The sequence below is a fragment of the Strix aluco genome, chromosome Z (genome assembly GCF_031877795.1).
Source record: "Strix aluco isolate bStrAlu1 chromosome Z, bStrAlu1.hap1, whole genome shotgun sequence".
NCBI lineage: Eukaryota > Metazoa > Chordata > Aves > Strigiformes > Strigidae > Strix > Strix aluco.
In genome coordinates, this window is record NC_133971.1 from 38,078,363 (window position 1) to 38,200,017 (window position 121,655).

General features: G+C 41.0%; 1 protein-coding gene across 5 annotated transcripts; it reads right to left on the reverse strand.

Annotated features, from left to right (window-relative positions):
- Window positions 1-12,673: 12,673 nt before the first annotated feature.
- Window positions 12,674-111,165, reverse strand: APBA1 (amyloid beta precursor protein binding family A member 1). Of its 5 annotated transcripts, XM_074812534.1 has the most exons (14): window positions 74,544-74,561; window positions 73,730-73,832; window positions 52,935-54,139; window positions 42,024-42,125; window positions 38,576-38,615; window positions 34,295-34,440; window positions 29,011-29,043; window positions 27,829-27,915; window positions 27,056-27,241; window positions 23,417-23,596; window positions 22,421-22,633; window positions 18,281-18,400; window positions 17,476-17,616; window positions 12,674-16,083 (listed from the first exon to the last, which is right to left on the reverse strand). In XM_074812534.1, the coding sequence occupies exons 3-14, from the start codon at window positions 54,084-54,086 to the stop codon at window positions 16,012-16,014; spliced, it is 2,472 nt and encodes an 823-aa protein (XP_074668635.1). In that variant the 5' UTR covers window positions 54,087-54,139; window positions 73,730-73,832; window positions 74,544-74,561; the 3' UTR covers window positions 12,674-16,011. The 5 variants fall into 5 exon arrangements, with proteins under 5 accessions (XP_074668635.1, XP_074668634.1, XP_074668636.1 ...); XM_074812533.1 differs by lacking the exons at window positions 73,730-73,832; window positions 74,544-74,561 and adding an exon at window positions 111,007-111,165; XM_074812535.1 differs by lacking the exons at window positions 73,730-73,832; window positions 74,544-74,561 and adding an exon at window positions 110,955-111,113.
- Between the last annotated feature and the right edge of the window lie 10,490 nt (window positions 111,166-121,655).

Genomic DNA, 121,655 nt, shown 5'->3' on the forward strand with positions numbered 1-121,655 from the left:
ATTCTAACGCAGACACACCACCCTGTCTTCACTGCACTTGTACTCAAAGCAATCGTAACAGTCCCTAACATACAGCGCCACCCCACCACCTCTCCTTCCTTGTCTATCCCTCCTAAAGAGCTTGTAGCCCTCAACAGGCGCACTCCAGTCATGGGAAACATCCCACCATGTTTCTGTAATAGCCACAACATCATAATTTTCCTGTTTCATCATGGCTTCAAGCTTCTCCTGTTTGTTACCCATGCTGTGTGCATTGGTATACATGCACTTCAGTCTATCCAGCACTATTACAGTCCAGTGGCTTCTGCAGGAAGCAACATTTAGATTCCCGTTAAGCAAAACCTGACATGCTATGGTTTGGGGTGAACTGATTCTTGTGCAGCTTTAAAAAAAACCCAAAACCAAACCAACGCTCATTCCTTTTCCCAATTGGGATTGCTTTTCCCATGTTTCCTTTTGACAAATAGCAGTTTTAGTCTCAGCTTTTTTATTATTCTTTAAAAATAAGTTAGCACTACATCTAGCTTCTTCCTAGTTGGGTAACAAACTATTTTAATGGAACAAGAGTGTGAAAACATATCTGATTTACTTTTTTTTTTTTTTCTCCTTTTAAAGGTGATGGCACCTGCCCAGCAAGCTATGTCATTGAGTGCCCATGTGTTACCTTTCAGATGGCATTCTGGATTGCTGCACCTGGAGACCCGTGGTGACCTGAGTACTTTCACCAGAGATGAAGATCAACTGGCAGAGAAGCATCCAGAGAGCAAAGCATGAATGGCCTCACAGTCTTAACTGGCATTGTCAGGGAAACTACTTTGAGCTGGTTTCTTTCTGTCTTTCTGTCTTTGAGCTGGTTTCTGTGTATTCCTCAGTAGAGAACTTTTGTCAGACATACATGCTGCACAGGAAAATCATCTCTGACAAGTGGGTGGAAGAGTGTGTCAATAACCAATTTCTTTAATACCCTCACAGACTCAAAAGGGGAAGCTTGTCCTACAAAGTCTACGAATCAGATTGCAAGCTTGCCTTGATTGGGCTCTCAGGTGCAACTAGTCTGTGATAACTGTACTGCCCTGTTGCATCTCTCTAGCCTTCACCACTTAGGATGGATTTGCTTTTTTCACTCAGTTTACAAGAGAGGTGGCAGAATGGCTCTGTGCCTTGGTTTCCCAGGATGCAGCAAGGACAGTTAATGCACGTGTGCACTTTGTATCATACTGGAGAACCAGGGCCAGTGGCAATGCCTGGGTTCATCTGCTGTGTGTTACTGTAGCTCTACTGATTTTATTTTTTTGCTGGCACATATCAATTTACTTCCTTGTAGAGGCTCTTGTTATGCATCTGCTGACATCCCTGCTGGCAGCATGTACACAGAATCCTCTGCAGATATGCAAGTGGCTACCTAACATTGTTTTGGCAGTCTTAACTACAGGCTACAGTGACCCATGAGTTGACACTATCTAATAAATGAATGTATATGCCAGTTGGCTCAAGCTGTTGACTGCAGATAGTTTGTTAGGCTCTGTTCTGTATGTATGCTGATGATGCAGAACAGAACACACTAAGTATTTCCAGAGGCTGAGATCAGGCACACAAATTTTATTTGGAAGATTGGTTATAGCCTTCTGTGTCTCAGCAGAATGGCTAAATATTACTGCTGCTATTTTAATGATAAAGCTTCATTTTGAAACTATTAAACAGCTTTCCCACTGAAAAAAAAGTGAGTTTTAAGTAAGCTTGTTCAGAAGTTGAAACTGTGCAATATGGATTGATTCATTAAAGATGATAACTTTAATAAAATAAAATGTGTAACTCTATACAGGTATTGTAGGGTTTTTTCCTCTTTAGTAGAGGAAATACATTAGGGATAGGTGAACTTGCTGAAGCATTGGCATATTGGTACATTTTGCTCTCAGAAGTAAGAGCATAGCAAGTAAAAATTGAAGGGTTTTTGTCTTGGAGAGGAAAGAAAACACCAGAAGAATACACTGCTTTGTTGCACTAGCTTTTACTTCAGGTCTTAAATATTTTGCAATTCTATCACATTTAAAACTCCATGCATCATCTTAAGTGGGAGTTCTTTCAGATCTTCAGTATTAGCTTCCTTTTCCCTGTAATCATTGCCCTTCCAAAACTAGGTTGTGGAAGAGGAAAGCTATATGTCCCCTATCACTGCAAACTGTACTTCCAGTAGCTCTTGACAGCTCTTACCTTGCTGTCACACTCTACATATCAACTCCCTGCAACCCTACTGGGAGAAAAGTCTGCAAAGATCCCTGGACTCCAAATCAGGATGAAACATAATCTTACTCTTTGGAAGACTTGATCACAATTCAGTTAATGGCTCATTATGCCAGTGGAACAGGGCTAATCTGAGCTAAAGTTACCAGCCATTGGACAGTGCTTCAAAAGGCAGGTATGTTTCAGGTAACAGGAGAGAAAAAAACTGATGTCAATACATTATCTGCTTACCATTGCTGCTTATTTCTAATTGACCAGGCAATTACTCCAGGATGAGTGCCACAATTATTTAGAAAATCTATCAATCAAGTCATTACCCAGGTAAGCTGTTTCCTTAGTGACCTGCACAAAACATGACCTGTTTTTTAGCAGGTCATGCTTTAACACACAGTAAGAGAAATGATGTGGCAACAGCAGCTGTTTCACCAGAGGAAAAGAATAAAAAAAATATATATACAGAGTCATCAACTTTTCTGAACAATATTCACCTTTCTGTTATCCCAGGCTTCTCTGGGAGACCTGTTCCCTGTCCCAGATGGGTGTTTTAGAGAGCTGGCAGCCAGATCTATGCCCAGGGTACACTATGGGTCTTTCTTCATATGGAGAATGCACAAGCTGAGGCACTTTGTCAGGGTAGGAGCCTATCTGTTCTCCATGTACCTCATGTAACATACCTGCAAATTTTGTAGCTGAATCAGTGTGTAAAAAATACTGAACTTCTGATACTTCTTGGAGACTGGCCTGAACACCAAGCAGGACAGTTTCTGTAGCCAGGCTGCGCTCTGTTCTGCACCGGGACTTGACAACCGTACTACCTATGAACCGGACAGGCAGGTCCTTGCTAATTGTGAGGATTATGTATCACTTAGGTCTCTTGTCCACTAATGCTCAGCTCCTTCAGCCACTACACCCAATATTGCACCTTGACCGCCATGAATTTACAGCCAGCCCCACACACCTCTCTGACTGTGACCCACTGATCCAGAGAAGATGAAATACTTTCTAGATAGGAAGCAAATCTGCAAAATAATGTTCTTGCAAACTGTGTAGTTTTCCAAGATACAAGTTGTGTTCTCTACAGGTATTAGAACAGTAACATTGCAAGTTTAAAAAAAAATGAGTTGCCCATATACCCAAACAATGTAGCAAGTTTTAATTTAATTATCTTTACGCACTGAGAGACACATTACCATAGCCACTTTTTTTTCCTTAGAATCTCAGCAAGAGATAATGTAAAGGAAGTTTACCACACTTAATGCTATTTCAACAAGTTCAAACCATGCAACGATTTCAAGAGCTACAAGGTGTCTATTGGCTAACTTCAATCACCACAGTTCCAGTGACAGTGCAGTGTTTAGCAACAAAAGAATAATTTTAATTTACTAAAGTGTTTTTTATCAGTCAAGAAAAAAGTTTTTATGCAAATCTGTTTCATCAGAAACACTCCCCCCCCATCCTCCCATTTCCCATCCAGGCTGCCTTCAGAACTAATGAAAAAGTCCTCCCTTCATCAACAGCACTCTCAAACACAGATGCGTTCACCACTCCTCCTGCAACTCTCACCCAGTGGAAAAGCCAGAAGTTAGAGCAATGTGAATTTATTACTGGGTGAGATGCCGCCCCCTTAGCCCCAGACCTTCTAATTCTAAAACAGGGGGGCACACAACTCTGCAATCTGTCATACTGTCTCTCTTCCTACTGCTGCCTGAGTACATCTGAACCTCCATGGTCTTGCTTGAAGATGCCTTTCTGGAGGAGCAGCATACACATTTCCTCACTCCGTGGGGAAATTCACAGAAGCCCTAGAAGATGTTGTATGGGATAGAACAGGGAGGAAGGGCAGAGTACATGCAGGCTCCAGCAGGATAAAGATGGTAGGAAGACACATCAGTGGGTAAGTGGTAAGCGAATGCTTATCATAGGGATAAGCATGAAAGATGGACTTAAAAGTGGAAAAAAATGGTACCCGATTTCAGTTTACTTTGCTGAAAGTAAATCATTCTTATGTCTTCTCCCTGTTCCTGCTACTGTTACACACGTGCACACAGACTGGAGGGAGAGGGCACAAGCCTGTTAGCGAGTTGCTTAGGATCCAGAGAGACATTTTTCTGCAAAGTTAGTTGGCTCATTGGTAAAATCATCCAGTGGGGAAAAATTCTGCACAAAATTACTGCTGTGAAAGCATGAGAATTAGCATAAATTATAGATATGTTGCCTAGCTGATCTGGAATACAAACATTTTAAATAGACACTAGGTTTCAAGGGAGGGGAAACTTCCATGAGAGCAGTCATACCAGGTGGTCAGTGGCAAAGAAAATGAGGTTGTCCATTTTGTCCCTTCTAGAGTGTTTTACAGAAACAGAACTAGTTAGGATTGATATTTATAGCAACAATTAATGTCTTTAAGAGAACCACAGCTCCCTTCCCATATGTACTGCAGTTACTTATTTTGCACTAGGTCTGACAAGAATCTCTGTTAATTAACACGCTGTTAAAACTAAGCTGTTTTTCTAAGAATTGCTGCTGCCCTCCCTCAAAAAAGTAGCATGCAGATTAACAGATAATGTCCTTTTATACAAATTGTTTGCTAAATATATATATACTTCTTATTCTTGTACAGTAAGCACATCAGTATCTAACAGTTTCCCTAATGAGCTATGACTATTATATAGAACTTATGACCTACAGTCACACTTCATTGTAGAGGCCAATGAAGTCACTGTTCAGTGGTTGTTACATTGCTGAAAAGCCAGGAAGAAAATCTACCAGGATGTACATTCAGAGTCTTGGCATTTTATGTGCCATCTTGGTTGAATTACAAACTGGAAGCATTTTCTTGGCTCTGAAGTTTGGTAACCTATGCAGTTATGGGGTATGATGATACACCATTCTTGTGGAAGGAGCTGTCAAAAGCAGTACTGTCAAAATAGCAAATTATCAGTACTATGGTTTAAATTAAAAGCTCCAGTCACAAAATGCAGACCTTCAGATACAATGTAGGCTTTCAATAAAAACTGGTTGTTCAGAGTTCTAAAACTTTTCTTTATAAAAGGAGATTAATTTGTAAACTGTGATTAAAATACAAACTATTTAAAAGAAGTGCTCTTTTGGGTCAGTGACCCTCTCACTTAACTGTAGGACATTATTCTCGCCTTACTGACGGAACCAAATCCAAAATTCCAGGAGGTGCTGGTTCGTTATCATCCCAGTAAGAAAGGTGCTCAGACTCTGTAAAGCCTCATTTAAAATGCAATTTATTAGAGCTACTGCTATAAAGAAAGAGGATAGTATAGCTAATTTTATATCCCTTCAGATGCTGGAAGCCCCAAGTTGTGCAGTATTGAACAGTTGTATGATCAGGGTGCAACAAGTTGTGCAGATCCCATCAATGCAAGGGTTACCCCATTTTTGTCATTTTTTCTATTACAAGATTTTCTTAGAACAACTCATTCACTTTGACTGTCAAACAAAAATGATGTTCACATGAGAACTTACTGCTGCACTTCTAGACAAAGGCAAGGACCCCCAAGTGGTGTCACCACAGTACCAAGTGGGGGCTGCCTGCAGGCTCCTCTCTGATAACCAACTAGCTAAATTTATGCTGTGGCCGAGGGACATCCCTGTACAAGCAGCATGGACCTGCACAGCACAAGCCTGCCCTGACTCAGGTTAACTGACACGTGGATCACTGACCCCTCCATGTAAAACATTCTTTGGGTCAGGATTGCTACCATATGCTCCTGCACTGGACATTTATTTACATCACAATCCCAGTCCTGTTCTCAGACACTGTCAGTCCCCACAGAGTATCAACAGCACCTCTCCAGCCTGCAAGGCACTACAAGGTGGTAGAACTGGGGTGGAATCTGCTTGTCCTCCCAGCATGGACCTAAACCATTAAAACACTGGTGGTGAGGACAAGAAAAATGTCACCTGTGAAGACAGCACATCTGTGAGATTTATAGCTGTACTGCTGAAGGAAAAGTCAGACTTAGGTTTATTCACCGAAATGCAGAAAAGTTTGTAATATAGAAATCAGAATGTAAAGCTTTAACAAGAATGGTAATAAATAGGAGGATGGAGGGTGGCACGCTGGGAAACATGGAAAGCAAGGTCAGCCTGTCTGCTACACCATTTACCAGAGACTTCACAATTTCTCCAATTTGCTTATTAAGCAAATAAGATAAAATACTTAAATCTCCCATGTTGGCAATATTTGTATCTCATGTTATGAATAGGCACTCAGTGATTGAAGGCCCACATTTAGTTTTCTTCTGAATCAGCTATGGCGTATGTTTTCATTTCTGTCATTTCAAAGTACTCACGTCATGATTTGAGCTCAGAGGGTAACTGAGCACCACGCAGCCGCTCACTGCCCCCCTTCCCCCCAGCACTGGAGAGGAAAGAATAAAGCAAAAGCCCCAGGAAATTGATGAGGGATGACCTCATCCATGATGGCACAAGCAAAAGACAGACTCATTAGGGGAAGAAAAAAAGAACACAAAATTTAATACAGACACTAACACCACCACCACTTAACAGAGTAGGACCATGAGAAGCATTACCGCATCTTGAAAACACCTTCCCCCACCCCTCCCTTCTTCCTGGGCTCAGCTTTTCTCCCCATATCTCTACCTCCTCCCCACCAGCAGCACAGAGGGCAGGGAATGTGAGTGAGCTGCCGCTAACGAGGGCGGCGGTGAGTCAGAGTGGGCGGAGACTGGAGTGACACCCCACGCCCCTCATGTACAAGAGCAGCCCCCTGGGAGCTCGAGCGACCAGGAGCGCGGCGAACAGGGCGGGCAAACAGGGCATGGCGCATCAGAAGGGTGAGGCGCATCAGTTTGCGCGGCAGTTCGCGCAGGCAGGGCGAGCGGACAGGGCGCAGTCTATCTCCAGGCTCTAGAGCCTATCTGAGCTAGTTTCTCTTATTGTCCTCCACGAGTAGACTGAACCATGGTCTCCACTCCGGTCAAAACCACCACCAGAAAGAACGTGACGACCCAGACGGAACTGCCATGCAAACATGCAGCGGTCCAGGTTCAGGGCTCAGGGAGTGTCTGAGACTGTCAGTCCTGTTGGAAGGCACCAGTGATAACACCTGTGTGCGCTGTGATCAGCTGGATGACCTGCTCAGCCTGGTGGTGGAACTCAAAGGAGAGGTCACCAGATTAAGAAGTATTAGGGAGTGTGAAAGGGAACTTGATTGGTGGATAACACCCTAGCACCCCTAAAGCAACAGGAGCAAATGGAGGTTCCAAAGGAGGAAGGTAATCCCTCAACCTCTTGCTACCAGGCAGAAGGAGGGGACCTAAGAGATGGGGGAGGCTGGAAACAGGTCCCTGCTCACAAAGGCAGGAAAATCCTCTCCCGACCTCCCTCACCCTCCATGGTGTCCCTTCACAACAGATACGGGGCCCTGGAACTTTTGAATGAAGTAGAGAAGGAAGAACAGAATGAGTCAAACAAGGAGGAAGACCAAGGTCCACCAAGGCTGGGTCACTCTAGACCAGGTATTAAACCCAGTTCTAAAAAAAACCCCAGAAGAGTCATTGTAGTGGGTGACTCCATTCTGAGGGGTGTCAAAGGCCCCATATGCAGACCGGACCCGTTTCATAGGGAAGTCTGCTGCCTCACTGGGGCCCGTGTCAAGGACCTCAAGGCAAAACTCCCCGCTCTAGTGAGACCCAAGGACTACTACCCTCTCCTGGTCTTTCAAGTAGGTAGTGATGACATTACTAGGAGAAGTCCTAAAGCAATTAAGAGAGATTTCAGGTCCTTGGGGAAAGTGATTAAGGGGTCGGGGGCACAAATTGTGTTCTCCTCCATCCCTTCAGTTGTGGGGATGGATGAAAAAGAATACAGGAGAACTCAACAGATGAACTTGTGGCTCCAAGACTAGTGTTACTGTCAGGGCTTTGGATTTTTCAATCATGGGTTGGTATACAGGGCACCAGACCTTTTGGCATGAGACGGAATGCACCTGTCCCAGAGGGGGAAGAGGATCTTGGGGCAGGAGTTAGCTGGGCTCATTGACAGAGCTTTAAACTAGATTTGAAGGGGGAAGGGGGCAAAACACCAGCCCATCTGAAGTGCATGTATACCAATGCACACAGCATGGGTAACAAACAGGAGGAGCTTGAAACCATGATGAAACAGGAAAATTATGATGTTGTGGCTATTACAGAAACATGGTGGGATGTCTCCCATGACTGGAGTGCGCCTGTTGAGGGCTACAAGCTCTTTAGAAGGGACAGACAAGGAAGGAGAGGTGGTGGGGTGGCGCTGTATGTTAGGGACTGTTATGATTGCCTTGAGCACAAGTGTAGTGAAGACAGGGTGGAGTGTCTTTGTGTTAGAATCAGGGGGAAGGCCAACAGGGCAGATGTTGTAGTAGGAGTCTACTATAGGCACCCACCCAGGACAGAGAGGGGCATGAAATATTCTATAGGCGTTTAGGAGAAATCTCATGATCACTTGCCCTTGTTCTTGTGGGAGACTTTAACTTCCCAGACATCTGCTGGAAATACAGCACAGCAGAGCGAGACCAGTCCCGGAGATTCCTGGAATATGTGGGAGATAACTTCCTGACGCAACTGGTGAGTGAACCGACCAGAGAAGGTGCCCTGCTGGATCTCCTCTTTGTGAACAGAGAAGCACTGGTGGATGATGTGGCGGTTGGAGGCCAACTAGGGCACAGCGATCATGAAATAATAGAGTTCTCTATTCTTAGAGAGGCCAGGAGAGGGGGAAGCAGAACTGACATCCTGGACTTCCAAAGGGCTGACTTTGTCATATTTGGACACCTGCTTGACAGCATCCCTTGGGAGACAATCCTGAAGGGTATAGGGGTCCAGGAAGGCTGGGCACTCTTTAAGAAGAAAGTCTTAATGGCTCAGGAGCAGGCTGTCCCCAGGTGCTGTAAGAGAAGCCAGTGACAGAGAAGACCCCCTTGGCTGAACAGGGAGCTTTGGTTGCAATTCAGGGAAAAAAGGAGAGTTTACAGCCTTTGGAGGAAGGGGCTAGCCACTCACAGTGATTACAAAGAGGCTGTGAGGCTGTGCAGGGCAGAAATCAGGAGGTCTAAAGCCCAGCTGGAAATTAATCTGGCTTCAGCAATCAAGGACAACAAGAAATGTTTCTATAAGTATGTCAACAGCAAAAGAAAGACCAGGGAGAGTCTCCATCCCCTGCTAGATGCAGGAGGAAACATGGTAACAAGTGATGAGGAGAAGGCTGAGGTGCTTAATGCCTTCTTTGCCTCAGTCTTTAATATCAAAACTAGTTGTATTGAGGGAATCCAGCCTCCTCAGCCAGAAGACAGAGACTGGGAGAACGACCCCCCCACATTCCAGGAGGAGACAGTCAGTGACCTACTGCATCACATAGACATACACAAGTCTATGGGACCGGATGGGATACACCCGAGGGTGCTGAAGGAGCTGGCTGGGGTGCTCGCCAAGCCGCTTTCCATCATTTACCAGCAGTCCTGGCTGACCGGGGAGGTCCCGACAGATTGGAAATTGGCCAATGTGACGCCCATCTATAAGAAGGGTCGGAAGGATGATCCAGGAAATTACAGGCCTGTCAGCTTGACGTCGGTGCCCGGGAAGCTGATGGAGCAGCTCATCCTGAGTACCATCACACAACACATGCAGGACAACCAGATGATCAGGTCCAGTCAGCATGGGTTTATGAAAGGCAGGTCCTGCTTGACAAACCTGATCTCCTTCTACGACAGGGCGACCTGCTTATTGGATGAGGGAAAGGCTGTGGATGTAGTTTACCTTGACTTTAGCAAGGCCTTTGACACCGTTTCCCACAGCATTCTCCTGGCGAAACTGGCTGCTCGCGGCTTGGATGGGCACACGCTTTGCTGGGTAGAAAACTGGCTGGATGGCCGGACCCAAAGAGTTGTGGTGAATGGAGTTAAATCCAGTTGGCAGCCGATCACGAGTGGTGTCCCCCAGGGCTCGGTTTTGGGGCCACTCCTGTTTAACATCTTCATTGATGATGTAGATGAGGGGATCGAGTGCACCCTCAGTAAGTTTGCAGATGACACCAAGTTGGGTGGGAGTGTTGATCTGCTCGAGGGTAGGGAGGCTCTGCAGAGAGACCTGGACAGGCTGGAGCGATGGGCTGAGGCCAACTGTAGGAGTTTCAATAAGGCCAAATGCCAGGTGCTGCACTTCGGCCACAACAACCCCCAGCAGCGCTACAGGCTTGGGGAGGAGTGGCTGGAGAGCTGCCAGTCAGAGAGGGACCTGGGGGTGTTGATTGACAGCTGGCTGAACATGAGCCAGCAGTGTGCCCAGGTGGCCAAGAAGGCCAATGCCATCCTGGCTTGTGTCAGAAATAGCATGGCCAGCAGGGACAGGGAAGTGATCTTGCCCCTGTACTTGGCACTGGTGAGGCCGCACCTCGATGACTGTGTTCAGTTTTGGGCCCCTCACTACAAAAAGGACATTGAATTTACTCGAGCATGTCCAGAGAAGGGCAACGAAGCTGGTGAAGGGTCTGGAGCACAGGTCGTACGAGGAGCGGCTGAGGGAACTGGGGTTGTTTAGTGTGGAGAAGAGGAGGCTGAGGGGAGACCTCATCGCCCTCTACAGCTACCTGAAAGGAGGTTGCAGAGAGCTGGGGACGAGTCTCTTGAACCAAGTAACAAGCGATAGGACAAGAGGGAATGGCCTCAAGCTGCGCCAGGGAAGGTTTAGACTGGATATTAGGAAGTTTTTCTTTACAGAACGGTAGTTAGGTGTTGGAATGGGCTGCCCAGGGAGGTGGTGGCGTCCCCATCCCTGGAGGTGTTTAAGAGGCGGGTTGACATAGCGCTTAGGGATATGGTGTAGTTGGAAACTGCCAATGCTAGGTTAAAGGTTGGACTGGATGATCTTCAAGGTCCTTTCCAACCTAGATGATTCTGTGATTCTGTGAATGGGGGTGCGGTCAGTCCTGCTGCTTCATCCACCTCGGGGGAAGGAATCTCCTGGCATTCCTCCCCTGTTCCAGCGCAGTCCCCCTCTCACAGGAGACAGTCCTCCACAAACCAACTCCAACATGAGTCACTCCCACAGGCGTGTGGGTCACCCCCACGTGTTGCAATCCTCCCAGCACTGAACTACAACAGCGGGGGCTTCTTCCCACAGGGTCCCAGCCTTCTTCGGGTGCAGTCACCTGTCCTGGTGTGAGGCCCCTCACAGGCTGCAAATCAGCATCTGCTCCACCATAGACCCCCATGGGTGGCAGAGGGGCGGCCCTGCCATCTCACCACGGGATACAGGGGAGTCTCTGCTCTGGCGCACCTCCCCCCCTTCTCCTCCGTTCTTCCACTGACCTCGGTGTTCACACAGATGTTCTCCTTGCAACTCCCACCACTCCTCCCAGGTTCCCCTTCTTAAATAAGTTATCACAGAGGCGCAGCCACTGTTGCTAATTGGCCCAGCCTTCGTGCAAACACAGGTCTGACTTGGAGCTGGGGGGCTTAGAGAAGCTTCTCACAGGGGGCCACTGTGGCCCCCTCCCCTGCTACCAAAAACCCCTGCCACTCACTCAAACCAGGACATCATGACAATCTATGAAGCCCAGAAAAAAACCTATGAAGCCTCATCTGAAGAAATACTCCTTTGTTGGCTTTTGCTGGTTGACTTTCAAATACCATCATGTTTTTCACAATCAATCTCTTGTTATACAAATATTTTTTAACCTTAGCACAGGCAGTCCCAGGATTTATTCTAAGTACAAACATATTACAATTCTACTTTTTATTTATTCAAATGGTATTAGGTCTTTAAGAATTATCCATGCTGATGACCTTTGAAGAAAAACAGTGGTTTCAGAAGTGACAGTAACTGTAAAGAATTTTTAGCAAGGCCTCATTTATGAAACAAGCATGTTTAAAGATATTCAGATAACTAAATAATATTTGTCACATTAAAGACATCATGAAATAACATATTTTTGGAAGATGCAGACATGGTGATGTTTCACATGGTAGAAACTGGGATGCAACCTTAGATAAGGAATCAGCTTCATTTAGGAGCACATGTCATTTATTACCTGAAAATGATGCTGTTAAAACAAAGTTAATAGCTTTGCTTCACATCTGCAGAACCACATGTAGTATTACTCCAGACTAAGTGGCAAAAGAGTAGTTCAGACACCTTCATGCATTCAGTTATTAGCAAGCCAACCTCTAGATCAGTATGAGCAAACTTTCAGCCTTGTCTGAGGTATTTGGTTTTGTATTTTATTGTTGCAAATCTTACAGACATTAGCGCTCTGTTAAATAAAGGAATGTAGCACAATAAATACATCACAACAAAATAGCTGGCCAGAAACCCCCCAACCTGCCCTACCCAAGACAAAAAGTCCACTCCACTCTCCCCTGCCCCGCCCACCCCCACCCCCCCCCACCCAATCAAATCAAACCACTGCAGTTTCATCAGAGGTCAGAGACCTGTGGCAAAAAACATCAGAGGAATTACATTCAGTAGATGTGCAGTATCAACATTCCAGGCTCACATATATTTATATATATATATTTATATTTATATATAGAGATCATTAAATGTTTACAAAGAACAATATTGTTACAAATACAATACTATACTTTTCCCAACGCTTTACAGTAATTTCTATTCACCCTCTTTACAGAACAATAGTACAACTTCATAGTCTAGGTACTGTGCTAAATATATACAAGAGTTCTCAACCACATTGTTGTCTTCAGAAACACATTTCATTTAGAAAACAAGGAAAGCAAGCAAACCTGGAAATCCCAACTGAATCTCAAATTAAAACTAGATTCAAAACAAATGTGTGAAACTTGCTAATAAAAAAATTACAAGGGATATTTCATCCTTAATGTAAACACTTTAGAATTAATTAGACTGTATGAAGCAGCAAGGATGAAAAAGAATTCAGGTCTGTCACTGAAGAAGGAATGTGAACCAGCAGTCTGTTCCTTTGAATCTGTTAAAAATTCACATATGTAATCTAACAACTTGCTGCAATGGTCTAGAGAATTGCCAGCTTTCCCTTTCAAGCTCCTTTTTCTTGAAACTCTTTCCCTTCACAAAGTAAAATGGGATTGTTTACAAGACTGTTACCAGAAGTGTGCACATTCTATGGACCTCCCACTTCAGAAATCTTACGCACACACTGTAATTGGAAAAAATGAGATTTTTTTGTAGACTCGGATCCTGCAAGCATTCACTTGCTTAATGTTAAGGACCTATCTACCATGAACTGTTCAAGCACTCAGGCACCAGTAACTTCACAGAATCTTGGCTTCAAGATTTTCAAAGAGAGTTGTTTCATCTCTAAATACATCTGCATGTTCAGGTCTTCATCATTTCCCAGTGAAGCGAGTTAAAGACCCCACCACATAAGCTGGACAGAACCACAGAAACAAGTGAAGCTGAGAGAGTAAACATGACAGGAACCAGAACTGTAACTGTGTCTTCAAGAGTTCACTATGTTTCCTCAGGCAATTTATGGAAAGGCTGCACTGTATATAATCTTCTAAATTGTACACGGTTATATATCATATTTACATATATTACTATATATATGGAAAGTTCTGAAAAAAAAGTTCAAATGATCATAAATCAGATTTCTAGAGTTAAACAATATACCCACAAGTCATTCACTATCTAGTTGCATTAGTCAGGCAGCAGAGATAAGTACTAACCTGGAATACTAACACCGCTCTCTTGTGCAATCTGCTATTCTGGAGATTTGGATTAAATTATATAACAACAAGAACTGCCATAAAATCAAGTCATCATACATTAATCTCAACACTAAAACATACTCACTTACTACAATAGTTTATGCACCACTTCATTATCTCCCTTAAATATTTACTGCCCACTGAAATACAAAGCTTATTGTCTACCTCTGATCAGCCCATGGACATCCATGATTTATGAAAGCCAAAAATGGACCTCTGGCAAGAGGGCTCAACAGCTCTCAGCAGTGTCTGCATGTACACTTTCTACACACACACGCATCCACTTCCATGAATCTCTGTAGCAATGTCTAGGTATCATTACTAGACTGCAAACAATGCTTCCATCGCACAGTCCACCCCACAATAATGGAGAAATAAGTGACTATGACCAGCAGCACATTTGCAAAGCAGAAGTGGTGTGTGGCCTGCTCTTGTTTTCATCTCACTGAGCCCTTCTATCACAGTAAAACACAGCACAAACTATTTTTTTAAAAGAAATCAACATACTAGCCCAGACTAAATGCATGGCTCAATTTCAGCATAAACACCAGTATACAGTCCTGGTAAAAAATAACTACAGAGAATGGAGAATTTTCCTTTCACTAGGAAGAAAAAACACTGCTGCTTCTTTTTTTTTCCCTTCTTCAAAAAAAACAACCAACCCAACCCCCTTTTCCCCTTTTGTCTCTAGCATGCAAGTTAGAGGCCAATCATATCCTAGATTTCATACATCCCTAAAGTTTTATCATCTTCATATAAGTGCATATAGTACACGCATATCCCCTTTAAGTGCCATACATATTGAAAAAAAATCACAAGTTAAATTATATTACAAAATAAATAAGTTTATTCCCACCTCAACACTCCCACCATTATCTATATCATGAACTAAAGAGAAAGTCAATAAAATGAGACATGTCTTTGGACAAAAATATATGTTAAAACTGGCTCAGAGAACAAAATTACTTAGAATAGTCTGCAGATCTCTTATATTCAAACTTCATAAATAGCAAGCACAATTTTAAAAATGTCTATATACACCGGCACACATGGCTGTGTGCACCAAATTCAGAATTAAGAGCCTAGAAAAAGTGTAGCTATTCAGGAAAGCCCCTCACTATTTCTGTATTGTAGATATTTAAAGATCCTGCCCCCCTCCTTTAACCTCTAAAATAGGCAAGGGACTACAAAAGACATGTTGCATTTAAAAACAAAGTAGAAGAAAGCAAAGACTTAGAAACCTGGGGGCAGAGAGGGTGAGGCAGCTGTAAAAAAAACCTCCCAAATTACCTAGTGTAAGTAATGCAAGTGTAACATGTTTCAGCAACTCACGGAGTACCTTTTGGGGTCCTACTACCATGAAGAACTGACAACAGAGGGGAATTAAAACATGTGTAGTAGCAAAGTCCATTCTACAACAGCAGCATTTACGGAGTCTTCATAAGCAGGTAATTCTTCCTGAGGGCAAAACTATCCTTTTGGACATAAACCTTTATATCCCTACAGACATAAACTTTTAATATTGAGCTCAGTGCCTATGGGAAAATAGGGCAAGAAAAGCAAAGTCACATGTAGGATATCCAAAAGAACACTTTGCATCCTGTACTTTTATCTGTTTGGTAAAGACATCTTTCATTCAGTAACATTTAATTTACTCAGTTTGTCAAATTATAGCCACAAAAATAAAACTGATTATGTAGCATGAAGCAGAGTTAATCTTCTTTGAGAATCCTGCTGTGAACAATGCTGCTGTTATTTCCTGTTTTGCATGTGGAACTGCATGAAGTTTCACTTCTAAAAAGATGCAACCAAAATAGTCCCATAGATATATTTCGCCGCTTCCCAAAATAGAGGGAAATGGTGGGGAGAAGAGGAAAAAGGGAGAGAGAAGAGAGAGACAGTGTGTTTGTGCCTGTGAAGGGGAGAGGGAGAGAGAGAAATGTCTCTGCAGACACAGAAATGCAGCACTAGAGAGACAAGCACTAACGAGGAAAAACATCCTCCATGCACATCGTGATGCTGAGGTGTCAGCTTTAGATGTAAACTGGTTGCTCTTGCGCAGTCAACAGTCTGTACATGGCAGCTGGCATAGTCTTCATATGAATCTAGAAGAAATACAGCAAGTTAATCAATGTTCCTAACATGCATACTACAACAGAGCACTGGTGAAGGAACTAGCTAAGGTCATGAAGGACAGAAGGGAAAGGTAAAACCTGAGAGTTTTCACACCCCTATTGAAGTATTGCAGGTGGTAGTTTTATGAAACAGTCTGTTTAATATCAGTGAATGACCTAAAGTTGTGGACGCTTTGTATTTTCAAATTAGGGTTCTTCTAAAACATAAAGAACTATGGGTAAATAATAAACAAAGGTGTGCTGGCTCGCTCTCACTTCCACTTTTTAGATTTGAATAGTAACAGGCTAATAGAGGTAGAATCACAGAATTACGGAATAGTTCGAGTTGGAAGGGACCTTTGAAGATCATTTAGTCCAATCCCCCTGCTGTGGGCAGGGGACATCTTTCACTAGATCAGGTTGCTGAAAGCCCCATCCAACTTTGAACACTTCCAAGAATGAGGCACCCACAACTTCTCTGGGCAACTTGATCCTGTGTCTCACCACCCTCACCATAAAAAATTTCTTCCTTATGTTCAATCTAAATCTACCCTCTTTCAGATTAAAACTGCTGCCCATTGTCCTGTCACTGGAGGCACTGGTAAAAAGTCTCTCTCCATCTTTCTTAGAAGTCCTCTTTATATATTGAAAGGCTGCAGTAAGGCTCCCCCAGATTCTTCTCTTCTCCAGGCTGAACAACCACAACTCTCTCAGCCTTTCGTCACAGGAAAGGTGTTCCAGCCCTCTGATCATTTTTGTGGCCCTCCTCTGGACTCACTCTAACAGGTCGATGCCTTTCTTGTGCTGCGGACCCCAGAGCTAGACACAGTACTCTGGGTGGGGTCTCACGAGAGTGGAGTAGAGGGGGAGAGTCACCTCCCTCAACCTGCTGGCCACGCTTCTTTTTATGAAGCCCAGGATACAGCTGGCTTTCAGGGCTGCAAGTGCACATTGCTGGCTCATGCCCAATTTTTCATCCACCAGTATCCACAAGCCCTTCTCCACAGGGCTGCTCTCAATCCCTTCACCACCCAATCTGTACTGCTGTTGGAGATTGCGCCGACCGAAGTACAGGACCTTGCATTTAAGCCTTGTGGAACTTCATGAGGGTCACATGGGCTCATTCCTCAAGCCTGTCAAAGTTCCTCTAATGGCATCCCTTTCCTCAAGCGAATCAACTGCACCACTGAGTTTGGTGTTATCCACAAACCTGCTGCAGGTGCTCTCAATCCCACTGTCTCTGTCATTGATGAAGATATTAAAAAGTATTGGTCCCATTATGGTCCCTTGAGGGTCACCACTTGTTACTGATTTTCCACTGGTTTGTTAATGGTAACAGCAACGAACTATGTTGTATCGCCTAGACACATTGCCTGCTCTTACCTCACCAACAGCATTTGAGAGAATGTGAACAATTTTCTCATGGGGTGTTGCTACAACACTCTGTCCATTGATTTCAATGATCCGATGGCCGACACGCACACCTCCTCGCTCTGCTATACCTCCTCTCATAAGGCTGCAGATCTGGAACAGAAAGGACAAATTTATCAGGGTCTGGATAAGGAACAGAGGCTTTAGGTTATCCATTTTTGCCTGTAAACTATAAATCAACATTTAAACACAGAGGCTTGCAACAAATTCTAAAATGTAATCGATCACTGATTCAAAGTAAAATTTGTTAGTGACAAGTAACTACTGGATATTCTATTCCAAGAGCAGAACAAACTGTCAGAAAAGGCTGTCTGTTGTACATCACATGTGCTGTGGTTTGGAAATTTAAGAACGTATGAAAGACCACAGTTTAGCAATGTTCAGGATGCAGATGCCTTACAACAAGACAGGATCAACAACAGTTTTTTCTTTTGAGATCGTACAATGGCTTGGTTAGAGACATTAAAGATCCTGATTGAAAGCAGCCTCTGCTACACATTTTTGTTTCTCTAACCTAAACCAGCTTTTCTACTCCTCTGGCTGACTCTAAAGTTGTGAAGTAAGCAGAGTCAAAGACAAAAAATAACTCTGATTAACTCAGCTTTTATATCTTAGACTTAACACATATGCAAAGTCCTGTTTGCTCTAACGGAGAGAAAATGGCAGCTTCCCTCTTCCCACACTGAAACTTACCCACAAATGAGTAAGAAGTTTCATGTATATTAAAGCTTAACAAGAGAGTGTGAAAGCTACTTACAATCCCATTCTGCACACTGAAGCCCAACTGATATCTGAGGTCTGGTCTCCTGATCAAGACTGTGGTTACCGGAGGACACCTAACAATGTTCAGTTTAATCCGGGCCTGGTTTTTCAAACCCTGCGAAAAGAAATCACCATTAAAAATGCTGTCAAAGACAAAATATTTAACATAAGCACTGTGTGGGGAAAAAAGTGTTAAAGTATTGACATGGGAACAGCCCTGAACAAACTGCTCTTTGTATGCATTGTAACAGTATCTGATCACTGAATGCCAGACACAAGCATAATATTCACTGAAACGAGTGATAAAATATCATTTTTTTCTTACCAAGAAGCTGACACAGTTATTTTAAGAAAACTAGCTTCCTGTCTGCAATTTCTTCATTTGATAACACAAATCATGTACAAAAAGAATGTTGAACAGGTCTATACAGCTCACCAAAAAAGCCAAAGACTGTGGATGGGAAATAAAATTTTAGAGTAACTTACTATGATAGTTACAAATAAGTGGCTTCCCTAATGCGATATATTAAATTCTGTCAAGCAAATGGCAGGTCCTGCTCATATCATGCTTGCATAAGCAGTGGTCCTAAATTCTGTTCCTCCTCCCTTCTAAATGAGTTATATCACATTTGTCATGAACTCCTTGCTACCAGGAGAAAATTGAAGGAGGAAAATTTATTTTTACTGTCAGGGTGGTAAAACACTGCAACAGATTACTGAGAGAGATTGTGGAGTATCCAGCTTTGGAGTTATTTAAACCCTAGTGGGCACTAAGCAACCTGCTCTACTTTGAACGAAAGTGTTGGTCTAGACCAGCTTCAGCAGTGACTGCCAGTCTCAGAGACTGATTGTATGGATCCATGAAAACTCAAATGTAAAAATGCAGATAACTTCAATCCGACCCCTTGTACAACTTCAAGCATTCAGAGCTCTTGGAGATTGTTAAGATATTTTTCTGAAATGCTTCATTCGCATCAAGGATTAGTCATAAATAAATAGATAAATAAAATCCATATCAAGAAAGAAATGCTTTATAAAGAATACAGCAACTTCCACCTTACTCAATACAACACCTATCAATTCCAGTACCTATTTCTGAATTCCTGTTATATGTACAATTGAAATCTGGGTCCCACTGCAACTAACAGGTGTCTGCACTGACTTCAAAAGGTTAATTCTGAAAAATATTTCCTACTACGCCTAAGGTAATACACTGAAGTCTCTACATCTAGTTTACTGCTGTTGATTCTGTTGAGCTAAAGTGTAGATTCAGCAGTGGCTTTAATAGCTAGACTGGCATCCTGCCAGGGTGAACTGCCTTAGAGTCTGTTTTCTTGTCAGTGCCTTAAACTGGATGCAATCATCACATGGGAAACAGCTGCTGTCACTTCCACACAGTGCTGAGCTCAGCTTGGCTCATTGTTGAAAGTGACTCCAAGAGAATGGGCATGTGAACACAAAATGACAAAGCACGTGGCTGTGGGAACCACCTCTACTCCCAGCAGAAAGAAGGTCTGAACTCCATCTCTTCCATGACTGTGGACTCCTGCACTCTGGTGAGGAGTGAGCAGCACTCCACACATGCTCAAGGGTCATTCATCTTCTATATGCAGGTCTTCACAACAACACACACTGTAGAAGACAGCAACTAGTCAACCTGTACTAAGCTGTGGGTACAATGTTTACTCAAAAGTCTGAGGGGCTTTTGCCTCAGCCTTCTAAATCCAGAACAGTAGGAGTTATGCAGAGTACTGGAGATGCCCATTTCTATGAGGAATTTAGGTGTCTAACTTCAGTGACCTGAGTTCACTCAAGTTACACGCCCTCAACAGAGTTGACATTACTGTGCTCTTACTTCCCTGACAAATATGCAAGTTATTTATATGTATTCCTTGAAAAAAAAGTAATATGGTCCCCAACAAATAGTTTTCAAATTTTACAGAAAATGCATATATTTCAAAAGTGGCTAATACCCAGTATTATGCAGACTGGTAATATCTGCTGATCAGAAACAAAACAATTCTATCATTTGACCAATTTATTTGCTTATCTATTCCCTGAGTCAGCTTCTGATAGTAGCTAGTACTAGATGCTTCTGAAGAATATACAATTAGGGAATAACCACCACATATGGAAAGCTTCTTCCAAGCTCTGTCAGTCTGCAACTGGTTTATGGTCAATTAGTAGCAGACATTACATCCATAACTGAAATTACCTTGAAGTGCTTGCAAAATATTCTTCTTAGCTACATAATATTGTCATCTTTTTATAGGAGTCCTTACAGCATACTAAAGAAATCTGAAATCCTGAGATATTTCTGCCACATTTAATTCAGTGGTATATATACTTGTTACCAGAAGTGCTATATGAAGAGCTCCAGATGTATGGTTATGAAGACCTGCAAACATAGAGATTATCTTCTCTTTAGAAAGACAAAATAAAAGGCTAGCAGTTCCTATGGCAACAGCAATAAGTATCAGTGAGGAAGGGAAAGATCTGCCAAAGCTGGAAATAGTGAAGCTGGTTGGTTGTCTTGAGAAAGTACAGATGAGCACAACAAAACTCCACCTGAAAAGGCTCTGAATCAAAGAATCACAGAATGGTTTGGGCTGGAAAGGATCCTAAAGATCATCTAGCTCCAACCCTTCTGCCATGGGCAGGGACACCTTCCACTAGGTCAGGTTTTTCAAAGCCCTGTCCAACCTGGCCTTGTACACTTCCAGGGAGGGGGCATCCACAACTTCTCTGGGCAACCTGTCCCAGTGTCTCCCACCCTCACAGGAAAGGATTTCTTCCTTATATCTAATTTAAATCTACCCTCTTCCAGTTTAAAACTGTTACCTCTTGTCCCATCACTACAATCCCGGACTCATAATAACTAATCACAGTTTTAGAAATAAAATTGACATGGGATAGGAAACAAGTATGGCTAACATGAAAAGCCTAAATTTGCAGGGAGTTTTGTTCCACTGAAGCTGGCACAAAGATATTTAATATGATTACTTTTTTCCTTCCCTCACAAATCTAAGACTGTTTTTAGTATGCTACACTTCCAGGCTATCATTTCTACTCACTGCATCTAAAATGGCTGGTTCAGTAACTTATGCATCTATTACTCATCACAACTCAGTATAAAACATTTTTGGAAACCAGAATAGTAAGTCTTTATAGCAAACGTCTTAGTTCAAATAAGAAACTAATCTGTGGACAAAAAAAAAAAAAAAAAAAAAAAATCTACTTTACTTTGTAAATTTACTTTGTAAATGCAAAATTTACTTTACAATTTAAAAAAGTACAAAATGCAAAAAAACCCGTATTACATAATACAACTTGTTACCAGAAAGTTGCCTAAATAAATAAGTTTAACAGGCATATTCCCAGAAATCAGAGAAGGATTTCTGTATAGCGCACCACCAGCATTACATTATATGTCTACATTTTTTGATCTGCAGGAGCTCTGTGGGGCTATTTTGATAAATAATAAAGTCCATATAACTTCATCTCAAACATTCCCTAGTGATGCATCTTTACAGCTCTTGAAACTCTGATGTTAAAATACCTATTCCCTTGTATGCTACAGCTACTTCAGACACTGTTCAGTTCCAGTTGACCTGCGTGCTTTTTGCAGTCACACACTTTTCTGACAAACAGAATAAAGCTCTTCTAATTAAAATCTCCCATTTAGCCAAGTGAAGAGAAGCATCACACTCTCAAATAACTCAGGCAAAGTTTCTACAGAGGATAAGTACATCTTTAATTCAAAGTTTAAAAGTTTTAAAAACCGTTATAAACAAAATGCAAAACATCAGCTCTAGTTCAGTCAGATACTAGGAGGCATTTAAACAGCTAATACGGCCTAAGACAACATTAGTCACATAAAATTTTAAGTGTGTATCTGGTAATATCTTCCTTCCGAACAAAATATTCTCTTGTGAAGTTCTGCACAGGGTCCTTGTCTATGTAAGCATGGAGGCAGAAAATTGGTGTAGCATAATTCCCACTGTAATTTAAAGACCATGAAACGGAAAGTGCTATACAAACATCTGGTAAGAATTCACTTAAGAGTTCTATACTTTCTGCTCTCCTGTTATGTAACCCTTTTAAAATGTGTAACTTTCAGAAACATTCTTCATACCTTTATAATGCTCTGACATGTTGAGAGTGGTAAACCAACCAAACTGGTCCCATTGATTGACATGATCTGGTCCCCTATATTCAGCTTCCCAGACTTCTCTGCTGGTCCTCCATGCATCATGTTGGCTATGATAACTGTAGGCAAAATGGATCCCCAGCCAGACTCCACAATGACTACACCTAGGATTTCTCCCTTTTGCTTTTCAATGTAAACCTGTAACATAACAAAAAGTGTTTCAAAAAAAAAACTTCTTCACAGCTATGGAACTAACATGCCCCCAGCCCCAAACATTTATATAACCAACAAAAACATATCTCTCCTTACTTGCAACCTGCCTTCCCAATTCAAAGGCAAAACAAACCAGGGCACAGATTTTGCTATATTTCATTTGTACTCAAACACGAAATAATCAGCACTACATAACAGATATTTTACTTAGCTCGAAACACCCCTCACAACTTATTTCTGCATATGAGCAGAGGAAACTGGAGTTGAAGAAACACTGGCGCCATGGGCTCAGTGACAAAGCTCAACAGGAAGAGATTGCAAGAGATTATGACTGTGGATTGGAAAACCACTAACTGTGTGTTCCAGTGGTGCAGTTTCATCTTTATTAAGCAAGCTGCAAATTCTTTCAGCAAATACAATTCTTTAAAATCTGGAATCAGCCATTTTCACAAACACCCATGCCTCTATAAATTTTACATTCTTTACTGTAATCTGTTGAATTATATTAACCTAAATTCATTTTCAAACATGTGTGAAAATTGTTTGGTAAACATAAATAGATGGTAAATCATTTCACTGCTGACAAATTTGGGTTCACTGTTTGCCTTTGAATCAGAACTGATGACAGGGTGTCCTACTTGGGAGGATATTCTAGTCTCACTGAGGTAATTTATAGGAAGTATTAATGGTTTCCTGATTTCTGCCAGCATGGGCCTGCAACTGGTACAGAGCAGCTTAATGTTGTTACAGAAAAAAAATGAGACATACATCTTTGCAGTTTTCAGATTTGGAGAAGTGAATCAGGTCATCATTGTACATGTCCTGGGTATTGAGCAAGTCACTATATTCCTTCTGGCTAAGGTCTTCTGGGTTGATTCCATTTGCCCTCAGAAATTCCTGGTAGGCCACACTAAATGCTTGACCTATGGACTGTGCAATCAGCTGTGCCTGTAGCAGTTCCCAGAGAAGAGAAAAAAAAAAAGTGAAACATTCTGATGGTCTTGTCCACTGACACTTTCTCTGTTACAATCACAGTGTAAAATGAATCATCAAGTTGATGAACCTACAATTTACTGCAAACCAGTTTAAAAAATATTTGTGCATTAAAAATTAATTTAGAAGACCCACAAAATGTCAACACATTCATCTGTGCCATGAATACAGCTTGGTAAGCAATTATAAATGAGAGATACAAATAAAGCCATCCTTTCACAGGTAAGAACTGATAATATAAATGTAAAGGTATACCCACTGCAGTGACTGTAGCTTGCACCTACAATTCTTCCTACATGTGCAGCTCCCAGATGGCTCTCCCTTCTAGCAGAGGCAATGCCATTCTCTGACAAGCCAGCAGTGAAAATGAAAATGTCTACTAGAAAACACACAACCACTCCTTTTCTTACACTCCTTTAAAAACATCATGTCCATATTGGCTGCTTCTACCTCAGTCTCAGATGAAACATGAAAAAGGCAGAAACTAGTGACTGGATCCAGGCCTTGAAGCAATTGGAAGTGGTCACACACATCTCCTTCTCCACTGTCCTACCTCCTTCAATCTCTCTCCCCTACACTGCTTGTTTCCCTCCCTCCAACTCCCATGACTTTTCCAGTTTCCTGCCCTTTTCCTTCTCAGCCTGTCCTTTGTGTGCACTCTCTTGCATCTGCAGCTTCCCATAGCCTTCTCTGCACCTAAGGCCACCAAATGCACCACTCACTACAGTGCATTGCTCCCATTCTTGAGCTGTTCTACATATGCAGCAGTGGGAGAGAGACTGGGCCCAAGGCAGACATGGAGAAAACTCTGTGTCATGCATAGTGGGGAATGCCGCTGGAAACAGCAGACCAGAGGGATGCCTCCCTTTGAGGTAGTATGAGACAGGTAACGGACAGGAGAGGAAAGCAGCACAGCATGATGCAGAGTACTGCTGTGCATAACTGGAGCGATATGTGCAGCAAGCACTGTGTAGCGCACAGGAGTTGCCCATGATATGTACTGGAACAGTCCCTTGGAGCACAGTGTGGGCTGTGGTGAAGGGAGCAGAGAGAAGAGGAGAGTTCCACAGCTGACAAGGTAGGCCTGAGGGAGTGCTGATGGTGAATGAATACTGCTGAGGTGTATTTTTATACAGCCTATCAGCTGTATTTAAAGTCCATTTTAGTCCCTAATAAAGGAAAGGTTCCCAACCCTGAAATAAAAAGTTGATTGTACCTTAAAAGCAACTCAAACTAGCGCTAAACCTGCTGATGAGAACAGCATGATTGCTGGTGCTGAAAAGGCCAATATCTAGATTGGCAGTATTTTACCAATGCTCAGATCAACCTAGTTTTGACAGCAAGAACAAGAAAACAAGAAAATGGGAAAACTACACCTCCATAGCTCAGCAACCTAAGTGAGGAGATAAACGTCAACTTTACATTCATACACATGTATCTTCTCTCCAGGAAGAGACCAACTCCCATTTAGAGACCCAGCATTTGGACACGTCACTGGGGTTCAGCTCATTTGAAGATCCATCTCTAAATAAAGTTGAAAATCTGGTGCCGTCCTCCTTAGAAAAGGACTCTTCCAATCAGAAACACGTTCTGGCCAACACCTGCTTGAGGGCTTACAGCTTCTTTGTCAGTTACTAAGTAAATTCTTCTAAATAGCCAGCTGTCCCAGAAGAAAAGGTGACAATGATATAGACATGACTTTTATAATATAAACAGGCTGTAGTACCCAACTGGATGTAAAAGATCTTTGAAGCTGACATCTCCTTGCTGCTAATAGGTGCTACAGTGTTTCCATTCTAACTCTTTTAGTCATTTGGGTATTTGAGATAAATTTTGCAAGCTATTTGTGAACTATACCATGACTAAGGAGAGCTGATGTAATCTCCTGCAATTTCTCAGCATATTTTCATAAAATGCTTTTATTGGATCTACAGGCATCTACTTTTCAGGCCAACATCTAGTTGCATAGGGAGGATCACATCTGACACCAATATGGGCTGATCCAAACAACCACAGAAAGTAATGTCAGTGATCCCCAAAAGAACAGATTCCAGCTAGCCAAAGTATTAATAGTAGCCTGTGAAACAGATCTAGGAAGTCTGGATCATAGTCAGACCTCCACATGCTGAAGGAAAGTAAGCCCCATCTCTGGCCTCTGACAGTTTGATTTTTGCTTTTTCAGCTGGGCAGTAAGAGAACTAGCAGTGTCCAAACTTGTGACTAGAAATACAGGAACAGCAGCCTCAAAGTGGGCAGCATATCAAATGATATTAAGCCAAAAGACCACTACTCTCTACTTAACACCAGTTTCTTGAAAGGCTTTGCATAACTGGCTTACATGTTAGTTTTGGGGGAAAAAAATCCAATTTTTTATGCTCTCTGTCAAAATTTTGGTAGAGGATTACTTCTATCAGTACTCTTGCCCCTACTTTTTAACCTCAACCTCAGCAGTGGGTCATATATGTACATGCATCTTCAACCAGATAATTTATCCAGACATGGGTTTAGAACAGATTCATCACTACATAAAATCAGCTGCTTATTCAAGAAAACCTTCCCATGTCAAAGTCCTTGCTGATATACTGTAGAGTGGAAGAGATATGAGTATTTTATAAGACACTGGTATTTTCCCCTTACTTCTCTTAAGTAATGCTCTGCTATTCGGAGGGCTTAGAACTGAGATTTTCTTATTTTCCCAAATTACTAGGGCTAACTTGATTATGATCTTGACAACTACATATCTAGCCACTTCATCTGAGATGTTTGATTTTACCTTTCAGTTACTGAGCTTAAAAAAGTGCATAAAATCAGCAAGTTATGCATATTGATTGTGAAAACAGGATATCAAGTCCTATATAAGGTAAATTAGTAACCTGCATAGACTAAAATTTACTCAGATCTGCCTCTATTCAGCATACTTTTGGTTTGCTGGAATTATCAATTTTGCTGGCTTTTTGATATGATGGCAGCAACTACTCCCCAACACAACTCTACTCCTCAAAGGGAAAAAAAAAAACCTCACACCTTTACCTTTCTAGTATGTATCAATGATTGATCCTTGATGCAAAATTTGGGATTAGAATTTCCCTAGGAAAATAAGCATCTCTGATAGATTTCCACTCTGACATGCAGAATCTAAGCTGCTATTTGTAAGCTGTGGCAACTGGATCCTCCTCTCATTGTTACTGGAAGGCACTGAAGGAGCTTAAAAATGTGAAGCATTTCTATAAACACCGATTTTGTGAGTAAAATGTCAGGTCCAAACATGCAAACAGAAGGCAAGTTCCTCTGCTTAGATTAAATATTTGGTTGCAGTTAAAGAACAAACAGGACCACTTGCAATGGACTTCAAGCCTACCAAAATATGCTTACATTTCCACCCCTAGAAAATTACAAGACAGAGTAATTGCTCACATCCTCAGACTCAAAGACATGACAAATCATTTTGTACTGCCTCTTTCCGTCTTGGGAAGGGTGAGATGCTTCCACATTATCCTGGGAGTTAGACCGTGGCATTCGCCTACGAGCCATCAAAACAACTATATTTCCTATATCTGCAATGTAAGAAATGGTCCGCAGCGGATGATCCATCATGGTTTCCTGGGAATACAAAAAACAACGTGAGCAGCTGTTTCAACAAAGTTCTTATTGCACACCTAGTATTATGCAGACAAACAACAATGTAAGATTTTTGTTAAGTGAAGTCTGTAATACCTGTCATGCATGAAGGGAGATGCCAATAGAAAACAAGAGCTTCACTTTCCAAAAGTAAAGCAAAGAGCAAGTTTTACAAATTAAAGTTGCACTTTCTGTGGCAAAGCACATAAAGACCTCAATATCAGAACCTGAATATGCTGGGCATGTATGTGCAAAGGACTATGAACTTCAAATTATCACAACCAAACATTCTGGGCTACTCTGGGCACCATACTCAATGCATCATGGCTTCTAAGAAATAGATGACTGCAATTAGACTACCTGCACATTCTAATAATTTCTACAGTCAAACACACAGCAGAGTAATTGTATGTATGACATGGTTCTTGAACATGGATTTTTTACTAGGAAATCCTGTTGGGAAATACAAGAGCAAGCACTTTTTGAGGGACAAATTTTTGCAGGTAGGTGAAAGTTTATTTCAGTATAGCCTACTACCACAATACTGACAAAGGTGTCTTTGTCTATACCTGTGTGTCTGCATTCAGTACTTTTATCCTCTGTGTAGAAATGAAGAGATCCACTTCAGTCATGGGTTGAGATTCACCTTCTGGAGCCTGCAAATAAATGGACTAGAGTCAAACAAACACATCAGGTAACATACTTACCAATGACGTTAGCTCACAAACAGGGGTGCACTAAGACACAGTCACCAGAACAGCAATGCAAGATAGACTGCAGAAGCTAAACACAAAGATATGGAAACTATATACATATATGTGAAAGTGAGTTGGATATTATCTGAAAAATTCTTAACCCCATAAAAGCTTCCCTTGGTATTTTTCCTGATTCAGTAAAATTATACCTGACTGCAACATGAACTATACAAAGACTTCATGAAAATCAAAATGATTCTCTCATTTTCTCCACACTATGAATCCCACTTTAAGGAAGGTTTTTCACACAAGCCATAGAAAGGCCTAACGGCATCTCTTGCCTGAGGACTTTCTATATGAGCTAACAGTGACCACAAAGACCTGTGGAAAAACCTGTGCCACAGGTGGGTACAGCTTAAGCAATTCATAATGCAGTCCTGGTAAGAACACCGTCATAGTCAAACAACATACTCTTCAAGCACTAACCCACTGTAGAAGTCACATTTTGTTAACAGAAAGCAAACACTTGCAATTTTTTAATAAATTAGATTTGTTAAAAGTACTTAAAAACTTCATAAACAAAACTTATTACTAAGATGCGTCAATCTCAGCATATTACTGTGTGTATATACATAAACTTTTTTTCTTTTTTGCATCCAGCAATTTGACACGTCTGTGAATCAAACAAGGTACTCTTATAAAAAGATTAAAAAACCCTCCAAACTTAATTTTAGTCTATCATTTTACATAGTTAAAACCTTTGCCATGTTGGTCCTGTTTCTTTAGTATGCATTTTGGGTACTGCCTGTAACCATTTGATAAATCCAATCTTTATTCTATTTCTAACATGAGATGGCTAATGATAAGCAACAGAAAATGGCCAATCAGGTGACTGATTTCTGACAAATGTCAACTTGTATGGTGGCTCAGAAATAAATCTAAAAAAAACTTGCTGGATGCAGAAAATAAAAACTCGAAATAAAAAGAAAAGCAAAAAAACATCCCAGAAAACAAAAGAACAGGCATAACATCAAGCTGATGGAGTTTGTACTGCACCTTCTTCCTGCTTTTGGCTAATTTCTGGGCCATCTGCTTAGCATGGAACAAACAGAGACAGGAGAATAGTTAGAGAAGAACTTACAGAGACTCCAAGTCAAGAAGAAATCTGCCTGCTAATGCCAGGGCTCACAGACTACTAGCTGTTCTAAATTAGCTCCTGCTTAGATTAGTTTCCTCCTTTTCTTTTTGGCTTAAAAAAGAAAAAATCACGTTTAGCACAAGTACTTTAAAAAATGAAAAGAAACTGCACCAAAACAGTCAGGAAGAACACAAGAGGAATTTCTTTTTCTTTCATTTAAAATGTCACTTGAAACAAATAATTGTTTTTTAGCGTGGGTTTGTTTCTTGGGGCTTTTTTTAAGGAAAAAAAAATTGAGCTTCCGCTCATTTACAGCGGTGTAAACCATGATGTTACTGCTTTTGAAGCAACATCAGTGTAAAAGGTGAGAGAATAATCTTAACCATTACAGATTTTTCAGATCTAAAGAATTTAGATGCAAGTTTCCTAATGCTCTCATATTTAACCAGTCTTCAAAAAAATTACCTCCCTACAACGATGTTATTTTTTTCCTGGAAAAACAGTATGACAGAAGGTAAATTTCACCTCCATTTTCTCCTCCTTCTGTGCAAATATACCCATACCACTGTTAGCACTGCATATCTGGACAACAGTTTTTCCTGTGACTCCCGCACAAAGACATGTCCACATTTTTTGAAGGCAGCAGTGGAGCATGTACTTCAGTTCCACAAATAGGTCTCTTGTCACTGAGTAGTTTAACTGATTTACATCCAACTCATTGCAACAATCTGATTCCTTATGTGCTACTACTGTGGCAACAATAAAACCACAAATAAGCATCATTCTTACAGTCTTGCAACCATTAATTCAAACCAAGGTGAACCTGAACTTACAGACTTGCTTACTGAAGAAATGCAATACTCACCAGGCTGGCAGATATCCTTTTACTTCCAACAGTAACAGCCTCTTAACTAATTAAATTAACAGGTGTTCTTGTGGTAGGTAGGAAGCTTATTATTACAGGCTTCATAGAGATTTATGGCTAATTACTTTTACGAAGAACAAACAGGAGGCCTCAACCACAAGACACATCAAACGTTTTATACTGATGCTCACAACTTACATCTGTCAGGTTTCATCTAAACAAACCTGAAAGCAGCTACTGAAACTTCAGACTGTGCTGCTTATTTACAAATATAAACATTCTCACACTAGCTTTTAGTCACCTTTTTCAAATTAAGAAATATTTGATAGCCTGGTGACTGCAAACTATTGCAAAAGCAATTAGAACTGCCTCATGCTGCAGGCTCTTCATTATATTAATTTACGTTGATACTCAGAAATAATATACTCATCTTGAATAACTGCTGCCTGCCACACACTGGGCAAGGGGGAGACACTAATGAGACAGAGCATTTAAACTGCTTTCCAAAATCAAGCTCCCCTTTAGACAATTTCCCCCTCTCCCCAAGCTTTACAGAGTGAGGGACCTCACAAAAGAAGAAAAGCACAGGCCAAAAAGAAGAAAAAGGGGGAAAAAAAATCCTTGAGCTAGAGGTTTACAATGCAGAATCAAAGATTAATCAAAATACACTACCATTCAATTTATTGTATCTTCTGCTCTTGCAATGGAAGCATCTGGTCTTAGTAGTATTTTAGTTTTTTGAAGAATGACTTTCAAATATTTCATAAAACTAAGGTAATGACATGGAACAACCAATTTTAATAAGTGATTTAACATTGCACAGAAATGTCATAAAAGAAGCTATGGTCCATGAAAAAATAAATTAGGATAATTCTATGCAAGACACTTTATCAAACAAATCCTCTTTATGACCACATTATTTTGCTAATTTAGATTGAAAGATTCTTTCTATATTCTTAGAAAAACCAGAAACTACCTAATATAAGCCTTTTTTTTTTTTTAAATATACAGAGTCCAGGCTTTTTATTTAAGGTAAATGAAATGTAATTATGTACCTAGTAGCAATTTCCAAAATTACAAATTGTTAAAAACCAGCAAGCTTCCACTTTTGCTACAGGGATGTCTTAAATATAGTCAACCCATTTCGCCTCTACAAAAAATGTACTGCAACTCAGTGAACACCTAGATGACACTCAGTAAACAAAAATGTGCAGAATACTAAACTATTTCCACATATGTATTTTCTTACATTACATTCAGTAATTAAATCAGTTATCTAAAAATGTTCAAACCTGCCACATAGCTCAAAATCTGCTGATGAAAAATAAAAATGAAAGTTAATTGTTAGTTCACATGTGAAACGTAACAGCACAAATCAGCTGTGAATTTTAACCATGAACATCAACTTTTTCACTGTTACAAGTATTATGGATCCACTCCAAGTAAAATGTGAAAATATTTTTCTCCTGTGCTATCTGAAGAAATTATACTACAGTCTGAAAATGGTGAAATACCTTTTCTATTACTAAAAGTGACTCCCAGTGGAAATATGAAACAACAACTTTGACAAATGCCTTCAAAGCTGTGTATCTGTTTTAACTTAGGTAGACTTCACAGAGAGGAACGCCCAAGCAAGAAAACCCCCAACTCTTGTACTTTTAATGGAAGAGATGCTTATTTAAACAAGCAGCATGGAGAATTGTTTTCAAAATCTGTTCATATTCTAAATGAATGAATATGTGGTCTGAAGGTTCTGCTAAAGAAAGCATTATAGGAATTATTAGATTTAAAAGGAACACACTCATATGGAAGGTAAGGTACAACAGGCGTTAAACAAAGCTCTTCCCCCCTTTTTAAGGCTCTTAACTTCAAGTTTGCAAAGTTTTAAAAGCTCATTCTTAATTCATAACCTTTATTTTCTCTAACTACAGAGAAATGTTTCACATGTAACACCTAACACACTCCGTAAACAAACATGAGTGTGGCACAAGTATCATAGTCATTGTGCAAGCAATATTTTACACATTTGGGCTAAAGGCTATCTTATGCAATAATGAATCTGGCAGCAGGAACTCCAATAGTCATAATGAATTTCTCACTAAAAAAGTTTAAAGGCAATCAGCAACAAAACCAGCCAAAAACCAACCCTAATAAACCAAAAACCCTAAGGTGCAGGGAGGTATATTTTCATTGCCTGAGTTTCATCTAGAAGCAGAAAAGCAGGAACTGTCAAAGAAGTGTACAATGGTATTGTATGCCGTGCACTAAGGCAATAATTTTCTGAAATACACTTACAGTTTCAGAAAATTATGCACACCTGATAGGATTTTACCAGGTCAACAATGCAACTACTTAGGCCTCCATCCTGAGACAAATTTACTACAACCAAGAACATGCATGCCTGCTGATTTATATGGATGTACAAATCATGGGTTTTATGAGTGAAATGAGTTAAACAGATTTCTTCTGTTCCGAGGCACAGCAGTGCTGAGGCATAACAGAATCCTCAGAAAGAACTTTATTTTGTTAATGAATTTCTAAGAAATACATTTAGTATCAGAGGAAGATTCGACACTCTCATACGTCATAGGCCTGCTTTGAATCAATTCTGTTCCAAGTTTCTCTAACACATCCCCTCAATCTTCGCCTATTGGTCCTCCCACACAAGCTTTACCTCCTAGGTGCAAACTTCCTGTCCAGCCCCAGGTTCAAATTCTACTCACAATATCAGTTTCCTGTGACAGCTGATGCTAATCTTTCCTTTCAACCTCCAGTGATGCATCCGTCCTAGATCCAGCCCCACTGAAGCTCTTATTTCTCTCCCTTCTCTACCCTACCTTTAGTTTCCTGTGCATTCAAATCAGACAACTTTTCTACCATGTGGCCAAGCATCAGGAAAGAACACACGGGGACTACCAAACAGAGAGGCACAGCCTTACTTGCACCCAGAGCAGGAAAGAAGTAGACTCTGTAAGGGAAAGTCTCCACTGTAGCTTTGGGAAGAACCCACCAAGACCTGCCAGGGTTGAGAAAGCTGAGTGAAAAATCTTTTAAAAGAAAGTCACTGAAACCAGCATCTCCCATGAACACAGAGGAATCCTTCTTTTTCAAAAGGCTCAGTAGTTGCTTAAGTTTGTGGAAACTTCTACAGAGACGACAGAAGATGACTTATCTGTATCAGAAAGGCTACATCCCTGCCTCCTCTAAAATACTAGAGTGATTTTCAAAGACAAGGTTACAAGAACTTATGTATTTCAGCATCAGCAAAATTACAATTTCTGGAAGTGTTTCAATGGTTCTAGCTGGAGCTTTCCTGTCAAAGTTTCAAAGGTTCTAGTTGAAGCTTCCCTGTGAAAGTTTCATACACAGACCGAATTGAACACCTGGCATGGAAAACATTGGAATAAATAACAACAGCAGGAAGCATCAGTTGACCTTAATAAACAGTGCTATTGGCCTTACTGACAACATGCTGTCTCTCATCCTCTCTCTTTTATACAATTGCATGCAGAGTCTGAGTTGAAATCCAAAATAAACTATACAAAAGAACAACACACAAACATTAAACTAAAGAAAACTTTCAGGTGAGATTGTGTTGGTTAGCTGAATTAGCAGAAAACGAAGCCGTGTCCCTACCACCCAGTCATGTATGGGTAGTGGGAGTATTGCAGCATCCTCTACAACCATGCAATACTTCATCCACACACCTTAATTTCAATTGACAATGTCATCATTGTAACTTACAACACAGCAGCATGCCCATTGCTTGTCACAGCTCGTACAGCAATCAGTGGGCATCTCTGTTTTCCAAACAAAGCAAATATACCAGAATCTAGGAAATTTTTTTTTTCCCCATACATCTCTGTACCATCACAGGCTTTTCTTTTTCTTTTAAAATCAGCTCATAGCTATTATGTAGTGGGAAAACTAGTAACCACAGCAGGGGCAAAAATAACTGCAGACATTACCACAGTGCCAGTTCCATCAAGTGCCAAGCCAGAAGCAGCTGCAGTACTTACTAGTTTTACCCTAAATCTGTTTTCCCTGAAAACCCAGGTAATATATAACTTAGACCACCATTCACTTCAGATTCTGGCTTAGAGTACACAGCACAAGTATTACTACAGGGAATTAAAATGACCTGGTAACTTTTCCTTATCAGTCTTGTTCCAAAAGCAGCATTAAACATGTGATTTATTTTCCTGAAAGAAAGATGAGGCACTTAACCTTTCTGAAACCACAGATAACCCCACATGAAGAAAATAGTGCATATGTAAGAAGATCATATCCACAACCTTAAGGCACCCATATGAGAAGCAGCAGGAATTATTCCTCACCTTGATCCTGCTGACAGCTTCCTGAGCCTGCATCATTCTCACATTCTTGGAGGGAGTTTTGTCAGAAAGAAGTTGAGTGGAGCCAAGGTAATTGGCAGCAAAAATGATTCCATCTATTAAGTCTTCAGGATCGCAAGGTCCAGGAACTGTAACACAGGAAAAAAATCACTGAAGAAAATCATACTGAACCACAGCAAAACAGTAGCACTCTGACAACTTGAGCCTGCACCTGATGGCTGCAAATGTTCCTCTGAAATACTTCAGTTTAGCATGATGATGTGCCAACCAATACTTTCAAAGGCACAAAACATCAAGAAAATGCTCTCAACGTCTCTGGTAGGTTGACCCTGGCTGGGCACCAGGTACCCACCAAAACTGCCCTATCACTCCCCCTCCTCAACTGGACAGGGGAGAGAAAATATAACAAAAGGCTTGTGGGTCAAGATAAGGACAGGGAGAGATCACTCAGCAATTACCATCATAGGCAAAACAGATTCAACTTGGGGAAATTAGTTTAATTTATTACCAATCAAATAAAAGTAGGATAATGAGAAATAAAACCAAATCTTAAAGACACATTCCCCCCACCTCTCCCTTCTTCTTGGGCTCAACGTTAGTGCTAATTTTCTCTACTTCCTCCCCACAGCAGTGCAGGGGGATGGGGAATGGGGGTTGCTGTCAGTTCATCATACATTGTTTCTGCCACTCCTTCCTCCTCAGGGGGAGGACTCCTTACACTCTTCCCATGCTCCAGCGTGGGGTCCCTCCCACATGAGACAGTCCTCCACCAATGTCTCCAACATGAGTCCTTCCCATGGGCTACAGTCCTTCATGAACTGCTCCAGTGTGAGTCCCTTCCATGGGGTGCAGTCTTTCAGAAACAGACTGCTACAGTGTGGGTCCCCCACAGGGTCACAAGTCCTGTCAGCAAACCTGCTCCAGCGTGGGCTCCCCTCTCCTCCACAGGGTCACAGGTCCTGCCAGAAGCCTACTTGAGTGCAGGCTTCCCAGCTTCTCAGGGGTCACAGCTTCCCTTGCGTGCATCCACCTGCTCTGGCATGGGCTCCTCCATGGGCTGCAGGTGGGTATCTGCTGCACCATGGAATCTCTCCTCTGGCACCGGGAGCACCTCCTCCCCCTCCTTCTTCACTGACCTTGGTGTCTGCAGAGTGGTTTCTCTCAGATATTCTCACTTCTCTTTCAGCTACTGCTCCACAGCAGTTTTCCCCCTTCATAAATATGTTATCACAGAGCCACTACCACCATCACTGATGGGCTTGACCTTGGTCAGCGGCGGGTCTGTCTTAGAGCCCTCTGGCACTGGCTCTGTTGGACATGGGGGAAGCATCTAGCAGCTTCTCACAGAAGCCACCCCTGTAGCCCTCCCTGCTACCAAAACCTTGCCACGCAAACCCAACACACCATCTCTCCAGCAAAAGCTGTAATTGCTAATCCAGCCTGTCTCTTACAACAGCTCATTCTTTTGTGAGCAGGGATCACGCCGGAACAAAATAATCTCTGTGAGTTTTCACTGTTATAAAGGGACAGACACAGTACTCACCAAAACCAGCCTTGCAATTCTAAGACCAACAGTCACAAACAGAAAGATGAAGGATGCAATTTAACAACAGTCATCAGCCACTGGCTCAGTTGTGTGTTAGTTGCAGTTAGTACAACAGGCAGAGGAACCTCCCCAGGAATGCTTTACAGGTACAACATGTTTCCTCTCACTAAGGAGACTGATTGACCAATTAAGCCAAGTACTTTTATGCCACAGACTTTAAAAGTCACTCTTAGTCTCAACAGTGATATTGAGGTAAAGTACAAGAGTTAAATAAAAATGTTGTTAAATACATAGAGCACGGGCTCTCCTGATGGCAAAACAACTCTCTTAGTCCCACAGATTCTTAATGATCTGACTTGCATCAGCTTCTGTGGAAAGTTAGTGTTCAGTGGTGAAGTGTTCAGTGCCTAACAATGCAAATCCTTACAAAGCAGCATTTGTGATCTGTGATTGTTTTGGTGTTTGGCAATTATATCTAAAAATCGTATACATAAAAATGTTCTATTTTAACACTTTGCTACATGTTAAAGTTGTCATGATCCAAAAGTGAGGCTGGTTAACCTAAGAAGTTTCTTGGTTTTTTACAAGTAAGGAAAAACAACTGACGTTCAAGACATGCAAAAATGAAAATCATCTTAAAGAATACTAATGGTAAGTGTCCACATTTTATCACCAAAAAAAAAATGGTTTTAGGTTTGCCTTTTTTTCCTCTGAGGAGAAAGCAAAAACCCTACAATAGCAGACTGGTGTTCTTCTTAGTTTAAGGGGTACCTTGAGATATAAGGTGATGGGGCCTAAAGTTTAACATTACTGAGAATGCCAGTTTTGTTCTAATTATAACAGAAGAGATTAACAATCCTTCAGAAAAAGCATGGGTAATTTTCGCCCCAAATAAATGCAAGTCATTATTAAGATTAAAATAACAAAAGAAAGCTGGAGATAAATATCTCACTGAAACTATACACACAGACAGAAGTAGATGGATAAATCTTATGAGCAAGTTTGTCTCCTTTATGGTTTCTTTAAATATGAAAATTTATGACAAGTAATTTTAAGATGCTCATCTCCAGTGTGCAGAATTTGTTCAGATACTATTATCCAGAGAACTCTCAAAATTAACAAGTCACTTTCAAGTACATGACTCGAAGAAATGGAATTTTTGCCTTAGGAAAATTTATGCATCTGGAAATACTACATATTTGCACACTATTCGAGTCCTGAAAACATACAGCATTTTAAGTGTTAGTGTTTGTTATTCTACATGTCAAGGCCTTTTCACCACTTCCATCAGTTCACTACAAAAGGCACAAAACCCTTTATAGTACAATTTCTGATCAAAATACAAAAAACATAAATATAGACTGACAAAGGTATAGATAAGACTCCCAGAAGGAAGCATATTAAAACCAAAAAAAGGTATGTGCTCTATTTTCATCAGAGGTGAACACATAGACAGCAATGCTTTCTGTAAGCTCCCTCCATTTATTACCTCTGTCAATGAAATCATTATCTGAATAGAAGCGTAGCATAGGTGCTGGCAATTTTTTCTTGGACTGCTATGCATAAAAATGGAAAACTTGGGTTTTTAAGGAATCTTGCACTAGACCAAGATCTAAGAAAACTTTAGTTTACAATTTTTTTTTTTCTTTTAAGGAGGGGAGGATTATTTAAGATAGCCCTTGATAGACAGGGCTATCACTAGGAGATGAATTTCAATTCTAAGAGAGACCCTTCATTGCTGCAAAATTCCAAAGCTCAGCTAGTTTCAAAACAATATACGAAATTTACATTAGTTGACATTCTGGCCACAGACTCCAAAATATGCAGCTCATACACTGAAGACTAAATCAATGATTAACTTGTAGTCTAAAGAGCATGATCACGTAATTGTTTAAAGACAGCACACTGTAAAGCAATACAATGAGTTCCAAGACAGTCCAAATGATGTATCACATCAACTGTATTTCTGGCATTTCATCAAGCATATGGAACAACTGCTGTTAGCCGAAAAAAAGTCAAATGAAACTTTGAATATTCTGCTTCTGTCATGCTCTCATAATGAAATAGTTGGGCTTTACAGCATGCAGTCTTCCTGTATATTCAGGGTGCTGACTCATACAAAAGGTAACAGCAGTTCATGTAGCTGTTAACTTGCTTTTTCACATTTTTCTGAATAAATTCAGTGCTACTAGAAGTGCAACCTTAACTCTAAGACAAGCAGCACTATTTAATTAGAGGACAAGTAGCTGTAAAGCAGTGCAGATTTCCTCTGGCAAGCCTGTCAATTATTCCAATTAATCCAATTCTGCTAATTAATCCAACTGAGATTGGATTGAGCTGGCTAATAGAAATCAGTGCTGGAGAGAGCACTACAGTCTTCTTGCCTAGCCTATTTTCCTTGTCCAACATATTCATATGTGTTGTATAAATACCATTAAAAAATTAGTAGTGTTTTAAGTGATACTGATAAAAAGCCAGCAGAACTGACACAGAAACTATGAATGAAACACTAAAAAAATAAAAGCTCCATGTTTCTGAACTTCTGAAAGAGAATAGAATTTAGTTCAAGTTCCAGATTGGATACAATTTAATCTAAACCAGCATACCCAACCTCAGCAGCTTTTCTATTCAGCAAATAAAAATAAAATTTTATGCATTATAAATACTGGAGTTTTTTGGATATGAAAAAACATTTAGAAATTGTAGAACTAGCTTACCTTCAACATAGGTTGGAAATGAAGCCAAGCTTTTTCTGGACTGTAATTAAGACAAAAAGGATTTCAAACAGAACAGAGCATGCACAAATATGCATTAAAAATTTCTCCATGCCAAAAAAGAAAAGGTAAATCAATCATAGTTATTAGCAAAGAAAGATCACCACTTACTAAGATTTATTATTACATTTAGTATTTTCAAACTCTAAGCACCTAGTAGAGTTAAATTCAATGTACTTCATTTGTCTACCTATCAGGCCACATGCTAGGCCTAGTTTTCAGTTACTTGGTGTTAAATAGTATATTAACTGTTTACCAATAGGTGCTCTACTTCTACTAATCAAGTAGTATGCAGGAAAATAACATCATATCTCAAAGACACTGGATCTTCCAACTACAAATAAATACATGCAGGAATATATAAAATTACACTAGACCGTTATTATTCATGACTGAAACCATCAGCCCAGTCAGTTACTCATTAACCAAATCCCGTTATTCATTAGGACTGTTCTTAGATGTATCCCTCAAATTAATACAGCCCACAAAAAGCTTTCTCAATTTTAACAGGTTACATAGCAACCTGTATTCTGTGGGGTAACTGAATTCACTAACACCTTACCACCAACTATATTTACACTGTATCAAGCACAAAACCACATCTGGTAGCTTCAATTATGTAAAAAGTGAACATATAAAAAAATTTCTGACTTGCATATACACAGTCTAAAGTAAGACCTTACTTTCAACTGCAATTTTATGTGAAAGACTGTGGCTAACACTCCAAACACCTGAAAGCTACAACTTTCAGAGAGTAAGACTCACCATTTTGTCAGTAACGTAAACCACATAGGAAAATTTATCAAAGAAAATTCTGTGTGGCAATATACAGATGTTAATAAGTATATTGAAATAACTGCTGCTATTGTATGATAAAAATTTAGGATAGTCCATGGATTACAACACTTTAATGAATCTGCAACTGATTATATTAGCAGTAACTCCTCCAATGAGTGCTTAATATCGTTTTATTAAAAGAAAATCTATATAGGATCAGAATAATGTATAATATATTAAACAATTTCCAGTAAACTTCCAGATGCTATACATTGAAACATATGCCATAATATTTTCCTTTATGACAGGCAACTTAGTAGGCTTTTTGTATTAGTGGAAAAAACAGGTAAACTAGGAAGGTTTATGTGACAGGTTGAGTGACTAACCCCAAGGAGTTTTTTCCATTGTAACAAATAGAGAATGGATGTAACAAGTAATGTTTTTCAATGGATGATGCTCATCTTGCTATAAAATAAAACAACCTGTGAAACAAAAACAAAAGACACAGACAGCAGAGCCTGCGCGGTCGTGCTTGCTGTTGCTCATGAAAATGACCAAGCTTTATTGCAAAACCAAGAAATCTCTCCATCAGAGATTGTACTAGCATAAATAAAGATGTCAATAAACAACCATCTCCCGCTGCCAAAGTGTTTAAGCTGCTGTGAGGACATTGACATGCCTTTTCAGATCTGCGTCTCTTTCATCTCTTCAGATGAATGTTTTTACTGGACCACCTACCCATACATATTTCAACAGTTGTTTGTAATGGCTGTTGGTTTAGTGCTAAGAGGGAGATTCAACCACTGGACTCTAACAGGCCCAGAGGACAAATACCCTACACACCAGAGACGGCACATGCATATAAATGCCCTTTCCAAAATACTTTTTTTTTTTTAAACAGAGTGAACAAAATCTGTAATCACAGATTTGGCAACTATTCAGCAATCTGACTAGCTGATGCAACTTCTTTTCAGAATAGAACGGTGTAAATTGTCAGCATATATGCTTTTATTGCAAAAACTCACACACAAAATTAAGTTTTTTTTGTTCATTACCCAGGTTGAAAGACATTCTGCTAAGACCACAGGAATAATAAAGTAACAGGTAAAGTTACCAATGGGAGGAAACCTACACCTCTTAATTTTACACATCCATGAATAATGAAATATCAAGGTCACTAATGTTTCATTACTCTTGTTAATCTCATTGCCATCTAGTATTATAAAATTTATATTTTAAAAAAGGTTTTGCTAAGACCTAAAAGCCATTCACAAAAATTATGAGGCCGCTTTATCACTGTTGTTCTTGCATTGGAAGTACTAAAGCAGGCATTATTAGTCATCTGAGGGAAACAAACAGCCTGACACATCCTACTGTGAAACCTGGTTTACCATCTCTGATAGACACTACTCGTGAGCACATTCTAAAAACTGAAATAAGTAGTGTCTTGTTTGTTTTCTTCCTTTGGGTAAGTTTATTGATATCTAAAAATTGCTAAAAGTTGGGATACGTATGAAGTGACAAAATCTGTACTGAAGAAAGCTAAAGGCTTTAACAAGCTAACAATATAGCAGATGAAAATTCAATGGCACAACCTATTGTCGAAGGCTTTAGAACATGAGATTTTATGAGTTTCTTATATCTTTTGAAACCTTTCATTATTTGCTAAATGCAAATACAGCCTGGCACAAATACACACATTACAAGCTTTATTATCCCTTGATAATAACAAAAGAAAAAAGAAAAGAATAGATTACTAATTAGAATTTAAATTTTAATCATTATTTCCAGTTAAAGGAGATCAGGTTTTTCACTCAAGAAGACAACTCATGCACTACTGTCAGTAACAATACGGTATTTTGTTAAGACTACAGTTTCTAGGTTTTTTTGAAGTATAAAAAACAAAAAACAAATAAACCAAATATTTGTAGATTTTTCTGCTTACAGAGCCAGCCATTCTATACTAATTCAAATACTATTTATGCCAACAATTTTCTTTTCACATTGTGAGAAGTTCTACTCATTTTGTGTTGGTGGAACTACTGCAATGTAAAAAGCTGCCAGTTGAGGAAAAAAAAAAAAGGAAAACAGAAAAAAGAAAGGTATGTATTTAGTTTTACTTTGAGGAGCCTGGAGTCAGGAACTGAATTCTAACTGTGAATCACTGGCAGACCAGTTTCTACAATGACAAAATATTAAACAGCATAAATTATGACCTAATTAATTTCATTTAAGCAAGCTTTTTCATCTGGCTGAGAAATAATCTTTTTTTTGGGGGGAAGACATTCTGCATGGAAGAAAGAAAAGGGCTGTTTCCTTTTGCCTCTAACACCGAGATGATGCTGGCTGTTTGGTAAATCAACACCACCCAGGCTGCTAAATAAATTTAGTGGCAGCTGAACACAGACTCAGAAATGCCATGATAGACAGTTTTAAGTATGTCAGAAATTCAGTCAGACATCCAGGCTAAGGAACGGAGCTACAAATCAGCTTTTCAAGTTTGTTGCGATTTTGGAAGATGAGGAAGGATCGCACAGGTACAAAGGTGCAAGGAAAATAAAGAGGCATAAGCAGCATGAACAAGACTATGGCTTTTAGAAAGATTTCACTCTACCTCTTTATTAGTGGAGGCCTCTGCTGTACTGCAGACATCCTGGTGATGTTGCCTACTTGACGATTCAGCACCCCGAGGTGAAGAGGAATCTGGAGATGGAGACTAGACATGGCAAGAAAATTAAATAATAGTCTGAGTGACCGATGTGGAAATTCTTTCACATTTTCCTGTAACTCATCAGTGGAAATAAGAGATGAGAGGGGAAAAAAAAAAGAAAAGAAAAAACAAGAGAAGCACTTTTAAAACATTGCAACCCTTGCTTTTAATCATAATGATCACATATCAATACCTCAGTGGACTTACTCTGAACAGCTAAATTTTTTAAAAACACACGTGTTTATTTGTCAGTAATGTATGAAATTAAGCAGTTGGAAAAATTAAAAGCTGTCCTCAGTGGCAAGCAACGCTCAGCCAAAAAGTGTGTCATAAAACTGTATTTTTGCAAGGTGAATGGGGGATCGTCGATATTGGTATTGGGCCAACTACTTACTGTCAGCACTCAACTAAGTTGCAGTTACAGGACTTTCAGTTGCATAAGTATGAGCCTATTGCATGCAGCCAAATGACTGTGAACTTACTGAAGGCTGCAGGCAATGCAGACCGATGTCCTAAGCACTGACATTCTAGGAAAGAAAAGATAGTCACAAAGAAATAAGCTGCGATGGTAGACAGGTGAACTGACCATGACCAGAACACAGGGATTCCACTGAAGATTACTTAGTTGTCAAATCAGGAAGAGTGAAGAAAAGACTGCAATTTCCCCATAAGCACACATGCTCTCAGGTATAATTAACCTGAAGTGCTAAACTAATCTAATCTGAGCAGAGGTAGGCTGCAGTGGTTGTCCCTAAGTGTTATTCCACCATCCTAGAAAACAACTTTTATAAATTGTACAGGTAATGTTAATGTATTCAAGGACTTCTGAATATATTCAAGGACTATTCAATACCAGCATAATCAAAGACTGTAATTCTTCATCCTAGATACAGCACAAACTTGGAAAATATTTCATAGTTCATGCTATGAACCCAGTACTATACATGCTCTCTAAAACAGATTTCCTCATTTTTCTCCCTTCACTGTGAACAATTTGGTGAAGAACCTGTCTTTCCAATAATGTCCTAGTCATTCATGATTATCAAGAATGTCATAGCAGAAAAATAAAGGGAATGGTATAGAAAAGCAATACCATGGAATATCTACATCTATGCAACATGTCAGCAAGTATCTCAGTAAAGGGAAAGAATGCCTTGGGAAAGGATATTCTAATCATATGCAATTCCTAATGAATGCTGGTGACACTAAAGAGCTGTAGCGAGGTAACTAAAGTCCAGAGCAGGGGGCACTGGTATGTGGCTATGACACAAGAACACAGAGTGCAATATTAATGAAGATGACCAAAATGAAAGAGAGTACAAAGCTTCAACGCAGCAGGCATTTTTAAAGGCAGATCTTAAGGAGATACAGGAAAAACATGTCAGTGTGCATGCCAAAATGTTAATTCTCAAAAGAAAGTTTACCATTTAGCTATACAAGCTGGGTGTTTAGCCCAGCAGCCCTGGCATTCTACACTGTCCTTTGGCACAGGGAGTTTGGCCCGAGATTTGCCAGCTCAACAGTTCATCACTGATGGCAAAACAGTCAAATACTCTTCTTCTGGTTTCATAAACAATTAAATGACATGGCTTTTCTATAAGCCAATGAGTCACATCAGAAAAGGGCAACACTTTCAGTGCTCTGAGGTGGCAGTAGCTCCAATCAAGGAGTGCCCTCCTTCTATGCCTCCACTCCAGCTGAAACATTGAGTTCTATGAAATAGTGTGCAAAACCCCCCACATTTTGCAAGCTTAGCTTCACAGATATGGAACAAACCAAGAAAATAAAATTCCCTTCTCCTCCTTTTCTCTTTACCCTCATTTCTTTAAAAGGTCTATCATGGATAATTACTAAATATTAGAATTATAGTTAACTAATAAAGGTTTCCAAAGAGTTAAGAAGCAATTTCTTATACAGGTGTCTCCTGGGTAAAAGAGCAGACTTTGTATCTCCCTATATTTTGAATTACAACCATAGGGGAAAAAGGAGGTGCAGCTGTGGAAACAGTCCCTGACCAGATGTAGCTGTGAAATGGTCCCTAGAATGCTGTCATGGGATTGCGACATCAGACTGAAGCTGGCACATGCTTGCGCTGCCAGCATTCACACAGGGGCTCTAGGTACAGGCTCCCCTGATTTGCTGTGTAACTACCAGAGTTACAGTGTCACAGTGACTCAACTGCACAAATGGCAACTCCTGTTTACTTAAGGAAGAGTCCTCATAGTGCTCACATTCCCAACAGTTACATAGTATTTCTGTATTAGGATTAAAAACAAAAGATGCACAATACTATCAACCTAATAATGACATCAGAATGTTTCAGGATTGAGCTTTAAATAGTAAACAAAGAACAAAGTAAAGCATAGAATATTTTAGCATTAAATGTTTCCACAGAAAAAAATTTAAAATGCCTGAAAGCTCTCATATTCACACACTAAAGTGATAACAATAAATGATTTAAACTAGTTTGTTGCTGACATTAAGATATTTTGAACCATTTAAAATGTATTAACAGTTACTCCAGTAGCACTACAAATACCTTTACTCAGCTATTTTCATCTACAAAGTATCAGAATTAAGCAACCATCAAAATGATCACACAGCTTTCCATATGCTCTGTTTGAATATCTGCTTCAATTTTTCTGGGAAATCCCCCCCCAAACTAAAACTACCAAACCCAAATATCAAACATCCTACAAAGTTTGCTACATGACATGACATGACAGCTGTCCCCAAAAACATTTGTACAAAAAGGTTGTCTTTGAAGAATAAACACTCAATTGTCTTCTGCATCAAAATGCATTTTTAGAGGTACCATATATAATGCAAAAGGAAAGAATGCAGTCACAGCAATAACAAGAAATATTTTGATAGACAACATGCATAGCTGCTCAAAACACTACAACTGAAGTCTAAAATAAATGTTTAGTGACTGCTTCACTGTCTGTTAAAAAACAAGTTTTAGAAGCCTAACAAAAATGCTGTCAGAACAAACATAAGTTCATGTAAGTATGCTGTTACTACAATAGAGAGGTCCATTAGTGGAATTTTAAAGTGTTGAGTGCAGCACAAAAAAGTACTAGTTTACCCCATTTCTCCTCTTGAATATCTACTTACATTTTTCTTACGATACTCAACCTGGTACATCCAAAAATTCTCCATCTCAATTTTGGTGTTGTTCGACTCTAACTAACATGCAATCCCCTCCACCTGAGAAACCTTCCTTGCTATTATACAGAGGGATTTAGTAACAGAACTTGTGACAGAAGAGGATTGTGTTGCATCCAACCTATCCAGGTCAACTCAGCTGGCTACCAATTAGCTCATGAAGACAAACATGATTGAATTGACACTGAAACATTTTCAAATACAACTACCTGCTCTTGCTTTATAAAAAGTGTTGTTTTACCTGCTTTTAGCAGCAGCTTATCTGAAAAGAGTATAAACTAGGGGGTCATATCATCACATACAAGGCTGGGACAGAGGGGGTGAAATCAACAAATACTTCAGTAAGATTCACTTAAACACAAGGCCATTATTTATATATGACACTAATGTCCACCTACAGGCTTCTTGGCAGAGGAATAGCAAATACAGTCTTGTACATCAGTTCTGAGTAGACAACTGGATAAAGCAAGGCTTTTAAATTTATTTGATTTTATTTATAAAAAGTCTTCTGAGCGGTACCCATACCCATTAGGCAAAGGCAGAAAGAACTATGAAATATTCAGGTCCAACATGCGAGTACAGTCAGTCAGATGCACAATTTCATAAGCATCGCCCAGTACAGCACAACTATGGCAGTAAATCTCTTAGCACAGCTATGCTGTGGCAGAATACCTACTGTGATTTGAAAAGTTCAAATTCTATTCACTAAAACGGAGACTATCAACATATATTCATAGCTTTTAGATGGCATAAAGTACCCATAAAGAATGGAGCTGAAAGCTAAATTTCCTTCCAATCAAACTAATCATCATTATTGGGTGTCTCTGAATTTGCTTCAACTATAGTGTCAAAAATGGGAGGGTTTGAAAAAATAAAACAAACTCAGAACTATTGTACATGTACATATATGCATACTGTGGCACAATCTATGCAATTTAATTTATAACTGTGACATAAGGATGAAACTTAAGTTTGTATTGCAGTTGTGGTGTAATTGTGGTGTAACTGCCTCTGCACTTCCCACCGCTTCTCAGTGCACTTCCCATCAGTTTGCTGGGTGGTCCAGTTTGTGCACAGATAATACAATGAGTTGACTTATGACAAGGTAAAGGACTGAGCTACTCACTTCAGAACAATGCGTTTGACTAATTGCTACAGGACCACTCCGTACAGGAATTTCAGGTAGCCTCAGAGATTCCCCCAGCAGGCTCCTCCTGTTCATATGACAAGTGAGAAGCACAATTTATCGCTTCAGGGTGCTACCTACCATCCTGGGTAGGGACTCTGGCTGACACAACAGCTTCCTCATGCAGTTTCTGCTGCAAAAATGATCAAACAGTACATGGATAAGATACTTGCAGGTGGTCAACAGGAACTCTTCCTGCAGATGCAGATAAGGTCATATTTAACAGTGTTATGTATACAGTTAGCATAGGATGTGTTTAGTCTGTAGCTTAAGGTAAACTACAGCAATGGATCACATGTGCTAGAGTGGTCATGTGGGATCACAGACCAGTTGTATGTAAGACCTGAGAACAGATGCAGTTTGGGGAATCTCCCCTGATCCAGCTGATGATGCCTTGCCCTGCCACTTACCACTATTTGGATAATGATTGACAATCCCACTTAAGAGATCTGACTGTTCACACATTACACTATTCAAAAGCTCTGAATAAACTAGCTTTTTTTAAAAAACAAACACACTGTCCACGAGTGTCTGCACAACACCAAGTTGCAATTTTTCAGTAATATTCATTGAAATTACAAAAATAGAGATTTTGACCTAAGCAATAACTGTAACTCTGTCGAAGTCTTTGACAAAAATCCCCACTTGTTACTGTTATGTTACAAAGTCTCAAATACAAAATAAAAGTATACCTAAGAACACACAGAAGTTTAGATCTGACACAAAAAAGTCCGAGTGAGCAAACCATAAACGTAACTGAGGCTGTTAGGGCAAGATGGCCCTTTATTTTGCCCATTTCAAAGAGTCTCTTGGTCACATGAGCCAGTAGCAGTAACCATGCAGTACCACAGTCACACTTCGTGAGCTGGTAACTTCTCTTTGAATAAAATCTTAGCCTGTACAGACTCTGACTGTCCGTCAGATCACACACACATGCTGTGTGGGTAGGGTCTGTCCAGCAGCATGCATACTGGATAGAAGGTTGCCAGCACAGCAGGGCTCCTGGAAGCTGGTTCAGTGCTGGCTGCTTCTCTCTTGCAAGTATGGATTTCCTCAGCTGTACTTTCACTTGAACTTGTACTTCGATTGCAGCTTAATTTATCAGTCTGAAAAAATTAGTACAGATCCCTCCTGTGTTTTCAAAAGACTTTAACTAGCACTGTTCTAGTTTTCAACAGCACTGAAAAAGTACTTGAAATTGCTGTCATCTTTCAATAATTAAAAAACATAACAAAGCAAAAAAATATTCAAGGGGTTATGTATCCAGTGCTCATGGTAATTTAAAAACCTGTAACTCATCTGGAGAGTATCTGTCTTCAAGCAGACTAATTGATAAATTTAAGGTTTCTTCTGTGTGATTGATGAATCAGCATAAAGTTTTCCGCCCTGGATATTTTTTTTAAATTATTTTTGGTTTGGGGCTTTTGGGACATTTTTATTCTGTATAATTTTAAGACTTGCATAGGTGATGGAAAGATTACCTGTATTCTGTGTGCTCAACCAACAGTTTTAAAAGGTCTGCTCAGAAAAAGAAAACAATATCCTATCAAAACAAACTCATCTTTATTTCATTTATTTTCTTTCTCTTTTTTCCCCCTTAGTTCATCTATTACTAAAACCTGCTTAATTATTTAAAACAGACTTCTCTATTGCCTTGTTAATAATACATTACTCCTGCTGTGGAAAAAGTGAAGCAAACCCATCTCCATGAAACACTTCTGGAGTTATCGGAATTGAGAAAATCCTGCAACTGAGAACTCAAAGGTTGAAATAAAATGTATGTAATGAAAAAGAACAGAGAAGCAAAACAACGCAGCTCAGTTCTGTTTTACCTGAAAGGCTTGTCTTCAGCTCTGAATTTCTGCTTCACAGATCCAAACCATCCATGTATGTGGTTTTACATTATATTAGCATTTATTCTAACATTGCAGCACCTCAAGTGTCTGGAGAGGAACAGAGACTGTGAACACTGGTGAGAGGGCTTTGTAAAACCAAAGTCTTGGCACACAGCAACAAACTGTGACCTGCAGGTCAACAAAACTTGGCCTTCAGGTCTATAACCTCATGGAAAAGTGAATGGATCTCACAAGAAGGTCATGGTGTTTTGTTCTGAAATGGAGAATTTCTCCCTCCAAACCACTGTTTTCTCCTGATTATGGCAGAGGTGAAGCAGGCAGCCTGCTTCTCTTCTCTGGACATGGTAAGACAGACATGCTCTTTAAATCTACTTGAGCTTTTGTGCCTTTGAGTGCTTTTCTCAGCAGGTCTCTGTACTTCCACAACTAAGCAAGCCACTATTCTCAAAGCTCTATAACATTTTAAACATGTTTTTTTAGACCTTATGTACAGTTTAAACACCAGAATATTTAATTGTAGTGTGAGATATCTACTACACAAACCTATTCCCTCTTCCACTTGCACATGTGTTTATCCCCAAGTCCAGATCCATGCACTGCAGATGTCTTCTATTTAGACCTTTAAATACCACTATTTCTGTGCCTGGCTAGGCACATTCATGGAATGTGAACACACTTCTGGTGGAGCACATTTCTGGTGGAGAATCTGACAGAGAAGAATGATGGGCAAGAGCCTCCTAAATGGGATATGGGTCTTCCCTTCCAGTGAGATAACTGTGTGCATCTAGAACATCCCCTTTTCCTAAAGGGCATCCTCCTCCACCACTCTCAGACACGTGCACACCATAAGCTCTTTGCTGGTCTCCAGCTATGAACATTATTCAGTATGATGTGAACAGATTCTCTCCTGTTTCATGCTCAGAAAACACAACCTAACTGCAATTCCACAGTCTTTTCCTTTGTGGGTCAGTTTCCTGATGTCACATTTCTTGCAGCTGTGCAGCTCTAACTGCTATTGTATTTGAACGAGATATCCTCATAAGGGCATATCCAAGTGATGGTCTGGTTTGGTTTAAAAAGTTTTCTGATAAACAGGTTTTGGAAATATATGTCAATTGTTTATATCTCATACATGTAGCAAACTTAAAAAAAAAATCTTACTGCATTTATTCAAAGGACAGTGAGAGAATTTTTCAGCTTTTATCAAATACACAAGTACACCACCTTCTCCACAAACTAGATGTCCAGACCATCTCTTATTCAAATGAAAGCATGCATCACTAAATCAGGGTACACAAGGCACACAACAGCAAATACTCTCCATTGTTAAATATTAAGTAGGTACTTCAGTACACTATTTATTTTTTCATATAAGTCTGCTACCTGTCTCCTACATCACAGGACTACCAGAGTTTATTACAGTAGAATTGTCCATGGGCTGTGAGCAATTTTCTTTTCATACACCTACCAAACATTTCTTTGGTAATAAGAACAATAACATAACAATGACTGAAATTCTGGGTAAACTGTGAATAAACCTGAAAATAGGGCATCTTAAAAACAAACATATACAGTGATCAGTAGCTTTCTTACCATCAGTCATTGCATGTCTTTCCTAACTGTCCCAGACTATACCCAGCCACATGCTAGCTGAACACTTCTGGATTGTTAGCTTCTCAAAATAGTCTCTGGACACTTCCAACTGATATTCTACCAAATGTTCTGCTGTGAATGTATCATCCAAATGCTCAGCACTGAGGAGTAACAGTCACTTTCTTGTGAAAAAAGGCAAAGGAGATTGTCATATTTAATGAGTCTCAACTGGAAATCATTCTTCTGACTCCCTGGCTTCATGGCTCTCTCATGGATAGCTCCTAGCTGAATAAAAAGTGACTGCTGTTTGGATCTGAAGAAGTCTTACCAGTTTCAATATGATATGATGAACAACACAAAATGATTACAAATATTTTCAAGTAAGTTCAATCTGTAAAAGCAAACTGGTTTTGTTATAAAACAATGTGGGGACAATTTTCAAAGTAGACTGCAAAATAGCTGAAGGTAATAAAAGCACACAATTTGCATCACTTATCTGTAGCTTCTTGAGACTTCTGGGGGAAGAAAATTATGTCTGCCTAAAGATAAAACACTCTATTTATGTAATTCCTTCTTATTTCCAGGCCAATGTTACAAATGAGACTGAATAACATCTCTGGCATATACTGGTTACACTGAAAAGCTCCTGTCTGAGATCCTAGTTCTTTCCCAAGGGAAAGAGAAGAAAAATCTACATTTAGATGAATGGGCTTCAACCGTATTTTTATTACAATTGATCACTCATGGTCACTTAGTCAACACAACCTAATTTTTCCCAATTTATGGCTAAGCAATTCTAGGAATGCTTTGTTAAAGAAAGCAGGCTGTTCATGAGTTGGCATCTGAATTAAAGAATCGAGTAAAGCCAATACATACCTCATCTTCAGTGAAAAACAGAATTCCTATACAGTCCCAAGTCCCTTCTTCTACAGCATCTATTCCCCTCAATCTGCTGCAGATCTTCTAAACTATTTGCTTAATTTCCTTCTTCTTTCCAAGAACACAGACTGTCTGCACATCTACATCCCTCATTTATCTTTGCACTGAACTATACTATTATTATACATCACTGTTTTGATTACAGCCAGCACTGAAAATCTCAGTCAGGTTCTTATCTGACAGGCTATGAAAAATATTGAATGAGAAATTAATTTTTGATGCAAACCAGAAACCCCTGTGAACTTCAATACCTAACTACAGACTGACAGAAACATCTTTTTTGTTTACTATATGACATACCAGGCTGAGTCCTACCAGCATACCTTAGAAAAGTTAAATTCTTCAAGGTGCGGCAAGATTTTGGAGAGCAGCTGGAGCACCTTCAGGAAGGACTCAGTGCTCTCAGGATCCTCAACCTAATGTTCCTGAGACCATCATGGTACTGGGTGTTACAACCAGACCATCGTGAAGCAACAGGAAGTTCTTTGATCCTCTCAAAGACAGCACTTAGAAACACAGACAAAATGGTGAACAAAATGTACTACAACAGAGTAATGCGATCTATTTGAAAAAGGGGAGAGAAATAATTAGAGCTTTTGGAAATCTTTAAAGAAGTTAAGTTAAAAATAATTGTTCTCCTATATAGAATAATCTGGGAAGACTGCTTTAGCCATCCATGGGACTGCTAATCAACTCTGTAACAGACATTATTTTTTAAATATTTGTAGAATGTTTTGAAATACAGGGTTTTTTTAAAAAAAGTTTCAGTAAAATTATGAAGAAACAAAAAACCAACCCAAACATACTCATCACTGTGATTCAAGACTTTTCAAGGAAAAATAAAATCTGGAAGCTATATGTCTCAATCAGCTTGCAGGTTTTTGCAGCAACTCAAACACCATGCTCCAAAAATCTCTCCCCATTTGTAGTATATTAGCCTTCATCATTTTGAAGGCAGATAAAAAAATCAGAAGCCTGTCATAGATCTACATGACATGATCTTTTTTCACCATCTGAAATCCCTTTGCAGAGGCTGAGGTGTTTTGGATAGTTCTGATGCATTCCTAGAACATTACAGTAATTCAGTTTAAAATACCAAACAACACACAGAAAGTTCTATTTTTGGTGTTCTCCCAAAAAAACAAAGGTCACAAAAACCATTCCACAGCAAAAAGACGATGGAGCAGATGTTTGCAGTATAGTTATCCTTGCAATAATAGCATGGGTCCATATGATAGACTATTTTTGGCCAGTAAATTTAGTCTACCAGTTCTTTTCATATTGGGCATAAATTTAATGCAGTTAACAGCTGTTTGTGAGTTTGTTTTATTAGAAATGCAGAAAACCCATAAAACCCATAAAACTTCAAGTGAAGATTATCATACAGGCAGCTGGAACCACAAACTGGGAACTGATTCTGATACAAGTTAAGCCTCATGCCAGAAGTACAGAATTTCAGAAATGCTGATGCTGTAAATCTGAATGATGGCCTTTGATACTTAGGTGATGGAAAGTAAATACACTTTACAGTAATAATATACTGAGGTTCATAACACACTTCTAGAGCCTGCAAGTGGACAAAAAACTTGCAAATTTTATGGAATATGAATCTGATCTATGATACCATCATAAAGAATATTAACAGATTTCTGATGGAACTGTTATGATCGTTATGTGACAGAAAATGAAACTTAGAAACCCAGAATTAACAGAAACACACAAAGATAGATAACACAAGATGAAGTGTTCCGTAGCTATTCTAAAATATTCCATGGCAGTAAAAAATGTAACAGCATTTGTTTCAGAAAAAACAAGAGCTTCATGTGACAAATTCTCGTACAGTATAACTGGGGTGAGCAGCGCTTCGTAAAGAAAAATTTGGCCCACTGATAACACACGTACTTACCTCTTACATGCTTTCTAGAGTACAAATTTAAAACACACAAAGCACTACATACTTTACTGAAGGATGACTCACAGAACAAGAAAAAAGTGCACCCTCCTTCACTGTCATGTATGTAATAATTAAAGGAAGGAGACAAAACCTGAGAGCTGAAAATTTTATATACTCACATCTCCATCTAGTGGCCTCTGGTCGTCAGAGTCCCTGGTTGGACTGATGTCCTGCCTCATCACCCAGATCGGCTCCTTAGGTTCATCAGGGGTATAAGGAGAACGGATGGTTCTTGTCTTCACTTCCTCAATAGCCTCTTTAATATCCTTGATGGCCAGTGAAATTGCATCTCTCTTTTCCTTGCTGTATCTCTGTACAGATTCTCCTGAGCTGGATGTAACTCGAGCACCAGCTGGGAGCTGGCCATTACTTTCATGTCCACCACCAGCAAGAGCATGACCATGCTCCAAACTCTGCTCCGCCTCTGGCATGTCTTCAGCTGCCTTGTCTAAGCTCTGGGAGCTCATGCTCTGCTTCACCTCTGCTACAATCTGATCAATGTCCTCCTCTTGTTCATAACTATCCATTCTTGGGTAGGGTGCAAACTCTGCCTCCTTCTCAGGGCTGTCAGACTCTCCATCAGATCGTTCATCATAATGGTGAAGGCGGGCACCGAGTGCCTCCTTGCGGTAATTGTCGGCTTCCTCTCTTTCCCGCTCATACTGTTGGATCCCCTCCCTAACATCGAGGTCTGGTGTATCGCCTATCTCCTCATACACATGCTCTTGCAGTCCATAGTCAGCGTAAGGCTCAGCATACTGTTCATCCTCTCCTCGGTGGAAGAGCCGATGTGTATAGACATAACCCGAATAGGCTGCGTTCATGGCTTCCTCGTGTTCGATGGAATGGAAATGTAAGTGATTGGGCAATGTTCGATTATGAATGGCCTCACCATGCTCAGCCTCAGCATTCTCTGTGTACTCCTCAGACTCAGGCCTGTACTGCACCGCATATGCGCTCTCATCCTCATTTTCCTGAATTCTCTCTGTGTCATAACTGTCCTCCACTGTGGCTATCACATCCCCTTCTGCAGTATCTGTGTGATTGTGGAAACCACTCTCAGTGCTGGCTGACCGAGCTAACATTCCTTCCTCCTCCTGCCCAGACAGGACCCCTTGGCTGCTGTTTGTATGCCTTGGGTAGCGAGTTGCATACCGCTGTTCCTCTTCCACCTCTGAGTGCTCCAGGTCAGCCTCCACTGACTCATTCACTGCTCCATTTGCTGGCTCTTCACTTACCTCCCCCTCAGGTGGTCCAACCAAATGGTTCATGGCAAGTTCTGGTGGGTAGGTCACTTATTCTACTGACATTTTGTCTATCACAGCTGGAAAGAAATAAAAAAAACCTCTGACGTTACTCTTAAAAAAACAGTGGAGTCAATAAGCAGAAGCAACAAAGGTACCCTTCCTTCCCCAGTGGACAAACATTTGACTTCATCAGCTCTGAAGTCAGACGACAGCCAGCACAACAGTATTATCTCCCATGCAAATGACCTCCAACAGCAGCAACCAACAACGATCCCCTTGGGGATTGTCATTCTCATTTCTACAACAATTTCTTTGTGGAAGAATCATTTCCAAGCAACTCTTTGGAGATGCTTCTATGGACTGCTGTGGCATTTCAACGATGTTGGCAGGTACATGTTAGAAAAGCTAACTTTTGCGAGGGTAGAGATATGACAGAAATATTCCACCTTTGCTCCACCCCTCTCTCTACAGCTCACCAACTCGGTGCAAAGGAAGGATGCCGTAATGTAAAATGACAGATTTAGTCTCATCTGCAATTGCTCACAAACATGACAGCTATGCATACTACACTTCTTCAGTATGGTATCTTCAGCTGAGCTAGCCACCCTATGCACTTATAAAAAAAAAATTAGAAATAAAACTGCACTCTCTGGGTGTCCAAAGCACCTGTTCCTTCTCCCTACAGAAGCACATGACAGCTAGATCCAACATAGTTACCTTTGTGGAATGTATCTATAATCACTTAGGATGGCTTCTGCACCAAACATCTTTCCTAAAACATGGAAAAGACATTACTAATATTCATAACCATGACCACCATTGAGACTAGTGAAGCATCTTAGCCTTGCTGACTTTCTCAAAAGATGATACAATTACTAGAGAGATCTGCCAACAGTAATAAATATGCAGGCCACAGAAATGGCAAAACTCCGTAAGAATAGAGCACAGCTTCTACAAGTTTCATAGAGCAAACAGGCCTATCTAGCTCAGAAGGTTTCATTTTTATGTAACAGCTTCAGCTATTTTGAACCTTGCTCTATGTTTTTAAAATGTAGTATCATAAAAAGGACATTTTACACCCTTTTAGGTCCCCAAATCAAGCCACATATCCATAAGTAAAAGACAGTTCTCGCCTGTTACTTATTAATAAGTTCTAAAAGAAAAGGTACCTGTTGGAAGACTTCTAACTTTAAGGATCTATAAAAGAATGCGTCAATTACCAATTAGAAAAATTAACATGAATGTAAAGTAGAATTTGAACAAGATCAATGGAACTGAGGCAAGGAGGCTCAGCTGACACTTTGCTGACTAAATGAGCTCTGTGCTAAAGTGCGGTTGGAATAACTTCCTGTGACAAGAAAGCAACAGTAATTTCAGTTGCCCACTATTAGAAAAGCTGACAGGCAGACAAGGCTAGGTGGGAGTTACTTGCGCTATACTTCCATGGGAAATCTAGTGGGTGCAGCTTCCAGCTCAGCAAACGCTCCTTGTCTTTGTCATACCTAATGTTCTAGCCTTTAAAACTTAGGAGTCCTTGGGAAAAAAAAAAAAGGAAACAAAATACATCTTGGTCCTTGTTCCAGACAGATCTTTTAATTTTCAGAAAAAGTTCATACATAGCTTTTGCAAACTGTTTAACCTCTTTTCTTGTGGTTTCATCCCAGATGGCAATTAAGCATCACACAGCCACTCAGTCTTCCTAGAGGCTGGTGCATGACAGGGGATGTGATATACCCACTCAGTTGCCTTTCCCACCCCCATCACAAGGGAGAAAAATGTATAGTATATCATACAGTATATAAAAAATACACTTGTACAATAATAGCTAATAAATCACATTAACTGAACAGATAAAGATGTTTTACACAAACTAACCCTCTTTCAAAATAACTATGAAAAAACTGTTTTTTCCAGCTAAAGAAGGTATGTTAGTAAGAAGCCTTCAGTGACAAGGTACAGTCTTTTCCAGTTAAGACTTCCAAGAAATCAGGAAAAAGTGGGCAGAATACAGGTGTGTATGCAGGTGTGTGCCAGAACTAACAAACTAAACACTCTCCACAGCATATGATATATTATTTAAGTAAACAAGAACAATAATATCAGAGAGCCTTCCATTTTAAGCCCATAAAAAGAAGGGTGAAGATGCCAAGGCATAACAGTCCTTTGAAAAGTCCATCCCAAGCAGGATTTCCTGCTTCCATTGAAGTAATTTATAAAATTTCCATTGCTTTGCACATAGACATTAGGCTAAAATAGAGGACTGTTTAAAAATTCAACCTTAAATCTGTTGCATTCAGAGTAGCCCCTGACTCGCACCCACAGGAAAAAGCGCACTACTAGTTGAAAGAAAATTAAGTTATACATAAACACAAGATGATGACCAACTTTCTTAAATCTTTATCACATGTATCTTGACACATCTTTAACTGAATTATGTTGTTAGAAAAGAAGACAAAATTCAACTGTATGAAAACTACCTATACCTCAAGTCAAATAAGGTACCAAATGCCACAATATTTGTGACAAATAAGTTCTGGTAATATCTGAAAAAATGCAATCGTGTTTCAGAATTCTCAATACAGGCTTGCAACATAATGCATCCTATGGACAAACAGCATCACTGACATGTCTAGCTGTGAGAAACAAGTTACGGAGATTACAAACCATACAAAATATTGCTAAAACCCACCTGAGAGCCCAAACATCTTCCTTTTGGAAACTGAAAGTTTTGAAAGCTGAGTTTCTAAAGGTCCACTTGTAAAACTGACCTCATTTCAAGAATGATCTCAGGTTAATTTCAAATATTGATATCCTGAAATTTTCAAGGTTGTGTCTTTTGAGGGGTAAGAAGGAAACTTAAAGCTTTTTGCTGAAAAAATGTCCTCTTCTGTTTGCCCTTACTCCAATAATTTCAATTTCAGTTTTTAATTTTGTAAACAATAAAATATTATTTTCAAATGTATTTTGAAATTTTCAAAAAAAGAGAAATTTTAATTGTTAAAAGATAAGTTTACTTACAAAACTGTAGATCTGAATAAATGCCCTTAGGTCACCTAAGCCCAAATAACCTTCAATGAAAGGTAAGCTTCTAAATCCACTACATTTATTTGACTATTTAACAATCAGTCTTTAGGACAGTAATTTAAAGAACCACCTATTAAGGTTGGGGGTTAGAAGCACTAAAACCCTTTTCATACATGGTAGCTGGAAGACTACTAAAACCCACATTTTTTTAATTCTTAGTAGCATCTCCCTCAAGCAAATACAAGGTCTGCCTGATTTTTCTCACCAGGCCTTCAAACAGCACTTTATTTCCAGCAAGCAAACAAAAATCAATAACCTACATAAAATGCCATAGGCAGAAGAGAATATAAGCAAGAGAGGTCATCTGACCTTAGAAATAAAGACACAGCACCCATCTGAAAGATATTATACTCTCACATTAATTACCCAGAACAGCAGCTGTGCTCCAGTAATCAAACATATATCGGAAAGTGCTCTGTAAGCACTCTTAGCTTTGCAGTCAGGACTTGATGGATGAATCTGTCTCCAAAACAGAGAAATCAGAGGTTGTATTACTACTGCAACTAGCTCTTTGCTGAAGGTTAAACTACCTTCCTGCCTGTAAAGAAGAAAAATTAAACTTATGCACATATTTCTCAAGCAACATAAAGAAAAAGCTTCAAGTTTAAGGATTTTCCTGTGCTACTTTTTATTAAAAAATGAAGTATTTAAAACACTACCAAAGGGCATACTATCACCTTGGAGCAAGACCACAACACCCATGCCCCAGTGCCACTCAGGAAAAGACATGCAATAAGAAAAGGTTAAAATGTGAGTGTTCAGATTTGTTGTTTCCCAAGTCCAGTTGTATAATTGTTTGCTTTCTTATGCATGGAGGCCAAAATGAAGCTTTTTAAAAAAAATCATTATTATTCCAAATATGCCTTTTAGTGTTTACTTTGTAAGAGCACTATGCATCATATTTCCACAGTCTAACCCTGACTTTTTGGAATAAAAGATCACACTCTTTGATAGGTATGCATACTACTGTTACTGCCTTAGAACAAAGCTGTGTGCCAGCTACACCTACACACACACATACATACTGGGTTTCGTCACATATAGGATAACAGGATAACTCAGTTAGGAAGGGACCATAGGAGGTCTCCACTACAAGCCCTGCCCAAAGCATAGCCAGGTCGGAGCTCAGATCAGGCTACTCAGGGCCTTACCCAGTTGGGGCTTGATAACCTCCAAGGCTGGAGAAGGCACAACCCGTCTGGGCCTCAGTGCCACTGCTGGTCAGTCCTTCTGAGGAAAATGTTTCTTCCTTATAGTCAGTTCGAATTTCCCCTGTTTCAGCATGTGCCAGCTGTCTCTAATCCACTCTCCTGTCACACACTACTGTGAAGACCACAACTGCATCTCCTCCATTCCCTGGGCTGTTGTTGGGATGACCTGGAAGCCATTGATCCTCCCAGCTGAACCAGCCCTGGTCCTTGCAGACTCTCCTCACAGGGCAAAGGCTCCAGCCCCACCATCTCTGTGGCCTCCCCTCACTTTCCACCAGTTTGTCAGTGTCATTCCTGTATTGGGGATGCAAAGCAGAGGCAGTACTCAGGTGGGGTCTGAAAGGCACTGAGCAGAGGGGACAGTCCCTGCCCTCCCCTTGCTCTCAGGGCTGTGTACTATTCACACTGCTCCAGGCACTGCTGTCCCTTTTTTTGCTGCCTGGGCCGTGCCCCAGAGCTGGTCCTTGGCCCCACCAGCCCCAGCTTGTATCATTGCGAGGGGTATTTACCTACATACTTTTTTTTTAATTATTATTTGCATTTATGGGAAGTATAACTGTTTCCTCTTATTTTGTAGAACTTTTGCAAGAGAAAAGTTGGTATACTAGTTAACCATGTAAGCAAAACCAGTTTTGTCTTCCCTTAAAAATTTCAGACATATTTAACAATGTCTTCCATAAAAAAAATAGCTATTCTTCAAACATATTTACCCATAACTCCAAATCACACTGGAAGCAGAGAGACCTCTGACTGAATTTGCAAAGGCATCCCATCCCAAGTGCAAGCTGTCTTGGCACATTCTCTGAGGAATTTCACAAAGCACCTATGTTTTGCCAGACTCCAGCAATACACCAATGTTTCACTGGTACAGATACAGTTATCCCGATGTTGTGGTTTAAACCTGAGGGGCAGCCAAACACCACAAAGCTGCTTGCTGCTGTTGCTGCTCGCTGATACAGAATCCGAAACACAGCACTATTCTAGCTACTAAGAACAAAAATTAACTCTGTCCCAGCCGAAACCAGGACACTCAACAAGACATACGAACACAAGCTACTTTTCAAAAGACCAGCATAGTCTTTTAGCAAACATATGTCTCTGAGACACATCTTCAAGATACTTTTTTTTAAGAACCCCTACTGATACCAAAAACTTAGTATACAAACAACAAGCCCCTTTGTATAACTGTATAAACATTGAAGGTAAGGGAGTCTGCATGCCAAACAGACAAGGTAAGTGTCAAGAAGCAAACCAAACCATAACAGGCCCCTTTGTATAAACTTTGAAGATAAGTGAGGCTGCGTGCCAAAGAGTGATCCAAACCTGGAGTTACCATATATGGGTAAACTCAGCCAGGGTCTTTACCTCAAAACGACCACCAGAGACCCTTCCCCAATTTCAGCAGGCTTGCCCAATGTATTAACATATGCACTAGATTTCCTGGAAATAGGCAAGTATTTCTCAGAAATTACATGAATATTTATTTCTTTTAATGTATATAACGACTGTGCCTTTGTCTTTCAGTGTGCGTGTTAGGAGGAACCATCCCCAATGCACCCGGCACCCCACAAAGTAATGCCTGCTTTCTAATGCTAAACTGAGTGTTAGAAAGTTCTTCATTTACCAAGTTTTGATAACACTATGGTATAAAATAGCTGAGAATTTAACAGCATATGCAGTGCCCCCTTAGTGAGAATTCCCCACCTCTCCTATGTTAGATGACTCTCTCTTTTCTGAACTGGGAAACCTGGCTGCTTCTGCTGCCACGTGCTATATAAGCTCAAGCAAAACACCTTTAAACAAAAAAAGTTGTGAAAGGTATGTTTCTTGCCAGTCAGTGAAAGCAGCACCTGGAAAGTGACACTAACACCCCACCACGTGCACACTCATACACACAATGGTTTATACTGATGAGGCTGAACAACTATAAACCCTCATAATATTGCAACTGTCAAGTAGAAAAGCTGCATGCACAATATTGATCTGCACACAGTATTTTCTACAAGTGCTTGTGGAACCCTTGTATCGCTGTAATATTTTAAACAAGTTAAACACATTAGTTTCGACATTACAATCTGCCTTTAATATCTTCTGCAAAGTCTTTTACTCCAATTTTGTTCATAATAACCTTGGAAGCTTCCATTTCTGAGTCCCAGTTCTGCTTCTGAACTCAGCAGGAGCAAATTTTAAAACACAAACTACTTTGTGTTCAACTGAAAAGCCTTTTGTTTTCTAGTAAATTTTGTAAATTTCAAAAGGGGCTAGCTTCTACCAGTATCACTCCTTTCTGACCATAACTAGCCTAAAAGAGTACACAAATTCCTAACAAAAAATAAGGAAATACTGCTTTTAAAAAAGAGTTGGCCCAAGCTTATAACATCATCTCAGCCATGGCACCTAAAAGAAGTCCCATGTCTAACAAGAGCTACAACTAGCCAAAGATCAAGCGCTGTGGCACAAGACTCTAGCTTAACATTCACATTTCCCCACAACTGAAAGCACACAAGGAGTCAAATTTTGGGCACAACAGAGATAAAAAAAGCAAGCCTATGAATTTATGACTAAAGAACCACTGAGCTACTAGAACAGGACCATCACAGGATTTAAGTCAGCAGCAGAAAAATAAACAAAACCTATGTCTTGGGATTACATCTATTGTTTAGATATGAGTAGTTACAAACTTCCCCATATATAACTCAATTAAACATTATGTTATTAACACCAGAGATCCATATGGAACAATAATGAAGAGAGTATACAAGCCACACTGCAAAGGAAGTGAATTGGATTAAATTGCAGTGTGTACCTGACTAACTTAAAGCCAAATCATACATCAAATTCCAGCTTTGTGCTGTTTCTAAATCTACTTTGGCTCTCACCAAGGTATAAAATTCTGTGGTGGAAAGGGTGAACATGTGTCAGCAGTAGACTTCCTAAACCACATCATCTCAGACTAACTCTGTGATTACAGGGAATTAATTTGAATTTCTGCTTCCAATTTCAAAATTGTTTATATCAGCCCCCAAATATCTCTTTAAATTGAATTGACATCATAACTAAAGAAACCTGAACAAGTCACACAATTCTCCTGTGGAGTCTGGAAGTATCATCACTCACCAGGTAATAGAGTACTAGGACCATACCATGTTCTTGCTCAACAGTATTTTTAACTCTTCATTTTAAAATTCTATGTACCTACTTTTGTTCTTGAACTTTTTGTTTTGATAACACAACTTCACCCTTGCTTCAAGTCTTCAAAAGCACTTTTCCATTTCATCTACTGCAGCCCATAAACTAGTGAAACTACAAAGGGCCAGTTTAAAAAAATTGCAATATATCTGATAAATCTTTTCATAAGATCTGAAAAGTACTTTAGGAATAAAATGATAAATTATTGTATTTACAGATTTAACAGCTTATCAAAACCAGAAATTATTTACTGCCTATACAAATCACCTCTACCTGTTTTTAATATGGGCTTAAAACAGATAAGAAGCAGTATTTTGCAAGTATTCAATTAATGAGAATTTTTTTTAGAAAAGTAATAATTAGCTTTAGGCATGCAAATTATTAAACTGAGCATCTGGGGAAAAAAAAAATCAGTTTCCAGTTCCATTGAACCTGAGCACACTGAACAGCTGATGACCAGTATGCAGTCAACAATGAAGCCAATATAATAGACACAGGATAAAAAAAAACCAGCTCCTTCACTTCCTTCCCATGGCCCTCCTTCCACCAGGCCCATGCATGCCCCCATGAAAAGAGAGCGGAGCTGAGAGAAATCTGTACCTGACATAAAAGAACCCCAAACTTCTGTTAATAGTAAACAGATCTAGAATTACCAGAGTTAATGAGCTCTCAAAAACCACTCTTCTCCCTTTACAATTACCATCTTATTCAAAACTAAAATTTAAACTTGAACAAGAAACACCATTCACTAATCTCCAATGCAGACAGGCCAAATCTCATAATGCTTTAGGGCACTGGAGAAAGAGAGTGCTCTGATCAGAAAAGGAACAGACCTTTCCCATCACCTTTTAACACTGAAGTCCTGCCTACACAAGAAACAGAGGCAATGGACTCCAGGAATATCTGAAGCCATCCATCTGCTGCCAGACAAAGATTAACTGATATTATGGCCTAAACAGAGGAGAGGAACCAAAAGCAATAGAGAAAAATCTTGACAAGGATCCACAGGCAACCTCTGTCATAAAGTATAAAAATTAGACACACTAGACAGAAGACGCTTAAAAAAAAAATCACAAATCCCAGATTGTAATTGATTGAGGGAATAAATCTGACTGGTCTCAACAACCAGAAAGATTAAGTGTTGTAAGTAAAAGTCCTGTAACAGCTAAGCTGTGTAAATTTGGGTTTCTCTTCCACCTTACTGTGATTCTGTGACAGGTTACTGCTGGTTTTATTCCTGGGTGTATTATGGATTGCATCTTTAATTAGCAGCCAGATAATCTAAGATTTTGACCACTGGAATTGTTATTCTAGTATTTAAATCATGTTTAATAATAAAATCAATTTCCAAAGGAGAAAGAGAAACTGAAACAGTATATAAGCAGTTTCAAAATACAACAACATTTAAGATCAATATTACAATGTCAGACTAGCTGCAGTCTCTGTTATAGGTACAATTATTAAAAATGAATCTTTACTAAATCTGTACAGTACTTGACTGTGAGTGCCCTGAGGCAGCTTGTAGAGCAGGGCTGAGTCTCTGCCACTGGACAAGACACCTTTGATCCCTGCAAGCAATTGACCAGTGCCAGAGAAAGGGGAGGGAAGGAACGGCACTGCAGGGAAGTGAGAGCACAGCGCGTGGGAAACAGCACACAGGGATTGGTTCCCTCCCGGCCAGAGAGAAGAACATGGTCACAACAGGGCCAAGAGGCAGAGTGATGAGGAATGTGGGAACCCAGACAGAGGTCCTGCACAAACAGGCGGCTGTGTAGGTCTCTGCCTGCTGAGAGTGCCTGAGCCTGGCACTTGAATCGGATGGAGTCAGAGACACTGTGTGCAGTGTGATCAAGTAAATGATCTGCTCAGGCAGGTGGTTGAACTGAGGGAGGAGGTAGAAAGGTTGAGAACGATCAAAGAGTGCGAAAATGAGACTGACTGGTAGAGCCACACTCTGAGACAAAGGCAGCAGGTAGAGGCTCTACAAGAAATACATGACTCCCTCCCCTCCTCTCACCAGGCAGAAGGAGGGCTTGTGGGGGACAGGGGGGAATGGAGTCAGGTCCTTCCTCGGAAAGGCAAGCGAAAACCTTCTCGACCCCCCTCACCTTTCCAGTTGTCATTATACAATAGGTATGAGGCTTTGGAACTAGACGGCCAGCCAAATGAAGATGGAAATGAGGACCCATCTAGTGAGTCATTCACAGCTTGTCCCTCAGCCCCAAGACTTGCGACTTCTTCAAGTAAGAAGAAAAGGAGGTTAATTGTAGTGGGTGACTCTGTTCTGAGGGGTACGGAGGGGCCCATATGTCGACCAGACCCATACCTTAGAGAGGTCTGCTGCCTCCCTGGGGCTTGGGTCAGAGATATTAAAAGGAAGGTCACTGCTCTGGTGCGACCCTCTGATTACTATCCCTTGTTGGTTATCCAGGCAGGTAACAATGAGGTGGTAGAGTCTTAAGTCACTCAAAAAGGACTTCAAGGCACTGGGGTGGCTAACTGAAGGCTCGGAAGCTCAGGTCGTGTTTTCATCAATCCCTCAAGTGGAAGGGAAAACCACTGATAGAGGGTGGAAAACATATCTGATTAACATGTGGCTCAGAGACTGGTGCCACCATCGGAATTTTGGGTTCTTTGACCATGGCGAGGCTTATAAGGCACCTTGTCTGCTGGCGACAAATGAGACAGGTGGGATGCAGCTGTCCCACAGGGGGAAAAGGATTCTGGGGCAGGAGTTGGCAGGGCTTATTGACAGGGCTTTAAACTAGATATGAGGGGGGAGGGGGAGATAACTGGGCCTGTTAGGAACAAGCTCAAGGGAAGCATGCCAAAGCTTGAAGGACGGTGGACTGGTGAGGGCTCTCCCTCTGCCACTTCATTTGAGAGAAGGGAAAGATGTTTAGGGACCGTGGAAGCACCTGAGAAGGGTCTGGTAGGGAATGGGGCCCACACTCACAAAATGGTGTTGGATTCACTAGCTCATCTCAAGTGCATCTATACCAATGCACACAGTATGAGCAACAAACAGGGCGAGCTTGAAGCCATGATGCAGCACGAGAACTAGTAGATATCACAGAAACATGGAGGGATGTCTCACACGACTGGAGTGCTGCAATCGATGGCTACAAGCTCTTCAGGAGGGACAGACAGGGAAGGAGAGGTGGTGGAGTGGCCCTATATGTAAGAGAATGCTATGACAGCTCAGAAATCAAGTATAGTGATAATGGGGTTGAGAGTGTTTGGAGTAGATTAAGGGCCAAGAAAGCAGATCTTGCTGTGGGAGTCTGCTATAGACCTCCCAACCAAAGCAGTGAGGTGGATGAAGATTTCTATAAACAGCTGGGAGAAATCTCGCGGTCACTTGCCGTTGTTCTTGCGGGGGACTTTAACCTCCCAGGTATCTGCTGGGATCACAACACAGCAGAGAGGGAACAATCCAGGAGGTTCCTGGAATGTATGGAGGGTAACTTCCTCACACAGCTGGTGAGTGAGCCGACCAGGGAAGATGCCCTCCTGGACCTGCTTCTTGTGAACAGGGAAGAGCTTGTGGGGGAGGTAAAGGTTGGAGGCTGTCTAGGGTGCAGTGATTGTGAGATGATTGAATTTTTGATCCTTGGAGAAACAAAGAGAGGGGTTAGTAAAACTGTCACCTTAGACTTCTGGAGGGCTAACTTTGACCTGTTCAAAAGACTGGTTGACAAACTCCCGTGGGAGGCTGCCCTGAAGGATATGGGAGTCCAGGAAGGCTGGACATACTGCAAGAGAGGTCTTAAAGGCACAGGAACAGGCTATTCCCGTGTGCCGAAAAAAAAGCAGGAGGGGAAGGAGACCGGCCTGGCTAAACAGGGACCTTTGGCTGGATCTCAAGAACAAAAGGAGAATCTATGACCTTTGGAAGAGGGGCCAGGTCTCTCACGAAGACTATAAAGATGTAGTGAAGTTATGCAGGGAGAACATTAGGAGCGCCAAAGCGCAGCTAGAGCTCAACTTGGCTACAGCTGTTAATAAAAAATGTTTCTATAAATTCATTACCAGCAACAGGAGGATTAGGGAAAACTCTCCCTCCTTTATTGGATGCAGAGGCAAACATGGTAACAAAGGATGAGGAAAAGGCTGAGGTGCTCAACACCTACTTTGCCTCAGTCTTTAGCAGTGGAACTGGCTGTTCGCTGGACACCCAGCCTCCTCAGCTGGGAGATGGGGAGGGGAAGCAGAGTGAGGTCAGCACAGTTGAAGAGGAGGTGGTCAGAGACCTGCTACACCACTTGGATGCACACAAGTCTGTGGGACCGGGTGGGTTACACCCAAGGGTGCTGAAAGAGTTGGCAGATGTGCTCACCAAGCTGCTTTCCATGATTTACCTGAAATCATGGCTAACTGGGGAGGTCCCATTGGACTGGAGGGTGGCAAATGTGACACCCATCTACAAGAGAGACAGAAAGGAGGATCCAGGAAACTATAGACCTGTCAGTCTGACCTCGGTGCCAGGGAAGATCATGGAGCAAGTCATCTCGAGTGCCATTAAAAGTCATATAATGGACAACCAGATGATCAGGCCCAGTCAGCATGGGTTTATGAAAGGCAGGTCCTGTCTGACAAACCTGATCTCCTTCTGTGACAAGATGACCCGAGTACTGGACAAGGGAAAAGCTGTGGATATTTTTGAAAAGCATTCGACACAGTTCCCCATAGAATTCTCATAGAAAAACTGGCTGCCCACGGCCTGGATGAGCGTACGGTCTGCTGGATCAAGCACTGGCTGGATGGACGGTCCCAGAGAGTGGTGGTCAATGGGGTTAAATCCAGCTGGTGGCCAGTCACAAGTGGTGTTCCTCAGGGCTTGATGTTGGGACTATTTCTGTTTAACATCTGTATTGATGATCTTGACAAGGACATAGAGTGTATCATCAGTAAGTTCGCAGATGACACCAAGTTAAGTGGGAGTGTCGATCTGCATGAGGATAGGGAGGCTCTGCAGAGAGACTTGGATAGATTGGATCGGTGGGCCAACGTTAACGGGATGAGCTTCAACAAGGCCAAGTGCCAGGTCCTGCCCTTGGGCCACAACAACCCCCTGCATGGCTACAGGCTTGGGGAGGTGTGGCTGGAGCTGTCTGGAGGAGAAGGGTCTGGGGGTTCTAACTGACAAGCAGCTGAACATGAGCCAGCAGTGTGCCCAGGTGGCCAAGAAAGGCAACGGCATCCTGGTTTGTATCAGCAATGGTGCGACCAGCAGAAGTAGGGAGGTGACAGTCCCCCTGTACTCTGCACTGGTGAGGCCACACCTGGAGTATTGTGTCCAGTTTTGGGCACCTCAACACGAGAGAGATATGAAGGTGCTGGAGCGAGTGCAGAGGAGGGCAACGAAGCTGGTGAAGGGCCTGGAGAACAGATCCTATGAGGAGAGATTGAAGGAGCTGGGACTGTTTAGTTTGAGGAGGAGAAGGCTGAGGGGAGACCTCATCACTCTCTACAACTACCTGAAAGGACATTGTAGAGAGGGTTGGTGCTGGTCTCTTCTCACAGGTAATTAGTGACAGAACAAGAGGGAACGGCTTTAAACTGCAACAGGGGAGGTTCAGACTGGACATTAGGAAAAAATTTTTCACAGACAGAGTGGTCAGACAGTGGAATAGGCTGCCCAGGGAGGGGGTGGAGTCACCACCCCTGGGTGTGTTTAAGGGTCGTTTAGATGAGATGCTGGGGGATATGGTGTAGGGGAGAACTTTGTAGAGTTGGGCTGGTGGTTGGACTTGATGATCCCAAGGGTCTTTTCCAACCTGAATGATTCTGTGATCATGGGCAAAAGACTCAACTTGGGGAAATTAGTTTAATATTACCAATCAAATAAGAGTAGGATAATGAGAAATAAAATAAACCTTAAAAACACCTTCTACCCACCCCTCCCTTCTTCCCGGGCTTAACTTTACTCCCAACTTCTCTACGTCCTTCCCGGGCACAGGGGGACAGGGAATGGGGGTTATCATCAGTTTATCACACATTGTCTCTGCTGCTCCTTCCTCCTCACTCTCTTAACCTGCTCCAGCGTGGGGTCCCTCCTGCAGGAGACAGTTCTCCATGAACTTCTCCAACGAGAGTCCTTCCCATGGGCTACAGTCCTTCATGAACTGCTCCAGCGTGAGTCCCTCACATGGGTCCCTCAGGAACAGACTGCTCCAGGGTGGGTCCCCACAGGGTCACAAATCTTGTCAGCAAACCTGCTCCATTGTGGGCTCCTGTTCTGGTTTAACCAGGATAGTGTTAAGTTTCCCCAGCAGTGGGGGGGGGAGCTCTAGCCGGGTTATTCAGATACCATGCGGACGTCACATCCTGGCGCGGGAGCGCGGGGCGCGTGGTTTTATACATCTGCTCCTCTCACTCCTGTATTGGTAGATATACTTTGCTCTGTTCATTGTTATCACTGTTATTCTTATTGTTGCTGTTTGTTGTGTTGCTGTTGCTCTGTTGTATTAAACCTTTCCTTATCTCAGCCCCGGGGCTTTGTATTTCACTCCCTTTGTGGGGGAGGGGCAGCAGCCGCGTGGTCTCAGACCCTGGCAGGGGCTAAACCACCACAGCTCCTCTCTCCACCATGGGGTCAGAGGTCCTGCCAGGAGCCTGCTCCAGTGTGGGCTTCCATGGGATCACAGCTTCCTTCGGGCATGTCCATCTGATCTGGTGTGGGGTTGCAGTTGGATATCTGCTCCTCCATTAACCTCCTTTGGCTGCAGGGGCACAGCCTGCTTCACCATGGTCTTCACCAGGGGCTGCAGGGGAATCTCTGCTCCGGCACCTGGGACACCTCCTCCCCCTCCTCCTTCACTGCCCTTGGTGTCTGCAGAGTGGTTTCTCTCACATATTCTCACTCCTCTCCTTCAGCTGCTGTTGTGCAGCATTTCCCCTTCTTAAATACCCAATCACAGAGGCACTACCACCATTGCTGATGGGCTCGGCTTTGACGTGGCTGGCACTGGCTCTGTTGGACATGGGGGAAGCTTCTAGCAGCTTCTCACAGAAGCCACCCTGTTTGCCAAAAACCTTGCCATGCAAACACACAGGGTACAAGAGTAGAGTGTACCAGTTGTAACCAATGTAACACTTTAGTTATGGTCAAGAGGGCATTTTTCACTACTTGAAGAACAAAATATTTTTCTGAGTTAACTCTCTTATGCTGTTGTTCCTGAAAGGTAAGCACTAGTCTGCATGCATGCACATAGATTTTTGATTAGGACCAAGTGGACCAGTAAACCATCTTATCCATATTACAGACCAAAAAAAATTCACCCTGTAATTCTAGAGCAACTCTGTCCACATGTTGGTTTGTTTACAGGCTCCTAAGCATACTCGTACCACTCCCTAAAACGACTAATGGTGCTGGCAAGATGAAGCTGCGCACAGTCTAATGACTCTTCCACTTGTACAAGCACAAAATTATGGCCTTCAGAGTAGCCTTGAGGTAATTCTCAAAAAACCCCCACCTACAAGCCTTAATAAGGCATTGTAATTTGCCAGAAGGGTCTGATCTAACACCTCTCAACACTGCACTTCTGTAAGTAAATTTACCTCTGAACCGCTGGAAGAAAACTGCAGTAATGTCCAACAGTAATGTCCCACAGGAAGGAAATGCAGTAGTGTCCAACAGAAAAAATTCACCCCTGAACCAACAGCACCAATTGCTCTGTTGCTCTCTCACGCATCCCCACAACCCTTTATGCAGAATGAAGGAGCATGGCTCGTTGTGCAGAACTTGAAACCATTTATGATGTTTTGCCATGAGAGGAAAACCATGCCACTCAAAACTGCTTCTCAAAACTCTTTCTTCTTTCTTTTCTTCTTTGTTACGCTGGCTTAACAATCACTGATGGACATAAATGGATTTTGAAAAATATTTCATGTTCAAAAATATTTTCCTGTGAGTTTTAACTTTTGCATCTCTTACTCTTACTGTGGAAGATAAGAGTCAGAGATTCCGTTTCAAATTCTACCAAAATAATCTAACAGGATATCAAAAGACAGGCTGTACCTTTCCAAAAGAAAAACATCCACCACTAGATGAACGCTTAAAAGTAGAATACTTTGCCACACAAGTTATCCCAAGTAGCTTTGCCAAAAGACCAAACGTTTAAAAACAAAACAAACAAAAAAAACCCTCAGGAAAGGCACAAGTAGAAAAGACTTGTCTATGAAGCAAACTAGGGCTAATGACAGTGATGTCTTTCAATATTACTTAAGATTTGACAAAGATGCATGTCTTTTTTAATAGTACTAACTTTTTTAAAGTGGTGTTTGAATCCTTTTACTCTTCTGTGTGTTTTGTGCTAAGAAATGCACACAGATAGCTGCTTTAATATAACCACATCTCACTTTTTGTCAACTAAGATTACAGTAGTGTGTCATCTGGCAATATGAACAAGGCAACGCTGTCCACAGGTCAAGTCCCCAGATTATATGATCCTTGTGACAACATGGGAGATTGGACTAGATGATCTTTAAATGTCCCTTCCAACCCAAACCATTCTAGGATTCTACAAAAAATGAGCTGAAACTAAGCTCAGTGCTGAAGATGTAGCTTCTATAACTCTATCCCAGACAAAAGCCCTTTTTTCAAGCCTGCATCCACTGGAAATGTATTTTTATAGCTAGCTGCATCACAAGAGGATTGTTAAATGTGTAAACCTCTTTCAGGAAAAATGGAGTGATGTATGAATCTGTATTCAGACTAGTAACAGCCAACACAAGATTTGCCTATAATTTCTGTTAATATGTAGGAATGACCCTCGCAAATACCGACATTTCTGATGTAATTTGTTTGTAGAATTATATTTATCAAAACAAAAACTAAATTCCAGAACTTATGTGACCTATTCCCTTCTCAGTGATATTTTCAGAATTATCTCCAGTAACAAAGTAAGGTGTTCCATATAAAACTAAATTGTTTACTATTTCACTTACTAACATTCAGCTATTGTAAAGCTCAGTATCAAATTTGGTTCAAATATCTTTATACTAACGACTTCACACACTCTAAGCAATTACCAGCTCCAAAGTGGAGATAAGCAGTGGGTCCAATCCACATTAATCAAAGCATGTATGTGCAAACCTCAGATCAGGCTGGAAGATAAATGTACAAACCAAGAGACTACAAGTGCATAACAGGCATTTGGAAGGTACTGGTGAAACCATTTGACGTCAGAAGGTTATTTTAATCCAATGAGACAGGCATTCTGACACATACAGGAAAAGTTGCAGGACACTATGGATCAGAGAATGGGAATGGATCGAATTATGTCATGTCCTGACTCCTCAAAAGCAGTTCCACTGACATGGAACAGACCATTTAGATTTTCCTGCAAACCTTCTAACTAGGGATTTCATGGAGCAAACATGCAACAGAGGAATGAACTCCAACATCACAAAACCTCTGACATTCACATGAAAATGATGTCCTCCCATGCTGCTCTCTGGGCAAACCCAGCATATTTAAGCTACTCACAGCCACAAACATGAGAAATACTACAGAAGCAAACACACCCCCACAAAGCTCTAAGGCAGAGGCAAGCATTCAAAACCTTTCTCTTAAAAGCAGGTTACAAAAAACCCAAAGGGTAAAAATAGTTTTTCCTTGCATAGCTCAAACTGGACTGGAGAGTCTGGCAGTAGGTTTTTGCACACATTGGTATGATGCCAGAGTATATAAAAACAAATACCAAGTATTTAAATCAGACAGTCTGGAAGCAAGCAGCAAACATTCTGCATCAGTTATACTGATGTGCAAAGTCATTGAGGAGAATGCAAATTAGCACGTACAAGGCTGATGATTTTCTCAAGGGGATAGTGTGTAACCATAAATGAAAACACTGAAAGCTAGAAAAAGGTGAGCAATAGAAAACTGTACAGATAAGCTATGACCTCAATCCTTTTATCATATGTGGAAATGGACCTAAATAACAGCAGCAAAGCAAGATTCCCAACTCTGAATATGATTCCAAACACATCAGAACATGAGCATTGTGTTGCATGTGCAAAGCAAGATACATCTTATGCAAATATCTGCTCTAGCAAAGTTGAGAGAAAACACAAAATAGATAAACCTAACCTAACAGCACAAACCTAACAGAAAGAAATCACTGTAGTGACATAAAAACTGCTACATTATAAAAAAGAACACAGAAAATCCCTTTCCTCCCTGAAGGTTCAAAAAAACCCCAATTAATTTGTTGTACTACGGTATTTAAATCCAAAAGGTTTGGGAATGACAATAACAATATAATTCAGATAATCAAACATGCTGAGAAGCGGAAATACAGATTTATTTTTCAGCTTATAGGAGCAACAGCATGCAGACAAACATTTTAAAGGGCTCATCCAGGAAACCTGAATATTACAAAAAATGAAAAAAAAAAAATCAGCAAACCCACTAGTCCAACTCAAGGCATAACAAAGCAAAGTCAACTGGAGAGTCAACAAGCTCAAGATCAATAATCCATACCTACTGTGAAGAACTAAACCACTGAAAAACATTAAAGGAAAATAAGCAAGAAAGCACTGGTTGGGACCACACAGGGAACAACAGCATTTGAGTGACTACAAAACAGCAGCCAAAGGCTGCTGAGCAGTGACAATATGACAGCTGCCTTGGTTTCAGCCATGTCAAGAGCACCTAAATCCCATCCCCACACATTCCCTGTAGGTCCCAGAGGGGTCAGCTTTGCTGGTATCAGGCTCTTTAGCATCACCACCTGGGTTTTCCTCATCTCAGACTTGTTCCTGCATTTTAGAAAATGCAGCTGTGGCTCTAAGCCTTTGCTGCCTGTTTTGCCCAGAGGAATCTGAACTCCTGGAAATAACAGTATTAAAGAAATGTGGAAACAAACTATTTCTGTTCCCCCCTCCCTGAAAAAAATAATTGCCAGGCAATTCTTCCTATGCGTGTACACATGTGGGGAAATATGGGTCCCTTCTGTGACAGCTTAGCGGGTCATCAGGGACAGGAGAAGTCCTGTCCGGACTGACACCTGCAGCACTGACTGGTGTAGGGGCACTGCCAACCAAAAACCTAAGTGCTCTGATGATGGTATCAAAGGACCATCTGCAAGCACATTAACTTCCCCAGATTTCCTACAAAGGTGGGGGTTTTGTGAATTTTTTCCAATAAATCAGACTTTCTATCCTTTTTGTCCCAAGACCTGTATTTCTCCTGTCACAGCACAAAAAGCCCCCACCCAGAGTCCCAGGCAGCTTCACTGCTCTCTCCTGGCAAACCCCAAAACCACCCATCTGTTCCCTAAGCAAACCCAAGGCCACCCACAACTCTTCAGCTACACGCTGCCATAACTAATTCTAGGCTCTCAGTTTCCCAGTACAAATACTTGTCAAATCTGAGTCATAATTTAAGAAGAGACCACCTCACTTTTCCCCTCTGAGCTAACTACCGCAGTTGCTCTGTCCGGGGTGCAGCGCCCCGGCGCGGGCTGCGGGGCACCTGTGAGGAGCGGACGGTTCCAGCCGGCTCCGACCCACCCCCCGCAGGGCAGGGCTGGGCCGCGCAGGCCAGAGGGCAGCACCGCTGTTTAGAAAGCGTGTTTAGGACAGGGTAAAAAACACTGCACGGCAGGGAGGGGTGAGGCAAAATGTCTGAGAGACAGCCCTGCAGACACCAAGGTCAGTGGAGAAGGAGGGGAGGAGGTGCTCCGGGTCTGGGGCAGAGATTCCCCTGCAGCCCGTGGAGAGGAGCCCACGCAGGAGCAGGTTTTCTAGCAGGAGCTGCGGCCTGTGGGGGACCCACACTGGAGCAGTCCATTCCTGAAGGACTATACCCCAAGGGAGGGACCCACACTGGAGCTGGAACAGTTTGTGAAGGACTGCAGCCCGTGGGAAGGACCCATGCTGGGGCAGGAGAAGAGCGTGAGAAGGAAGGAGCGGCAGAGGAGCTGTTATGGACTGACCACAACCCACATTCCTTATGCCCCTGCACCGCACAGTGGGGGTAGGAGGTACAAAAGTAAGAAACAAAGGAGTGAGTTGAGCCTGGGAAGAAGCATGGGGGGAGAGCAGGGAAAGTGTTTTTAGTTTTTGTCTTTGTTTCTCACCATGCTTCTATTTTAATTGGCAATAAACTAATTTTCCCCAAGTCTGTTTTGCTCGTGATGGCAACTGGCAACTGATCTTTTTATCTCAACTTACAGGCTTCTTCCATGTTATTTTCTCCCCGCTGTCCTGCTGAGGAGGGGGAGTGAGGCTGGGGGTGGAGTTGGCAGCCAGACAACGTCAACCCACCACATGCTCACTGAAAGAAAAGAGTAATTAAGAAAAAAGTATTAACATATATTCAATTCTCTTTAATTCAATACAGGTATGAGGAGAATAACATGTGAGTAGGTAACCAGGGTCTCCTCTGAAGTGTTCTCAAACCAAGCCTTCGCAACTCTTTGTTCAATGCAGAAGAAAACAGACATCTGGATTAGAGACTGCTAACAGGTACACAATTTAAAATTACAGGAAAGGGTGGTAGAGTGCAGAAATACTCTGAAGATTTTTTTTTCCACAGGTGGTATTTGTAAAAATGATACAAAAATATCAACAGCATTGAGATTTGAGAGGTGTGCTGTTTTTTTTTTTTCAATCCTCCAACTCTTTTGGCACTGAAAAGCCAATTTTACAGACTGCACTGCAGAAATAAATTTAAAAAAACCCTCTGAAACTGCCTCTCCTAGCTTATTATACAGCAGCAACATTCGTGATTTAAATCTGCAAAATCCTTATCTACACTCTTGTCTGGTTTTTTGAGGGCTAAGTCTTGTCTTAAAATCTAAATGGAGTATGGTTTGCTTATACATTTGTATACTTTCAGCTCTAAAGACAGTTTCTGTCACAAGACTCTCAAACACAAAGTGTGAAACCGTTCTATCCAGTGTAGGACTATGAAAAAGGGAAAGCCATTGTGCTTTCTTACTATAATATATTCAAAAGCAGCATAGATGTGCAGCCACAAACTCACGTGGTTCCTGCATGTTTTATGACTACTCTCTCCTCCAGGCCATTTTATCATAGGTGGGAATACTTCCATGCAGGATTGCTTTGTGGTTTTTTAATAGAAAGTTTCTCTTGAATTTCAGATGCAGCAAAACACAAATACCATGATCTTCAGTACTCTCAAAATCTTCTGGGGCTGCTCTATGTTACTGGTGACCTTCAACTGCCTTGGACAGCAACATAAATGTTACCATAATAGAACTGCAAAAAGAAATGAAAAGGTCAGAAAGAACTTTCAGAATTCAAAATTAAATAAAAATTTTAAGCCCAGATTTATCCTTTCCTTTTATGAGAATTGCAATATTTTGTATCAGTTACTGATACTGCAAGCATCATACACTGTGCTAAAAACAGACATCATCAGCAATATAGTCACTTATTAGTTTCATACTGGTAGGACTTACTAAAAATAGACTGCATTACTGAGAATACCAAAGATGTTATTTTTGTCCCAGGAAGTTAATCCTGATAAAACTAACAATTTACACTCAAGCTAGAGTTAACATACTGACTCTACTGAGTAGAAGTTCGACATCCTCTGGAGCAAGGCACAGAATTCCACAGAAGTCCAAAATCCTAACTTTAGTTCAGTTTTTCTTGTAAGGAACATCAGATTATACAAAACGCCAAGCTGATGTCCAAATCTGATGAATTATTCAACAAAGTCTCAACCTAAATAATGTATTATATCCGACTTTTGTTGTAACAATACTTTTTACAAACCAATTTGCTGTTTGTGAAGACCAACATGTTTTCATTTACATTTTTCATGTAAATTGTTGTTATGTTTTGAGTGCCTTTTCATTAACTGTGTAAAGAGTCACTGGTGCAACTTGCAAATCACTGATATATTCATGCAACTGGAGCAAACTAACAATCTCCTTGACTAAAACCTATATACTTTTCCTTATTCCAGTATGTGGTGTCTGGTGCACTGAAGTTAAGTCAGCATACTAAATTTTCAGAAATAAATGTTACCCAGTTTGCTAGAGGAAACCAGTTTCTCCTTCAAATCCATTCCTAAGCAGTTCTATGTTTCTGTATTTCTTTAAACAACAAGAGGTTAATTATTCTGTGACTACACATTATTTCAGCAAGAGGAAAAACAAAACAACAGCATTTCCAAAAAGCTTCAGTTGGTAAAATATGGTTTCTAGGACACCTCAGAGTAACACAATAGTAACTCTTGCACCAAATAGATGACAGATCACTGCATATGGTTCTGTCTGCAAATATCTCATTGCAGAAATGTGTCTCAGGTCTCTGCAATTCAAGTGTGTGGACAAAAAAAGAAACCACACAGACTACCCAATTAATCTGCAGAGCGCAGACTGAGAATATAAAGGTAATAGTACTTCCTCTGCGCTCATGCTCTGAAATAGGGCTTAAGACCACAGACATACTCAGAAGCACTCACCTGAACACTACTGCCTAAGGCTCAGTTTCAAAAGCAATATAGGAAGCTTAAATACTGCATGACTTTAAGAGAGTAAAAGCTTCCAAACCAACCTGTAGCATTCTGTTCTGCAATATTAAAAGACTATTTGTGTCAAACAGTTTAACTACCTTTCTACTGTCCCCTTTGGGGACCCTCCTGCCCTATGCTACCTAGTCAACTGGTACTAATGACATTGCCAGATATGGCAGTAACAAGTCAGAAATATTTAGTTTCTAGGAGACTGCTGAAGTAGTCAGAGACACAGGTGGATCCCTCTTCCATGCCCCAGTCAGGTGTAAAGACCCAAGCATGGGCAGATGCATTAATTGGAAATGAACACACAGCTCTACAAACAACATCAGCAGAAAGTTTTTAATTTTTTCAACAGAGAGCGCCTGTTTGGCAAATGAAGGATGGCCCAGAACTGCAAAGATGGAGGAGCTGTTCAGAATACTAGCTCAGCTACAGCAAAATGCAATAAACTAGGTTTTGAGGAAACTAACGGGAAAAGCCCTTACAGGTTAAGACAACAGTAACTTTGTCTTAGAGCTAGACTCTAGGAAGAAGTTGGAAATTGCAAGCAGATTAGGGAATAAATAAAGACAGAATGTCAAAAGACAGTTCCCTAAACACCAATGATGTCAACACAAATGCCCAAAATACCAAATCATCTGAGAAGTTCTGCAGTATGTCCTACACAGCACCATTAAACTCTGTGGGACACTAAAACCAGCTAGAATAGTAATATAGTAGGTGACAGCTTGTTCATGAAGGACAACCATGGCAAGAAGAAAAGAATAATAAGATTCAATATTGTACTTCAGGAACAGTGCATTTATTCTGCAATTCAAGAAAATATAGAAGAGTGGACTGAAGTTAAGATGAAAGGCAGGGAAGAAAACAACAAAGGCAATATTAAGGTGAAACAGGTTCTCAAATTTTGAAGCAAATACTGACTTTTTTTTTAACTAGTTATCTCAACTACTCAAAAGACTGCCTATGACAGGGTAAAATACAAGAATTCATTAACTCAGGCACTGCGTGAGAAAGCAATGCAACACAGTTACTAGAAGTATGGAAGGATCCTTGCTGCTTAAGAAACGAGAGAAGGCTACTAGGAAAGGACATTTTATTCTAACTCAATATGGAAGAATTAGTGCTGAAAATTGAGATGTCACAAGCACAAAACAAGTTTAGCATTGTACAAACAGCACGATTCTGCGTGTGACAGGATGACGACAATGGACTTGGGAGAGGCACCAGAGAAGAACAAATAATTACAAGATGCTTAGAATACAAGGCCTCTGAGAAAAGACTGAAGGAAATGGGTTTCTCCATTCCCCTGGGAGAGAAAATAACCAGCCTAAAAAGGCAACTTACTGAGATCAGATTTTAGGGAAGAAAAAAACCAAAACAAAACAAAAAGAGCAAAACCCAAAACATACAATTGTAACTTTAAAGGACAGTGAAGTTTTAAAACTGATTAGTTTTGGAGGCTGTGAAATCTCTCATCTCCTTATGTGGAGACCTAAGAAGAGATTAGAAAAATATCTAATCAAGGATGACTTAAGTGATTCATCATACCTATATAGAGAGGAATAAATTAGTTTCATGTCTGGAAAAACCTTCTGGCCCTATACTTTCACATTAGTGATACACAGATTTCACAGCAGTAAGCTTTTCTTGCTTATTAAAACATTTATAGGTTTCTTTAAGACAAGAAAATCAAGAGATTGAGCTTTACATCTTTCACCAAGGTACTAATTTATTTCCAAGTAAATTAAACAGAAACAATTAAGAAATGGATTGTGTGTAAAGGAAATTGTGAGTAAGAAAAACTGGAGCACGAGGCCTCGCAATAGCTAAGGCCCTAGTAGGAAACCGTGGGAGCCCACAGCAGAAGTGTGAAAAACATGCTACCCTGCTGCTCTGGCATGTGCTCTAGCACATACAGTAAGAAGCTAATCATGATAGAGCTGCCAGTCAGAGAGGGACCTGGGTGTGTTGATTGACAGCCGGCTGAACATGAGCCAGCAGTGTGCCCAGGTGGCCAACAAGGCCAATGCCATCCTGGCTTGTATCAGCAATAGCGTGGCCAGCAGGGACAGGCAAGTGATCTTGCCCCTGTACTTGGCACTGGTGAGGCCGCACCTCGATTACCGTGTTCAGTTTTGGGCCCCTCACTGCAAAAAGGACATTGAATTACTCGAGCGTGTCCAGAGAAGGGCAACAAAGCTGGTGAAGGGTCTGGAGCACAGGTCGTACGAGGAGCGGCTGAGGGAACTGGGGTTGTTTAGTCTGGAGAAGAGGAGGCTGAGGGGAGACCTCATCGCCCTCTACAGCTGTCTGAAAGGAGGTTGCAGAGAGCTGGGGATGAGTCTCTTTAACCAAGTTACAAGTGATAGGACAAGAGGGAATGGCCTCAAGTTGCGCCAGGGAAGGTTTAGGCTGGCTATTAGGAAGCATTTCTTTACAGAACCGGTGGTTAGGCGTTGGAATGGGCTGCCCAGGGCAGCGGTGGAGTCCCCATCCCTGGAGGTGTTTAAGAGTAAAGCTGACTTAGCGCTTAAAGATATACTGTAGTTGGGAACTGTCAGTGTTAGGTCAATGGTTGGACTGGATGATCTTCTAGGTCTTTTCCAACCTAGACAATTCTGTGATTCTATGATGAATTGGATCTAGGTAGAGTCCTATGGCTAAAATAGAATAATTATACCTAGTAACTGAAAAGTGTAAGCCAAATCTGAACAGTCCAAGCTGGTAATAACAGGTGAATTTGGGGCTACCAAGCCACTCACACCGAGTCAGTCCTGTTCATAACACTACATAAGGCTTACTTTGACTGTATAACAATATGAAATATGAAATCAGGATATGGATGTAGCAAAACTGGGACCAAAGTCAAAAAAGTAATTATGAGAGGGCTGTATACTTGGGAAACATTTTGGCAAAGACAAGGAGGTGCAAGGCTAATGAAAAGCTGGGCCAAAACTCAGAAAAATATGAAGAATAAAATACCACATAGAGAACAAAATGCCAAATCGAGCAGAGAAAAAAGGAAGATGGGTCTTTCAATGTGTGGACACCATAAGTTGATAGTAATGCTGACAGGAAGATTCCAGTCCATGAGGAGGCTGGAGAATATCCCCTTGGATGACATGCTGGACTCTCCATCAGTTTTCTGTTCTTAAGATTTGAGCAGGGCAGGGGAGGGTGGGGTGGAGGCAGGAAACAGATTTAAACCTCAGTACTTAGAAAAGTGTAATTTAGTAGTAATCACATGATTCCTTAGAATCATTATAAAATTGTAAATTGGTATATTTGCATAGAGTACAGATTATTTTGCATAGATTATTTTGCTGTTCTACCTACTTAGAGTGTTCATTAATCAGTAAACATCTTAATAGTTCACATCAGCTAAGTCTCAAGTCTCAGTTCTAAAGGGATTCTTCATAACAGTAACAGAATAGCCGTAACAGATTGGCAGTAACAGAAATGTATCTACATAGCAATTATTTCTGAAGTTCTTTTAGGATGTATTAGTGATGTTACATGATAAAATCTCACCCACGAAGCAGCACAGCAAAGCAACAGCAGGGTTGAAGCCCAAATAATACCCTGTCCCAGCTGAACCCAGGCCCATTCCAGGTGCCATCAGCCCATCAAAGACCCACGTCCACAAGCCCAGAGGAGCACAGGGGCACACAACTGCAGACGGGAACCCAAACGACAGACTCCTAAGGAAGGAACACCTGTCTGGGTCCCTCCTAGAGCTGACCTGGGAGAGCCTCAGCCCCTGTGTCCAGGTGTGAAACCCATGAAGATGAGTCATCAGGAGCAGCCCTCTGGATCACCTTTCAGACTGAGTGGGGCTGCTGTCCAGGGGTGTTGGACACATTATGGGATGCAACGAAGAGCATTTGGTGTTTGCACAGGACTCATTACAGGAAGTTTAGTGGAGGAATCGAAGACAGGAAAAGGGATGGATTTAGGTGATTTGGTGAGGAACGGGTGTGGAAACTTGGAGCAGTAAAGAAGATGGAGGTGTAAGTCCTTTGCTGCAAGAGAGAGAGAAGGATGACGCCCCTGTTGCTGTCTGTGCTTGTGTGAGTGCTGTGTGTGTCCATCTGATCCGGCTGTGTGTATACATGTGGTGTTTACATGTGCGGCATGCATGTGTCCACTGGGAACACAGACTCTGCTTTGCTACTGGATGGATGTGGGGTCACAGAGCAGCAGCAGCCTCACCTTCCTCAGGCTGCTGGATCCAGCATGATCTAATTTCCTCTAACAGTGTAGTATTAAACCAAGTCTAGACAAGACTGTACCTGCTCTATAAACACAATATGCAAGCCATACACTGTACTCCTACCAAGCTAAATCGAAATCAGTTTGACTTCTTATGGGTAAAATAGTGTTAACAAATACGGAGTAGTTCTACCAATCATCACTAGAAAAGTGTTTTTGAAGAAACATTGTAAGAGTCCAGTTTTCTCCATTAAGACTAACAAAGAAATAGGTAGCTGCAATACTTAAGCAATTTCTATGATAAACCTTGTGCCACTGCTTCAGGTTTGTAGTATTTTGGTTATATTTGTACTGAGACAGAAGGGAATGCTCCAAGAACACAGCTAGCAGTCAGAAATTCTTGACTTCTATCTAATCCCTTCCTGAGAGTGGGCAAGTGACATAAAATCTCTCCTTTAGTTTCCCTATCTGTAATACACAAATAGCATGACACAAAAATTTATCAGCATACTAGACTTCAGTGAAAATTAATTAGTGCTCATTTGCTGTGAATTCTGAAAGTGAAAAGGACAATTTGCATCAGCGAGGAGTTCTAAAATGACACAGCACTGGCAACATGAAACAGTCAGGAAGAGGAAGAGAAACAATTTTTTTGACATACAACTTCTATAAACATAGGGAACAGTTACACCCTATTTCCTTCATCTATTTTATTTTTGTTGCAGGGACAAAAATAAAGCTTAAAACAAGGCCAGCCTACTTAAACACTCAGTTTATTGTGTAACGCTCAGACAGAAACGATGTCATCCTGAAACAAATTTCCTGAAGATAATAATCTGGGAGAATTGTGTACTTGGTGCATAAGCACATGCAACAGCAGTAATTAAACATATATCGAGCACATTAATTATATGTGATGTGAATTTTTCACTGCAAGTTAAATCAGGTGTATTGCACCTGTCTGAGATTTAAATATCTATAAATAGGGACCGTGAATTATACTGTAGAATGTATCACCAAATTCTCTGTGCACCCTGACAGATATGCAGAAGGTTAGGAATAGGATCATTTTATTTCCCTTAAATCAAACTGGACAGCACTTGAAATTATGTATGCTTATAAAATAGTTGTTGTGGTTTAACCCCAGCCAGCAGCGAAGTGCCACACAGCTGCTTGCTCACTCCTCCCCTCCTCTCAGTGGGATGGGGAAGAGAATCAAAAAAAAAGTAATCAGAAAAAAAGGCAAGCTTAAGAGTTTGTTCCTGGAAAAAAGGATCAGAACTTTCCTTCCAAACAGTAATTAGAGATATCAGTCCCAGCTTCTCAGTTAACTACATAATCCCAAGGGATTGGATGTTGGGTGGAACCATTATGGGCAGCATACCAGTTGGCTTCCTGAAACACAGACTGCTGTTTCACAAGGCAAACTTGTGCATTGTCCCCAGTGATGGCATATGACTTTTTAAGGTACAAACAACAGGTTGTCACCCACACATTTGCTTTCTCAGCAGACAGCCCCAGAACTGAATGCATGCGGAGATACATAAAACAATTTGTATTTTAACTATTTAGGATCAAAAGTTGCAGGCGCACTAGCAGGCTGAATGACTGCAGTGTATAGACAACCATGCTTTACCAAAAAACTTACAAGGCCAAGTCTATCCATTTCACATTTCTCAAATGAAGCTGAGCGACAAAATAACCTCAGTCCGCAAACTCCAGCCCCAATGACATCAGTCACTCAAGTGGACCCCACAGCCCATGCTATAAACAAGCAAATCTCCATGCATGCATGGAAGGATCTGTTCTTGTAGTCCTCTGATTCAAGAGTCCAACAAGGTATGAACCTTACACTGCACAGCATCTAGCTCTACACAAGGCAAATACCAACACATTGGAAAAAAAAATATTCTGATTTCTTTCATCTAATTTTAAGTATGCCTTCACAACATACTTTTCAGCAGTGTCCTGGGAAAACTGAAAAGGTACTTTAATATCAGGGGTTTAGTCTGAAATACTTTTAACATGAAGCAGCTTAAATATAACATTGCAAAAAACGATGTCAGTTTCTTTCTTCCTCCTCCTTGGCTCTAACTTCAGAAATACACTGAAGACTGTTTTTCTGAATGCAAGTGTGTTTTGCCATTCCATTCTATATTTTATGTACAAGTTCAGCATTGAACAAAAGCCCCCAAAGGATCAAAGTTTAAATTTCAGATAAAGGTTACTAGGCACAAAGAGGAGTACAGAATTTGCAAAAAGATTAATGAAATGTGAAAACCTGTAAGGACCTATAAGGCCAGGAAAATCAAGGTAAAGATACAGTTTAGAGTAATTAAATATCTAACTGCATTGATTTCATCATTTAGACTGCTTGGGTTTTGCATATTTTAGAACACTTCTAATGCCCTCTAGACTAGTGCATCTTAAGATTTACTGTCTGAGAACTAGGCATCAGTTTTAAATGCTGTAAACACATCTTCATGGGCCAAGAGAAAATAGTTACATATATTCAATACAGAGGGCTCTCTTGGTCTGCATAGCCTAGGATTGCTTTTGTTTGGAGTTCCCAGGAAACAAGATCAGAATTCAAGCAGCAAAACAAACAAACTCACAACCAAACAACAAGACATCGTTCAGACCTCAGCTGGAATCTAACAGTCAGAAACAACAAACAGGCACAGAGGCAATGCACAAGGATAGAATTAGGACAAGCGTTCTAGTTCCTTACAAAAAGAGTCTAGGACAGCCAAACTTGATTTTAACAAAACAAAAACCTGAAAAGTTGGACATAAAAAAGCCCAACCTTTGTAAACTGAAGGATGATGTTGGTAAAGGGACAAATAGGCATAAGTAAAATCTAGACAGGAAATAACAAGTTGATTCTGCAGCAGCTTTCAAATGGGAGTTCTAGTGGAAGCAACAAAAAACCTTCAACCCTAGCTGTTCTTAAAACACAAAAATTTTATGTAAGGGATCATCTGAGACATCAGAAACTGGTCAAAACACACCAAATTGCTGTAACATGGTATCTCTGCCTAAGTTTCCCTCTCTCCTTGTTTTGAAAAGATAAATCTGTACTTCTGGATGAGGAAGTTCTTGAAATGCTGTGAGGCTGAGAAAGCATCACAACACACTCTCTCTGGTTTTATAGTTTTTCCTAAGCATTCATGGCTATAAACAGGACACATGGATAATCGACTTTACTAACATTGCAGAACTATTCTCATAGGCTTTTTTTAATCAATGCAGTTTTGTTAGATTTTTGCAAAAATGCTACAGTAATGCAGTGTAGTTGTATATAGCTTACACTTAACTGACCAATATTTAGGTGATCAACATTTTCACAACATGCAACTTAGTTCTCCAGTAATAAAAGGTGTATCACAAGTTGGCTTTTCAGCAGTTGCATCACACAGCAGCTGCAGCACTGTCACAGGCAAAACAATCTTGACTCGGGGGATTCTGCTTCATTTCACCTATTGCCAATTAACACAAACCTCTGATTACTGATTTGGGTATGGAGAAAAAACCATAAACAATTAAACACTTAGGGAAACACTTTTCCTCTCCCTTCTCCAGGCTCGACTTCAGTCCAACACCTTTTCCTCTCCTTCCCAGTATCAACTGCTCTTGTTTTCACTACATCTTACACTTAGTCCCTCCCAATTCCTATGGTCAAGCAACAGGCAACGCGGGATGTTGGAATCAGTGTTGTATGGTTTGTTTCTGCTGCTTCTTGCTTCCTACTTGTCTTCCTCCACTGCTGCTTCCTTCTAACTTACTTCCTCCACTCCAGCTTGAGTTCCTCCATGGGCTGCAGTCTGTCAGGTGTGTCCCTGCCCTGGTGTGGGTCCTGCAAGACCTATGATCTCTTGGGGCAACCTACCCCAGCCTGTGTTGCTTGGGAGCTGCTGTCCCTTGGGAGTGTTGTTGGTCCAGTGTGGGTCATCTCCTCTCAAGAGTGCACCTCCAGCCACATGTCTCCTCTGTTTCTCCTCCCTTCCAGAAGCCACTCTATGGAGGTTTGAACTCAGCCGGCAGCCAGATGCCACGTGGCCGGTCGTTCACCTCCCCCTCCCCACTCTGGTAAAATAGGGGAGGGACAAAAAGGATTGTTGGAAGGATGATCCAGGAAATTAGAGGCCTGTCAGCTTGACATCGGTACCCAGGAAGCTGATGGAGCAGCTCATCCTGAGTACCATCACACAACACATGCAGGACAACCAGGGGATCAGGCCCAGTCAGCATGGGTTTATGAAAGGCAGGTCCTGCTTGACAAACCCGATCTCCTTCTACGACAGGGCGACCTGCTTATTGGATGAGGGAAAGGCTGTGGATGTAGTTTACCTTGACTTTAGTAAGACCTTTGACACCATTTCCCACAACATTCTCCTGGCAAAACTGGCGGCTCAAGGCTTAGATGTTTGCACGCTTTGCTGGGTAAAAAACTGGCTGGATGGCTGGGCCCAAAGAGTTGTGGTGAACGGAGTTAAATCCAGTTGGAGGCCGGTCACGAGTGGTGTCCCCCAGGGCTCGGTTTTGGGGCCACTCTTGTTTAACATCTTTATTGATGATCTAGATGAGGGGATCGAGTGCACCCTCAGTAAGTTTGCAGATGACACCAAGTTGGGTGGGAGTGTTGATCTGCTCGAGGGTAGGGAGGCTCTGCAGAGAGACCTGGACAGGCTGGAGCGATGGGCTAAGGCCAACTGTAGGAGGTTCAATAAGGCCAAATGCCGGGTGCTGCACTTGGGCCACAACAACCCCCAGCAGCGCTACAGGCTTGGGGAGGAGTGGCTGGAGAGCTGCCAGTCAGAGAGGGACCTGGGGGTGTTGATTGACAGCTGGCTGAACATGAGCCAGCAGTGTGCCCAGGTGGCCAACAAGGCCAATGCCATCCTGGCTTGTATCAGCAATAGCATGGCCAGCAGGGACAGGGAAGTGATCTTACCCCTGTACTTGGCACTGGTGAGGCCCCACCTCGATGACTGTGTTCAGTTTTGGGCCCCTCACTACAAAAAGGACATTGAATGACTCGAGCGTGTCCAGAGAAGGGCAACAAAGCTGGTGAAGGGTCTGGAGCACAGGTCGTACGAGGAGCGGCTGAGGGAACTGGGGTTGTTTAGTCTGGAGAAGAGGAGGCTGAGGGGAGACCTCATCGCCCTCTACAGCTACCTGAAAGGAGGTTGCAGAGAGCTGGGGATGAGTCTCTTGAACCAAGTAACAAGCGATAGGACAAGAGGGAATGGCCTCAAGTTGCGCCAGGGAAGGTTTAGACTAGATATTAGGAAGCATTTCTTTACAGGACAGGTCGTTAGGCGTTGGAATGGGCTGCCCAGGGCAGTGGTGGAGTCCCCATCCCTGGAGGTGTTTAAGAGTCGGGCTGACATAGCGCTGAGGGATATGGTGTAGTTGGGATCTGTTAATGTTGGGTTGATGGTTGGACTGGATGATCTTCAAGGTCTTTTCCAACCTAGACAAATCTGTGACTCTGTGACCTTTCAAAGATGACAGAACAGCCATGCAAATCCTTCTAGATTAAAACTTGATTTCTGGAATTACTTCTGTGTAGTCACTAACCACCCAAAAACTAAAAAAAGAGATAGAAAACAGTTGTACTTGAACCAGAATAATTCCTGATTGCTCATTTTTAGCAGTCATTTACTTTGTTTTGATTTGACATATTATTGTTTTGCTTTTGTACTGTAAACGAAGCTTGATTCCAATTTGAAACACTTTCATAAATTTAACTATACCATTCCCTCTGAAAGCTCTAGTAACTTTTTACCAGACCAGTCAGCAGGATGTGCCAAGGTACAATTTGGATTGAAATTCAACATACAGAAATGCTCAGATAAACTAATTACGTTACCCATTTGTTTATATTGAGGCCCTCTGTAATACTACAGAAAGAGGCATAGCATAAGAATGTGAGCAGAATGGATTTGTGGATTATATTTGCAAAATAGTACCCAACATGCTGCAGTTCACTTCCCCTTCCTGCATAAGCAATTTCCATTTGTGTTCTCTCAGGCATACTGTTCTATTTGTGACATGAACCGAATTATATTGCTATTCTCAATTACTTAGAGATATGACAGTATTTCGCACCAAACCAATCTCCTTCAAAGTTTTTCATTTCCTCTGGGAATTATCTTGGACATTTTCCCTAATGTCGAATCACTCAATAAGCAAAAAAAGAGAGCAGAGCTGGTTTTAGAGACAACACCCAGGAAAATTGAGCAACAGCAACATCAGCCTACAGGAATGATTACTTCAAGCTTCAGTTGTGGCTTTGACATTATTAATTTGCAAACATCTACTCTCCTTTTAAACTGCATCACAGAATTTGCATTCAAAGGAAACAAGGAAACAGGCAGGAAACAAGCCCATAATCACAGCTCATAGAGTAAATGTGTCCTAACCTAATCTATGCTCCACCATAAATCAAAGCCTCTTGTCAGACTAGCAACCACACAAGATCCATGTCAGAGAAGTGTAGAGGCTTCAGATTCTGACAGAGAAGCTCAGCCAATATGAGCTTTCTGGCATTTCACATCTACTTGAAAAGCAAGAAAGCAAGACTCCCTCCACTCCACCTACAGATTACCGGTGTAAAGAGGGTGTTCAGATGTGTTACAATTTCTAACCAACATGGGAGACAGATAGCGTTCAATATAGAATACAAATTAACAGGTTTAAAACACTAGTAAACAAGCAGCCATTACATTGGGTTTACAGCCCTCACTTAAAACCATGAACTGTAAGCAGACCCGCTTTTCAGATGCCTCCTAGGTATATGTTGTAGATTTCAGCTCAGCATCTAAATTATGTATTGGAAATCATCGGTTACAGCGTTGACAAAGCCACTGGTATTCTCATACATGGTTCTTACCTTGCCTGCTACAGATTACATGTGAAATCTAACCAGTGCAAATGGAAAAATAATGGACAAAATCAAGAGCTATAAACGTAGTCATAAAATTATATGAGTATTGTGATGGAGGTACTCTTTCCATGAACACTTGGGATTACTATTTGATAAATTAAAACAATTCTCTTGTGCAGACAACTCAAAAGAAGCTCAAATCCCTATAGCTTTCTATTGTCTTCTAAACCACCTTCTGTTATTACTGTAATGAAGTTAATTCTAACACCTGAAGAAATCATGATCAGACAAGAAACAGAACCATCTACGAGTCCAGACCTACACAAGCAATGGTAGTCCAATACACACAGCTGTGTAGTCAACTGATGACTGCCAAATTTATATATAAATAAGTCCAGCTTGTCATCTTCTCAGAGGAGAAAGGGAATGCATTTTCCCATTATCTGATCATCAGTTTCATTAAAAATGAATAGCTTGCTTTATTTTTGAGGTCTCCACTCTTCTTCCAAATTTCGTTGGAACTAATCAGCACAGGTACTGCTTGGAGAAAAAAAGGAAAATGCAGGCTTGTGTAAATTTGTCTAGTTCTTTATAATACCAAGTCAGTGAGAAGAAAAGGAAAAAAAAAAAAGAGCAGGCATGTTTAAACCCCCTCCAGTGGATTGATTTTACCCCTACATCTAGAAAACCAATCAAACCACACAGTTATGTGACAGCAATACCAAAAACTCTGCAATCACTGAGTCATATCTTGAGATGCCATCTGACACAATCATCTCAATGTCCCTGTCCCTGAAGTCAGCATCAGTGACACTGACGACATTTCCAATATGTGTATTTACTCATTTTCAACGGCCTCCAAGCATCCATGGTCACTTGGTCAGATTTGAATGTTTCAATATTCTTACTGTTGGTAAAGTTTACTCAAGATCTCATCTGACTCTTCACTGTTTCAGTGGAAGCTAGTTAGCTATTCCCAGTCCTGACAAACCAAACACAGATTGTCCACCACGTCTTTACTGCAGCTATTTTCAGTGCCTGTACATACCCTCTCTTCTTTGGCCTAAGCAATGCCTACTCAGTAGTGGGGTTCACTCTTCACGGTCTTGCCTGCCCACCTACAGACTTCGAGTACTCTCCTCTGAACTCTCTCCAGCTCTCTCCAACACAGCGTGCCAAACAGGATACACCATCTGACCCCTCACTGAGCATCCTTCGTGCCTCTCCTAAGGCTACATTCCTGTTCTCTCAGTGCAGCAACCACCTTTCAGTAACTGTACATCACTGATAACCCATCTTACACTGTCATCATCGTCTTACATTAGCTGCAATCCCCACAGAAGTTTCTGCAGACTTGCTACTTAGCCAGGTGCTCCCTCACCGCAGTACCATGCACCTTGCTCTAGTCCCTGCTGAAGAGCACCTCCCTTTCCCTTACCCCTATGAAGACACATAGTGGTTGTTTTTCTGCCCTCCAACACCCTGGTGGGTCCCTCAGACTTCCTCTAGTTTTCACACCTCTAATGAATATGTTGAGTACTACTGACAAAATCCTGCGAAATCCACCTTGATGCAGGGTTTCATTTCAACAGTGAGTTACTAGATTCCTCTCTATGGTTTCCATAATATGTCTTACAGCCGAAATTAAAATGAATCTTGCAGGGAGCACAAAGTGGAATTCACCCACCCTCCTCCCACTGCCACTGAACCAAATAAATAAATCTAGACCAGAAGCATATCAGAAAGTGTTCTGCAAAGAGAAGAAAATTACTAAATTTAAAACTTGAAAAAAAAAATCACCCAAAACAAGTTGACTCTACTTGTAGGACAAGGATACCTTTGCACCTCACACTTATGAAGAAAAAAAAAATTAAAAACATTGCCAGAATAATCACTCATGAAAACAATCATAGTCTTTGAAAAATTCTCCCTCAGGAAGTGGCATTAAAAATGTAGAAAGCAACAGATTAATAAAATCATACACTGATAAAATAAAAATCAATCTTTAAAATTCTTTTAAAAGGAAAAAAAGAGTAACTTACTATGATTAGATTCTTTCTTACATCTTTAACCTGCTTTTCAAAGTAAATCTCTTGATTCAGCATTGACAAAGAACACATACATCTCCTTAAGCTACTTAACCTTGTTCCACAGTTCACAACCTCTGAAAGCACTGTGTTGTACCAACATAAGGCCCATGTAGTTTTGCCCAATGCTAAATACAACAGAATGTGATGCATCCTGTTTTAAAACTCCTACAGACTGAAACGCTCTTTCACTACAGCAACACACAGAACTCCCATTACTTTAGTACATAGGCACTTCACAGAACAAACACTAATTTATAATAACTAGCAGTAGGCTAAAAATCCCTTCTTCTGCCATTCTAAGAAACAAGTTTTCATTCATGAAAGACGTGAGAAAACAGGGACAAAATGCCTCAGTTCAGGTTCAGCCAGTAAACCCCACCATAGCATACATACCTGGTTCTGTGCTCCAGCAGTAAAAACGTCAGTAATTAGAGAGCGCTAGTGTGTGATACCACCAAGGGGCATTCCTGACTTCTGAGATGTAATGAAGTACGAGCTCCTCCATGAACAATACTGAAAGCATCCTCTGAGAGAGGCATCAAAGAAACCAGCAAGTCATTCTTCAAATCAGACAGGAATTGCAACACTTACACAAGGTGGTATACTTTTGAAGACAGATCTCTCTCTGTTCCTACAAAGACGGAGTGTGGCTATTGTTTGGTGCTCTTATGTCTCCTGCTTAAGTGGAATTAATAACGATTAACTTCTGAATGGAAATTTATCAACTGGGAAAGAATAATGGGAAATTGAGTAGAAGGTCAAAGCACAGACTAGAAAATTAAAGAAACTCAAATCTTCTGAGATCCAAACAAGCTTAGTACTCAATCTAAAGTTCAGCATTCAACTCCTAACAAAAATAACAACAAAACACCAAAAAACCCCAACAACACCCCCACCCCAAAGTAAAGAGCCTTCATAGCAACTGCATACTTCCTGATATGTCAGAGTTCTTTCATAGTCTACGTGAGTAATCAGACATACAGCAAAAACACCATGGTTTGAAGGCAAAGGATAACTATGGAGAAATTATGCTGTCTTATTGTTATAAGGTAGATGAAAACGCTGGCTACAGATATACCCAGTTATCATCACACTGATGAGAATAAAAAATGTCCACTGTATTTTCATCTGTCAATTCAGATAATATTGAAGATAGAAAACAAAATACGAAAAAGAAGTCTAAATGTTGTCCCTTTTTACTAAGCTATGCTAATACATTAATTTTGATGGCTTAAATTCTGTTTCATTGCAGTGAAAAGGTCATACGTGAAATCAGCCCACTGTCTAGCAAACCTACTTCTAACTGGTGAGTGTTCCTCTCCACAAACCACTACTTTTCATTGTACAACAGTAGTGGCACAACCACTACTGATGGCAAGGATTCAAAATTATTTCAAATGTTTAGTGAAAAATGTCAAAAGAAAATACTTTAAAAAAGCAGAAGTCTGATTATCACAAAGTTCTATATTTCTTCTAAAGTAACAGAAAATACTCTCCTGAAGAGCTCATTCATTTGTAAAACACTGTGCAAGTAAAAATATTACTATTAACTGCATGAACTTTTTATGAAAGATCACTGCAACTGCAAAATTACAAGTGCTGAAACTAAGAAAAGCCATATAAGATTTCTAATAATCTCCTTCAGTAATTGTTTATTCAATTAATCATAACTTAAGTGTCTGTGAGAAAGAAAAAGGGAAGCAAAAAAAGGAAAAAGTAGTAGTCATAGTCCGATATATAGGTATTCAGAACTGCAAAAGAAATTTTCTTTTAAAAAAGCCAAACATTTAAACTCTATTATTTGATACATTAATCCAAATTCTATACTTCATATAGCATCAACACTTTAAAGACCCATACAGAACCTAAACAAACTAACACAAATGTTCAAAGCCACTACCAAAAAAGAACTTTTATAAAATAAAAACCAGATGAATGTTATTTTATCTATATGTGAGCATTTTGTGGAGTATCACATGTGAAGTATGCATAATGTTTTTATACAAGTTGATATCACTCAAATAAAAATGTACAGACATAATTAAAGCTTCATTAAAGATTTAATATATTATGTTGCTGATTTTCAATTACTGTTTACCAAAAAGAAAACAAAAGAACGACACAAGTTTAGAAGATTTATAACCTAAGCATAATATTGTGCTGAAAGAAAACACTCTACGATTAAAGAGCCTGGAAGGTAGGCTCTTTTATTAGGTTGATAATCCACAAACAATACTTTAAAGTGATTAAATATTTCTTTATTTCTCATCCTTAACTTTTCAGCCACTGGCCAATTTTATATTTATTTTATAAGAGTCTCAAAATAATGGACTTCATTTGAGCTTCATGGGCAATCCCAGTTCATCCTCCCAGTAGGGGAAAGGTGAGCAGAAGTCTGGCAGTGGCTGGCAGACCGACCTGCGGGCATGACCAGGCCAGCAGTTCAGCAGGTCTTCAGCCTGACATTATCCTCACCCTCTTCTGCTTCTCAACAGGATTTCCTGGCTTTCTTGGGAGATATGTAGTAAGGATATAGGGAGTGGGACAAGAAAGCAACAGAGCAGTAAAAGAAAGCCAGACATATGAAATCCTTATGAATCTTATGAAAATCAGATTCCAGGTGTCCTTGTGTTTCTGTAATTCCTTAAGGGTTTTCTTCTCCAAAGCACCAGGGGAAATCACAGTCCTGTGGCTGTCTAGTGCATTACAAAGATCCCCAATGCCAGACTCTCTTAATTTAATCAGTCGTGGCTTCAGACCAGACCCAGCTCCCAGATCCTCTCATGGAAGCTTTTCCCCATAGCAGTGCTTTCACGTCCATTTTTAAAAACTTGCACTCACCTGACACTTATAGGGTAGCCCTGATGCTGGCGAGAAGACCTGCCCATCCCTTCCCCAGCTTCTCCATAATGCTACACAATAAACCTGCCAAAGATTACAAATCACACCCCAAAAATCCCATGGGAAGAGCCACGTGGAAGTGATATTCAAGAGACAGACAAGGGTTCTCCATGGGACATGTGCAGGTCAAAAAAAGGCCATTTGGTCTCTGGCGGGGAAAGGGGAGGGGATCGTGCCCATTCCCTGAGAAAAGCTGTGCTAGCCACTCTTGTGCCAGGTTTCCCAAATTCACTTTCAATCATCTCCAAACATAAACTAACTGTATTGTGAAAGTGAGTAGTCCAGACGGTCTGCTGCTTTGAATTATACAAGAAACTGAAAAGGCTTTAAATTTTAAAACACCTGGAGCTGACACAGTTTTACACCAGTGTAACAGGGATCTGAAGGCATCCCACCTTTGCTTGTCAGGTGCTGATGCCAAGGCAGTGGAGGAGGTATGCAACAGTTAAGTCATACAAGGGAAGATACTGCGTTTGTCTGTTGTAACCTTACCAAGCGCAGTTTTAATATAAGAGATTCTATAAAAATGTCCAAACATTATACCACCCAAAAGTTTAGTTCCTTCCCAGTGTACAGAATCTAGCCACTCTGCAATCATTTCTTTGATAAATGATGCTTCTGCTTGGCTTTACTCAAGGACTGATTTCTTCTGAATCTCACAACCTGCCTAGCATATTGAACTTTGCTGGGTTCTGACAAGACCATCAAATAAGGAGAAACTATGACAGAAAGCAAAAAGATTAAGCACAGGAGTAACTGCACAAGAGCACTTCCCAAATACAGAAATGCAGATCCAGTAGTGGCAATTCCTTGAAAGGGCATTTTCCCATCCACCTGATGGTTCCAAGCAGATAAAAATATAGCCAAGAAACAAGGCTAAATGGTGCCTCTTCCATCCCAAACGCATACACAGGATTTCATTACTGGCTTTTGTACTGAGCTATACATTCTGTCACTCTAGACAAATTACTGAAGAATCCTGTACAAGAAACTCTCATGATGCTTACTAATGCCAAAAACACTTAATAAATTGTGTGGAAACTTAGACATAAACAAACAAAACAATAATTAAAAGCTTTTGGGAGGTTCTGTAAATCAGCTAAAGAAATGTATCCATATTATTAAAGGCAGGCAATATAAAATATCTCAGTCTTTTACTCAGAAACTACTATTGATTTAGAATACTTTTTTCACCCTACCTACATTCCCATAAATATGATCTCGCTAGGAAACAATTTTTTTTTTTAATTCCCTCAAGCTTCATAAATCTGTAAATTAGAGAAGAATGATTTTTAGTTGCTCATAAAAAAAAAATACCTTACTAGCACCAAAATTGCCTTAAAATAGCTGTCCAGAGTTCAAACTGACTAATTTCTGGGTTTGGGCTGTTTTGGTGGTGATGTGTTTTGGTTGGTTGTTTTTACTATATTGCCCAATAGATCTCCTAACAAAACAAAAGGAAAAAAAACTAAAGAAGCAAATTCTTCCAGCAAGAACACAACATGAGGAGAGGAGACAGAAGAGTAATAAAGTAACTTTGCCTGAAGAAAGATTTGGATAAGAGCACTATTTAAGTAACAGTACACTTATTCATCATGTTTCTTCTCTTACAGATTTCTTTGGGTGTATTTGTCCTCCAACTACAAGCAAGCGTACAAAATTTTAAAAAGTTATCTTTGCTTTTGAGCTCATCAAAGAGTTGAAAAATCAACTGAGTCATTCTGAATTTAAAAGAGTGCAAGCGTGACAAAGAGTATGGTATACAGCTTACAGTTAGAAAAAAAGAGCTACTTAAACAGATTTTGTTTGAAAACAGTACAACAAAACCAAAATGTGGCAACTTATGTAGCAAAATTGCTTCCAAATAGAATACGGGCATATCCTCCAGAGATGTCCACAATGCCTCAGTGCCACCTCAGTTCAGTTCCTAAGTAAGTCTTTGACAGTAACAAACACATGGATTGAATACTATAGACCTCCAGTTTATTCTAAATAAATATAACTCTACAAAATTGAATACAGCTTTGTTCTTTGTTGCACTGACAAGATCACAGCAGAACTACAGAGATTTAAATCAGATGCCTCTAGACTGCTTTTTTTCTCATTAAAAATACTGTTTCTTCCACATTCCTGAAGCAAGTAAAAAATCATTGTTTGGGACTTGGCTAGTTATGCTAGAAGCAGAGCAGTGAGACCGGCTAAATCAAAGAATCATTGAGACTGTTAGATATTTTCTATTTTCTGCTCTTGTACTTTTTCAAATTCCCAAGGATTTGCAATCCTGGGATCCCTAGGAAGAAAATCCCATTTAGGGAAGATATAGCTAAACTGAGAAAGAACACTAATACCCTTCACTTTCACTAATCTCCACCTCAGAGAATTTGGATGTTGTGGCTCAAAAGCATAGCCTCAGCCGCTATGCAGGGCTTCCACAATGTGGAACTCTGCTAGTCTATTCATTGCTCAGAAAATGCCAGCGTGCTTATCTCTATGGGGCATTTCTAAGAGCTATTCTAGTGCAGTTAGTGAAAAAGTAAACAGAAGCAGACAGGGTAATAACTACTATCAAAATAAACTAAGTGCTACTTTAAACAAAAAGGGTCACCTCCCACATTTAGAAAGGATTATCAGTTCATTACTTACACCCTTACATCCCCAACACTGAAGCAGTGATGTCACCTTAATTTTTTTTTTTTGTTTGCTCTGCACAGAAAGAAACAAGTAGAAGAACACCTAGCAGTATTTTAACTTCCAGGTATTTGTAGCACTTTTCACACAATACACATGCAAGTTAAACCTTTGCACAAGCTTCAGTGAATTTAGCCAAAAGACATGAAAGATTGTCAACTGCCTTTAACAACAAACCACAGGCATCAGGCAGTAGTTGTTTAATCACATGCTTTGTATTCATTGAAAAGATAAAAGTTACTGCTATTCTAAACCTTAGTAAGTTCCTGGCAGTCACAGACTCTGCACTGGAGCTGCCCTACCATTCCACCACTCTCAATGACTTGTGATCTGGGTTACATACACAGCAACAACACAACAACATCAGTAATTTATTATCAAACTTAGACACAAAAACTAAAACCAAATGTTGACAGTTCCCTGGCAGGTTTTACAGTGTGCCTTCAAACTCCTCCAACTACTAACACAACACACAAAAAGCACAGCAGTGGTGAAGCACAACTGACAGGCAGACCGCCAGTGCAGCAGGTAACTTCTCTGCTTCACTGAACAGGCTTCCACATAAGAAACGGTTGCTGCAGCAGTCTTTTGGGTCACTGCACCATACCAAACAACCCATGCACAGCACATGGCTATGAGGACTACACTACCTTCTAGAACCACCCAAATTCACTGCTGTTCCAGTTCTAAAGATCTGGAAAGGTCTGGCAAATTAATGGATTCCACACAGCTTTCAAAAGCAGGAAAAAGATCTTAGACAAAAATATATCAGTATCTGCTGTATACCTCTTATGGAAGCTACTTTATTGGAGATTGTACAGTTTTTCAGCTCTGACTCAAAAATTAGCCTCCTCTTTAGCAAAAAAGTTGAGGGAGGAAGGGAAGGAGAAACAATATGTACAATAGACCATTAAATACTTGCAAGGAAAATACATCCAAGGAATCAGCTAATTCAATGACATGCAGTACAATAATTTTCTCAGTTCTGAGTACCACTGAAGTCACAACACCAGTTCTATACAACTGCAATCACACCATAGATTTTGCAATCAAAACCTCAACACTCAATGGAGTCGGGCTTGATGCTTAGTTATTGAGTTTTGGTCCTGTGCAAGTACGGGTTGTTATTGCTCAACAGGCAGCACTGCCCGCTTCACATGCTTGAAGGTATTACAGTGATGGGTAAAATGTGTGAATGTGGGTACATGATAAAGCACATCATGAAATTCAGGACAATTACCGAGACAGTAATAGTCTATAGAAATAATCAGCCTTCAGGTACTAACAAGCATTCGCCATAATACCGGATTTTAAGAGCATGGGAAACAAGATTTGGAGAGAAGTGACAATGAGAATCCTCAGGGCTACAGTGGCACTGCTTGGACCGCTTGTGGGGAAGCAAGGACAGATCTTCTGAAATAGCTCAAGGCACTTTGCAATCATAGTACCTGCTTCATCTTTCCAGCAAAAAGTTTGGGTACAAACACACAGTACCTTCTTTTGATAGACTGATGTGGCAGGAAAGACACCTCAGCTAGAAATGATACTCTCCCTGGAAGGAAAACCTAACAATGAGAACCTAAAAACCTCTTTGTCAATCTATATTAACTCCCAAATCCTATGAATCACTTCCAAACATATTCCCTAGCAGTCTTTCAGTTAATCCAGCATTATCATCACAATTTCTCCTAACATTTTTCTAACACCTTTAACTTCTAAACATCCTTCTTTCTTTTACCACTGTCAGAACCCAGCCAGCAGCCAAACACCACACAGCCAGTTGCTCACCCTCCCCCAGCCTGGGGAATGGGGGGACGAACTGGAGGGACAAAAGGGGACTTATAGGTTGAGATTAAAAAACAGTTTAGTAATTGGAATAAACCAAAACAATAATAGAAAGTACAAACGGGTTTGGTGGGGTTTTTTTTACAAGTGAGATTACACGCTATCGGCTGACTGATACCCAGCCTGCTCCCAGTCAGCGATCCCAAAAGAACCAAGATCCTGCCATCACAATCCCTGAAGCGAGAGAGAATCCCCTCCTTCCCGTCCACCCCTCCTTTATATACTGAGCATGGTGTCACATGATATGATATACTCCACTGGCCAATCCAGGTCCAGCTGTTCCCCCACCCAGCTCAAGAGAAATTAACTCTATCCCAGCCGAAATCTGGGTCCATTGCTCCAGCTGTGTCCTACTCCCCCACCTCAAGAAAAATTACCTCTGTTGAAGCCAAAACGAGTACACTCCCTACCCATGCTGGACATTATTTCGTTAAGGGTACTTGTACAGTGTTACCATTCTTCTATTAATCTCTTTTTATCCAGCACCTGTATTGTGCTCCCTCTGCCACTCACTGTGCATCTATCTGATCCTTACACTTTAAATTGATTTTTCTACAAATTTTACTTTCCTTGTATTTTTTAAGGAAGAAAGGCAAGTAGAACAACATTGAGGATTGAATGATCGCACGCTTTGCTGGGTAAAAAACTGGCTGGATGGCCGGGCCCAAAGAGTTGTGGAGAATGGAGTTAAATCCAGTTGGTGGCCGGTCACGAGTGGTGTCCCCCAGGGCTCGGTTTTGGGGCCACTCCTGTTTAACATCTTTATTGATGATCTAGATGAGGGGATCGAGTGCACCCTCAGTAAGTTTGCAGATGACACCAAGTTGGGTGGGAGTGTTGATCTGCTCGAGGGTAGGGAGGCTCTGCAGAGAGACCTGGACAGACTGGAGCGATGGGCTAAGGCCAACTGTAGGAGTTTCAATAAGGCCAAATGCCGGGTGCTGCACTTGGGCCACAACAACCCCCAGCAGCGCTACAGGCTTGGGGAGGAGTGGCTGGAGAGCTGCCAGTCAGAGAGGGACCTGAGGGTGTTGATTGACAGCCGGCTGAACATGAGCCAGCAGTGTGCCCAGGTGGCCAACAAGGCCAATGCCATCCTGGCCTGTATCAGCAATAGCATGGCCAGCAGGGACAGGGAAGTGATCTTACCCCTGAATTGGCACTGGTGAGGCCGCACCTCGATGACTGTGTTCAGTTTTGGGCCCATCACTCCAAAAAGGACATTGAATGACTCGAGCGTGTCCAGAGAAGGGCAACGAAGCTGGTGAAGGGTCTGGAGCACAGGTTGTACAAGGAGCGGCTGAGGGAACTGGGGTTGTTTAGTCTGGAGAAGAGGAGGCTGAGGGGAGACCTCATCGCCCTCTACAACTACCTGAAAGGAGGTTGCAGAGAGCTGGGGACGAGTCTCTTGAACCAAGTAACAAGCGATAAGACAAGAGGTAATGGCCTCAAGTTGCGCCAGGGAAGGTTTAGACTGGATATTAGGAAGTATTTCTTTACAGAACGGGTTGTTAGGTGTTGGAATGGGCTGCCCAGGGAGGTGGTGGAGTCTCCATCCCTGGAGGTGTTTAAGAGTCGGGTTGACATAGCGCTTAGGGATATGGTGTAGTTGAGAACTGTCAATGTTAGGCTAATGGTTGGACTGGATGATCTTCAAGGTCTTTTCCAACCTAGACGATTCTGTGATTCTGTGATACATCAAAGATAGACCCATTGGTACAGGGTGCACTTGTTACAAGCATTCCACTCACTTGCAAAGAAATAAAAAAATCACTACGAAGCACGACTGTATGCAATTACACTCCAATCATCTGTAGGACAGGTCATACTGACCCACCAGTAACTTCTGACCTTCTTCTGCAAGGATCAAATATGCTAATGTTCATTCCTAACCATTACTATATTTTAATCAAACTTTAAATATCAACCTAAAGCAGTTGACCACCGAAGAGTCATGGAATGCTGCTTCAAGGGCAAAACTAAAACAGAAAATAATTTACCACATCTCCAAATGGTTGTTCTCATAGAAAGAAACAGTATTATAAAACTACATCTGGAGAGAAACAAAAGAAGAAAAGAAAATCTGCTTATGTCAGTTTCAATGATGAAGTCATCCCAGATCGTGAAAAGCCAAGCCATGTCTAAATCCCTCAGAAAGAGATTATTCAAGTTGAGGATTGTTCCCTACAGTATTGTTGAACCCCTTGCACCACTGAGTATTCACATCTCCAAAAATGCATCTTCCTTTACTCCCTGGGAGACTATTTCACAGTCTAGCAGACATCAACGCTTAATTCTCCTTTCTGTACCTCACCCCATCATTCACAGTTAAGTCCTTCTTACCATTATAGCTTTGTTTCCTGATGCTTCTGTGAGGGCTTTTCGGTTAGGAGGTAAAATTATTCCCCTTTATTAACAAAAGGGAGATAACATTTCAGTCCTCTCCATTTACTAAGAATCATTCTTTGAACATACTTGTGTTACTTATTTCAAGACAAACAACCCACATTGCAAGACACACAACCAAGGCAGAGATCCGTAAATTCTTTTAAAGCAAAGAGTTTTAATGGCAAGTTAAACTCGAACACTGGAAACTTGCTATTAAGATTCTAACATTACCCTTAACTCAGTCCCTGTATTCCTTACTGTCTCTGTTCAACAGGCCAAAAATTGGCAGAGTGAAATCCTTCTCTCCCAAGAGACATCAAAAAACACTGAACCTGGACTTCTGTCATGTCTCAATTCAAAGAATTGAACCAAAAAAAAAAAAAATTTTACTGATGTAGAAACAAAATGTAATTTCCACAAGGTAGACTAATAACCCAATTTCTGCTCAAAATTACTGTAATTCTTTTCTTGACAGCACAAGGTTTACCAAGAAAATTGGAGAAAGTTTGCTTCTGCAATCCAGGAATGCATTTGTCTCTAATGAATCGATAAACCCACGCAAACCCTCATATAAAGCAGCGTACAATCACAGCAGCAACAATGGGGTAGCTTCCTTTACTAACCAAACGCTACAGAAGTGCCATGTACTTGATATGCAGATAACAGAAACTGTGTCCACGGCTGTCACAAGGAGGTCTTCTATTTGTGTAACTCACTGAGCATCTAATATAGTGTGGTAGAAGAATACCAGATGCCATCTTATTCATGTATGTACAGATACCATCCCAACAATATATTCAGCATTAATAAAAAACCAAACATATATTCACTAGGCCACAGAAAATGGAAAGACTCTCCCTGAGTCTGGAGTATCAGAGCTATGCAAAATGGTAACCACCCACTGACAAGCCTTTATCATGAGGAGACAAAGATTTATTTAGACATTGTGGGCCACTGGCTCCAAACTGTGGACTGCAAAGCTGTTTCTATCAAAATGGTGAAGCATCTGTCAATTTTTAAGCTCTAAGGTTTTCCCACTGACCCAGTCCATGATTCTCCTATAATTTCCAAAAGATAGTTTTTTTTCTGAAATATATATTTCTAGATTAAATGCACATCCAGACATGAACTCATTCAACTCTGTCCCCATGTGTCCTCCACAGGTTTATCAGATCCTTTGCAAAGGTGTTTTTTCTAACCTCAACCCCTGGCAAAATCCACTATTACATCACTGCTTTTTCTTGGGGAATATGTCACACATACTGGGAACTCATGAATGGGGATAAATTTAGAAGCAGAAGAATTAGCCTCCTCTGAACAAAGAACAAGTGGAAAACATGATGACGTAGCTTACAAACCAGATACAGATGGGAGAGAAGAGAAAAAGAAGAGGATTAAATCCTCACCACATATAATTCAAAGGCATATAAAATACAAAGTACCCACAGTAAAACCAGAATAGATACACACCAGACGCAAAATAAAATGTGTATGTGAGATTACCTTCCAGACCTTGTCACAAGCACCGTGCACATGCAGATGGAGCTCAAGGATAACAAGAGAAATTCAATTTTTACATGCTACACTTAGGGACACAAAAAATAAAATTATAACTAGCACACAGGAAAGTCTCCTCTGAGGTACATGGGGCTGAAGCTGAAGAATCCGCAGTCATAAAGATAACCTTGGAAATACAAATAAAAGCACTGCTACCATCCTGAGTCCCCAGACAAAAACTGGCAACAATACCACTGCCATCTCCTAAAATGCAAATTGAAATTGGTATATTTTCACTCCATGTTTGCTTCTGACACTCAAACGCCTCCTCTCAAGTAAAAGTGTCAAAAATCTCATCAGTTCTCTGTGTCAGTGCTTGGTAAGCTACAAACATCAGCAAGAACAGATCTTGGAGCCACTAAAAGAGAATTCAGAAACCACTGCCTGTGGGGAAAGCATATCACAGCTGATAAGCAACAGAACAAAAGACTAAACTTCTAAGGCTTTAGTCTCTCCTCAGCAGAAAATGGCTTCCAGATTTGCACCCTTGACACTTAACATGTTGATGCATAGGCGTTCTCTTCAGACAGGACTGCAGCCAGAAGATTTGCTCTTTGGATAATAAAAGCATGGGAGACCTTTAGGGGGATTCCGTTCTCTTGGTAAAAAAAGTTTGTATTTCACGAATGTTGTTCTTAAACAGCTCATGGGATCTGAGGGTATCTTCCAAAGACTCAGTTAATAAACAAGAGTACAGGAATAAACAGACTTCAGAAGTTATAAGCCTGAATATATAATATTCAGGAACAACATTTTTATACTGTATGCTAAGTCCTTGTCATGTATTTGGCATTGGCTTGGTTACAGCAAGTATGAGAGAACTCACTAACATGCTGTGTCATCGAATTGCACCAGATGGATGCTCCAATTACACAAAGTCTCTTCCCTTCCCCACTCTTCTCCTCCAAACAGGATGTAACTTTTAAAAACCAGTAACAGGCGCCAGTGTGGAAAATCTTATTCTGGTAACTATTTACCTGCCGACATGTAATCACTGCTCCAATTACTTTTGTCAAAACTAATAGTAAAATTTGGTCTTGATCTTTACAAAGCTGTACTGCCATAGTTCTTGAGAGGCTTCAAGAAGGGCCAGTTTGACCACGGTGAACACAGAATTATGCAAGACTGGAAGTCTCAGGCAAGTTTATCTCTTTCCTAAATAATTCACTCCTGACACCAACCTTAAGCAAGATCCCCTGACACTGCCTTAACAGATGACTGATACTTTTTTGCATTTTCAACATCCCAATTTGTCTTCTTAGGGGGGAAAAAAAGAATTAACTAGACTCCTCCCTTTCCCCTGTTCTCCCCCTTACACAAACACACATCACCTGTAAACTGCTGCTGCGGGACAGATCGACCGCAAGAGTGGCATCTTCCTCATCAGGTGGTACCAGTGGAAAATGGGTGGGTTTCCAGGGAAGCTGCAGCAACAGACTACTGCCTTGCATAGAGTGACTCTTCTCTGCAAGCAGAGTCTTCCTTCCTAAAACCCACCAGCATTTCAGCTGGATCTCCCATGCTGTTCAAACTCAGTATGAATAATTACAGGTGACTTCACAGCACACCACTTCATACTTGAAAGATTTGATGACTTTGTATTTGCAAATGTGTCTTTTCTCCCTAGCATGAACCCCCACAGTTGCCAGGTGAAGACCAATGAAATCCACCAAAAGACTTCATCGGATTCTTCTCAGAGCCACTGAAGCAGTGAGTTTTATCCAGATTATCAGGTATGTCCACTATTCAGAACCTCACTACATCTGAAAAGCCAACACAAAAAGGATATGACCAAGGTTTGTATGCTACTATACTGTAATAACTGTGTGAGATACTGTGAAAGGCTGTAAAGCCACAGGATTCCTGTCAGACATCAGAGAGAAGCAAAGTCTTCAACAGACAGTGTAAATAAAGTGATGGCAGATGTGCACCTAGTTGGACAGGTGAGTCTTTAAGGGGTGTGTGTCTGATTTTCTGACACGCTAAGCATTAATAACTAAGACACAAATATTGTAAGAACAGAAGAACAGCAGCTTTTTTGTGTACTGTCATTGAGTCCTTGCAGTTCATATGATTAGTAAACCTTCAGACTGACTTTAAAAGTATTTTAACTGACCAAAAAAGTATCTTCCTCTTCCTCACTCCACAAAAAGCATTGAATTACTCAACCCCACCCTGTGAATTCTCCCCAGTAATTTCACCCTCTCGTTTCAGGTGTAAGACACCTACAAAAGCACAGTACATATCCCTCAGTGTTTCCAGTGCCCAATGGCCCTAAGGTTCCTGTTCTACACACTCTGCCATTTGAAAAAAAATCTTCCTTTTCCAAATAAACAAAGTGCTGTTTCTTAATAAAAAAGAAACTCTTACCTCACTGCTATTTGTGCTATTCTATTAACCAGACAGCATCTAGTGTATATATATAAACCTGCACCACAGTGCTTGTGGATGCCACTGCTTACCAGACCGTAACACAGAGTTTAACACTGCAGATCAAAATTGACTTGTGATCTGCTCAGGTTTCAACATAGTTATATACTGGAAGAAAAAAAAATCAAAAATATCTCTGGACCTCCACCTAAGAAGTCATTATGTTCATGGATAAAAATGCTGAAGAAAAAGTATCTTCAATAAAATATGAATTTGCATACCAAAAATGTGATACATGAAAATTGCCTTTGCTCCATGCACAGAAAGGCTGTTCAGTGCAGTTTTAATTTCCAGAGAATCACCAAAAGGGAATCATTTTTGGAGTAGAGAACTTATTGCTTTTTAAAAAATTCATTATATGGATATTAACTGTATAAAAGCTAGGACTGTGCTTTTAATATTCACTTTTCATGCAACTGTATTTCCATACTACCATTCAGTTCAAAATGCTTCTACTGGCTATCAGGGGGGAATTTATCCCGAGGGGAGTCTGACAGAGAACCAGATGTCCTCTAGGAAATGTTTTGTTATTCGTGGTCGAAGACAGCTAACAACTGGATCCCAGTGACACAGGCACTCGCATTACCAGTGCAGCAGAAGTGATGCTCCATGTCATCTGCAATAACCATGTAACTCAAAGAGTTACCTGATACACTACTGAGACTATTTTTCATCTAAAATAAGCAGCGATACATGCAGTTTATAAACATCCTAATCAATTTACTCTTCACCTTCCAGCTTACTTATTTGGCTTTCCTGACAAAAATTTTGTTCAAGAGGCTGGGATATCAGCTCCAAAACCAGAAATGATCAAGTGAGTAGCTAACTAGAAATACTAGTTCTTTTTAATAACTAGATTTGATTCCAGAACATGTTTCAATATATTGTATATCAAAGCATTAAGTGTAAATCCTAAAATATAGATATGTTTTCTGTAGACTTAATTACCTTTAAATTTGCATTCCAAATCAGTTTGACCTAAGCTGAAATAAAGACATTTAGTCTTCACAGTTTTCTTAGGTATAGAAACAAAAAGATATGTGAGAGTGTGTTCAGTCCCTAACTAAACTTTAACTGTAACTAAAACTGCTGATTCCAAAATTGGTGTGGCCCAAAGGGTACCACACTCAAAATACAACCCATTAAAACTGCCTGACTTAGCCCTAGTTTAAAGTCTTGTCCAAGCAATCGGACTAATTATCCTAAGGCTGTAGTTAAAAGTCTAAAGCCTGGATGTTGAAGCTAACACAGAACCAACATTATGCATTACGGAGCTGTCCCCTCAGAGCGATGCCCAACTCCTTGCCAAGAAGGCATCAAGCTCAAACATCTCTCTTGCAGCCTTAGCATGGTCCTGCATGAAGAAGCTTTCAAGGACTTTGGGACTTTCTCATTGTTATGAAATAAAATTAAGCATGCCAAAATCTGAATGATGTCATGGCAATCTCATAAGTGGATTACATTAATCATTTATCAGCAAGGGAAGATAATTCTTGAGCAAGAGCAGAACCCTGAGTCCATCCCTATTTATCACTCTGAAACAAAAGGTACAATATCTGTGGATATCAGAAATACATGTGAAGTTTGTGGAAAGGGTATGTAAAATGTCCGCTGAAAATGTGATGGAATTACAAAGCTACAGACTGGTTTTACACTGACTCTTTTAATACAACTTTCTGTCAGCTCACCACAAAGTTACTGGGGGAGATTTTCTTCATTAGGTAAAAGAGTTTTCTAAACTTCTGGATGTTACTTTGCTCTGTTTTGACCACTTTACAAATACAATTAAAAAAAGAATTAAAAATGATCAGATCACTAGATAAGCTAATATAGCAAAAGGCCCATATTTCATCCATTTCCTGAGTAGAATGACCGTGGAAAGTCAGGACTTAAAAACCAGCACCCATCAGGAGGTAATCGCTGTTTCTGTCACACAGCAGACACTCTTCATCCCAACACTCCTGTTGCCCCAACAGTTGCAGCAGAGTGAGCAGCTCTCTGCATGGTGGTTTGGCCAGCAGAGAAGGAGGGTAGGTTGGAGGAAGGCTTGCCTCCAGCAGCTGTGACCCATCCTGCTGGGGTGGTAAGCAAAACCTTCTGCAAACTCTTGTGTTTGAAACCCATGAGAGGTGCGGCGCCTGGGCTTCAGAGCTTCCTGCTTTAGTTAAGCCAAGAGCTACAAACGTGGCATGTGCAGCCCTCGCCTTAGTCACCCGATTTGAGCAGAGTTTAGATCAGATGGCATTTAGGGATCCTTTCCAACCCAAGTTACTCTGCGATCATAAAAAAGCTGGTGCGAGAAAGCTGTTAAGAAAAGAGAAGGAAAAAACCCTCAGCTTCACACACATCACACAAAATGTACAAGTTTCTCCTTCCAATGGTGGAGGCAGTACCCATGCTCCCAAAATTCACCTGAGACAGCCAACATACAGAAAACTACCGGTTTTGCCTGTTCTTTGGGGCTGAAGAGTGTTAATTAAAGCATTCTTCTTATCTAAGTGTGGGGAAGACCTAGAGCAAGAGCTTTTACCCTCCACTGCCTTCCCCTGCTTTGGTGGGAGCTTTTTTAGATATTACTTTCAGTTGTTCTTTTAAAAATGTTTTTCTAATTTGTATTTATTTAGTCTAAAGAAGAGTTATAGTTAAGATTTCCAAAGCACCAAGATTTCAAACATGATTAAAGTCCCATTATAACAGACACTGTAAATACATAGTATCAGTAACACTGTTGGCAAGAATTGCAATTCATATATCAGAATAAATAAATAAATAAAGAAATTTCACTAATAAAACCTAAGCATATGTTAGGAAAAAATTGTCATGTATGTTTTATATCTTCCACTTTGGTTTTTTTTTCTCCTCCTTCTGTTTAAAAATACCTTCTCTTACTCAGCCCCTGAGCTCTTGCCCACCTGAATACCCACCAATTTTTGACCAAAATGTTTCTTGTCAAAAATAAATTCTGACCACCAGAAGAGGAATGATCAGAAACCTTTTCTCTTACATAGAAAAATGAAAATAATTGCAGAGAAACAGAATTATTTATCTAGATCAATATAGGACACCAAACCTGTATCTCCTAGGTATGAAGCCAGTACCTTAATCACACATACACAGAAAGGCAGTTCTTCCCCTGACATACATCCCCAGTATGGCAAAAATAAAACAGTGAGTTAATGCAGGGTAGTTGCTCAATCGATCTTGGCAGCAGATGGCCAAGTTTTGTAGACTTCACGGCTCTGCTCTCCTGGTGTTTTCCTGCTCTGTGCTCATCTTTTAGACTTGAAAGTTTGAATATCAAATTCAACAGGGATGCTCTTGATGCACAAAAAGGGTGCCACAGAGGTTCAGAAGAGTTTAATTAGTTGAAAAAACAAATCACCACTAAAAGGATTCAACCCAGATTCCAAGGACGTGCTGCTCATCTGTCACATTCACCCACAGACTTTTAATGAAGTCTCTTCACTCCCTGCTCTCACATTTTCCTCAGATGGGTGACAAGGTGGTCATCTTCTTAGGGAGAGTAATTTTTATTGAAGTGCTCATTAAAACAAAAGAAGCAAGTAATGCTTAATTGCTGGTTTATAAGCAAGATTTGACGGACCAAATAGATAATCCAAGAACATGCTGGACAGCATGGGGGGAGGGTACATGTCTAAAACAAAAACAAAAAATAAATTTAAACACTCTAAATCTTTTAAACGGTCTGAAATAAATGGCTAAATGTCACTGAACATCTCTTCCTCCTTTTGCTAGGCAACAAGAAAAACAGAGGCTCCCAGTGTGGTCTACCTCACCTAGACTATGTATTGTTTTAAATACTTCTATAATCCATTTCTTTCACTAGTTTGCTTGATGATGTACAAAACCCCACTGCTCAGCCACAAAACAGTTGCTTACACAGGCTTACTTGATGATGGAAACTGTTCCCAGGAATTATTTGCAACTAGACAGAACACAGAACAGGAAACACCTTGCAGGATATGATCCTGTAAGGACAACACAATGGACCAGGTGAGATGCCACTTTCCCAGTGGCATCTCCCTACTGGCTCCTTGGAAACGGGTTTGCACTCCCATTTCCACTCCTCCTCCCACGGATGGACCCTGTCCAGCAGAAAGGGCCTAGTGGAAAAATACCATCCTAAGGTCCTAGAGTATCTTTATCCAAGTCCCCTGCCATCCACGGCTGTAACATACCCATCACACTGCTCCTGTATTTATTTATTCAGAATTAGGACAAGTATTATCATCATTATTTGCCTGCATATCTGAAAGCAGCAAATAAAGATGTTTCCCTCGGCCCCTTCAGTAAAGCAACAAACATACGGCTTTTTTAGAAGAACGCAGTCTCATGCAGTGGAAACAGAAAAATACTATCACACTGCTCTGAGCAGCTCATCAAATCAATCAATACTATGAAGCAAACCTAATCAATCTGTTTTTCTGAAACCTTTAACCCCTACACAATATGTATGACATGCAATCTATTAGAAATAAATGAGCAGAGGGTTGTTTCCTAGATCTCTCATTAAGCAGGAATCCTCACCTTCTGTAAAACCAGAAAAATACATTTAAAAATGCATTACTGGAATATCAAGACTTGACTTAAACCTACAGTAATAAGGTCCTGTTCAAAGTTAGGTCTTAATTAATCAAGCTGCACTGCCTATGGACAACATGTATCAAACTATGCAAAGCACCTCTCATTTTTTTAAAGTTTTTTTTTTTCTTTTTCTGAGCACAAAAGATCTGTTTCTTCTAATTCATAATCTCATATAAATCCAGAACAGCTATGATCAATAGCAGACAATTCATGTGCCGAGGAAAAAATGCTGAATCCGGTCTGAAGTATCTAGGCCATGAGATGCAAGTTAAAAGTTTTAGATCTCTGTTTTTTTCCTTTGTTTTGTTTACTTGATGACTCTGAAGTTTATTTTATATATTTCTTTTTTTTAACATGATCATTAATTTTGGATATGAACCCTGAACTCACACACATGCAGTAACACCACAGAACCAACATAGTGTGTATTTTGCCAGCCACCTTTTCTGGATTCACTATTAATTTCTCCTGATTTTGTTTGCCATAAACACTACTGCGCACTGAGACAACCTAAAGCCAAACAACAAAACCACTGCAAATGACTTCCCACACTGGGCTGTTAAAAATACAAAATAAGCAGCTGAACAGGAGATGCCATTTCTTTTCACCCGTATGTCTTTCATGTCAGGTCTAGCGCCAGTAGGCACGGCTTATAAAAAGGTTAACTACATTTCAAAGATGCACATAATCCTCATATTGCAGGCTTTTTAAGAATGTAAGCATTGTATATGACTGTGGCTTAAAATGCTATCAAAGACGTCAGAAGCCAATTCCTGGTCCAGTTAAAATCCATTCAAATCTCATAAGCAAAGAATTCAGCTTTCTGGTTAGTGTTGCTTTTTAGACAGATGACACAAACATTAGCTGCAAAATTAGCAGGCCCTGATTTCAAAGCATTATGGAGCCTTTACATACACATAGAATAAACAAGATGTTCAGGTTTATCTCCAAAAATCCCCACCTGCTTTCCCTGTCCCACAAGAATAAAGGCACAATGGACTACACCAAGATTTTCACCTCTGGCATCCACCACACCACCACATCCAGTATCACAAGATTTCTTCCAAAGCATTACTTCCTATGGTTTAAACACCTGAAGACAGTTTAACAAATAAAAAATTAGAAATGCATTTACACTCGTCCAAACACGTAAGGAACTGCAAATTTATCAAAACCAAATCATTGAGAATTAATTATTAACTCAAGAAATTGTGAAAATGATATAATATTAAGTAACCAAAAAGAGTTACACCAAAAACCTTTGGTGTCTCTCCCTCCTTTCCAACACACCAAGACTATCTATCTTCTTAGATGTACCAAATCATGTTCCCAGCATTCTTACTTTTTATAGCCAAAGGCTATAATCTGTGAATACCTTTATTTTAATAGCCTTCCAAAAGGCTGGCCTTGCATCTGTTAGGAGACAGAATAGCAGCCAGAAAACTTGCTATTTTAAGTGAGGACAATGCATTAATGTAAGATAAAAGTATCACTTTGAGCTACAACTAGAAACATCAAAGAAAATTTAAGACCAATGAATTATATGATTCATACTACACAACCAACCTTGAACTGCCATTACTTTGTAGCAATCAGGTTGGCCTAAAAGTTCATAGATTTCTCAATCTCAGATCACATTTCTCCAATGAAGGCAAGCTTTCACTCACATTTATGTTTCACATTAGACATCCACAACATCCATCCCAAGGTGCATTAGAACACTAAATTTTCTGCATTTGCAGAGTTTCTTGTGGTCTGCATTATTATTTACTGGACACTTAATTTTTCAGTATAAATACACACAAATGTACAGAATTCAACAGTAACTGTTGTCCTTCACTCTCGAACAGCGTTTCTGGGCATCCTATCCTTCCCCTTCACACCCCCCCCTCCTCTCCCCACATTAGTGCACCTCACTTCTGGCAATCTGCATACCACTAAAATGTAGCACCCAGAGAATAAACACGTTCTGTGTCACCATCAGTGTTTGGGAAGTCAGGCATCACGTGCTTGTTCCAGCCACAGGCTGCAAAGCCAGGTGCAGCCAGTCCAAATTTTAACAGCAATGCAGCAGAACCTGGAGTACTGTGACTGGAATATTTTCCAGGGCAAGTTGGTTGGGACCCCACGGGTCACAGTCACAGAGCAGACGCAAAACTGCAGCCAGCTGGGTGTACTCTTATCAGTTGGCATAACATGATGCACGTCATAGACAAGAAAAATGCTACATGCCTGATCTGCCCTACACCCACATTAGCTCACCCTTAATATATGCAGAGTCAGGCAAACATCTCCTCTGCCTTCTCGTTCCTCAGCAGCTACAAAAACAGTCCAATCTGCAACACGCTCGCTACAGCAAACTGCAATTCCACAGCCCAAAAAAGCCACAACAGGGGAAAGCAAAAAGATACTGCATTTTCCAGCCTAGGCCCAAGTTATCGTCTCTCTTAAAGGGCAGATTTCTAGATGACAGCAATAAAACAAGTCTTGGTACATTGGTCCTATTAACACTGATCTTTCCAGAAAGCAGATGCAGCACATACGGCTGCACTGACCACGACTGTGATTTAGGCAATCGTTACATCAAACTGCTTTTCCGGAAAGAAGAGATCAAGACGCCTTCCCTTGCCTGAAGCCGGTACGTGATGGTAGCAGATGTCACCTCCCCCCCAGCCCAGGGATGGAGAGCTGAACAGGCAACTCGCTGCCCCCCCGCAGAGAAGATGGGAAGCTCCAGGCCCTGCTGGGTTCCCTTCTGCAAACCGGGACGCGGCCAGAGCGCCCGGCAGCACCTCCGGCAGGAGAAGGCTTTGCTCCCCGTCCTGCCGCGACTGTCACCACGCGATCGGCGGCTGCGAAATCGCCACATCCCCCCCGCCCCCTTCCTCCCCTCCCTTTTCCCCACAGAAAAGATGCGGGGTGGGGGGAAAAAAAAATTTAAAAAAGCAAAGCCAGCAAACCAGTGCATTAGGGCATGCACAGCTCCCCGCAGCATTATTCCTCGCCTACCCCACCAACACTAAGTAAAATAAATAAATAGGTGAAACGCACAAGCACGAAATCGCCGGCCGGAGGCTGGCGCCGAGGCACCGGTGTGCGCGGTGAGGCCGCTCCCCGCAGCTGGGGGCAGGTGCGGCGCCGCCCCCCCCGCTCGGAGACGGGCGCACACCCGCGGAGCGCCGCGGCCCCCCGCCGCCCCCGGGAGGCGCCGCCAGGGCGGCAGTGGGCTGTCCACCCCCCCCCCCCCCCCGCCCGGGGCCCGGGGGCCCGCCGGCCTCCCTCCCCGCCACACACCGGCGCGGGGGGACGGACCCCGGCCCCGCTCCCGGCCGCGGCCCCTCCGCACCTGGTGCGGGTCCGCGCCGCCTCCTCAGCAGGCAGGGCGGCTCCGGCGGGGGGGGCCGCAGCGCAGCGCAGGGCGGGAAGCCCGGCAGCCAGCCGCTCCTCCCGCTGCCACCATCTTCCTCCGGCCGCCGCCGCCGCCGCCGCCGCCAGCACCGGCCCCGCCCGCCGCCCCGCCCCGCGCCAGCGCGCGCCCCCGCCCCGCGGGCAGCCGGGGCGGGGGGCGGGCGGAGGCCTGGGCAGCCGGGGCGGGAGGCGGGGGGCGGGCGGAGGCCTGGGCAGCCGGAGGCCTGGGCCGTCCCGGCGGGCTGCGGGGCGGCCACGCGGGGAGGGCGGCCCGGCTGCCCCCCGCGCCGCGCAGCGTCGCTCTCCGGGCGGCGCGGAAGTGTCCCCTGGTGGGAGGCTCCGCGCTGGCTGGCAGGCCGGCTCCTGCGTGGGTACAGCAGGGCGAGGGAGGCCCCGCCGGGCACGAACCTTCCCGCCGCGCGGGCCCGCCGCCGCGGCTCGCCCGGGAGAGAGGAGCGCGCTCCCTCCGCGGAGCGGCGAGGCGTGCGGGGGGCTGTACCAAGGCAGCGCGTCCCCTTGGCAGTGGCCAGCCGGGCTTGGGCATCCTCCACGGCTGCGGAGAAGCTGCAGGGACCCTGGTGCTGCCCACCTAACCACGGTGTGCCAGCAGCCTCGGGGGAGGGGCGGCTCATTTCCCCGCTGTAAAGCTCTTAACCAGCGCCTCTTCCCTGAAAGAGGGCTACTAATGTAGTATTTGCAACCTAAATTGGTGCATTTTGACAGTATTGTAAATTTGTCTTTTCAGAGATTATGATAAACATCTGTGAAGTGTTTAGGCATACCCCACTGCAAACTATCATAAGTAATCCATACATATAAAGGCTTGTAATTAATTACTATGATAACATGGTGCTAGTTTGGAATATAATTCTGTTTTCCCCCTTCCAAAAACGTATTCGAAAGAGACTTTCTGGTTCTTGATAATAGGGTAGCACCTATTCTCCGATTACGATATAGTTCAGCCACTCTGTAAGCACAGCTGCACTTTTATATCCTAGCCAAAATACTGTAGTACTCTGCAAATAAAGACTTTGAAAATGAGTATGAAAAAAATATTTTTGAAAAATAAGAAGTCAAGAAAGTACGAGTGACTTTTGTTGCTTAGATAACTGCTGCCAATATCCTTCTGTTTTTAAGACATTGCAACACTTCACTTCTTTTCCCCCTTTGGTAATAGTTTTTATTCATTGATGCTTTTCTCTCCTATCCTGGACAACTTTTGCAGTGAAAATAACAAAAGCTGGAGGAGATTCTTCCCTATGCCCCGGATATATAGCCCTGCTACTGCAAATAAAAACAATTTAGGGTGTCTAGAATGCACATGAGAGACTTCCAAAAGTATTGATTCTTGGATAGCTGCATTAGGTAAACCCCTTTACTTGTGATTAAGTTCCTTCTTTGTGTCCTCCCTTGATGCACAGAAACAAACTCTACAACTCGGAGAGAGTTATAAAGCAGGTATGTTTATTCCAGCCGGGGTGCAAGGGGATTTCTCCACAAAGCTTGCACACCCCCAGCACATTTTACCAAAAACTTCTAGAGTGTGGATATACATATCCATTGGATTACATAACACAAACATCCATATGCATAAGTGAGGCTGCGTTAGCTCTAGAGGCTGGTGTCAGCAGTTTATGTTCTCTTTGCACCTGCGCATTGCCTCCTGGTGGGCGTCTCCGGGGGTCTTTGGGAGGAAGGCTCACAGTCCTCCTCACCTTGTACTTTTCCTTGGAGCATGCACAGATTCTCTTAGACCATTTCTTGAACAAGAGTAGTTCCAGCCGGTTTACCACCTCTATCTTACTAAAAGCACTAGCTTATTAGTTTCTACTGTCCATATATAGTCTACAAAGACTCAACTTGTTAGAACCCATCTGCTTTCCAAGGACATGTCTCTTATTTTTGTCGAACATAGTAGTCCTTGGTAAGTTTCCACAGAACAATCAGGGCAAGCAGGATTATTAAGCAATATTCAGAAATCATTAGAAGTTGCTATAAGTAAATAAGTTGCAAAGCAGGTGATCATTTCCTTGTATCACCCTCTCAAAATAATGAAGCAGTTAGGCCTGAATGTGATCTAAATCTGCCCTAAGAGGGAGATTTGACCAGATGATCTCTAGAGGTCTCTCTCGACCTACCTCATTCTGTTTCATTCTTACAGTTTCAAAAGACTGATAATAGCAGTCTTCATGACTGCTAAATTATATCCAAGAAAAGTTCCATATCCTAAAAGAATTTTTCTTCCAGAGCTCCACTTTACCCAGTGTTTGACAGCTCATCATGACAGGTCTTCTAGCACAAAAGTTGTCTGTGAACCTGAAGCTACTGCTAATGCAACAGTATTAGTATACTGCATTAGTGTTGATGACCTTCAGGAATGCTTTCAATCTGATCATCATTATTTAGTAATTTTTTTTCTCTTTCGATTTTTGCAATTTGAATGCTGGGAATTATGGTCTGTTTGTTTTCCACATAAAGCTTTCATTTATGCAACACAGTTTTGGTTTAGCTCTTTCTGAAAATGTACAATTTTGAGTTTTGTAAAACCACGTTTACATGAAATTAACTTCCTGGACAAATGTAAACTGCCCTTTAAAACTGAGCAGTTCACATTTAAATATAGTAAAGCCTGACTGAAAAACTAGTATCAAAAGCACCAAGACTAATCTGTAACATTTATAAAATGAAGTAATGCTGTGGATGATTCTATATAATTTGCTGGACATTAAATGATAACCTTGTGAGGGTGACAATCTTCTGTCATTGTGGTAACGTGTAACAAAGGCAAATCACCCAGTTTCTGGCATATTCAGACACGCTTGCTATCTAAACAGTGCTATTTACACTGAACCATTTATTCATTGTATATAGTTGGGTTCCCCTCATCCAGTATTTCTATTTAAAGACAAGCATTTGCATCCTCCTATGTGTCAATGGCTTTTAAGGACCGGCACCCCCCACCCCCAGTGTCCGAGAGATGCTTACCTTAGGGGAAAATGGATGTAAACAGGCCTTTCTTCCCAGAAGTCCCACAACATACGGCTTGTGATTATGCTTGCTGCTCAGCACTGCTAGGAATGTTGAAAGGCAGGCGGAACTGTCAGATTTTAGAGAGCCCTTGTTCCCCCTAGTTCCTGAGTACACACAGAGGTCCTCTGGGCTTCATGGACAGAGTTGTACAGGGTTTCTCAATCTGCTCCACAATGCCACAGTCTGCCTTTGTTCTTTGTAATATTTTAGGGTCGTTTGGCACAAGCTGCTATGTGAGTATCAGCAAAGCATCTATCTCACAGAGAAGAGCCTGGCCCAGGCTTCATACAGACATGTCATTCATTAGCTGGGCCTGGATATTTCAAAAGCAAAGAAGTTACACTGAAGTTTTCTCTTTTCAGAAAAAAACCTATGCTCTGTAAACTACATATTAATGTAGTTCACCATATCAATGGGTTCAGCATGTCTACGTTCTGCCTCTACTTATATACCCATTAGCCTAGATAAAAGCCTTGGCTATGGTAACTCAAGATGCTTTTTACTACATTAAGTCTACTAATCTAGGTAGCTTGTATGTATTTTCAGGAACTGGACGTTGCAATGATCTTAGGTCTGTGACTTTTTGTTCTCAGCCATGGGCCAAAGACAAAACAGTTCTCGCAGGCTGAAAAGACCAGTGCAGACTTGACATAGTTTTAAGGTCAGATAGCTCAAGATCCACGAGGGACAGAAATGAATGCTTTTTACTGTCTGAAAGCTCAGGAGTACAGCTTTCATATGTCAGACAGCTTTAATCTCTGACTCTAGTGGTGTGTGAACTACCTGTTGCTAGAAGAGTGTGGGCTATTCCAGAGGTGCTTGCTGGTACTGAAGCAGGTGGCTTTCAGAAATGGAAACGTTTTCAAATTCTGATACTGGACCAATGAACTGAAGGAAAGCAGTTTTATGAATAAAAACTCCTAGACTCAACCAGCTTATCTTCTTGACTAGGTTGGTCTGAAATAGCTAAATCAGGAGTACGGAGTCAGATCTATGGTTTTCAAGCCTAGAAGTCACCAGTATTGTCAACTATTTTGACTTCCCATATAACATACCTGTCAAATATCACCGTGTGTGTCTGCATCCAGTCTGTAACTCATCAGGAGCACAACAAGCATTTAGGTTCCACAGGCGTTTTCCTTCATAAAGCAATTTCCCATGTCAGGGAATGATACCTTAACATATCTTCAAGCACTCCTGCACACTAGACAAAGTGCACAAGGAGGGTGCCTGCCATTTTCTTTATTACTTGAATAGGTGTAGTCTTTAAGGTAGTACTGGAAGATCTCAAAGGTTTTATTCTGTAAATGCTTTTTCTCCCTTTTCTGTGATTATATCTTATGACACACCAGCAAGATAGCCTCTAATTAACTGGGATTCAACATCCTTTGAAGTCTCCTAGTGCTGTTTCAAGCATTGGTCATTGTTCCCCAGAAGATCAGTGCAGACTTCTGCATCATCCCATTGGTGAAGCTTTGGAACAGGCATCCCCTGTATTAGAATAGAAAACTTCACTTCTGTTGGGTCTGCCCACCCATAGCCTGTAAGAACAGGTTGTCCCTTTTCTAATGTAATAACAATGAGGGGATAGTATATCACTAGTTATGCTTTGAAGCATTTACTTTGCCTGAGGATCCATATACTAAATATTTAATTCATTTAAATTATAAAGAATGCAGCCTTCTCTATGAAGAGTCTTTAAATAAGACAGCTGGCAAGGAGAAAGCTCTTCAGAGTACAATGTAAAACTGCCACACCCTCCAGAATACTAGGCATTAGACTTAATCACAAAATAAATAAAATCCCAAAGATACAAAAAAATTCTGAAAGCTTAAGGTATAAGAAAAGGAAACAAATGATCAGTCAGAAATCAGCCATATGGATAATATCGTGATATGTGGTAGTATTTGAGCAAATCAGCAACAACACACTGAAGTAGCCAATTTTGGAAGTTTGGAAATAGGCTAAAGGAGTATAATCCACTTGAAGGTGACTCTCACTATCTACTTTTTTTACACACTGCAGAGAATTTTGCTTCACCCTTCCCCTTCACTAGTGAATCAGTCACATTTTCATACTGTTTTTACAGTTTTTTGAGACATAAGCATAGATAAGCAATAAAGCTGACAGTGGTTCTTTATATAGAACTATTGAATAACCCAAAACTGTATCATTTTCTAAAAAGCTGTAACAGTTTAAAGACAATTTGAGAAAACCTCCTTTGTATTATAGATTATAATGTACATTCAGACTATGACATGAACACCCTAGGACTTTTAGTGACCACAGTGATGGCAAATAAAATGTATTTTTCGGGTATAACAGTCAGAAGTAGTATTTGTGTATTAAGTGTAAAGCACCTTACTTCGTAATCAGATTGAAGAATTCATCTATGTAAAATACCCGGCTTCATACTGCTTTGGCTGTTTTTTCTCAGAGCAGCCTTGAACAGAATGTGGTTTTTACTGAAGTGAATGAATTCAGAAAGAGTATCTTGCACTTAGTACACTCAACGGGGATTTTTCCTATTTTTCATATAGGTGCAGAAGGGAATCTCTAGCAAAACTTACACATCAGGAACCTCTGATAAGGAATAAAAAAGTTATAATAAATTAATTATTCCAGTTGCCCTTGTAGTTTTACCCTGATAGACCTTTAGTAAGCTACAGGAGCTAGCACATGCAAACAGTAGGAAAGGAAGAGAGAGCCTGGAGAAGACTGACGATTTACCTTACCTTACACTCCTCAGCTACCTCCATAGGTAGGATTTTGAGGGGCTGACCTGTTAGCAGCATCCTGATTGTTTGCAGCTGCTGGAACCAAGAGTGGAGGTTTGGGACTCCTGATGACAACCACAAGCATTGCCATTGCCTCCCTGGGGCTGTATGGTACAAAGGCATTTTTCAGGCAAGAGAAAGAAATAAGGTCTTGCTGAAAATGACTTCTCTTTGCCCTCACCTAAAACCCCTGACACACAAGCATTTTCTTTCTGGATATCTTTTGTGTTAAGCTTATTAGCAAGGACATTTCAATGTCACTTTTTCTTTGACTTCCCATTTTCCAGACCTTTCTTTCCAAACCTGAATTATCTCCCTTGGAAATCTCCACCAGCACGCTGCCAAACTGCACCAAATAGCTCCACTGCTAATTTTATACATTAAGTTACCTGTTTGAGATCTACAGAGTGGATGGGATAATTCAATACTACCTTGCTCTTCTCCATCTAAGACCTAGCAGCAGATGGAGACAGGACATTGTCAGTCCACCCAAATGACCTTCTCTAACAGTGACTCTGCAGAGTCCCAATCTGCAGTTCAGATTCAGCTATACAGGGGAAAAAAGTTTAGAGACCTTCTGGAACTTGTGTCTTCTAGCAGTGTGATTTTGCTAATAGCTTCACCTCCATTTTGTCATTCCATTACAGTGCAGTTTCTGAGGTGTCTCAAGGAGAGGGACATGAGTTTAAAGCCTAATTTAGAGAAGGCAGCAGTGGTGTGTGATTTGCAAGGTTGAAGGAAGCGTAAGACTTGGCAGGGTCAGTGCCTGTTCCATCTGTTGGTAAGGCAGGCGAAGCCCCTTGCCAAAGCCACCTGCAGGGAATGTGGGCAGTTAGGAATGCTTGCTCTACAGAATGTGAAAAATCCCAAATGACTCTAACATTAATCAGGTAACTGGATTTTTTTCTCTGTGGGGATTTTTTGTCAATTTAGCAACAAGCCAAATGGTACCATCATTGGTGGGCTGGTTCCTGGAGTCGGGTACTTCTAGCACTGCATGTGATACCATAGAAAGCGGTCATGGCATCAGCCCAACTGCTTGGCAAAACCAGGCTAGAATTAGGCTCAGCTCCAGTTTTTTAATCCATAGCCTCCTGCCTGCAATTTCAGGTTTCAAATTAATGGCTTGGCGCTGGTATCCTTCATGACAGCTTTGGGATTGGACTTCAGCAAGTTGGAAGAACCTTGTCTGAGGCACTTCCACTAGTACCCCCAAGGAGTCCAACAGAGAGCGAAAGCGACACTCCTGGTGAAGGATCCTCAGAGGCACAAACTCCCTCCTGCAAACAATCTGTTGGATCCAGGAGATCACTTGCAAGTGGAGACTTTCAGAACATGGTGCAAGCCTTGTTTTTTCAAGGTGAAGCTTGTGACAAATATCAGGTTTAATCTTTTACCTCTCTTCTTTGAAGTACATACATAAATGTTGCAGGGGTAGCTATCCCATGCGAAAAGTGTATCACATTACATCACACCTGTTGTTTGAGTACCTTGCAACTGTTTACATCTTAGGCCTCACCACACTGCCTGGCAGGACTGGAAGTGCTCCTTTACACACTCTTTGAAAGAGAAGTGCCAGTAAACTGATTATTTTTTTTTTTTTCATTTTAAAGTATCTACTAATTGTATGTGACTCCCTTTTCAAGTTTCAGTCCCATGGTAATGTGTGATACCTAGGCCTTGCTGATCAGAGGAATGTAATGTAAGTCCAAAGCTCAGTATATACATAAAAACAAAACAAAAAATCCAACCCAGCCTAACTTACTCCAAATCAATGAGGAAATCATCGAGGTGGTAGCCTCGATAGCAAATATAAGAATGAAAAAGTAAACAGATTTTACTGAAATATGAAGCAATCGAAATATACAAGAGTTAGCAGACCCAACACAAGAGAAGCTGTCACAGTAGTAGTCAGGGATAGTTGTGGGGTTTAATGATGAGTAGAGTTGGATAACAAAGCCTTGTGGAAAATTGAGAGTCTTCACGTTCTCTGAGGACACAGAAGGAACAGACTACGCGAAAAACAGTGGTCTATCTGGATTTGTGTTTATGCTAATATTTGCATTCATTAAAATTATAAGAGCTATTAATGTATCTGAAGTCTGTTATAATACATTTTTAAGGTGATGGCGAAGCATAGAGATAAATCAACTTCTAAATGTTAAGTGTGTTACTCTGTATGCTGAAAATGGAACATCCTCCTTGTCAAAGTAAATTAGCCCAGGAGGAGGCCTGCTTGTTTAGATCAAGTTCAGGTATGTCTGTTATGTTCAGTATAGACAGATCCTTTTATACCTTCCATTTGGAATAGTTTCACTTAATGGGAGACTATGCATAAACACTGGTCACCAAATGGTAGATGGCAGCTACAAATGAGATGTAAGGTCCAATAGATTTGAAGGATGATGTATTTCATGCAGTGCCTCTCCACTGACATTTTTTCCTCTTGCAAAGATTGCTGGGTCAGGTTTAAGGATGTCTGTTATTTGGAGAGGTGAAAAACACAAGGTTTTCAAGTTCCCTGAAAACAGGCAAACTTGTTTGTGCAAGGAGAGAGCCTCTGTTCCCTTAAGGGTATCTGGTCAAGGACTTTTTCAATACCAAAGGGGATAATAAGTAAAAGGGGAAGCCATAAACAAGAACACACAGATACACAAATCCAACAGACAAACAAACACAGACAAAGGCAAGAAACAGACCTCATCAGTCACACTAATTGATGGGTTATTAAGAGACCAAAGGCACATCGGGAAGTTGGAAAGTCACAACTGATGAGGATGCAAACCTGAGGGTCCAAGATGCCCGAGGGGGTCGGTGGAGCTCTGCAGACTGATGCAGGAGTGTGCAGGAGCAGGGATGGGGAGGAACAAAACAGTGGTAGACAGCAAAGGGTACAAAAAGTGACAGTCACCTGCAAAATGGGGCCAGACAGTACACTGTAAAGACAGCAGTTACACATGGAGAGGAAGGTTCCTATTTCCCTTTTCCTCAGAAAAAGCCATATTGGCCTTTGGGGGTGAAGCCACCCCAACAAGGAAAGAAATTACGGTCAACAGGTTATTAGTAGCTACTAAATTTTCATGGCTCCACTGATTTGTTTGCAGCTTTGATATATCTCCCTGGCTAAAAACAGTCATCTCCCATACAGCTAAACGTGCATACACAGGTATGCTAACCTGAAGTGACACTAAAGAACTGGGATGCCTTATAGTTTTACTTTGCTTTGTGCCTGTATGTGTTTAATTAAACATGTATACTTTTAGCTTTAGGGTGGATAACGACAGTAAACAGCTGGACTTATTTTTCTCTTCCTGCCTTCCATTTGACTCCACTTGGTAATCACCAATTGCCATGGAAACCACTAAGTGCACTTTCAATGTTGTCACTTTTTCCAATCAGATGGAGCTGCCAGGCAGATTAATACTTCTGTTTAAACAAGTAAGCTTACATGGAGAAAGCAAGCAAGACCTCTGAAACCCCATGGGTTCCGCAGCTACAAATCTTTGTTATCTACCTTGTCTTTTGAGCTGTAAGCCACCAGGAAAGGTTACTTTGGCAAAAGAAATACTGATACTACAGGGCATGTCTGAGTTGAGAATATATGCAAAAGAAACAGAAAAAGCTGCCCTCACAGTAAAAGAGAAGACTTCCCTTGCAAATGCTCCACTTCAAATGTTGAAATGCACTTGCCCTCAAAAGGCTGTCTTCTTGCCTTAGACGCTGCTTTCCCAGCTTGTCAACACGTCAGATACATCTCATGTAGGTGACAGTAAGACTTAGTTAGCCAAACCACAAAACTGCTTCTGTTGTGCTTTTTTTTCAGGTAGTGCCCCACCAACTTACCCCTTTCTGCTGAGGTATTTCTTGACATGACATTTTCACTTCCTTTTTTTACTTCTTTACCAGATACTGCAGAAAAGTAGTTCTCAAAGGTGCTTCAAGGGTCTGGTTACAAAAAGCGGTGAATCCCTGGCTTGCTTTTCAAAGGTGTAGCAACCCCAAACAGACTGCAGGGTAACAGCCAGATGCTTCATACTGCTGAAAAACCAGACAATGCCACCACTGCCTTCTGGCATCCAGCAAAGGAATTCTGGAGGTCTTCATATGCTTATTAGTAGCTGGGGAACATTTGTATTTATTGGAATTGGACAACAGTGGAAGATGTGAAGCCCTATACCAGAGAACAAATAAATATAACTAAGTACAACTAGAATAGAATGACACATGACATTTTAAATTTCTTTTCATATGTGTTATTAGCTCACTACTCTGCTTGTGTATCTGATGAACAAGATACCAGGATGACAAGAGAATCCAAGAAACATTTAAGTAAACTTATTTGACCTACCTGCACTGCAAAATATCTAAAATACACAACTAACTTTATTTGAAGAATTTTTACATACAGTTAAATATCCTAATGTAGCCATAAAAAAAAAACCAAGCCCAACCACACATTCTATTAATAATTCAATATTCTTTTATACCAATATTTAATAATGTAATAAGTTATTAAACATTTATTTAAATTGTACAAACCTCAGAACTATTTGAGTAACAGCCTGGAATGAAAGCTCTTTAGAGAGCTATTGATTGCCCTGATACACAAGGACTGACAGCAAATTTACTGCAGCATTAACTGAAGTCTATGAAAGACATCTTAACATGTAAGTCAGTTTTGATAAACAATGAACAATTTTCGGTAAATGAAAGCACAAAACTATACAAGAAGTAGAATGCTATTTGAGGAGCTTAGCTACAGATCTGAAACCTGGACACT

Coding starts and splice junctions, on each gene's coding strand:
- APBA1 (XM_074812533.1), bottom strand. CDS start 54,086: ATGAACCATTTGGTTGGACCACCTGAGGGGGAGGTAAGTGAAGAGCCA. Junction 42,126..52,934: donor AGAGGCCACTAGATGGAGAT/GTGAGTATATAA, acceptor TGCCATGTCTAG/TCTCCATCTCCAGATTCCTC. Junction 16,084..17,475: donor TCTCAAATGCTGTTGGTGAG/GTAAGAGCAGGC, acceptor TATTTCTTCTAG/ATTCATATGAAGACTATGCC.